Below are 144,179 nucleotides of genomic sequence, written 5' to 3'. Positions count from 1 at the left end.
GCCTCCTTTCTCCATCGGTTCACGTTTACACACCCAGGTAAGTCACATCCCGGGGGCTGAAATAACTTACAGAAGTAATTTAGAGTTTCTAGTCTTTGAGAATTCACTGACTGCAAAAAAAGTACTGGAGACAAATAATATTGCCATTTTCAAAATGGAAATAAAGATATACAAACCAGTACACCTCACTTTAAATCTTAGCAAATTTGAGTGTATTAAAGAAATGGTTTGTGCATTTAGAGAATACTGCAGAGTGACAAATGTTAGAAGAGATTTGCAAAGAAAAATTACTTCAGATTAACTTAATTTCCCTTCTACTTAGGCAGGGGTCAACAATGTACAGCCCATAGGCCAAATCTGGTCTGCATCCTGTTTTAGTAAATAAAGTTTTATTGGAACCCAGCCCCACCTCCATTCATTTACATCTTGTCTACGGCTGCTCTCACACTTCAATGGTACGGGTGAGTAATGCAAAAGTCTATATGGCCCTCAAAGCCCAAAGCATTTACTGTCTGGCCCTTTACAGAACGTTTGCTGACCTCTGAGTTAGAAAATACCACTGATTTAATGTGTCTTGATTTCTCCAAGACACATGTCAAAGTTTCTCATATGAATACTCTAGAGAGATGTGAGAAGGACCACACACCAGGTAGAATCTCCCTGGAATTGAGTCTCCAGAGACTTCTCACAGGGTACTGCTATTAGCCAAGTTCTGGGTCCTATTGTTGACAGTGACTATGCCAAAGGCATAGGTGCCATGCTTGCTGGCTTTATAGAAATCTATAAGGTAGTTAATTTAGGGGATGAATCAAGACCCAAAATGACTTAATCAAGTAAGAATTTGGTGCTGAAACCAAAATGATAAAAAGATGAAAATAAAAATTTCATTTATGTAAAAAAAAAAAATCAAGTGTGCTTATATTGAATGATAGAAAACTGGTTAGGCATTTCATGTGAATAAGAGAGTTTAACTGACCCAAAACCAGTAATGTGATGCAATTGGTAAGAAAACCACCACAAAAAGATGTCAGCAGGATGGCAGACTAGGAAGCTCTAGCCCTCGTTCCCCCATGAAACCATCAAATAAACAACAAGAGACTAACACAAAAACCTCACAGGAGCTCTGGAAATCAGTCAGAGATCTACAGCAACCAAGTGTACGTCCAATCGAGAAAGAGCTACTTTAGAAACAGTGGGAAATTTCACGGAGTTTTTGCTCCCTTTTGCCCCATCCCTTCCCTGGCAGGTCAAGGTTTGGTTTGGGGGAAGGGAGGCCTGGCCCCCAGTTCCTTCTTTTGAACCAGAGAGCACAGGGCAATGTATAACCTGTCTAGGGGCTGGCTGCCTGGTGGTGACTTAACTCAGAGGTCAGATGGCCAAAACTGTCCAGACTAGAGGAAGCCACAGGAAGCAGTGGGCAGGGCACAGCTCGCGAAAACTGTAAGGAGGCCATAGGCCCACAGAGGTCTGGGACAAGAGATTACTAAGTGAGGAACACAATAGAACTGCTAAGCCCCAAGAAGCAGCAGGAGTAAGACTCTTAGGGAAATAAAGACATTTAAAAAGCATCTGTGTAGACCGGAGAACTGGGAAAAAGCACACAGGTCCAGGGAAAGTGCATGGTCAGAAAAGGACTGAAAAGACCTTAAGCCCTCAGACTGGGCTGATCCTGGGCTCAGAACACACTCCGCTAGTTAGGCAAGGTCTTCCCCTGCATGAGCCAGGCTGCAGACTTCAAGAGGTAGCTGCTTTTTCAAATGCCCGGTTTTCAACAAAAGATCACAAGGCATATCAGGAAAGAGGAAAACATGGTCCATTCAAAGAACAAAATAAATCTCCAGAAACCATCCTGGCAAAGAATTACCACACTCTTCTGCTATGTGTATAAAAATGTATAATCATAATACCTAGCAGATATCTAGCTCTTTACTTCTTACTTACATCATACCCATCTTGTCAAACCTGTGTTATTATACATAGATAATATATAGTATAATTACTAATATATGTGTATATGTATTATATATAACATGTATAGTTACTAATATGTAGTAATATGGGATATTACTATATTATTGTAGGACAGATATTACTACTCCCCAGGCTCAGACATTAGCTGATTTGCCCAACACTAGGCAGTCAGATAATAGTAGAATGGAACTAGATCCCAGGTCTTCTGATTCCTCATCTAATGTTCTTCCTACAGCACCACCCCACAGGTAAGAGCCCCACGTTGTTCTGGCTAAAGTATGTTTGGAATGCAGCTTTCCGCTCTAAGTATCCCATTTAAGGAAGGAGACAGGCAGAGGAGAGAAAATGTCCTATGGGAGGCCAGAACCATGATAGGCTTTGGTGACGTGTTTGGTCCTGGGCTCCTGGGTGCCCTCAGGCCCTGGAGTGGCAGGTCGCAGCCTTTAAGGGGTTCCTAGATCACTTCCCACATCTTGTGAGATGACATAAAGTGTCTACTTGAGAATTTTGGATTATTTCCTGGAACTTTGGTCTTGGGCTTCTAATCCTCATTGCTTGTGTCCTCCTTCATGAGTCCTTGAAAATACCTTATCTCCGCCAGCTCTCATGAATACAACAGCGGCTGAAGTGGGAATCCACCTTTGAAATGGTTAGAAGATGCCTGTTTTAGGTGATGCCATCCACTGTGTCCTCTTGTCCCTGGCAATCTAACAAGTCTATATTCTCTTTCTGGTTCCCCTAGTCACCTGAGCAAGCAGGGGATCCTCACTTCCTCTTCGGGGCTTAGGCAGAGCATCCGCCCTCAGGCTACAACTGGTGGTTCCCTCCGAGCCTCCACAGCCTAGAGAATTCCCCCAATTTACTCTTTCCTTTGTCAATTGCTCACCCAGCCCCACCTTCTATCCCAACACTGGGCCACTTTCTCCCTTTCCCATGTTCACCTCTAGCCCTTCAGTCTCCCCACACCATTCAAGGTCTTTACTGACTGTCATTTATGAACATGACCACTGAGCTCACACACAAAAATGCAATGAGCATTCTGTCTGTGCCTGGAGATATGCATTCACATGTGTGTTGGGGAGCAAGGAACAAAAAGGGAGTGGGGTCGTTGGGGGCACCGGGCCAGATTCGCCAAACCCAAAAGCATTAGGATTCTGCCAGATCCTCAGAGCAGTAGATCGGCCAGCAATCTGAAACCTTCCATGCTTCTCCTCACCTTCACTGAGAGGAGCCCCTCGTCCCAGAAAACACCTTGGGAGTGTGGCCATGTGGCAGAGCAGCAGCATTCACTCTAAGCAGCTAAGTCCCTTTCAGCACATTCCCGACCTTTCTGAACTTCGTTTCTCATCTATAGCTACGGCAGACAAATAACCACCCCTACCTCAAAGGAGAGATTCAGACTGAAAACATTCATTTAACTAAAAAAATCAGGAACAGTCAGAAAAACAATGGGAAATAGATATGATATTAATATTAATATTTATATGAGAATCATACGTAAAACAACTCAAACCTTTTAGGTCCTGATCCGTCACTCTACAACTTGTTCTTGATCCTGGGCGTGAACGACTCCTGCCCTCTGGAGGCTGAAAAGGCAATTCTTTTGACCACAGACAGGACTGAAGTAATGCAGAATATTTCCTGATGACAGGGAAATCCATGCCGCTGTAAAACGAAGAATGAATGATATCTTTGAGATGAAAAACTAACAGCCATATGACCTCTGCCTCCAACTTCTTTGGGCCACCTTTATCAAGTCACGTCAGTGGTCTGTGAGCATGTTTTCAATAGCATCTACGGTAAGAGCTATGTAGCAGCCGACATATTAAGTACTTTACCTTATAGCATAAACTTCTCATCCATTATACAAACATAACTAAATATTCACTAAAAGCAAGGCATCGTGATAGGTACTGGAGTATGAAACAAGATGAACAAGGCAAAGATCCTAATTCCTAGGACTTTAGAATCAAGTGCAATTTACATACGGCAGTTCCTACTATTTCAAGGATAGAGAAAATGAAAGCGTGTTAGGGGCCTGATCTGGACCACACATTGAGCACACACGATGCCAGTTTTGGGGACTGATTTTGTTCCCCTTTTTAGAACAGAGTTAGGGTGTGATCTGGGTGCCTGAAGTCTCTGTGTCTGGGCCAGCGCACTTCCTACCACTAGGCTGCTCTCCTTTGAGATCCACCTGCTTCCTGGTTCCCTCGCAGGGGAGGAAGCTCCACGGGGGAGCTCATCCTGCAGAACGCAATGAATAGCTGAGCTTTGTTCACAGCAAGATTAAACATTATTCCTCATATTTATTAATTAGTCTTTCTCCCATCTTTTGTGAACTGTTTGTCTTTTCCTCATTCATCTTTTGAGGATCTTAGTGTTTTGCATATTAATTTGTGTGAACTCTTTATATATTGAATGTTAACTCTTTGGTTGTATTTTATATAGCTTGCTGTTTTCCTTTTAAGTTTGTTTTGGGCCATGAGAAACTTAAAATGTTTATATAATCAAAATATATTCATCTTTTCTTCTGTGACTTTTCTTATTTCTCTAAAAACATTTCATTAACATTTTAATCAGCCTACTATCTACATATAGTTAAAACTAAGTCATATGATACAGAAGAGCTTATAATAAAAAGCATCAATCACCCAAGTTTGACTTTCCTAACAGTCAACCATTTTTAACTGTCTGATTTTTAGATATTCTGACAATAATCTTATTTCCAAATAATATGTCACTGACTTTTATTGACCTATTGGTTTTAAGCATATAGTTGATAGATATGGACTTCTGCTATGATCGGAAAGGATTTAGCTCTATTTTTCTCCCCCCAAACAGTTCTTTCACTATTTTCAGTTCCTCCATCTGTCAGATCTACATCTTCATGTATCATATTTAAAAACCTCCATTTCTTGTTCCATCAATGACAGATGATCTATATTGAGTTTCCACCTCCACCTCCTAAACTTTGTCATTAGAGCTCTACTTTTCACTGTCAAGGTTGATTATGTTATGTTTTGTATTCATGGTTATGTCTTTTCATGATTTAGCCAAAGGTTGACTAAAAATGTTGAAAATTAATAGATTTTTGTTTACTACAGAGCCTAGTGTTTGGCTGTGATTTTACCTTCTTCTCTGCAGTTCCAATGTAATGATTCCTATCTCAGCAAAGATGTATGTTTCTAGGATGAAGTTCAAGTTGACCGCCACTTGTTCACACTCCACATTTAGCTTAAGATCATATTTGGCAGTAGCAAAGGCTGATGCAAATTGCGTCTATTCAAGATAAAGCCTGTCATTTAACTGAGGGTGTCTATGTCCACCAGGATGATATTAGGACCATAGCAGAGATGAAAAAGGTAGAAGCAAATCTTAATGTGATGTCTCCAGGAGTTCAGAGCTTTATCACTGGAAACAGTCCAATTAACTATCTGGGCCTGTCCTTAAGCCAGGATGAAATGTAGTGGGCAGTGTAGGCCTACTAAGGGGACATGTCCAATGTGAGGCCACTCACATTGTCTGTATTATGTTTGAATGGTAAGCAGAGGCTGCAGCATTTGGTGGGTAATGCGTGGCTGGAATCCAGAATGAGCCCTCCTGGAAAGTTCCCATACTGTGAGCATGGACACCTGCCTCCTGCTGGACCTGAGCTTCCTAGCAACCACAGCTAGGGCTAGATGGTACCAAAGTTCCCAGGCAGAGATAGTCCAGGATGGGGCAATCTCCCTGTCCCCAGGAGTTCTGCTTAGAAGTTTTGACTACTTGTTATCAACTGATAGAGAAGTCTAATTGCTTACCTTAAGGAGGGGATCCCTCTTAACAGCTTGGACTGAGTTCTTGATTCTCTCTTCTTTCTGCTAGACCACAGCTTTTGGAACTCCCTCACAGTATGCTGGCCTCCTTCAGGTTGAGCACCCAAGCTCCTAGAAGACTTTGCTTCCCAGTCTCTTGCTCTCACATAAGGTAACTGAGCTTGTCCAAAAAGCACTTTCTAGAGAAGTATAAACTGAGAACAATACTGCCAACATCTAGATTTTCCAGTGACTGAACAACCCTTTCCTCTACCCTTCACAGTGGAAAAGTGCCATTACTAACCCATGCTTGGGACCTTCTCTCTAGAAGTATAACTAGACTGAGTCTTTTCCCCCTAAATACGCCTTAGATGTGTTGATGTTTTATAGGCTAGATATTTTATTCCAAAGTATAGAAACATAAAGATGTTCTTCTCTCTTTTAGTGAAAAACATAATAACCTATAGATTTTATGACTAAGTCTCTAAAGTGATATAAATATAGTATGCTGAAGGAAACACAGAAAGAAAATGGCAAGAAAAATTGCACTGGAATTTTAATACATATTGCACTAGTTTGCTAGGGTTGCTGTAACAAAGTACTGTGAACTAAGTGGTTGAAATGTATCTTCTCTCAGCTCTGGAGTCTAAAAGTCTGGATCAGTGTGTCAGCAGGATTGGTTCCTTCTAAGGGCTGTGCGGGAGCATCTGTTCGGGGCCTCTCCTCTAGCTTCTATGGTTTGCTGGCCATCTTTGGCGTTCCTTGGCTTCTGCATCATCCCAAGCTTTCTCCCTGTGTGTGTGTCTGTGTCCAAATTCCCCCTTTTTATATGAACACCATCATATGGGATTAGGGGTTAGCCCTAATCCAGCATGAACTCATCTTAAGCTATCGAATTACATGTGCAACAACCTTATTTCTAAAGGTCACACTCCGAGGTACTGGGGGTTAGGACTCCAACATATGAATTTGAGGGCAGGGGACACAATTCAACCCATAACACTTATGTTTTGGTCTCTTATTTATGGAAAAGAATACTTCCTCATTTAAAACACACACCACAAAGGGATCACAGAGCAAGTTCTGCCTTTCAACAATTACTTTTCCTTTGTATCAAAGAAAGTATTAGACGAAAATGCTTTGAAAGTCAGAAGTCAAAAAGTGGTGGAGTTGAAAGATACATGTATTACCATATGTGAAGGGTCAGACTTGAGTGACAGGTCTGACCTACCCTTTCCACTGTGGGAACAGATGATGTATAAATCCATTGCAGCCTATTAAGATTCTTTTGTTTTTCTTCTGTTATGCACTGAATGTTTGTGTCCCCTCCCCAAAATTCATATGTTGAAATCCTAACCTCCATATGATGGTATAAGGAGGTAGGACCTTTGGGAGGTGATTAGGTCAGGAGGTGAAGCCCATGAATAGGATTAGTGCCCTTATAAGAACAGACACAAGACAGCTTGCTTCCTCTGTTTCCCCCCATGTGAGGACACAAAAGAAGACAGCCATCTGCAAACCAGGAAGAGGACCCTTATCAGAACCCGACCGTGCTGGCCCCCTGATCTCAGACTTCTCAGCCTCCTGCACTGTGAGAAATAATTGTCTGTTGGTTGTGCCCCGCAGTCTGCAGTAATTTGCTACAGCAGCCTGAACTGACTAAGACATTCTCTTTTTCACTGGATTCCCATCAATCCACCTTACTGTACTAAAAATTTAGAGCTTTAATAAATCCTCAGTGACGCACAGTTTCAACATTGTCACAGAAAGCGAATTAACTAAGTATAATGCTAGAGTCTCTAGCATCTAGTGAAGTGTGCAGACTTGGGGGGACTATTTGGAGGGCACGGTTATTTTTTATCATCAAATTTATGAACGGAAGCTCAAAGTGTTACAACAATAAAACTCAGAAATGAAGGAAAGCATTACTCATTTCTTAAATTCTCCTTCTCATTATGATACATCACCCTCATAAAATATCCCTTTGCTGTGGCAAACTTTTAAAATAACTTTTTAAAGTTATGTTAATAATTCAAAAATTATAAACTGCTCATTGTTGAAAATACAGAGAAGAACAAAATTTTAAAAAATTGGCCATAATCCCATTACTAGAAGATAGTAACTGATAATATTTTGGGGTATTTCTTTTCAGTGTTTTTTTATTTTCTATACATAGAGATGAATATTTTTAAACTTACATTATGCTGAATATACATTTGCATTTGACTCTTAACACATTATTTTATTATAGGCATTGATTAGTATTTAACTGTAATTTATCCAGAATTTGTTTTAATATATAGAGTGATATGATAAACTTAATTTTATCTAAAGGACCATTTTTTCCCCATTTATTGAATACTTCATCATATTCTCAAGGATTTTTAATAGCTTTTTGAGGATATTAAAATAAAAAATATGTATCCTGTGCAGACAATTTAAAAGTTACAGAAGAAGATAAAGAAGAAAATAAAAATAACTGATAATTCTAGATCAATAGCTGCTGTTAACGTTTTAGTGTACTCCCTTCCAGTCACATTTCTTCTCAATTATGTTGCCATGCACTCAGACACTCCAGAGAGACTGCCAAGCCCACAGACCCCTTCGATGACTTCTTTACTTGGTTCTCTGTCACAGCTTTGGCCACAGACAATTAGATAAAGGACGAGTGCTTGACATAGGGGCAACCAATCTATAGACCCGCCTGCTACATATGAGGGCCCTGATTGGAGGTCTCTATCCAAGAGTGGCACTCCTTAGTAGATGGCGACTGACTCAACCAGCCAGATGTTTGCTTGGGAGTTTGGATTCAAGACCTACAGAGAGATGGTCAATTGTAGTGGCAGGCAAAGCTGAGGTAGAAACAGAATGCAGCAGAATGCGTGCAAAAGCCAAGCACTTAAACCAGCTGGAGGGTCTGCTGTGGTCCCTATGGGGTCCTCAACTTACACACATTCAGACTTTGAGCCACACTTTGATGTGTTAAGCACTGGGACCCTGAAATGGACTTTTATATAGTGGACATCAGCAGGTAAACATTTTGAAATATAGCATTGTACTAATCAGAGATGTTAACTGAAAATTACAGACACCAATGCTGGCCAACTTGAATATTAAAAAGGCAGTTATTGAAAAGCTATTAGGCGGGGCCCGCCCTGTGGTCCAGTGGTTAAGTTCACTGGCTCTGCTTTGGCGGCCCAGGGTTCGGATCCTGGGCGCAGACATGATACCGCTTGTCAGGACACATTGAGGCAACATCCCACATACCACAACTAGAGGGACCCACAACTGGAATATACAGCTGTATACTGGGGGGAACTTGGGGAGAAAAGTAGGAAAAAAAAAAAAAAAGATTAGCAACAGTTGTTGGCTCAGGTGCCAATCTTTAAAAAAAAGAAAAGAAAAGCTATTAGGTAGTTTATAGACAATGGAAAACCAGAGAACTTGGCTTAAAAACTGGGCAGAACCAAGGTGAGCTAGGTGTCAAGAACAAAGATGAGTCACAATACAGAAAGAGGTTGGTAGATCATCGTTATCTGCACTGCACAATGGATTCTTGATTCTTCCCCGACTGGTGACTTAAATGATCTCTAACTGCCCCTGTGTCTTTGTGTCACTCCCTCAAGATTCAAAGTCTCAGAGAGAAGCTTCCAGTTTTATGAACCTACGTTACATACCTGTGCCCTCCCTAGAGAGCCAGGATCTACTGTCTTTGAATTCCACAGTGGGAGGTGGGGCCTTGCTTTCCAGTTTTCGGATTTCTCTGAAGCTAGGGATGAGCGCCACGATCTTAACTAACCAGCAGAAAACAGCCAACTCCATCCAGAAAAACTCAACTCACCTCTTTTCAGGATATGGTCGAAAGGCAGTTTTAAAATAGTCTTCACAAAGTTCAAAATCTTTCTGTACTTCTAAAGCTGTAAAATAACGTGGACTATTGATGTTGGGTGTTGGTACTGAACCCCTAAAATTGGAAAAAAAAAATCCAAAGAATTTTGTAATGGTATCAAGCATACACACATATAATACCTAAATACTGACCATTACATCCCTCGTAAATGCAAATGCCGATAAAATCTACTTGGAATAATATAACGTATCCACTCATAAATGTTCATGTCACTGCTTGTCTCAGACACTGGCATTATCACATTCTAATTTGTAGATTAAGCAAATTTGTATTGTTGAAGCAAATTTGTATTGCTGTGAATATTCCTTATCCATTAAGCCATAAGTATAGGCAAATTCTCTTCCTACTGATTAGTACATATTCTATTGTAAATCCTAGTCACATTTGTTATGTGAGATCCAGCAATATATCAACTGTTATAAAATTGAAATAGACATTTTCCAATTTTGTTTATAACCTAATGCTTTGAAATGACACCAGAATAAAATATTTCTAAAAATTCTAATATTATACTCCCAACTGAACTCTAGTATAAAATGTTATTTTTTTTGTCTATACTAGCCTGTTTCCCCAGAGTGACCAGAAAGAATCATTAACCATTTTTAGTGAATAAATCCTACTGCTCTTCACCCCAGACATGCTAAATAGAGCTGCTATGTGCAAAATAGTCCAATTGTATATAAATGCATGCAAATTCAAAGCAACTATCTGCCCTAGTTCAACCATTTGGAGCTCATATTTAAAACTATTTAGCGTCTCTGTCCACAGTGTTTCAATAGGCATGGCCGTTCTGTGGGTCAGAGGTCACACAGGCCCTGGCTTTAGCTGCTCTGGAGGACACTGCTTCTCTCCTGGCCACCACCATCCCAATCCCACAATAGAACTTTGTAGATACCACACAGCCTGTCTTTTGAGTCAGACTAGCCAAAGATAGCCAAAGATAGCCAAAGATGTGAAGAAAATTAATCACACTTTTTTTGATATATATTAGACAAATAGACGAAACAATTTTATTTATATTGGTTAAAGATTTTCAACAGATAGCTTAAAATTACAGACAATAAAAAGATCTGAAATCGAAAAAACCATTTAAACGGCTCTTTTATTCTGCTTCCTCAAATCACTGCACTCTAAAATAATGCAATAATTAATGTCTAGTCAATGCTCTTAATAACTTTCTGAAAACAGGGGCCTCACTTTATTACTCAAACTTTCTAAAAGGTCACAAAGAATTCAGAATACTGATGCCTGTAACATTAATGAGAAAATAAACCGCAAACATTTCATAAACATCCTGTGACCTGGTTAATTCATTCTGAGTAAATTTCAAAGCCTAAATGTGTCTCTTCATATGTAATAATTAATAGGACAATAATTATTATAGCCACTAATATCTATAAAGCCTTTACTATGCAGAAAGGACAAAATGAAACATTTCATATTAAGGACTAAGAATTCATGGATTAATAAAGATACAATGGTCCCCCCCTTATGGAATTTAAAGGTTAAAATGGAAAGGAGACATTCAACAAATGATCCCACAAATCATTAATTACTGTTGTTTTGAGATTCATGACACACAAGTACAGGATAAAAAAAAAACAGAATACAATTAACCTTCAGTTATAAACAGCCTTACCGGAGGCTGATACTAATATTCAGACACCACCAGAAATATCATCATCAGTTTCTAGTAGCTGTGAGCATATTATGCCTTTAAAAATATACACAAACGAAAGGGAAATACAACTTCTAGAACTAGATTTACTAGTTCACTGGGTCCATTTTAGTACAGAGGTCCCTGTCTATGTTGATGGTTTAGGATTCGTTTGGTATATTTGGATGCTAGAACAGCAATCTAAAGATGCCCAGGTATAACTAACCGTGACAAATCACTACCTTTGAAATAGGAGTGTGTGATGAGGAGGTGTCTTTCCTCTTAGGGCCTTCCGGGCTGTCTCATACTGTCTCTCCATGGAATCTCTTTCCTAGGCAAGAAATAGGATCAGAAAATTACACTGATGTCAAAATTACATCAGATAATTAAAATAGCTATAATTATTCTCTTCTTACTAGAGATTGTCAAATATGTGGAAAGAAAAAGGGGGGGAAAGATAAGCCTAAAAAACAATTGATATTTGTTCAGTGGGAAGAAAAAAAAAACTTTATAAATCAAATCAAAAGATTGTTATGATGGCTGCCATTTAATATATAAACTTTATTTGACAATGTGGCTTTTTTTTTTTTTGAGGAAGGTTAGCCCTGAGCTAACATCTGCCACCAATCCTCCTCTTTTTGCTGAAGAAGATTGGCCCTGAGCTAACATCTGTGCCCATCTTCCTCCACTTTATATGTGGGACACCTACCACAGCATGGCATGCCAAGTGGTGCGCAGGTCCGCATCTGGGATCCGAACTGGTGAACCCTGGGCTGCCCAAGCGGAGCCTGCAAATGTAACTGCTGCACCACTGGGCTGGCTCCACAATTTTTTACTAACAGTTCATGTTTATATTTTTTACCTTTCAATGAGAGTCTCTCTTAAGGATACAGATTATTATTGTCTTTTTAGTCTTCCCAGATCTTAGCACACATAGTAACTAACTGACTGACTATATCCAACAACCTTCAGCTATGATCCTGAAACAGGACAAATTGGGAAGTCTTTCTTCCGAATTTCACCAGCATCACCGTCACCATCACTGAATACTTAGTGAGCATTTGCTAGGGATACAAAAACATAAAAGACACAGTCTTTGAATTCAAAAGGTTTATAAGCTGGTGGCAAAAGGGGATTAAAGAAGATGGAGGAAAAAAACCACAAGATCGTGTATGCTGTTTTATAAACAGTACCACGTGTGTTTACACAGATTATCAGATGGAGTATGACCTGTTTAGCAACTGTCCATGGGGTGGATTTCCTCAGTTTAAGCAAACCTAATATATACAATTCTTAATTTACTGAAACGATAAATTAGCAAGTGTTTATTTGTTTTACATAAAAGTCCATCATTTCTAAAGGGATTTATAATAACACTTATTCAAACAGCAATAAAATACCTTTTAAAATACACTAATCTTTGCTTGCAGTAACTTAACCTGAGATAAACCTGACTTTTTATTTTAATGTCATTACCAGGCCCCTCTCTAAGTTGACATTCACTTAAAATTGCATAGGAAATAATAACAAACAAGTATGCGAGTGAAAGGATCAACACCATCCCTGTGGTGGTAGGCCCACAGCTCCAGGCTAACCACTGTTTTAGCCGTGAAGACTAACATAGTTTCAAGTGTTTGCATGTCTTCTGGGGGAATTTTTTAAGAATCAATTTTTAAGGATTAAGTTGATATGATTCTAAAAACATTTTTGCTTTACAAAAACTTTTCTGCAGGAGTGGCTCGGCTCTGCGGTGATGCCAAGATGGGCACAGTGAGCAACTCTGGGAAACAAGTTACATCCCAGAGACCAGAAGTCCCTTTGGTCACTCCTGTATCCTTGGCACACAGCACACAGGCCTTAGCACAAAGCAGGAGCTCAATAAATACCTTTAATGTACAACTGTGTAAATTGGGGGGTAATAAAGAGTGAATAACATATACCATTCTTTATAATCTGCCTTAGAATTAGCTGTCAACTGTTGCTAGCTTGAGAAGTTCTAGTTCAAGCTTTTGAAATTGTTCTTTAGAAACCAGGACACATGAGCGCTAACATGTGGCTTCACTGAACACAGGCTCTCAGGTGGACATTTGATGGCTGAGACCATTTTATCGTTTGCTTGACCATTAGCTCTGTGGTTCTGTGTAAGCAGGATGAGGAGAAAATAGCTGTTGGGTGGCAGGGAGGGGTCTGCAATAGGACAAGAAAGGAAGACAGGAACGAACACTATGTAAATTTCACCATTTAAAAACTGTATGTTTAAATAACTCCATGAACATCTAATTTTTCATATTAATATAAAATTACTTATATCGACCAAATGTGCTGTCCTACTCTCATGTTAATTTGTTATTACTTTTGCTCAAATCACTCTGTACTATCACACACATTTACTATTGTGATTTCACTTTACATCATCCTTATTTTTTTCCTATATTGATGTTTGATTTAAATTACATCATGATTGGGAAGATGACAGTGGTGGTGGAAGCATAGTTTTTGGATCTTCCAGAATCCCCACATAAAAATAGACATAGCAATTAAATAGCCACATCAAAAACATATCAAAACATTTACAACCAACCAGGTGGCAAGGTATCTCCTCAAACCCTAAAATACAGGTGACGCCTTAATAGTGACACACCTGCACAATATCCCTGTCTGTGCAAGAGGAAGCTGAAGGAAGCAACAGAGTGACTAAAAGACCTGAGAACAGGAGAACCTCCAAAAGGATTAGCTAAAAAGTATTTACTGGAAAGCAAAGCAGGACAATTTAGGAAACACACTGAAACATAGAAGGTGTTGTTCCCACCCTAACAGTGGGTAAGCATAAGGGGTTCATGGTAAGTTCTGAAGGAGCTAAATCAACTGTGAATTCTTGAAAGTGACCCACTGGGGCTCCCTTGTGAGACAGGGCCCCACAATAAGGAAAAAGCTGATGGGATGGGATGAAAACCAATTAGGACAGGATCAACAGAGACAAAGGAAACAGCAAGTCTACACCTAAGTGGGGAGGGGAACAGAGGCAGGAAATCGCAGGAGGGAAGCTGCCATATAGGTGAACACTATTTGAAAAAAGCATGTTGCCTTCTACAAACTGAGAAAACTAATTTCACATAAAAATTAAAAATTTTCTAGTCAAATTCCACGCAAAGTTATTATAAGAAAAAAGAGAAAGAGGAGCAGAGGAACACCTCGACAGACAATGAATGCTTGCTCATAGAGCAGATAAAATCTGTAATCTACTGTTTTGAAATAAATTAAACAACATTAAGAAATGACATAGACATCAAGGAACAAATAAATTACAATTTTACAAACTTATAAATGAGGTGACAGAACTCAGGAAAGAATTAGAAATATAAGGAAAAAAATCACTTCGGAAATGAAAACTAAACTAGAAGGAATACCAGAGTGAAGAAACACAACAAATAATGCCTTAAGAGAAATAGAAAATGAACAGAGGAAAATTTTTAAACTCGAAAAGAAACAAAGAAAGACGTAAAAAGATTCAAGAGAAAATGACAAATAAATAAGGTAAACAAAGAAGATCCAACTTACAAACAATGAGTCCTTGACAAAGTAATCCAAAACAAGGAAACAGGATGGTTGATAAAAACTACAATCCAAGTATAAAAAGTATATCAGCCTCTTACCAACAGGCAAGAATTCAGGAAATATTGCTCCCATAGCCCTTTCTTTTTCTAGCAGAGAATAAGCTTAGACAAGAAAACAACTAGAGAGACACTGAGGTAAGATCTAATGACGACTATTAAGTATGTACATATTTGAGAGCTAAGACAAAATGAGAGTTAAAGGGAGAGAGTATATAATGACTATATGCTCTGATAGTGTAGCTATAGTGCAACCATAAATAATGAGCGGAGAACATTTGCAAAAAAATCTTTTTAACTGTTTTCAGTTTTTATAATGAGTGCTGGTAGTATTAGTACTGTTATTCTGAGACTCTTCTGTGTTTAATGTGGATAAAACATGAGAATTTAATGAGATATTATAATTCTATCCTCCCCTACATCTTTGAGGATCAGAATTCTCAGTGTGAAAGAAATAAAATAGGGAAGAAGTTAAGTAAAAATCCTGAAGTCTTGAATCTGAATTGGAAATATTAATGTGAACTCAAAAAATATTTTATCCAACCGTAGAAAAGCCCTAGAAACAAGGACCACCCCAACAGCAATAAGCATACCTAGCAAACACAATGTGTTCTTGTACTACCATCTCCCACTTAAAGCAACCAAGGCTTCTTGGAGAAAAGATTGATTCCAGGTCTGGGACAGTTACTGAACAAAAGAGCATAGAATATCTTGTCATACCAGATAGATGGGTATCAAAGACCACATGGGTCATGTTAAAAGGACACAGGAGCCAACTCGAAGAGGCCCTCACTGGCCAAAGCTAGGATAATTTATTTTATTTTTTTATTTTATTTTTTTGCTGAGGAAGATTAGCCCTGAGCTAACATCTGTTGACAATCTTCCTCCACTTTATATGTGAGTCGCTGTCACAGCATGACTTGACTAGTGGTGTAGGTCCATGCCCAGGATCCAAACCCACAAACCTGGGCCCCTGAAGTGGGGCACACTGACTAAACCACTATGCCATGGGACCAGCCTCCAAAGGTAGGATAATTTGAGTTTCAACAAGGATAAAAAATGCAGCAGGTGAATACCCTTCAATATGCATAAATCAATATGCATAAATGCAAAATTGACATGCATAAATCATAACGATGATAAATGATATTTGAAAATTAGTCACCTTCAGAGAATAATAGGAAACCAATTTATTACCTTGAAAAAAGCATTTAGACTGCTGATCCAATACGAACTGTACCACATGGTAACCAGGTGGTAGATGAGAGAAGCATCTCTTTATAGTATTATTCCAGCTAATAAACATGGTGCTGAACACCAAGCAGTAAAAAATGCACCTGTGTAGAAGAAAGCATTTTTCTTTTGAAGTCAAAATAGACAGTTCTGAGCTGGGCAATCTTGGACAATCTCCTCGAGCTGACCCACCTCACAGTATTGAAAGGAAACAGTGCTTGGTAGACGTAGGTGCCCAACATGTTGTCACCACAGGCCCGCTTTCTCTGTGGCTGTCATACATTTGGGTACTTTATAGGATTGCATGGCCTTATCTGCTGCACACACACTTGCTAAACTGGCTTTCAATGAATGAATTGGCCGTTCAGCAATTTTTTTCTGGAGATGTGGCTTTCAGTGACTTAGCCTGCTTCAGGAGTAAGGGTGTCCCCTACAGAGGCTGGAGGAGCTGGTTGAAGAAACAAATCTTACTCAAGTTCAGAAAATCAAGCTTCTCCTAGGAGGCAAAGATAGAGTCATAACAATTCCGGAGCAAAAAATCCTCACAAAGCCGGCATGGCCTTCAGTAGATTTTCTAGGGAACCAACCACGCAAAAGGGGGTCAGGCGATAGACTGATATTCTGACAAGCAAAACACAGGAACTTAGATTTCTGTAACCAACGGTACAGTTGTTTTTCTTGTTTCATTACAGTTGTTTTATTTAATTTATATAACAATATTGTTATTGTATAAATAAAACCTCTCACTGGATAGTATTTGTTAGACATTTTTTACAGCAGTAAGAAAAAAGCTGTACATTTTCATTATTCAAACCTAAAAAGGAAACTGTAAGTGATGAAGCAGTAAGGCTGATTAAAGTTGTATTTATAGTTCTCCAAGAATGTTTTAGAGATGTTCAAATTAATGTGCTTTGGGAGTTATTTGGAAAAGTAAATAGTATTTAAAATATGAAGAGAGAAGTCATAAAGCAACAAAGGATTGCATAAGCAAGGAATGAGAAAATGAGTAGATTGAATAGTTTATGAAATTATTTAAATTCATATTAAATTACAGCCATATTCATACAGAGCATTTTATATTCATGAACTATTGGAGTCATAAGCAAGAAAAGTGTTATTAGCTGATTTTTTCAGACTTGAAGAGCAAAGAATAATACTCTTGGACATTTCTTCCTAAGAAGGACAAGTCAGTTGGGTCCTAGAGTAAATCCCTAGTGACTTTAACGAGGAGAAAGAAAAACAGCTGTCAGTGTGTTAGGAGTCAGTGATATACTGAGGGTCTCCATGCTCCATGAGCCCATTTTCTACTCAAAGAAAGAAGGCAGTAGTAGAAGGGCTAGAGATACCCTGACCTCACCCTGCCAATGAGAGGAGACCAGACGGGGTCACTACTTACCACACGTTCCATAAGGGCAGGGATAAGGTCCACCTTGTTCTAGCATCTGGAACAGTGTCTGGTCAGCAAATACCTGCCCTCTACTGAAAAGCAAATCCAGATCCTACATACGTGGTAGAATTCAACAAATACAGGATGGATAGATAGATGAACGAGTGAGAGGTAAGGAAGGGGAAAAGGAGAGGGGAAGAGGGGAAGGCATAGGAAGGGGGGAAGGAAGCCTTCTGCATATGGGCGCGGAGAGGATGGCTATGAGAGCAAAGGTCCTTCCTAGGCTTGCTAAACTAGCAAAGACAATGAACTCATCCTGCAATAAACTAGCACACAGACCACGGACACTACTCCTTTCACACATGGCCACAATTCCCTTAGCTCATTATTTCACTTTTCTCAGTAGGATAGTAATATGGGTCTCAGACCTTAACAATTCCCACCCTAATCTGTTCTATTTCTTGATCTAGATTCCTCACTCTCTTCAGATTCTTCAGATTGATCATCTAGTTGGACCTTTGTCTGACTTTGGTTTCAGCATCACCCTTGTACCCCCCGCACTACAGACAGCCCTTGGTTTTTCAAGCTGCAGCCTGTAGGAAACCCTACCCAAGCCCAGAATGGTTAAGTAACCTACTGAGGCTTGTACAGCTAATGAACAGACAAACGACACTCACTGCACTACACCAGGTGCCCTCCTCCACTCCACAATTGCCAGCATCCCTCAAGCCCCTTGAGATTCTTTTACCTTCTTCTTCCTCCACACCCCCACCCCAAACAATAAGCACTCTCTTGACTTTTACAGTAACCATTTCTTTATAGTTTTATCACCTAAACTTGCATCCCTAAATATTATGGTTTAGTATTGCCTGTTTTTAAATTATATATTAACAGAACCATATAGGATGTATTCTTTTGAATCAAGAACTCTTTGAATCAACTGCATGTTTGTCAGATACATCCATGGAGCAAGTTAGTCCATTTTCAATACCCACACATCTTTGATCATATGAAAATTTAAAATTGTGTCTGGCCATTCTGCTGCTGATGGACATTTGAGTTTCCGGTTTAGGACCACTATGAACAATGCTACTACAAACATTCCTTACATATCTCTTGGTGCCCATGGCCTCACCTTTCTGTTGGGTATACACTCAGGAATACCACTGCTGAAGCACAGTATGTTCAATTGCCTGTTCAACTTAGTAAATGATGCCCAACTATTTTCTAAAGTGTATGAATTGAACCCATACCAGTTGTCTTCCAAGAATTCCCATTGCTCTGCATCTTAACAGTCAGTTCATCATTTTAGTACTTTTAATCTATGTCTAGTGGTATCCCATTGTGGTTATAGTTTGCATTTTCCTGAGAGTGAGGTTGAATCTCTCTTCATATGATTATTGGCCATCTAGATCTTATCTTTTGTGAAGGTTTTTCTATAAATTATCTGGCTTTTTTCTTAATAATTTGTAGAAGTTCTTTTTTCTGGATACAAGCACTTTTTCAGTTATACTTAATTGTAAATATCTTCTCCTTTTCTGTGGTTTGCCTTTTTCTCTCTTTAGTGTTGTTTTTTTATTAACAGAAGTTCTTATTTTTAATGTACCTCAATGTTATAAATTTTTCCTTTGTAATTAGTGCTTTTTGCATTACATTTAAGAAATCTTCCCCCAATTCAAAGTCATAAACATATTCTCTCATATTATCTTCTAGAATTACGATTTCATACTGCTCAGCAGTGCCACTCTCTTCATAAATCATCTTTCCACATGTGCTTGAGTCAAATGTTTGGGGGCGCTTATTCAGTCTTTTAAGTTATTTTTGTGCCCATACTAGTATTTCCATATAAATATTAAAATCCACATCAATTTCAAAATGAAATAACAAAATAAAAATTTTCAATATCAAAATACAATCAATTTCCACAAAAAAATTTATGGAGATTTTGACTCGATTATACTGAATCTGTAGATCTATTTGGGGAGGGCTGACATTTGTAAAATATTGAGTCTTGCAATTTATGAATGTGGTCTATTCCTCCACTTATTTAGGTTTTCAATTTTTCTAAATAATATGTTTTATGTTTTTCTAGGCACAGATATTACACATCTTTCATTAGATTTATTCTTAAATATTTGATATTTTTGAATGCTATTCAGAATATATTTTTAAAATTTTAAATATGTTTAAAATTATTGCTATAGTATAAAGATCCAATTTATTTTTGTATATTGATATCGTATCTAATAACCTTGACAAATGCACTTATTAACTGTTCCAAAAATTTATACCAATTATTTCTTTTTTTAAAGATTGGCACTTGAGCTAACATCTGTTGCCAATATTCATTTTTTTTTCTTCTTCTCCCTGAAGCCCCCCAGTACATAGTTGTATATTCTAGTTGTAGGTCCTTCTGGCTCTGCTATGTGGGATGCTATTGTCTTAGTCCCACAATACTGTCAAAAGTGTCAGTTCAGCCCCTCAGCCATGCCTACCTCAACTGGCAAAGGTCTGGAGGGAAAAGTGGCCTCCAGTACCAGGCTCACCTCTCAGGATCATCTTTCATCCCTAATTCCTGACCAGATAGTTTTTCACTCTTCTGTTTGCCTTCCAATACCTTCAGGAAGGTTTTTCTTTCATTCTTTTTGGTCCAGCTTTTCTAGTTGTACTCAGCAGGAAGGCTAGTCCAAATTACCAAGTCTGCCTTTATTGGAAGTAGAAATTACCTTTCATAAATCTGAAGGTTCTTAATGTTACAGGGATGTTGATGATGCTCCAAAGGAGAGTTGCTGTTCTTGAACATAAAGGAGTACACCTGGCGGCCTGAACGCTTTCTCTCTTCCCTGCTAACCATTATCACCATAACGACAACTAACATTTGTTTTGTGGTCAATAATTTACAAAGAAATTTCATATGCATTTGATACAATAACATTGTAAGGTAGGTATTATTAGCTCCACTTTACAGAAGAGGAAATGACATGTCATAACAGATAAGCAACTCCTATAAGACTATCCAGTAGGTAGCAAGGCTGTCACATGAACCCTGAGTCAGTGCATTTCCTCTCAGGTCAAGGAACCAACAGCTAAATGTAGATAGAAGCAAGCACAGACTAAAAATATACACAGAATCAAACACACACATAAATATACACTTACCCAATTGGTTATGACATGTGTATACGTGACTACCATGGAATAAGACTGGTCTCCGTAAGACACACACAAAACTAGCCTTGTTATTTTGTAATCACATCTTGACAGACATATAGTTATAAACTATGCACAAAGAAAGAGTGGAACTTTAGAATAGAGGGATTAGACTGAAAGATCTTTTGTACACAATGAACTCGGGGTAGGTGTGAGTGGAGTAGAATGCAGTCTTTGACGAAAGTGGGAGGAGTGCTCCAGAGAAACAAAATCAAAAAAGCACTGACGATGGGAATTTCCACTTTGTCCATCACTGTCAAATGGCTGTCTTGATAGTTTCCAAAGGTAAATACGAACACTTGAAACCCATAGTTAAGATACCAAAAAAAGCCCCAAAATTTCTACTTTTTTTGGACAATGTAAGACACAGATTTTTGACAGAGGAAGCTGTAATTATTTTCTTCCATTCAGTAAAAAGTTTCAAAACTACATGAAAATTTATGTTGGGAAAGTAAAATGAGGAAAGTAACATCTTCTCCTAAGGGTTGCAATGAGCAGTACGGGAGATAATTTACATGAAAGCCCTTTTCAGATGATAAATGCTGCACAAAGCCCATATAGGTTCTCTCACATAACATTGCACCATCTCACTAAGGCTTCTGTTGTGATGATCTTAAAAAGGTATGTTGCTCATTTTGCAGTATTATAACAGCTATGCAAAATGTTAATAACCTATGAAATATCATAAAATTTGATAAATAGTTTCAAAATAGCATTGAATTCATAATCTTTAAAAGGAAATGAGGCACCAAAAATAATCTTAGGCGAATTCAGCCTATATCCATGACAGTAGCAATTTAGTATTCCATTTGCACTAATTTTTTTTTTATTAATGTTATGATAGATTACAACCTTGTGAGATTTCAGTTGTACATTTTTGTTAGTCATGTTGTGGGTACACTACTTCCCCCTCTGTGCCCTCCCCCCACCCCCCCTTTTCCCTGGTAACCACCCATCAGATCTCCTTATCAATATACTAATTTCCACCTATGAGTGGAGTCATATAGAGTTCGTCTTTCTCTGACTGGCCTATTTCGCTTAACATAATTCCCTCGAGGTCCATCCACGTTGTTGTGAATGGGCCAATTTTGTCTTTTTTTATGGCTGAGTAGTATTCCATTGTGTATATATACCACATCTTCTTTATCCAATCATCAGTTTCTGGGCATGTAGGCTGGTTCCACGTCTTGGCTATTGTAAATAATGCTGCGATGAACATAGGGGTGCAATGGACTCTTGAGATTTCTGATATCAGGTTCTTAGGATAGATACCCAGTAATGGGATGGCTGGGTCATAGGGTATTTCTATTTTTAACTTTTTGGGAAATCTCCGTACTGTTTTCCATAGTGGCTGTACCAGTTTGCATTCCCACCAACAGTGTATGAGGGTTCCTTTTTCTCCACAACCTCTCCAACATTTGTCACTCTTGGTTTTGGATGTTTTTGCCAATCTAACAGGTGTAAGGTGATATCTTAGTGTAGTTTTGATTTGCATTTCCCTGATGATTAGCGATGATGAACATCTTTTCATGTGTCTCTTGGCCATATTCATATCTTCTTTTGAGAAATGTCTGTTCATGTCCTCTGCCCATTTTTTGATCGGGTTGTTTGTTTTTTTGTTGTTAAGCTGTGTGAGTTCTTTGTATATTATGGAGATTAACCCTTTGTCAGATAAGTGGCTTGTAAATATTTTTTCCCAATTAGTGAGCTGTTTTTTTGTTTCAATCCTGTTTTCCCTTGCCTTGAAGAAGCTCTTTAGTCTGATGAAGTCCCATTTGTTTATTCTTTCTATTGTTTCCCTCAACTGAGGAGTTACAGTGTCTGAAAAGATTCTTTTGAAACTGATGTCAAAGAGTGTACTGCCTATATTCTCTTCCAAAAGACTTATTGTCTCAGGCCTAATCTTTAGGTCTTTGATCCATTTTGAGTTTATTTTGGTGTGTGGTGAAAAAGACTGGTCAATTTTCAATCTTTTGCATGTGGCTGTCCAGTTTTCCCAGCACCATTTGTTGAAGAGACTTTCTTTTCTCCATTGAAGGCCCTCTGCTCCTTTGTCGAAGATTAGCTGTCCATAGATGTGTGGTTTTATCTCTGGGCTTTCAATTCTGTTCCATTGATCTGTGGACCTGTTTTTGTACCAGTACCATGCTGTTTTGATCACTGTAGCTTTGTAGTATGTTTTGAAATCGGGGATTGTGATTCCGCCGGCTTTGTTTTTCTTGCTCAGGATTGCTTTAGCAATTCGCGGTCTTTTGTTGCCCCATATGAATTTTAGGATTGTTTGTTCAATTTCTGTGAAGAATGTTCTTGGGATTCTGATTGGGATAGCATTGAATCTGTATATTGCTTTAGGTAGTATGGACATTTTAACTATGTTTATTCTTCCAATCCATGTGCAAGGAATGTCTTTCCATCTCTTTATGTCATCGTCAATTTCTTTCAAGAAAGTCTTGTAGTTTTCATTGTATAGATCCTTCGCTTCCTTGGTTAAGTTTATCCCAAGGTATTTTATTCTTTTCGTTGTGATTGTGAATGGGATTGAGTTCTTGAGTTCTTTTTCTGTTAGTTCATTGTTAGTGTATAGAAATGCTACTGATTTATGCATGTTAATTTTATACCCTGCTACTTTGCTGTAGTTGTTGATTATTTCTAATAGTTTTTCTGTGGATTCTTTGGGGTTTTCTATATATAAGATCATGTCATCTGCAAACAACGAGAGTTTTACTTCTTCGTTACCTATTTGGATTCCTTTTATTTCTTTTTCCTGCCGAATTGCTCTGGCCAAAACCTCCAGTACTATGTTGAATAGGAGTGGTGAAAGTGGGCACCCTTGTCTTGTTCCTGTCCTCAGAGGGATGGCTTTCAGTTTTTGTCCATTGAGTATGATGTTGGCTCTGGGTTTGTCATATATGGCTTTTATTATGTTGAGGTACTTTCCTTCTATACCCATTTTATTGAGGGTTTTTATCATAAATGGGTGTTGGATCTTGTTGAATGCTTTCTCTGCATCTATTGAGATGATCATGTGGTTTTTGTTTTTCATTTTGTTGATGTAGTGTATCACGTTGATTGACTTGCGGATGTTGAACCATCCCTGTATCCCTGGTATAAATCCCACTTGATCCTGGTGTATAATCTTTTTGATGTATTGCTGTATTCCGTTTGCCAGAATTTTGTTGAGGATTTTTGCATCTATGTTCATCAGTGATATCGGCCTGTAGTTCTCCTTCTTTGTGTTGTCCTTGTCAGGTTTGGGGATCATAGTGATGTTGGCTTCATAGAATGTGTTAGGGAGTACTCCATCTTCCTCAATTTTCTGGAATAGTTTGAGAAGAATAGGTATTAAGTCTTCTTTGAATGTTTGGTAGAATTCTCCAGAGAAGCCGTCTGGTCCTGGACTCTTATTTTTGGGGAGGTTTTTGATTACCGTTTCTATTTCCTTACTTGTGATTGGCCTATTCAGATTCTCCATTTCTTCCTGATTCAGTTTGGGGAGGTTGTAGGATTCTAGGAAGTTGTCCATTTCTTCCAGGTTGTTCAATTTGTTGGCATATAGTTTTTCATAGTATTCTCTTATGATCCCTTGTATTTCATTGGTATCTGTTGCGATTTCTCCTCTCTCATTCCTAATTTTATTTATTTGAGATTTCTCTCTTCTTTTCTTGGTGAGTCTGGCTAAAGGTTTGTCGATTTTGTTAATTTTTTCAAAGAACCAACTCTTTGTTTCATTGATCCTTTCTACTGTCTTTTTTATTTCAATATCGTTTATTTCTGCTCTTATTTTTATTATTTCCCTCCTTCTACTGACTCTGGGCTTTGTTTGTTCTTCTTTTTCTAGTTCTGTTAGGTGTTGTTTGAGGTTGCTTATGTGAGCTTTTTCTTGTTTAGTGAGGTGAGCCTGTATTGTGATGAATTTCCCTCTTAGGACTGCTTTTGCTGCATCCCAAATGATTTGATATGTTGTGTTCTCATTTTCATTTGTCCCCAGATAATATCTGATTTCTTCTTTAATTTCTCCAATAATCCATTGTTTGTTCAGAAGCGTGTTGTTTAGTCTCCACATTTTTGCACCTTTCTCTGCTTTTTTCTTGTAGTTGATTTCTAGTTTCATAGCATTATGATCAGAAAAGATACTTGATATTATTTCAACTCTCTTGTATTTATTGATGTTTGCTTTGTTTCCCAAAATATGGTCAATCCTTGAGAATGTTCCATGTGCACTTGAGAAGAATGTGTAACCTGCTGTTTTTGGATGAAGTGTTCTATATATATCTATTAAGTCCATCTGGTCTAATTTTTCATTTAATTCTATTATTTCCTTGTTGATTTTCTGTCTGGATGTTCTGTCCATTGGTGTTAATGGTGTGTTGAGGTCCCCTACTATTATTGTATTGTTGTTGATGTCTTCTTTCAGTTCTGTTAAGAGTTGCTTTACAAATTTTGGTGCTCCTGTGTTGGGTGCATATATATTTATAAGTGTTATGTCTTCTTGGTGGAGAGTCCCTTTTATCATTATATACTGTCCCTCTTTGTCTTTCTTTATCTGTTTTGCTTTGAAGTCTACCTTGTCTGATATCAGAATAGCGACACCTGCTTTCTTTTGTTCATTATTAGCTTGGAGTATTGTTCTCCATCCCTTCACTCTGAGTCTGTGTTTGTCTTTGGGGCTGAGGTGTGTTTTCTGGAGGCAGCATATTGTTGGGTCTTGTTCTTTGATCCATCCTGCCACTCTGTGTCTTTTGATTGGGGAGTTTAATCCATTTACATTTAGAGTGATCATTGAGATGTGGGGGCCTACCACTACCATTTTATGTCTTGTTTTCCAGTTTTCTTCAATTTCCTTTGTTTCTCGTCCCATGGTTTAGTCTGTTCTGATGAAGAGCTGCTACTCTCTGTTGTTGTCCTTCTACTTATCTCCTCTGCTCTTGGTTTTGTAGCCCCTTTCCCTTTTTTTGATTTTTCAGGAATGAGGGTTTTCCTGAGGATTTCCTGAAGAGGAGGTTTTGTGGCAATGAACTCCCTTAATTTTTGTTTATCTGGGAAAGTTTTTATTTCTCCATCGTATTTGAAGGATATTTTCGCTGGGTAGAGAATTCTCGGCTGTAGGTTTTTGTCCTTCAGATTTTTGAATATATCATTCCACTCTCTTCTAGCCTGTAAAGTTTCTGCTGAGAAATCTGCTGATAGCCTGATGGGGGTTCCTTTGTAGGTTAGTTTCTTTTGCCTGGCTGTCCTTAGTATTTTCTCCTTGTCGTTGACTTTTGCTAGCTTCACTACTATATGCCGTGGGGTTGGTCTTCTTGCATTGATAAAGTTTGGAGATCTATTGGCTTCTGTCACCTGAAGATCCATCTCTCTCACCAGATTTGGGAAGTTCTCAGCCATTATTTCTTTGAATAGGCTTTCTGCCCCTTTCTCCTTCTCTTCTCCCTCTGGTATACCTATAATCCTTACGTTGCATCTCCTAATTGTGTCTGATAATTCTCGGAGAGTTTCTTCATTTCTTTTTAGTCTTACTTCTCTCTCCTCCTCTGCCTGTAGCATTTCTATATTCCCATCTTCCAAATTGCTAATTCTTTCCTCCATATTATCGGCCCTACTGTTCAGTGCATCTAGATTTTTCTTAATCTCCTCTATTGTGTTCTTCATTTCCAGTATTTCTGTTTGGTTCTTCTTTATTGTATCAAACTTTTTGTGACATAGCTCCTGAACTCATTGAGTTGTCTATCTGAATTCTCTCTTAACTCATTAAGTATTTTAATGATGGCTGTTTTGAAGTCATCGTCATTTAGGTTATGTATTTCATTTTCTTTGGGATTGTTGTCTGTGTATTTGTTGTTTTCCTTCTGTTCTGGGGATTTAATGTATTTTTTCATATTGCTTGATGTTGCAGATTTGTGCCTCCACATAGAGATAGAGATTAGTTGCTCCTTCCACTTGTTTCTGCTGGTGTGGTGGGGGAGCAGCTGTTTATACTGCACCAACCAGGAACCCTATCCGCAGTTGCTAACTGGGCCTGGGCCCCTCCTCGTAGTCACAGTGGTCCTTTGGATTCCCTATTCTGCCATGGGGGCCGTCATGGGGGGGGGGGGGCGGGCTTCAGGCTGCTGGTGCCTCCTGTTGCAGCCCGCCTAGACGTGCTCCCTCCTTGGGGTCTGCAATGGTGTTATGGGCTTTTCCAGCAGCCAGGGGTAGGATCACTTATATTTGCCGCTCTGTCACTGTCGGCACCCACAAAATCTCACTTGTCCACTATGGGGCGCAGCAGAGCTATTGGCATCTTCTACAGTCTGTGGTTAGCTCACCTAGCTATGCTACTTTTGTCCCGGGGTCCTCCAGCCTTGTGGCTGCCAGATGGGTGCTCTCTACTAGTGCTGCCATTTGCACTAATTTTTGAAGAGTGAGTCTGCTCTATATACCACAGCCTGAGACGTTTCGTCTGACATAACCTGTCTGATTCTTTCGAGCACCAACTATGGTTTTGACTTTAGAAGATGATCTGATTATCTGCTTGGAACAGCCTAGCCTTAAGGAAACACAACCAGGGAGTTGACAACCAAAACAAAATTTCTGTTGCTTTTGTGGCAACTGCAATTGCAGTGATTTTGGTCTCTTTGTATTCCCAGATCATCACATAAAAATCATTACAAATGGAAAATGAGCACAACCTAACTTGAAGGCAGTGCAAATTCTGAATTCAATACTCCTGGACACGCTGATTTCTCTGAGTTCTCAGAGAACCGATTTGGGACTAAGCTTTATGACTGATTAAACAGTGCTGAGCTATAAAACAGGGACTCACTTTGAAGGTTCAGTACAAGAATACTCAAAACTACGTCACAACAACAAGGGAAGTTTTCCCTTGAAATACATACTTTACAGCATTAATTCTATGGTAGTGCTTTTCTATTCTTGCTAACTGGAAGAGCTGAGTGTCAGAGTTTTGACAAAGAGCCTGGGGAAAGGTACTCACAAAATCTACACTGGATATTCTATTTTTAGAACCTATGACTATTCTATTAGAGGTGTAGAAAGGCGCAAAACAAATTGTCTTCAGCTGACACTAGTGAGAGAATAGTTTTGGGGAAACTTATTAATCTCAAAATATTAAATCCCTTTTCTGTCTGACGCTGTAACGCTCCTTTGCAGCTTCCCCCTTCTGCCCCTCCTTACCACTGGTGTTTTTCTGGCTGCAAGTTTGGCCCATAATTCCACAAAGTAGTTTCTGTCTGTAGGATCCAGGAAATCCCATAAATTTGAAGTAGTAGGTTTCCTAGGAGACTCTCCATATTTCAGCTGAGGTGTCTTAATATCTGGTAGGGGAAAAAAAAGTTTAAAATAAAAGGCATAAAATAGGATAAGGGGACTTTCTGAAGAGAGAAATGTTTCCTATCTGGATTTGCCCAAGCACAACAAACTGTATAAAGTATGTGCGTTTCAACTTGAAAGTAAGATAAAACCCTGTCTTAGAAAAAGATAATAATAATTACTGATGACTTTGCCTGGGCACGGAGTCTCACCTGGACTAGAGGTGGAAACACCCACGGGAAATCAGACCTCTTATCTTGTGCTGTGTGCTGGTATGGAAACTGAACTTGAACTCACACCCAATTGTGTGGCAATCCCGAGCCAATAAAACAAGGTAAAGGCCATTGCAGATGAGTAAAAGTATTTAATCACGGTAGGGAAGTCTAAAATTCCACAACCCAGCACCTGTCTTGAGAGAGGGGAGAGACTCAGAAGACGCAACAAATGGGCAAACCCATACCCAAGGAACCCCAGGCGAGAGAGAACTCTGAAAAGGAACATTAGAGTAACTGTGTTTATAACAATCACAGTGATAATAGGAGACAATTGTACGTGGAAACGTTCTCTGTGAAATCCTCGTGATGGGAAAGCCATTCAACCCATCTTTGCTGAGCATCTACTATGTGCCAGACAGTGCTCTGGATGGCAGGGATAGAGCAGTAAATAAAATGTCCTTGACCTGTGGGAATTACACTCTCATGTTGGAGACAAACAACACGTCAGATAATGTCAGGTAGTGACAAGTGTGACAAAGAACCAGAAAGCTGGATAAGGGGACAGAGTGAGAGAAGGCATGACGGTCAAAGGAAGTCCTCTCTAAGGTGATGACATCTAGACAGTGACCTGAAGTCACGAAGAAGAAAGGCATTCAAATAACTGGAGCAAGAGTATATGAGGCAGAGAGAGTGGCTATGTGTAAGGACCCAGGAACATGCTTAAGACAGCTGAATTACAGTAAAGAATTCAGCATGGCTAAGCAAGGGGAAAAATGAGATGGAGCGGATGAATCCCTGTGATCATTTTTTTAAAAAACACTTGTCCATTTGATGGAACCCTAAGAGCAGAGCATTGTGAAAAAGACCAGATGAATCTGAAAAAAGTCAAGTAAGATAAAATTGGAAGAAACAGAAGCTATATTCATTGAAATAATTCCCATAGAAATGACCCATACATCTAAAATCTTATTCAAAACATAGTATTTGTGTTGGGGTTCCTTTTTCTAGCTTTCTGAGACAGGCCATTTGTACTGCGCTGTAAATAAGCCAAGTTCAATCTGATGATACAACGCAGCTGTAATTCCAACAATGTAAGGTCTTAATGATTTCTCAGCAGCAAAATATGTTGGATAAAGATAACATGTTTAGATTACTATTAAACTATATCATAATGCCACCACCATAATGACTTGGACTCCTGTAATAAAGAATTTCATACACTTCTTAATATAGTTTCTAATGTTTTAATACATCAATGTACAAGAGATCGCATTTCTCAATTTTTAAAAAAAACATAATTACCAATCTTACAATACCCTGCAACAAAGTTTCTTAATGTGGCCTTATTCGAAGTATCTAAATTAAAGTCAACCTTGAGGCAGCATTAAAAATATATACATAAATTACTTTACAGTCCACAAAAAGTACCAAGTGCTTCAGTATATAGGCTAAATTTATTTAAACATAAATGAAACATAAATGAATTTAATGATGCATGACGGATTTTAAAGTTATTTTATGGATTAGTATCATTACCCAATGCAGGAAAATATAAATGAAATATCTGCAACAATGGGAACTACATCTCAAATTAATTCTAAATAGCTTAGACCTTTTCTTTCGACTTATATCCCTTTGCAGTCAAGTGAATTAAAGTAATATCTGTATAAAACACTTTTAAAAAATGAGCATAGACTTCAACCTAAATAACAAATGCAGTAGAGGCCAGGTACCTGAGAATAAAACATTTGTATGTATATTAAATGTCATATCATCACACACACTCAACAGGGCCTTTTCCCGTATAAAAGAAAGGAGAAAGTAAAAAGATGTGGATGATCTGATATTACAGGCACATAGCCATGTCAATAACTAGTAATAAAATTAGAATTTGGGGGTCAGACTGTGAAAATTTTGAAAAATGAAAATCCCTAGATCAATAACGAATTTTTCTACATTGAAGAGATTACTTTTATAGCAAAGCAACTAAATCATCCTATTGTCCAAAAACATGAGACTGAACACTTCTAAATATAATTTTTTTAACATTTAAATAAAACGTTGCAAAAAAAATGAATCAGTACTAGAGTCTGCCTCTCCTTAAAAACACTAGGAAAGGTAGGACGGGGAAACAGGCTTTCATTTTCAGACCAAAGTTCTCAGTGAGCCAGATGGTTTCAGGATCATTCAGTGTTTTCTCACTCAAATGGGGCTTTAAAAAAATGTTTATTTGGGTAATAGTGAGGTTGTTTTAACTAACAAGAGTAATTTATACCTACCATAATTAAATATATATAAAATGTAAATACCTATAAAATCCCTGTAAACGTCTCAATAACCATAAAAAGGGCCCAAAACAAATTAAAGCACAATAATCCACTATACAATTTAAAATATTTATTTAGTTTTAATAGGACAGTTACACAATTTGTAGTGGAAAATTAAGGGAAAAGCTCAGTTCATATCACAAAATTGAGTGTGCCAAAAGAAGCTATTTTTCCAGGACAGAATTAAATCTTAAAAGTCTTGTCTATCCGTGCTTCTAAGAAAGGAATAATAGCAACTAGAAAAATAATCATTTTACATAATATCCATAATAATTTTCCACAGACAAATAAGCTTTTATAGTAGAAAGCTACCACATAAGTCCAAGGAACCATAGTAATAATGTTCATGTTATAGATGGTAAAATGAACACCCTCCCTATACTAGCCTAACAAGAAAGTGCTATATTCTCGAGTGTCCAATCAAAGGAATAATCAGGTGTTTAAACAGGGAACAGATTCTACAACAAGACAAAGGAAACCATGCAAATGCGTATTCTCACACAGAGAGAGTGAGGTACAAGAAATATTTCTTTCCAATGAACTTCATACTTTGAAATGTCCTCAGTAGAGTTGAACTAATGGGCTTAATATTCGGGCACTGTATTCAGAATCTCCTAATTAAAACATATAACAATAGTGCCCTGAATTTCATTTTCTTTTAATGGATGAATTTATCATGAAGTAGTTCATTGACACTTTGAAGGACAAAAGATACAGGGCAGGTAAATTTCAACAGTGGAAACTTCATACATAAGATCTGCATGTGTACAGAATTTGGGAGAGGGAGAGAAGAAAAGGGTAGCAATGATCGACAGGAAATGGGATAGAAAGCTTCAGGAAATTAAAACTTTCCTCTCCTTTGAGCAATACATTTGAGAACTAGATTTTTGATGTGATTTCCACCCAACTCTACACCCCCATCTCTGGTAAGTGTGGTCTTTTCTTGTCAAGGGCTCATCCTTCAAGAACAACTTTTCAAAGATGTTGTTTTGTTGGTCACTTCCTCTAACAAAGATATTTTTTGTCTTTCTTCACTTTGCTTTTCTATCTTTGTCCTTGGAAACAGGGTCTTTAGATCTGGTAGCTCGTAAAAGCCAGTCTTTCTCTCAACCAGCCACAAAGAGAAAGAAAAATGCGCAATATCGGGTAGTTTATTCCTGAGTCAAGTAACTTGACAGCATTTACCACCTAGCCAATCTGAAACACAGAATATAAATGCCTTTAATTTTATCAACAATGAAATGGTAATAGTAAAAATAATAGGTAACGTTTATTGAATATATACCATGTGCCAGGTGCTATTACAAGTCTTTAACTGTGTGTCACAGGAAAATTTCATCATAACCTCAGAGCTGATGTTTCCCCACTCACTTCTCCACGCTGCAATGCTGCAGGTGAATGCCCAGGAAAGAATCTCTTGATCTCTGTAATATTTTGCTGAACCACAATTTCTTTCCAATATTATTCTAATTCTGTTTAAGCTCCTTAATTCAATCAAGGTTGTCAACATTTTAAAAAGGATTTTTAGAGGAGATCATTCCATTTGCCATATATTTCCATCTAGTTTAAACAGTGTTATCCTATTCCAATTAAGGATAAAATGCTATTTTTAAAAATGTTTTTGCTGCTTACATGTTAATACTAACAAACACTCATATGGGCGCTTACTGTGTGCCAGACATCTTTCTGGGTCTTCTTCAATATATTAACTCAACTAACTAATCCTCACAATAAGCTTGAAATGGCTACTATTATTATCTCTATTTCATGCATGAGAACTTTTAACTTTGTAACTTGCCCAAGGTCACACAACTAGATCACAATGGAACTGGAATTTCCTATGATTATTTTGACTTTTAGTCTTATTTGAAATCATGAATTTCTAAGTTTACAATCTTTTAAAAAAAAGGTCATTATCTTTGATGATTATGACAGCACTCTCATAATCACCTTTAAGATTAAAGATTTGGTCTTCTAACATTATTTGTCTATCATCAACACAAAGAAACAGTTAGGCTCTTCTTACTCTCTTCTCTGAAAGTCTGATCAATAAAGGAAAGTGACTTCTAGAATTATGTTTTTCAAATTGAACTAAGCAATTAATTAAATTCATTTATGAATATCCTGTGCTAGACACTGTATAAATAGTGCAATTATCTGAAGTAGAATTTGAAGGATCTTTTAGGGTAACAAGATGATCTTCAGTGTTGTCATGGAGCAAAAGGAAAGGAACTCAACAAAGTACTTGGCGGCAAAAAATCTATTAATCAAGATTGTTTTGAAGTCGGTATTTTGAGCTCTACAAAAGAACTTATTACTATGCATGTGAATTTTGGATATATTTTATCTGAAGTCCTAACATTGACAAAGAGCATAACTGCCAATACACTGGATCCTTGCTATTGTCCCAGAAAAGAATTCAGCATAAATCCTGCCAACTTGTCCCACTGCCCTTGAAGGCAACTAGAGCAGGGAAGCCACTGGTCGACAGGCTTCTAAGAACAGCACCATAGCAAAGCTCAAGAGCACTCAGTCCAGGGTTTTTGAAACTGCAGGCTGTGAATTAAATTATGAAATCAATTTAATAGGTCACGACCAGCACTTAAAAAAATCAAGATTGAGTAGAATAGAAAAGATCACAGCAGATCATGACAGTGAAGTTGTTTTATGATACTTGTTTCCTACGAGTGTGTAGTGTAGGTCACAATATTGTAAAAGATATTCCTAGCTATGGATCTTGGACCAAAAAATTTGAAAGCTACTGATCTAATGAGCATACTAACTGTGTGCAATTTTCTAGTACTAAGCACTATATTTATAAAACAGACTGCTGGATTCTTCACAGCTAGCAAGCAGAGCCAGGTGTCGTAAATGGATCATAGATCATAAAAGGAAACTTAAATTCCCTCAAGTTCAACTGATCACCCCACACATGTAGACCTGTAAGATTCCCATCACAGAGTATCTAAGTTCTGGAAAAATCCTGTTTGCTCCTCTGCAAATGACTTCTAACTCTCAGAAAGTTCTTCATTATGTCAAATCAAAATAGAACATAAGGTTGCTGCTTTCACATGACAACTTTTCAAGTATGTGAATTTAATTTTATATAACTTTTTCTGAATAAACAGGTTCACGGTAGAAAATTTAGAAAAAACTAAAAAGCGTAAATGAGAAAGTAAAAATTACCTATAATCTAACAACCCAGAGCTAACAACAGAACCATGCTGGATATACCTCCTTAACCTGCTTTCTCCTTAACATGCAACAAATGTTTTCCTCTCCCACATATTCTTCTAAAACGCGACTATAATAGCAACATGGAATTCTAGCATGTGGCTGTAGCATATATAACCTTTCTTCCACAACTTATTTTTAAAATCCCATTAGGTGGCTAGATTATTTCCAGATTTTATTATAATAACATTAATATGAACATCTTGTACATAAATTATTTCCTTATGATAATTCTTGGATTAGAATACTAGGTTAAAAATATGCAAAGTTTTAAGGCTTTGATAGATATCTGTAAAACTATCCCCAGAAAAGTTGTACCAATTTACTTTCTGATGACACAGAAAGTGTATTTACCCTTAGCCTCACCAAGAAGAGGCATTAATTTGTTTTCCATCTTTGCCAGTTTGGTGCCCCAAAAGAGTCTATTCTCTTTTAACTTAAGTGAGGTTAAATACTTTTTGACATATTTATTGGCCATTTTTATTTCTTCTTTTGTGAATTACCCAATCATGCCCTTTGTCAAACTATCTTTTAGGCTCTAAAATAATTGATTTAGCTCTTTAAATATTTGAAGAAGGCTCTCATGCCCAGTGGAACTATTATCTTTGTTGATCTGAATACTATGCGCCAGACTTCTACTAAAAAGCTGAAAATTGTATTACCTAGTAGAGTGACTAAAGTCCACAATGGGTTTTTTCTTCCTCGTAAAGATCAGTTTGCTGAGAAACAAACCAAATGGTAGCTATATGAACTTTGTTTGCAAATGCAGATGGAAAATGACAATTTTTAAATATTTATATTATACAATTAAAAAGTAGAAGTTTCCCTCATACCAAGAAAATCAATAATAGCAATAAAAACCTCTCTCACTAGAGAGGAGTTGATGATCTTTTTAATCCTTTCCTCGGACCACGGACAAAACATTGTGCAGTTGCACTGAATCTGAGACATTTATACCACCAAAACAAAAACACAAACACAGACCAACACCTTACCATCATGGACCCCAGAGAAAGGAGCCAGAGCTTCCTTCAAGGCAAATGGATGGATATTTGGCTTCTCACTTCCTATATGAACCCTAATGAAAACGCACCCCCGAATGCTTTAAGGAGCCTCAGAACAAGTTGGTCAAGGAGGAAACCAAGTAAATTTCTAAAGTTCTTCACCTATCTGAAGGATGGCACCTCTAAAATGCCCCATACACAGCTCATATAAAACAGGTGGTTATCCTTATTTTCTTCCCCTCTTTCACAGTCTGCCTTCTCCCACATCCAATCCAAATATTTCTTGAATCTGTCCATTCCTGCCACAGTGTCTTACTTCAGGCGTTACCATCTTGTCAGGACTAAGGCAATAGTTTCCCAGCCATTCTTCCTGGCTCCTGTATTGCCCTCCTTAAATTTATCTCTATACTAATTCTAGACACACGCTTCTAAGACAAAAACATTAACTATTCAATGGCTCCCCATTGTTAGAAGATCAAGTTTCCAAGTTCATTAGCATAGCACAAAAGGCCCTTTGGCTCTACATATGCCTACTGCTCTCCTGACATTTGAATCCTTAGAAGATGCTCTTGCCTCCATGGTTAGGCGTATGCTGTTCACTCTTCTAAGAAACCTTCCCTTCTCTCCCATCAGTCAGCTGACTAATCCTGCAAGCTTGATGACTTAGCTGAAGGATGACTTCCTCTTGAAAATGTTTTCTGATCCAATTCTCACATTGCCAGCTGAATTCAGTGTCCTTCCTTGGTATCTTTTATGACATTCTGGAAAAGTTAACAAACGGGTTTTCTTATCTATTTGATGCTAAACATAGCCTAGCATTCTGTGGGGCCTCCATTTGTCCTAATCACATGGTGTTGTAATGACACCTCTCATCTGTCTCCCTTGAAGCATCCTCATCATCTTACTGTCTGGCAACTATCAAAGTCTGGCACATAGGAAGTGCTCAATTAATGTTTGTTGGATGACAAACTAACTAAATAAAAATAAATTATGATATGTTAAAAATTCACTTTACTACTTTCATCTTAGACAAAACAGATAAATTAGCAGGTAATTATTAGTATAACATAGTCTCTTCATTTACAAGAGGATTCCTGCATACTGACTCTTTAAAATATCAATTTCCTCTACGACACGCGAAATAACATTTGACATACAAACAATTTTGTGGACACATACCTTTCATGTATGATAAAACATATTTATATTGGCATTTGGCCATCAAGTTTTTAAGTACAGGATGCCAAATATAGCTTAGCATGCTGCTGTTTACACAGATGCACTCAATAAATATAACTTTTTAAGAGTCGAATCTTGGATTGGCTACTTTGCTCACAATTATTCTCTTTTCTGGGTATGCAGCCTCCATACACTCTAGGAGTAGGCCCAGTGGGTATGTCTATGTGACCCTGGCCCCCGGCCAGAGAAGACTGGTTTAAGAATGAGCATCTGACCCAAGCCAGGCCAAGCAGGGTCTTCCCCTGAATTTTTTTATCTTAGGATCAAGGAACATCCGAGTCAACCCCTTTCTAGTGGTGAGAGCTGCCAGATGTAAAGCCAGATGTAAAACTCGAGAGGAGTTGGTGACCATGTTCCCTGCCACATGTACAGAAACTGATACATAGTCATTTCTATCAAAGAGAACGAAGCCAACATGGAGAAAGAAACAGAGATGAGAAATGATGAGAGTCCTGGAGATGACAAGTATCCAGGAGATGACGACAGTCCGGGAGATGACGAGAATACTGGAGATGAAGAGAGTCCAGGTTATGTTCAATAACTGGTCCCCAATCTCTCGGAGGCTCTGCCTCACCTCTGCCCTCCCCATAGTTTAGCTGTGTGAGATATTTCACTTCCTCCGAATAGATTCACACAAGCTGGCTCAGGTTGGACTCCTGTCACTTGTCAGCAAAAGAATCCTGACAGTACAAATAGATAAATGAAAAACTGATTCACCTGAATGTTCCCCCCAACTAATTCGTTTAGCAAATTCAACCAGATGGTTTGGCATAATGAAGGCATGGGCTAATTTACATGAGGTTCCTATTCAGAGAGAAGGAAGGTATTCATTTTGACATATATTTAAAACAAAAGTAAGTTTCAGGCAACATACACCATCGCGAATCTGAAGTGTTCGATCAGTGTCACACGAACAAAGAACCTGTCCTCTTCCCTTCAGAAGGTTCTCACAAATTAACTGTGGGTTTGGAATCTCTGTGGGAGAGACCAAGCCCCAGAAACTGCAAAGGCTTCCTTTCTCAGGATTCTTTTAGCTTATGGACCCCTCGATAATGCAAGATAATGAGAGAATTTTCCAATCTAGAAGTGAATTTTCCTAATGAATAGAACAAAACTCAATAGCGTTGCTTCAGCCAGATTTGGAACTCATGGTGGAATCTGTGCGAATTTGAAGACAAAGACTTCTTGCTGATGCCAACCTTTAAGACTGGCTCTATCAGTTGGCAGAGGGGAAATTACTTTCTGATGCATCTCACTACAGGGGCTGTTCTTCCAGGCTGCAACGGCAAGACACAAAGGAGGCAGAGAAGTGCAAAGACTGGCGGCCTTCTAAGAACGGTGGCTGGACAGCGCTGGCAGACCCCTCCACCTGCGCGGACTTGGAGTTGCAGAGGGAAACTGATGTATAGACTCATAGTGCCCTGGCCATAGCTTTCCATTCTGTGACAGCACGGCTTCAGGGAGGCATAGACGTTAATGACCTGGGGACCCCAGGGATGGCTTAAACCTTGGTGCTCTGACTGCCCCTAGCCCGCAGTCTTCCTGTCCGACTGTTCTGCTCCTCAGCAGACACTTGATTCTGAGGTGTGGCAGGACTTTTCTCCTGTGGTACTCCCCCGTGTTTCGGGGTGTATTTCTCTTCGGTTTGCTGCCTGGAAGCATTGTCCCTTTGGACAGAGCTCTCTCTGATTTGACTGGTCCCTTTATGGACTTGCGTCTCTTTGACAGGCTGCTGGGTGGGGGCCACACCATCCCGCTCTGGGGGATCCAAAGCAGTCTCTCTCTTCTGAGACCTTCCCCGTTTGGGAACCTGTTCTCTTCTCCTTGGACGCTCCCCGAGAGCAGAACCATCCACTCCTGACTCTGCTGAGGCCTTTGCCCTCTGGAGAGGCCTCCTGTGCTGGGGTGGACCCTCTTGAGTTGGTTGATCACCACTGAGGGCAGTTTTATTTTCTTGAGATAATCCTCCAGAATTCTCTCTTTTCACAGATGGTCCTTTTCTGGACACAGCTACCTTTTGAGCCAGGTCATTTGAGGGGAGCTTGGCATGGGCCTTTTTCCTGGAATAATGTACTTTTTCCCTTTTCTCTTCCTGTACTTGGGGATCTTCAGGCAATGATTCAGTGTGGGGTGGTTCACGAACTTCTGGTGTATGGACTTTTCTCCTCTGGTTCCCCCCAGGGCTCTGAGGAGGGCTGGGGTTAGGGTGGTCAGGTACTTGTGGGGTGGTCAGCTTACTCTGGGCTTCCAGTCGCCAGGCTGTCTGATGACTTCCAGGAGGTGCCTTTTTCAGATGTGGTGGTCCTTTAGCTGTCTCTCTTTGAGAAGGGAGTTTTTTTTTTTTTAGCCCCCACCTGCTGCACTGGCTCTTGGTTTTGGGGTGAGGGCTGCATATCTGGAATCTTCTTGCTAGAGGAGAGGTCTGCTTCTGGAGCTTGCCTTTCCTTTGCAGGCCTCGAATCATCATGAGCTGCCATGTTCTGAGGCAGCTGCTGCTTTGCAAAGGGAGTGGGAATGCGAGGGAGCCTGACTACCTGGGCCTCCTCTTCCTGGGGTGGAGCGGCGGCGGGCTGCGGTGCCTGCTCCTGGACGGGTGGACTGATTTGAGGGAGCTTCACCTCCCTGACTTTCTCCTCCTGGACTTGCTGAGGACTGTGGTCTGGACGGGAACTCAGATTCTGTGGTGGTTTGGACTGGGGAGGGCTGATGGGAGGAAGTCTACTGGGATCTCCGTCCTGAGCTGGCGGAGGCCTGGGAGAGGGAGTCATGATTTGACCCGAGGCCGTTCCTAGAGCCTCCTCCCTGCTGGGGGAGAGGAGTTTGGGTGTAGGCCTCCTACTCTGGAGGGGAGCGAGGACGCGAGGCTGGGGCAGCCTGGTGGGAGCCAGCCGGCTTCTGGGAAGCAAAGCCACTGCGTCTTCCTTGTCTTGGGTCTGTTTGGTATTTGTTGAGTCTTGGGGTTGTGGCAATTCTGGGTAAGGAGTGCTGACCCGGACAACTTCTGCTTTGGAGGTTCCCTCCTCCAGAGGTTGTTGAGACTCTCCCAGAGATGGTCCGAGGGCCTTGGCCCCATCAGGGTGAGAAGGATCTCTTGGAGGATCATGATGGGAACTGTAGGGTGGCAGATTGGCTGGCTCAGTTTCCTCACCCTGGGTTCTCTGGGGGCTGAGGGATGCTGGGCCAGGCCCCTGTGGAGGTTCAGATAGGGGAGGGTCCCTAGGGGTTACCTTGGCCTCCCCCGATTCCTCATCCTGGTCCGGCTGAGGGCTGTGGGCTGGAGGGGCATCAGGGTGCTGAGGAGGCCCTTGGGAAGGAGTGGCGGGAGGCTGCCCTACTTCACCTGCTTTCACCTCAGATGTCCGGGCCTCATTTTCAGGGAGATTTGTGGCTAATATTTTTGAAGGAAGATCTGATTGTTGAACATCCCCTTCTTTCTGGTTTGGGGATAAGTCTTGGGCCTGCTGGGGAATACCAAGTGCTGATGAACTGGGCTGGGGAGGAGGCTCAGCAGTGACATGGCTATTGGGAGAAAGCTCCTTTTGATGGGTTGCTCCCTCCTGAGTCAGCTCTTGATTCTGGGAGGGAGCTAGGTTCTGGTTTTCAGGGATCTTTGCATGAATCTGCATTCCAGAGAGATGCTCTGTTATCTGGCCATCTGCTTGCAGTTTTGCCAAGCGCCTCGGGGATGGAACCAGGTGTGCTGGAACCCCAGAGGGAGTCTTCTTGCTAGAGGGAGCTCCTGCTTTGACATAAAAAGAAGTTAGCTAAACACATCTTAACAAATACGATTATGTAGCTTTAGAAATTAATAACAAAAAATATCTTTCCTTTTGGGATACACATAGGCACTTAAAAAGAATAAAATTACACATATAGAAGAATTCAACTGTCCCTTCTCCTTGGGGATACTAAGTGCCCAGAATTCTCTTATTTAGTGGAACTTAGAACAATTTTATTCAACTGAAAACATGAACTTTAATGAATAAACATAAAGAGGCTTTTTCACAGAAGCAAAATTTATTTCCAGGTCTGATAGCGGCAAGAAAATATTCTAAGCAAATGAGATTTTAAATTTTCACCACCTTAGAGGTCAATGCTGCTTTAATGGTAGAAACTAGAAGATGGACATCTGAGCCAGGTGGAGTCCTGTCTGTTTCCTTGGTTAATGGCAGTCCTCTTAAAGAAGCCGTGAGCTCTGTGAGGAGTCATGTCAGTTTACCAATACCTGGCATTGGTAAATGGTGCACAGACCTTGGCGGGCACCCAAAAGATAAGTGATAAAGAAAAAAGGAAAGAACAGATCTATGGAATCATAAGGCACCACGGCTCCGAGAAGCTGCTCCCCAAAATCCATGATCCAAACTCCTATTCTCTCCCCCACTCCCAGGGTCACCCTTTTCCCTCCAAGTCTGCCCTGGCTTCAGAAATGGATCTCAGAGGCCACTAGCAAGGTTGATGTTGCAGAGAGGGATTGTTCCTTCAATCACCATGGGAGCAAGTTCTCAGAGTGAGTCTGTTCTCATGGACACAATCATCCCAGCGGGTACTTGTCTATGACAGAAGCCTTGATATACTCGGGTGGCCCAAATAGCATCTTAACCCAGTCCCAAGAACACGGCTCTGAAATGGTACTGGTCAGAGGCTCACGCCGCTCTGGAACAGCCTTGAAGAAACTAGTCTCAGCTCACTTTGGGGGAGGCCTGATACTCAGAGACTCCAAACCAAATCAGACCTTGGAGGTGATCCCAGAGTGCTCCATCCCCAGAAGCAAACCAGGCTCCTGGCCACCTCTGCTGTCACAAAGCAGGATGAGCTTGGACTACTCCAGGTTCTCATTGAAGCTCCTAGTCCAGGCATGTACCCTATGCATCCAGGCAATCCAGATGTCTCTGAGGAGGGCAGCGGAGGGGGTGGGAGGTTGAGGGGTGGGAAAGGGGGAACAAGGGAAAGCTTGCCTCTTGGTGGGGCTTCTGAGGGGATGCCCTGTTCATCATTCTTATCTCCCTAGTTTATAACAGTTATAAATTAAAATATGAATTTAGCCCAGAAACAAGGTTAAAATAAAATAGAAGAACAGTGAAAATATCTAGAGTAGGTAAATTCATAGAGACGGAAAGTAGATTAGAGGTTACTAGGGTATGAGGGAAGTTATTGCTTAGTGGGTACAGAGTTTCTGTTTGAGGTGGTAAAACATTTTGGAAATAGGTAGTGGTGATGGTTACACAACGTTATGAATGCAATTAATGCCATTAAATTGTACAGTTAAAGTGGCAAATTTTATGGTTTTCTTTTTACCACAATAAAAAAGTAAATTTAAAAAAGGTAGAATAATATAAGAACAGTGAAACCCAAAGCTGAAGTTTCTTTCCATCTTTAAGCCTCCTGGTTTCCTATAATCAGATATACAGGATTTTTTTTTTGCCCACTTTCACAATTTAACAATTCACATAATTTGGCAAATGATAGCATGCCCTTTATTAGAGATAAAGGCACCACTTTATGGACTGGTAAATTGCTCAATTTTCCCCTGTTTGACTCATCATCACCATCATCATTTTCCTCTATCATTAGTCAGAATTCTGAATAATAATTTGCAAATATAATTTTATTTTATGTTCTTTATGGCAAGAACTCTGGGTGGTGGCTGAATCAGCTTTTTAAAAGCTTTGCTGGAAGCACTGACTATTCCAGAAATAGGTTGTATAGAGACAAATGGAGGGTAAAAACATCCCTTATATGAGTTGTGAATATAGTGAGTTTTTCCTTATTTTTATAGAGACTATGTTGTTTACTCAGGCTTTTTTTCAGTCTCCATGCTTTAGAAATGAATATTATCTGCATTGCTATAGGGGGAAAAAATAAGACAATTCTGTACTTTAATTGATATACATTTTCAATTAATGGTACATCTAAAGATCTCGAGACTTCAAATCACTGTGTACCTAAAGTTACTATTTTATACATGTATTAAATGAGAATTCCATTTGTCTCTCCCCTGGTGTAGGTTTACATTTCTGGGTCCAAGGTAATGGGCCTGCTCTACTCAGACTGATGGACCGCTGGCTTACTTTTATCACTTTGTGCCTTCCTCACCATTGAGAATAGAAATTAAAATTGCATTCTCAGTTACAAATTAGCAACATAAAAATTACTAAAGATAAGGCTATGCTTTATTATATTGGGGAATAATTTTCAGTTTGCACTGATACAGAATTACTGCTTCCATGACAACAATGCCGTTGGCCCTCAGATTTCTGTTTGTACTGAAACCTAACACATGAATAGTCTAATCCAGCTGGGAAAAACCTCAGCTCTGGAAGATCAGATTCCAACAATGCTCCATAATATTATACATAGTTGTTTTTGTTTTTTAGAAATGGGAGTTCAAAGTGATCTCTAACCAAATTTATGATTATTGGTGAAATTGAGAATACAAAACTAAGGCTTCCTATTTCCTTTCAGTTTTCTAATTGCTCAGACAAAACTGTCTTTCAAAATAAAAAAAAAAATAAAAAAACTGTCTTTCAAAGAATCTTAAATCTTTTTTATTTCAATTTCTTACTGTTGACAGCTCAATTATATAAAAAGAATATAGCGCTATATGTACTAAAATTACTGACTTTTGTTTCTAGGGATCCCACTTATGTAAGTAAGGTAGGTACTTACGTAAATATACCTAAACCACAGAACTTAAAATCAGAGTGACCCAGCTCAGAGCGGAGGCAAAGAGGTAAGAGCCGGGCAGACCCAAGGAGGTGACCCTGCTGGGGCTCTGGGCCTTGAGGTGATTTTGGTTGGGCTCCGCTCACCTTCAGGGAATCTGTAAACATCTGGCCCACGCTCCTTGGCACAAGCTTCATGGCCCTGAAACCCAGAGAGGCCTCTGCCTCTACTCTTTGGCCACTAGAGACACTGTAAGGCTTATTAAGGAGGACTATGTTAATTGGAACTTTTAATAGTCACTTGAATAATGTCTGGCCTGCACAAAGTCACTTTATGTGCAAGTTTATCCTTAAACCGTCAACTGAAAAATGAAACTTCCTCCACAGATTAACTGTATACATAAAATAAAGTGTTTGGCTCCTTAAGAAAACACATTATTTTCCAAAATACTAAACCCTGCCAGAAGAACAGGGGTCTGTTGAGGCCAGTGAGTTGATACATTAATTACAAACCCTCCCATCTACTTTTTAAAGCTGAGATTATATTAGTCAATAATCGGATGGCCCAGTTTAGTTATTAAATGTATCTGAGAGTGATAACATTTTTACAAATTCTATAATTCATACTTTTCATTAAATCAGACAGGCCTAACCCAATTGGTCCAAATAAATGAAGTTTTATTATGGCCCTTAAAATAGGAGTCCACTTTTCTATGCATACATTGTCTGGTCTATTAATTCACCGAATGGCAACTGCACCCAGTAGTCAGTGTTCTGATGCTTGTAGAATAAGAAAAGATGGAGAGACGGAGCCTGGCTGGCTACTGAGGCAGAGAGCTGCTCAAGCGCCACCCTTCAGAGGCCCCCTGTGCTGCTGATTCAGAAACACGCTGTTTCCAGTTACTCAGAACTGGTCGGGCTCAAGGGACTGACTCATGTTTATCCAAACCCACAAGGGGCTGATTTGAAAGCCAGAACGCCATTTTATTAATTTACAAAGAGAGATGGGCTGGCTCAGGGATCGGGGCAGGGTGTCCTAACGTAGGGGACAAGCCCCACAGGGACAAGTCTGCCCCGGGACCAAATTAAAGATCAGAAGGTTGCTGGGTTTGCAAAGATTGAAAGCAAAGGGAGCCAGACTTCCTCAAGAGAAACTTCCACGGAGCTACAGATGCCTCATTAGATGCACTACGCAACTGGGCCGGCAGAGCTTTCTAAAGATCCAATGCCCGAGGCAGCGAATCGGAGCCGAGCTGGACAAGCACACCGCCATGCCCCTGACTGAATGTTCCCCCTTTGGAGACGGAGCACAGTCCTCCACTCCCCTGTTAATGCCTGTTTTCAGGCAGGGCGCACTTGCTTCAGGTGCTTTCCAGTCAGTAGGTTGTCCCCGGGTCACTTTCTCCTGTGAGACATACCTAAGGAAAACCTCAGTCATGATCTGTTGGTTGTTACAGTTTCAGACTGGCCTCATTCCAGAATTCCAGGGGCACCTGATCTAGGAAAAGTGTCTAAAATGGCAAAACAGCACAATTAGTTTGAACTCTGGCAAAATCATGACCTGGCCTGCCTCAGCCTGGCCAGGATGCAACCGGGCAACCAAAATCCTCCTTGGCGGAAGGGTCACAAAGGCTAAACTACACGTGACCACAAACCTGCGCAAGGACTGGCTGTAACAGCTGTGCAGCAGCAAGGGGCCCGTGCTAACATTTGACAATACGTGGTATGCGAATGCAGTTCAGTTCATTGGGAGACCTTCTGTTTTTAGTACTATGGTGGCAAAACCACGTACCATAAAATTTACCATCTTAACCACTTTCAATTGTACAGTTCAGTAGCACTAAGTACATTCACATCGTTGTGCAACCATCACTGCCATCCATCGGCAGAACTCTTTTTGTCTTGCAAAACTGAAACTCTGTACTCATTAAGCACTAAACTCCCCATTCCATCCTCCCACCAGCCCCTGGCAACCACCATTGTACCTTCTGTCTCTGAACATACAGTATTCATGTTTTTGTGACTGGCTTATTTCACTTAGCATAACGTTCTCAAGGTTAGCCACATTGTAGCATATGTCAGAGTTTCTTTCTTCTTTAAGGCTGAATAAAATTCCATTGTCTGCATATAACACATCTTGTTTATCCATTTATCCATCGATGGACGTTTGGGTTGCTTCCACATTTTGACCATTGTGAATAATGCTGCTATGAACATTGGTGTACAAATAGCTGTTCAAGGCTGCTTTCAATTCTTTTGGGTATAAACCCAGAAGTGGAATTGCTGGGTCATATAGTAATACTATTTTTAATTTTTGAGGAACCACAATATTGTTTTCCACAGCAGCTATACCATTTTACATTCCCAATTTCTCCACACTTTGCCAACATTTATTTTCTATTTTATTGTGTTTTTTTTGTTCTTTATAGTAGCCATCCTAATGGGTATGAGGCAGATTTGGGGCGAACCTTTAAAATACATCTTAAAATACTCATGTACCAAAATTCTAAGTAGGGCTTTTGAATTCCTAGATTCCAAGGAGATATACTCTTACATATCCTACATCGTTTGCTGTGCATGATCCACGAGGCAGGTGGGGAACATTAACTTCAGCTAGCAGGACAGTAACGGAAGCTCAGAACAGCTAAGCTGCTTGCCCAAGGGAGCAGCAGGCCAGGACCAGACTCATGTCCTCTGCCGTTATACTCTGCAGTGCAGCCTTTCCAGGACTGGGGCAAGGCAAAGTAAAGGAGATAGAAATTCCTTGGACTAAAACAAGACTACATACAAATCTGCCAATCAGAACACCACCTCAGCCCCACAAGGCAGCCAAACCTCTGGAAGGCTGAGTTCTGAACCATGAGGCTGACTCTTATCTACTATGAACCTCCAAGGCACTGGCCTGCATGTCCTTGAAGGGCAGTCCTCTGAGTTCCATCACGGTCACCGAGACAAGCAGAAGCTCAGGTTCAGAGGGCTGACTCATGCAGCTCTTTTGTGGGGACAATCACCCCAGGGAAGTAGAAGTATAGGGAGTAAAGAATTAAAACCAGCTATGGCCTGGGTGATGAGCACCCAAAGAATAAGTCACAGATTTGTTTTCTTTTCCACACACACACACACACACACACAATTCTGGCACGAAAGGGATAGGATGATACCTGCAGTTGGAGCCAGACCCTTGGCAGTTTCCTCAGACAGTCCGAGGTATTCTCTAACGAGCTGACTCAGTTTTTGGTAGGCAACATCCAGATCATCTACAGTAAATGAGAGAGGGTACTTTAAAGCAACAGAATCACATCAAAATACAGTCAATTTGGTGTATTTTTTTTTTGGTGGCATTTTTTGGTCGTAGTGATTTTTTAGCTAAGTTTAATTTTATGACTACTGTGGTAGGCAGAATTCTAGGACCCAAAGCCACTTCACCCGTGTACAAACTCCTCCCCTAGAGTGGGTAGAACCTGTGAACACGATGAGATAATACTCCCGTGACTATGTTGCATTACATAGCAAAAGGAATTTTTGCAGTAATTAAGCTTACTTATCAGTTGAATTTGGGCAAATAAGGGAGATTACCCAGGTGGGCTTCTCTAATCACATGAGCCCCACAAAAGCAGAGTTTTCTGGTAGCAGAAGAGGAAGGCAGAGACTCAAAGCATGAGGGGGATTGGATGTGCTGTTGCTGGCCTAAAGATGGCGTGAGTCACATGGATAAGACCTGGGAGCACGCTCTGGGAACTGAGGGCAATCCTTGGCAGGTGGCCAACAAAGAAACAGGGACCTCAGTCCTACAACCACAAGAAACTGCATTCAGCCAACAATAAGAATGTACTTTGGAGCAAATTTTTCCCCAGGGACCTTACACTTCAAAAACAAAACTTGGCTGAAAGTTACTGACCTGCATTGATTACCGCATCAAAATATCCTGGAAATTTCTGATTAATTTTAACATAAAGTTCCACCCTGGAGACAGCAAATTCAATCTCTACACGACTAAATAATCCTTTCCTCCGCAAGTATCCCTCATAATTTTTCTTGTCCATGGGTACCACCAGGATATAGCGAGGCTCAAAATAGGAACATTTCAAACTTCTTACACCCTATGCGTTTAAAGAAAAGATAATAAATTAGAAACAAATACATGACTTAGAAATCATTTTGGACATGTCTGACAACATAGGTATAATAAGTAGTATTACACTGAAGAATTTATCTGTATAATTAGCTATTATTTTACTATAAATATCTCAAGATTGGATTACTTCTCTCTGTTCATCAAACATTAAATTATCATTGGAAATACAAGAATTCATTCTACCTGGTAACTTCTAACTAATGACTTTAATGAATATGACTGTTAAAAAAAGAAAATTGTGGGGCAGGCCCGGTGGCGTAGTGTTTAGGTTTGCGTGCTCCACTTCAGCTACCCTGGGGTTCACAGGTTCAGATCCTGGGTGCAAACCTACACACTGCTCATCAAGCCATGCTGTGGCAGCATGCCACATATAAAGTAGAGGAAGACTAGCATGGATGTTAGCTCAGAGCCAATCTTCCTCACCAAAAAAAAGGAAGAAGAAGAAGAAAGAAAAGAAAATGGCTAGATCAAATAGGTACACTGACAGCAGTACTGCATCTTCATTACTGAAGAGTAATTTCAATTTTACATGTCAAAAGGCATCCTTGCAGCACCAGGAGATAGTGATCTTACCAGAGAGGAAGGGCTCCTCTATTACCCTTCTGTCTCCTTGGGACCCTTCCTGTTCCTAAACTGGCAGCCTGGTTGGTTGGTTCCTATTATACCTCACGGCTTCTTCCCAGAGCATGGGAAAGCCAAGCTCATGATACCCTGATACCAGGAGCTCAGAGCGTGAACACTGGCAGGTGGTGGTCTGCGGATCTGGGGGGCTGGGTTGTGACTGCAGCTCTCCAGCTGCTGTAGACTCTGTGCAAATCCCTCCAGCTCCCTGACTGCCAGCGTCCTCATGGGTGAAATAGAAGAGCTATTCCACACGAACTCTAAAGCTCCCTCCATCTAAATCTTATCATCAATAGTTTAATTCAATGTTCCAAATCTTTGCTTTAAAAATTTGGGGGAGGAAATACAGGCTCTTTTAAAAAAAAATTTCTACGAGAGTCAATACCAAGAGCAGTTTGGAAAAATGCTATAGCTGGGGAGAATCAGGAGAATAAAACCTGATTTATAGACTCAACTTCTAGGCAATGAGTAGGAGAAAGCTCTCAGGGAGAGAAAAAGTACAACAGGAGCCAGCACTCAGAGGACTGATGAACTGGAAACAGGTAGACACAATTTGCTGGAGACTTTCTGCATGCAAAGATGTCTTAATTTTTATTTCTGCCTTGTCCAAAGAAGACATTTTGGGGAAAGGCTTTTTTGTTTATTAGCATAGAAACAATGGAAATCTTCCTAAAGATGCAAAATCAATCAATTGCAGAAAGATAAGAATTGCAGGATTTTGAAGGTGGGAAAATTAAAGAGCTGGAAGAAACGTGGCCAGTTTCACTGAAGCTAGGCAACACTTAAACCAATGCAAGGAGCCAAAAGGACTCAGTCTCCTGCTCTGCGAAGTTATCAAGGAAATAAGTTTTAAGAAAGATTCAGAGTCGATATAAAGGAACACTAGATGTGCCCAGATTTGACTTTGAATAAGTTTGGTCTCATGGAATCATTTTTATTGCATCTTTTTCTTCTGACTACAAAAGTGTTATACCGTTTGGAGAAGTTAACTTGAAAAAAAAATCAGCTGTCTTTGAAGATTTCAAATATCTAATAAAGCCATATATTTAAAGACAAATGGGTGGAATATTCATGCTTTTACTCTGGATCTGAATTTTAGAGAAATTTCTATGTACTCTAATATAGATCACTGGGGGAAGACGGCATGTTGGGGCAGAGAGAGAAATCTGAAATCTGCAAGTCTAACTTGCTGGAAGAATGAATACACTGCAACCAGTGAGCAATGGGAGTCAGGTGACAGCCTAGCCCACACAGCTCCCATGAAGAACGATGGAACGTCAACTGCATGGAGCTGCCATGGTCCTGAGGGGACAGGGAACCAGTTCCACATCCTCTAAGAATCAGGCTTTATCTAACATCACTTTACACAAACAAAGACCGTGCTCTAAAAAGAAAAAGAATAATTTAGTGTGGAAATCACTTAGAAAATAAATCTTGAGTGGCAGTTTCACTCATAGCAAAAGTGCAATTTCTTGTACTGTCATTTAATCCCTGCCATTTAATTTTTCATGTGTCTTGCCTCCACATACTAATTATAAACTTAAAATCTCACTTTTGTATGCACTCCTCTTGTGCCTAAGGTGCTACCTGTACATTGTAGCTCCCACCCCAACCCCAAATATATATATATGTACAAACTCACTCATGTAAAAAATAAATTGATTGAATGAAAAACACTTACTTCTATTTCCATATGAATACAGCTCGCTAAACCATCTCTTGCGATACCTTCTACGGTGTCCCTATTTAATCCATAATTGTGATTACCATAATTAAATGTTAGAATGAATTTCCCCTGAAATTTAAGAAGTACAAAGATTTTCATATAACAGCTGCCATAATGGAATTTAATATAAATAAAAGTATTTGGTGTCTTACTTTTATATGATTCCACAAAACTTACAAATATTAGCAACTATATAAGAATGACAATGGGTTTATGAAACTCAATATCAAACTGTGATAGAGAAATTTATTCAGAATTCTCAGCTGGCAAAAACATTAAGCTTTTGGAAGTAATCTGCTGACAAAATGGTAGAGGAGAGCGAAGGTACTAAAGCTTATGGGAGAAGAGATCATTTTGCTTACTTACCCACTTCCTGCCAAAGCTGCACCATAAACCTTCGTTACTGAGAGAGTAAAACTAATAGTTCGCCCTTGCCTCAGCCATTTTGGCTATCCCAGCAAACCAGGTAGCCCAGAAAAAGCGTCCACCCTCAAAAGCCTTACAATCCCAGATAAGCCTGAAGGCCATGAATTACAGGGACATCCTAAAACCTTTGCATCCTGAGATAAGCCATAAAAAACAGATTCATCCAATTTTTCCTTATAAACACAGCTTTTTATTGAAACCGCCTCAAATGTTATTCAATAGAACTGTTGTGTGCCCATAGGCATTTGAAGTATAAATACTGCATTCTCTCTGTATTCTGGAAGCCCAGTTCCTCCAAAAGCTATCTTCTGTGTCTGCTGTGGGTGAGGAGGAAAATCCACAACACCCCCCATAATCAAAAGAAGTTTATTTCATGCTTTCTAAAGTTAAAATCTCAACAATAAATATCCTTAATATTTTACTTCCTCAGTGGTATACCTTCTTTGTTCTACGGAATAAATACTGTGACTCCTTTTCTTTTAATATACGTATTATACCTATATAGATAGATATCTGAATCTCCTGTCAGGTATGTACATTATCTTGTTTACTGTGACTCACTCCATTTTCAAAATGTACATTTGAATCACTTTTCAGACATATACTATGAGTGTATTTACTCATACGTAAGGGCCTCCCTCTGTGGACCCCTAAAACATTTCTTGAAAGGATGTAGGGTTGGGAGGAATCTTGCATTGTACTAATGCATATACTACTAATGTATATAAAACAGGCCCTATTAAACTGATTTTTTAAGAATTGAGCTGAAGAGGTACCCCAGCTCCTGGATGATGATACTCCTTTCGTCTCTTCCTGCCTGTGGACTTCTTAATAAATAGCAATAATCACATTTCAGAGACTCCAGATCTGTGGTCTTATTTCCACAAGCGGGGAAAAGTCTCTGCAGGTAAGTGATTGTGTATATGTCCTTAAAAAAGGTTCATGTGTCTGTGGGCACGTGGGGGTGGTGGAAGATCTGTGTATTGGCGGGGGGGGGGGGGGGGGTGAATGTATACAAAGGGTGTACCAGTCTATGTGTATCTGTCAGAGTGGGTAGGTGTGACTGCCCACAGTAGGTGTGTGCCAATGGGGTATGCCAGGGTTGTCTGTCAGTGGTGGGGGCTGTAACTGACAGGGACACAGGCTGTCTGGGTGTGTGTTCTGTGGATGGGGGGTCCTGTGTACAGAAGGCTGAGTGTGTGGCTGAGGTTAGTGAAGATGACAATGTGTCATGAGTTCATAATCTCTAGGTTTGTCTTTCTTCATGAAACAGGCTCAAACTCACTTTAAAGAAAAGGAGATCAGAAGGAAAATTCAAGTCGAAGAAAATGACATTATATTGAAGTAATATAGGTTAGCAGAAGCAGTAAAAATGAGTACTTCTCAAACACATATGGATTTTTGTAGAGGGAGTAAAACTGTAAGACTAAATATAGTATACAAGTACAGTGATTTCTAAGAGGAGGAACTGAACCAGACTTACTCTATTACAGATCCGACAAGGTACGGAACACCAGGGGAGCATATGGGGTACTGAGAACAGATGAACTGAACCAAGAAAAAAATGCCTCAGACTCTAACAAGAGAAGTTAACATTAATTTTAGGAACTAGTTGTCTTTAAACCCAAAGACTCCTTACTAATATCATTCAAAGAAAATGTTCCTTACTAATATCAAGATAACCCCTCAAATCTCTATTAAAGCTTTTAGAAATATAAACTCCCAGAGTACTCTTGATACATGAAAATGAACTGCCAAAATATAGCCCTAGGAGAGCAAATTATAAAGAATTTCCAATAGGTTCTTTTGACAAGGTTAGAGGGGAAATGGCCTAGGGATTATAGGACTTTCTCAGTGGGGGTTCTCCGTGAATACAAGAGAAACTACGTGCCATGTGTAAAGTTGGGCATTCCAGGTTAAACAGGTAGAAACTGCAGGGCCTGCACTTACATGTTCCACAGTTATGTACACTGAGGGACAAGCCAGGTCCATTGTTTGGGGATGGAGGACAGCGAAGGAGGGAGGAAGGGGACGGGGAGATGTAGCTACAAGAGCATCACTCGTTTGATGGTGATTTTTTGTAAAAAGAAATAGACTAGTCCTTAATCCGGCCCTTTGGCAGCTTCAGAAAAAAAAGTGGTGCAGGATTCATTTGGTGAAAGAAAGGATGATAATATAAACAAAATTAAGTCCTATGGTGAAGAACAAATAAAAGGATTACAGACTCATCAGTAGTGATGAAAATCTGAGATACTTTTTCAGTTTAACTGAAGGCATGGGTAGATATGTATTGACATTAGCATATACTTTTGAGAGAAAAAATACACTTGGGTATGAGGAGTCCCTTTGCAGGTAAAGGCCAAGAAAGAAGAAATAAATTGTTTTTAAGAAAATGAACTCAGAGAAGAGGGTGTTGTGAATTATTACCAATAACTAGATTAACAGGGTTTCAGGGGATAAAAACTTAGTGGTCTCTGGACAGAACACTCCAATCCTAAGAATGCTTCGTACATCACATCAGGTCTGTGAGAACTGTCTATTTTGAGTAAAATCTGATTGATAATGGCAGCACCTGATGAACACAGATCACAAGAATTTTTTGTAGAGCTTTTACTTCTATTTTCTTAAAACATCTACTCATTCAGTTTTATTGGAAATTCGTAATATTTTCTCCAAGATCATAAAATAAGACAGCATGTGAACAATGATATATTAAGTGGTTTAAGGAAAAAAACAACTCATTGAGAACATCTTTCTCATAACAAATACAAAATCTGTTACCTTTCTGTCGCTACTTCCTAATATTTCTACCAGAGAACATATATGTCTCATGCAATAAAAATACAGGAGAACATTCTTACCATGTTTAGCATTTCATCGAAAACTTCTTGAGAAATAAAATGATAATCAACTCGATCCCCTTCTCCAAAGTAAGGCGGTCTTGTGGTGTGACAGGCCCTGAAAACGTAGAACAGATAACCTAGTCTATTTCTATTAACCTGAATTCCAAAATGGAAAAGGTTTCCGCATAAAGTATGTTTTAAAAATTGAAATTGATCCATGAATCATAAATCGTAAAGTAACATAACTGTGAAAACCCTGTGGTTTTGAAGCGCTAGACTATACTCAGCCACTACGCTCCACAGGGATTAGACACATTTTATATTATTGACACCAAATTCTTACTCATTGATATTTGTCACCTTCTGAACCACCTCCTCTGCTCTCACATAATAATACTTTAAGAAGTATAACAATATTTATTACTCACATATTTTCCACCCACGTGTTTTCACGTTCTCTCTGATCTACGGGCATTTTCCGCGTGCTCCCCTCCTCACCCCTCCTCCGGGCTAACCCATTTGTCTTGTAGGACTCAGTTGAAGTGCCATCCCCCTAAGAAGCTGTCCTTGACCTCCTATCACTGGGTTATGCATCTCTTTATACTCCTGCAGCCTCAGTGTCTTCCGCCAGCTGCATCCCAGCTCCTTGTTCAGGACCCCGTCTCCTCTGCAGTTTGAGGGCAGAGATGAGCTCATTCCACTACGCTGCCAACACTTCTCAATACTCTGCGTGAACCTCCTATGGGAATCCATGATTCCAATGCTGAATGGAATTCTCAACTCACCCAGAGAGGGCTTCTCTGACCACGGTCGGAAACAACACTCCCAGCCCACCTCCCACACCTGCAGTTACTCTCTATCCCCAAAACTGCCTGCTTTTAGATGCATGTTAGGTTTTTTCCTCTTTTCCAGCAAGACATATGAATCATGAGGGGAGTATTTCATCTTGTTCGTCTTCCTGGCCACTGCATTCTCAATGCCCTGCACATAGTAGGCATTCACTAATATTTGTAACATGAATGAATAAACGAAACCTGTGCAGCGGCTAACAGCCATGATAACAGCCATTTTAGAGCTGACTATAACAATGACTTGTCCGAGGCCACAGAGCAGGCCAGTGTCGGTCCCAGAACTAGATGATGGGGGTCCCAACTAGCCCAGGACTCTTCACGTCATCCCATTCTGACTTCTCAGTGTTAAGCTCTGGGAATACAAACCAATTTTTAGATCATCCTGTAGTTTTAAAATAGGAGATGAGAAGAGCTAGAACCTTGATAGGTTATTTCATTTATTCCCAATAAAAACCATGAGGTAGGTGTTATTGTTTTCATTTTACAGATGATGAGACTGAGGCCCAGCAATTAAGCAACATCATTAAGTAGCCATGCCAGGATGACTCCAAAGTCAATTCTTTTTTTTTTTTTTGGTGAGGCAGATAGACCCGGAGCTAACATCTGTTGCCCATCTCACTCTTTTTGCTTGAGGAAGATTGTTGCTGAGCTAACATCTGTGCCAGTCTTCCCCTATTTTGTATGTGGGACCCCACCACAGCGTGGCTTGATGAGTGGTATGGAGGTCTGTGCCCAGGATCTGAACCCGTGAACCCTGGGCTGCCAAAGTGGAGCATGCAAACTTAACCACTATGCCACAGGGCCAGCCCCACCGGAGTCAATTCCTTTTAATATCATACTGAGAAGGTAAAGTCGTAACCTCAAAAGCCTCTCCATTACAAAGTCAAAGACTAATAAATTTTTGTAATTCATTCCACTATTCTCCTTCCATTATAATCAAGAATTAACCACACTAGTAAATTTTAAGGTCTTAACAACACATTTAAACCATATACTCAGGAAAGAGAGTACATTCTAAGAGAAGACTGTCAAAACACCATGACATTTGTTTTGTGGTTTGAACACACTGGCATTGCTTCACACACCTCAGTAGGGACCTGAGACGCCCTGTCTACTGGTGACCTTGACAGCCAGGACAGATAAATCAGCGACTTGGCATCCTGTGCTGCTCACCCTCAACATGGCCTTTACACACTGCCTGGAATTTGCATTTCTCAACCAAAGGATTAAGCGGCAGGAATTTTTCCAGAATTTCTAAAAGGAAGACAAAGTAGAGAAGCAATTTGAAGCTTCTAGGCAGGTAAACAAAGAGATGGCTTCACTGACGTGGCAAATGCTGATGACAGAACTGCATCCTCTGTGGCACTTTCTATTAAGAAGGGCCTAAGATGACCTGCGGTTTTTTTAATCTGTCATCCAATTTTCACATAAAGATACATTCGCTGTGTAGTATGCCGCTCAAATATGAAGACCTTAAAAAGGAAATATTTCATAGTGAAAGCAATGTTTCGCTAAACTCACTTTGAAAAAATGATGCCAAATTTTAGACAAAGAAACTTGGGCCACCACCTTCAATATCCCTCCTCTCCCCTGTTTAAATATAATTTCAAGTGTAATTTAAATTTCCATGAGTTTATTGTTTACTAATTAAATCATGGTGAATTAGTTAAATCATAGTTTATAATGGGGGCCATATTCCCTGCTAGTTTCAACTAACAGATAAAAGAACTGAGTTAGAGATTAACCCCAGACCACAGCACTGCCCCTAAAAGTCTAAGGGTGAGCTTAGACATTCTAAAGGCCAATTCATCGGCCAGCTGTCCTGGAGGATCCTAATAAGCCAAGCCCACAGAGAGGAGCAGATGATCAAGAGAAAAAGGCATCTGGAAGGCCAGGCCAAATAAGGGAATGTTAAAATATCCAGGGAAATACATGAGGAAGAAAAGATGTGTAAGAAGAGCTCGCAGGTGGATGAGGAAATAGAAATTTTTTAGTTTGATTCAGAAGCATGCAGATTTAGAATCTCAATTGTGGACCAGACTGTCTCAGGAAATAATGAACTTCTTGTTACTGCAAATATTTAAGCAGAGGCTTGGCTGTGAGTGCATCTAAAGTCAAGCATATTGAAGCACATCGTATTGTTGGTAAGTGAACTCTGTGAATGGGTGTCCACAAAAGCCCAGGTACTCTTGGAGCACTTGGTAGGCAAATTAAATTGATCCGAATGCCCAATGCAAATATATGTCAGTAAATTGCAGGACACGATTTTTTTTTTTTTTTGAGGAAGATTGGCCCTGAGCTAACGTCTACCAATCCTCTTCCTTTTGCTGAGGAAGACTGGCCCTGAGCTAACATTCGTGCTCATCTTCCTCTGCTTTATATGTGGGACGTCTGCCATAGCGTGGCTTGCCAAGAGGTGCCATGTCCGCATCCAGGATCCAAACTGGCGAACCCTGGGCCACCGAAGCGGAACGTGCACACTTAACTGCTGTGCCACCAGGCCAGCCCCTGCTGGACATGATTTAAGAGATCATAAACACAGAAGATTCCAGCACACACTGTGTCTGAGTATCAAATTTCAGGAAGCCACTACTTTGTCCACTTTCCAGTAACAACACACCACTTTCTAACTCATGCCATCATCACCTGTCGCCACATCCTAACTGTTCTCCTTGTCTCCAGCCTTCCCTCCCCAAGCTGTCTCCCATACGGCCGGCAGGGTGTGCTTTCTAAAATGCATCTGTGATCGTGACACAATTCTGCCTAGAAGCCCTTTATGATCAAACCTCTGTCTATCTGTCTGGTCTCACCTTCTGCCATCTCCCTTATACTTCAAGTGTAGCCATTCTAGAGAGAGTCCTTTCAGTTAACCAAACGTGCCTGTTGTTCTTTCCGCCTAGAATGCACCCCCGACTCAAGCCCCACATCCTACTCCACTTTAACATCTATCACAGAGGCTCTTTACTTCCCTCCTCACAGCACCCACCTAAGTATCTTGTTAGACAGCATTTGCTTATCTAAATCTCACCCTAGATTATAAGCTGCCAGGAGGACAAGACCCGTGTCTGTCTGTTTCAGTTTTACCACCAGCACATGGCACGTGGATGGCACTCAGCCAACACTGATTGAACAAATGAACCATTTCTATATAAACAGACTTTAGATTAGACTGTACTGAGGTAGCTGAACCACATACCATCTCACTTAGCTAAATAGCTGTGGTTTTTTATTGTACTGTTTTACAGGGCTAAAAGTAAAATATGTTTAGTAGTCAACACCACGAGAAAGGTTATGAAAATAGAGATTGCTAGAAAATAGAGATCTAAGGAAGAAGAATAAAATTTTTCTTTCATGACCATTCAGATCACTTTGAGGGCCTCCACTCTGGAAGATGAGCAGGCAGGCTGGTATTGTTTTGTTCCCCTCATCATCCAGCGCTCTTCAGGAAGCCACTGATCTGTGTGGTAATATTAAGGATGGAAATAGAGAGACTCTGACAGCAGTAAATGCATATGTCCAGCCCACTGATAACTAATACAGATAAAGAAAGAACATCTAACCTATTTCTAAAACCAACAGCAAATAGTAAAGTTAAAACCTAAGACAAGAGCAGATCCCTCAGTCACACCAGTACTCGTTATACCACCGAGTTATGTTTCTAACATTTATATATCTGGATGTGCAAGTTAGCACGCAAACATCACATTGAATGTCTCGGTCTTGGGTCAAGGCAATTTAAAAAGGAAGACAAAACACCAGGAAAAATGAAATAAATAGGAGGAAAGAAAAGATTCAAGCAAATGGCAAAGTGCCTCTGTAAATGCTTACATGTCTCACGATGAGATGGTATTCATGCCTTTTTTTCTTTTCATTTAATTAAAAATCAATAAAATTTATGTTAGATAAAGAATAAAATAAAATAGAATATAAACAAGAGTAATGAGCTGCTCCCAAGTCTGTGCTTGGTTTGATCCTTCGTTTTAATTAGAAAGTTGCTGCATATAATAGTAGTAGTATCTTATTCTCTCAATGGATGGAATTACTAGCTGTCTACTATCCTTTTGTATCCAATGCTATGATCTTTGATTCACGTCCTGATGGGATTTTTTAGAATGATTTGCCATTGAATAAACCCTGATCTCTGCCTCCACGAGGATGTCAACGAATGGCTGGACGATGCTTCTGAGCCTGTGAGGGAGGTGGGTGAGTGAGGGTGCAGTTGGTAGTGGAAGAGTCAGGAGCATCTTTGCGTTCACCATGAATACTACCCAGAGGAGAAAAATAGCAGTGGCAGCAGTAACAGTATAGACACGATGCTAATTTTAGGATTTTGTTTTGCCATCTTGTGCCTCCACACACACTGTACACACCACCAATTATTTAGGATCTGAGTTCCTCACTAGATCACAAATTTCATTAAGGAAAAGACCTTGCCAATCTCATTCTCACTGTGTCTTCAGGGCCTAGCACATGGGAGGAACTCAATAAACGCTTACTCAAAGAATGAATGAGCAAATGAATGAATCCATCCTTCTCTCCATATATCCATCAGCACAGGTTGGGCAAAATCACCTATGCTTCTTATCACAGTAATTTCCCACTAAACGTTGCATGCAATGCCATTCATTCATTCATTCATTCATTCACTCATTCAGTTACTCATTTAACAAATATTTTTCATGCATGTATTAAGTGCCTGGCCATGTGCAGGGCACTGAGAACTCAATGGTAAGCAAAGCTGACATTAGTCCCTACCCTCACTGGGCATACAGATGAGCAGGAAAAACAGGCATTAAATCATTTAATAACAAGCCTAATGGCTAAGCCTTCTAATAGGGGAAACAGAGGATTTAACGAACATGAATAATTAGGGGGCCTACCCGGGTGAGAATGTAGCATCAGACTGGATCAGAATCTTAACTCTGATGATGAGTGAATAAACATCTCCAAGAACACATCTGACCCTGTGTGTGTCAGCAGCGCTATCACAAACAAACATGAAGGACCAGGCCACCAACCATTTGCAAAACAACTGGTACCAAGATGTGAAAGGAATTCTAACCAGAGAAAGGCTTGGTTCTCCCAAGTCACTTTGGTTTGCTAAAAGGTTCCAGGTTTACATCTTAGCACAATAGTCAGGAGGCCCCCCTTTGCCCTAGTTTGACCTACCATTCATTGCGTTCCACTTATCTTTTAAAACAGGTTCAGTACTCCCATATGAGCATAATGGCCCTCTATCCTTTTTATTCTAATATTAAGTTTTAATTTAGTTTTCTTACTTCAGGGTGTTTAAGACATATTAATGAATAAACTATTCTATAGTATTTGTATCCTAGAGTTGTTCAAACGAAGGATATAATTTTAGATATCTAAATAAATGTACCTATTTAAAATAGTATTTACATTGTTTGAACATGTGTAGCCTGAGGGAAGGAACTTTTCTGTAATAGCATTAGAAAATAATTTGCATTTATTTTTCTTGCTGTCCAATGCATCTTTGCAGCCACATCTTCAGGTCACTAACAAACATCACTAATCTAAAAGCGATTTCTTTGTTATACATAAAAAATACAAGAGGAAACCAGTTCAAAAGACGACAGTGATAATTTGAAATCTGATTCCTGGAAACCTTTAAAAAGTCTGTAGGGGCTGGCCCGGTGGCGTAGCAGTTAAGTGCGCACATTCTGCTTTGGCGGCCTGGGGTTCACCGGTTCAGATCCCGGGTGTGGACATGGCACCTCTTGGCAAGCCATGCTGTGGCAGGCGTCCCACATATAAAGCAGAGGAAGATGGGCACGGATGTTAGCTCAGGGCCAGGCTTCCTCAGCAAAAAGAGGAGAATTGGCAGCAGATGTTAGCTCAGGGCTGATCTTCCTCAAAAAAAAAGAAGTCTGTAAATCCAGCTGAAGGAGTTTTTGGATGGTTCTAGTTTTTCGGATATTTCCCTCTATTTTAACTGGGTCATTAGGGAATCAGGCAGCAAAACAGTTGCTCCAGAAAACTGAAAGCATATTGACGGCTATCCTGGGGACATGAGAAGAAAACACTTTTGCTGCCCCCTTCCATCCTCCTCCTTTTCCTTCCTCCTGAAATAGGCCTCAAAAAAAGCAGACCTGTGTGGAGATAAAGCTGAAGTGCTGTCAGCATGAGTGCCGGCAGAGCTGAGGAGAGGCTGTCACCGGTGCACAGGCTTGCCCATCACGCATCACAACATTGTGATTCCTGCTGTCACACTGCACAGCGACAGGATGAGCCTGCGTTCCAGCGCCACGATGCTTAATGAAAAACACCTGCATTTTCAAACCTTGGAGAATGATTTTGGCTGGCACCGAATTAAGTTAAATATTTGGAGAATTAAAGTAAAAATATATATATATTACCCAGTGTATATCACAGTGTAATAAATGGCAAAGAAGCTGATAAGCCTTCTATGGAAAAAGTGCACAATGGCATGGATGAATCATGTTTCTGTTTTCGTTTTCTTTTTTTGAGGCGGGGGTCACTGCCATGTGTTTACTGTCTGCTTCACAGAAGACAAAATATTTTGTTTCTTCTTGCTATTTGTTAAGCTATTCTTTTACTTGAAGTATACTTAGCAATTGTCTCTACCACGTCAATTAGAATGACACGAGAATCAAGATTTCTAGCCATTCCAAGACCAGGTAATCACATTGATCCTATATTATTAATAATGCACCTTCCAGGACTACAGCACTCAAGGTGTGCTGTCCTTACCAAGGTTAACATCTACTGAACATTCAAGTCACTTACCACTTTCAGCTCAGCTGTAAAATATAACGTAAATATAAAGTTGTTTTGTACATTTTTGAACTTGCTTAAAATCAATAGTCAAAATTAGCAATATCCACGATTTTACAGCCTTACCAAACAATAAGCAAACTTACCCGTATCTGAAGTAAGTGTTAAACTCTCTGCAGAGGCGGTGAGCGAGTTCTCGTTTCCCACAAGCCTGAGGACCGACTAATATCAACATGGGGTAAGGGGCATCCAGACTGGGAAGAGTGCTGCAACACAGGGCAGAGCAGTGACGGCCCATTCCAGTCACAGACACAGCGTGTTAGCTGCATCCAGTGTGCAGAGTGTCTGGGTCCCAATCACAACTAATTCAGCAGACAAGCACTTGCTATGTAGACCCTGTATAGAATGAAGGTCCTACTTTCCGGAAGCAAGTTGATTATAACATGCCAAAAATAATACTCAAAGCATAGATAAAATCCAAATACATGTAAATTTACTTTAACAACCTTTTTAAAAGGAAAAATACGGTAAGATATATTAGTTCTTGGTTGATAGAATTCTCCCCTAAGAACTTCAAAATCAAAGAAATAAGACTGCACTCTGAAAATTAAACTTTAACATCCATACCTGTTGAATTAGAACTCAGATATGCAAAGAAAATGGTAATAACTAAAATTTACCTGAGCAATTACTATGTGCCGGGCACTACTCTAGGAGTCTTACACACATTACCCCATTTTAATTATCACAGGAAGCTAATGAAAATATTTCCAGCATCATCCCTATGTAAAACATGAAGAAACTGAAGTACAGAGAGGTTAATTAACTTGCTCAAAATAATAGCTAATAAGTAAGAGCTGATGTATGAATCTAGGCATGGCTTCTGGGCCTGAAAGATTGAACTAAAGAATGAATTTATTAATAAAATCTCCTGCAACATACTGAGCTGGTGTCTGGATTCCACTCATGACACAAATTATAGAAATAAACAATAAAATATAAGATTTTTTATTTATTTTTTTTTCCTGCTTTATCTCCCCAAATCTCCCCATACACAGTTATATATCTTAGTTGCACATCCTTCTAGTTGTGGGATGTGGGACGCCGCCTCAACGTGGCCTGACGAGTGGTGCCATGTGCGCATCCAGGATCTGAACCCTGGGCCGCCAGAGTGGAGCGTGCAAACTTAACCACTCGGCCATGGAGCCGGCCCCAAGATTTTTTAAAAATACATGGCTGAGGTGTAGATTCTATGAAGAATGGGGGCAGTGGCAGCATAATTTTTCAATCTCTCTGAATACCCACGTGAAAGCAGAAAAACTTAGGAGCAAAAGCTCAAGGAAAGCATGGACAACAAAAACAGATGAAAAACTATCTTCATGAACCACAAACCCATGAGACTATCAGAGGAAGAAGCAAGGGGGCAGCATCTGACAGACCTGAGAACAAGGGAACCCCAAAACAGTCAAGGGATATCCAGTGGAAAGCAGGCAGGCTGAACCTGTCCACGTATAAAAGCTTGAACGTGAACGTGCATGGCAGCTGTATTTGCAATAGCCAACAACTGGAATCAGCACAGATGTCCTTCAAGAGATGAGTGGTTATACTAAGTATGGTGCATCCACACCAAGGAAGCCTACTCAGCCATAGGAAGGAAGGAACTAGTAATAAACCCAACAACTTCGATGACAATCCGGGGAATGAGGCTAAGTAAAAATAAGCCAGTTCCAAAAGGTGATATACTATATGATTCCATTTGTATAACGTTCTTGAAATGACAACATTATAGAGATGCGGAGCAGACCACTGGTTTCCAGGGATTAGGGAAGACGAGGAGGGGGGAGGTGACTTTGGCTATAAAAGGGAAGCACAGGGATTCTTGAGACAAAACTCTTCTGTATCTTGACGGTAGTGGTGCTTACAGGAATCTACACGTGACAAAATTGCACAGAACTAAATATGCACACAAGTACATGCAAAACGGATAAAATCTGATAAGGCTGGGGGATTGTATCAACAGCAATATCCTGGTTCATATTCTACTATAGCTACACAAGATATTACCACTGGGGGAAACTGGCTGAAAGACACATAGAATTTCTCTGTGTTAGTTCTTACAAGTGCATGTGAATCTAAAATCATCTCAAGACAAAATTTTTCAAAAGATTAAAAAGAAAATAATTTGAAAGCAAGTAACAAATATGGAAGCAAAGCAGATCTTCTTCCTGAAGAAGAAAACCAAACAAAGGAATAGAACAAATGTTAAAGAGTGTAATTCAAGAAAATTTTCCTGAAATAAAAAATAAAACAACACTATATATTGAAAGAGCACAAGGCATACCTGAGAATATTAGCCCAGAACAACTAATATCAAGACATAGTCTAGGGGCTGGCCCAGTGGTGCAGCAGTTGGGTGTGCATGTTCTGCTTTGGCAGCCTGGGGTTCGCCAGTTCGGATCCCGGGTGCGGACACGGCACCACTTGCCAAGCCATGCTGTGGTAGGCGTCCCACATGTGAAGTAGAGGAAGATGGGTGTGGATGTTAGCTCAGGGCCAGTCTTCCTCAGCAAAAAGAGGGAGATTGGCACCAGTTAGCTCAGGGCCAATCCTCCTCAAAAAACAAACAAACAAAAAAGACATAGTCTAGGGACTGGCCCCATGGCCCAGTGGTTAAGTTCGTGCACTCCTCTTCGGTGGCTCTCAGTTTCGCCAGTTTGAATACTGGGTGCAGACACGGTACTGCTCATCAAGCCATGCTGGGGCGGCATCCCACATGCCACAACTAGAAGGACCCACAACTAAAACTACACAACTATGTAGTGGGGGGCTTTGGAGAGAAAAAGGAAAAATAAAATCTTTTAAAAAAAAAAAGACATAGTCTAGTAAAATTACTGGACTTTAAAGAAAAAGGGAAAAAAATTGCTGAGTTAGAAAAAGAGAATACACGACTTATCAGGGAAAGAAAATTAAATTGCCATCAGATTTTTGAAAGCAATGTTTTACACCAAAAGAAAATGGAGTGACGTCTTTACTGTATTCAAGGAAAAAAGTGTGAGCCATGGACTTTATATACAGCAAAAGTGACTTTCATGTATAAAGGGCAGAGAATATTATCAACATGTAAGAGTTCAAGGGATATTGATCCCATAGCCCTTCCTAAGGAATCTACTAGAGAACAGGCTTCACAACCAAAGTGACTCGCGAGAGATCAATATCAGGGCTGGTCGCGAGCAATAAATATGCAGTTATCCACAGAATCAAGATTAAATGACAGCAAAGGAGAAAGCGTTGCATGTGATGGATATATCTTCTGACAATATAAATATAGTACACTATTTTTAAAATGGGGTGATTGACACTTATATGAAATATATACCATAGGCAAATTCATACAGACAGAAAGTAGATGAGAAGTTCCCAGGGACTGGGCACGGCAGGGAACGAGGAGTTACTGCTTAACGGTGGCAGAGTTTCTGTGCAGGGTGATGAGAAAGTTTTGGAAATAGATGGCAGTGATGGCTGTGCAACATTGTCAACATAGTTAATGCCACTGAACTGTACACTTTAAAAATCATTAAAATGGCTAACTTTATGTTGTACATATTTTGCCACAATAAAAAAAAGGGGGTGGGTTAATGGGAAGAGCATAGGCAAAATGTGTTTTTAATGTTTTCAGTAATCATGTTGGCGATAATATTAGTATTAGATAATGTTGTATAATATGGGATTTTAAAAAAAGACTAATTATGGAACATTTTAATTTCATCTTCCTCTGTGTTCTTGGTGTGGGAGCAAAGGAGATACAGATGTGATAGTGAAGAGGTTAAGGAAAAGCTCAACTGTGTTCTTGAAATTGAATTGTAAGTGCCAATATGAATTCAGAAGGTACTTTATCATCTATCTATAGATCTATCTAGATATAGATTAGATACAAAACAGATTAAATAGATGCAGATGGATAGGTACAAATAGACAGGATGGATGGATGGGAGGAAAGAAGGAAGGAAGGAAATATATTCCTAGCTCTGTCCACTAAAAGGCCTAGAAATGATGACCAATGCAGTAGTAATGATTATCTCTAGCACCCAGACTGTGATTGAGAAATACCAGCTCTCACTAAAACAAACCATGGCTTCTTAGAGAAAAAGCTGATTCCAGATTTTGGACAGGACTTATACAAGATGAGTCTGGAGAACTTTGTCATGAGTCAAAGTTCTGCTGTGTCATTTTAATATTGTGTCCTCATCCCAATCCACCAAAAGAGGGGCCAGTGATTCCCTAATAAGGCAGCATAAAAGTCCCAAGGTCGGGAGTCAGGGTTCCTCTCCTGGAGCCTGACTTCTGGGACTGCCAGAGAGCTGTGCCCCGGCTCAGAGTGGGAAGAGCAATGGCAGACCTGCTCCTGCCTCCACGAGTTTTTCACAGTGAACACTGCTCCATCCTGGAGCATCCAGGGCTGCTGGCCATTTGCTCTTGTCTGTCCGACAGCCAGAAATGATCAAAAATATGTATTTATGAGACACTGCTGTAAATTCCTTTGATATATATTTCTATATAAATGCACTCTAAAGCATGAAACAACTAGCAATCTCAGAAACTAGAAAAGAAATACAATGAGGACATAAATGCCCTTCTTTTAAATCAAATGTGCTTTTCCAGATGTATGCAAATAAATGGTAAATCATTTCACCTACATGGTTACCATAAATACATAAAACTGTCAATGTCTGTATTATTAAATTACATGTGAAAAATCATGTCCTGGCTGCAAAATAAAACATTTTGTTCTCTGTGGGAAACCAAGCACATGAAGTACAAGCACAAATACCACATGAAGAAGAGAAGCCATTTATAACCAGAAGATTCTACAAGTATTTTTAAAAAGCCTTCGGGTATCAATAGAATTTCTGCATTATACTTATAGCATAAATGGCCATCTGCTCCAACAGATTGTTTAAAAAGAAATGGAGAAACCATGGTAAATCTGTCTTCGAACTTAGAGGTGAGAGACTCTATTCATGTGTTCAACCATGCTGGGAGACTCCTCCCTGCTGGGTTGACTGCAGCTCAGAGCAATCACTAGAAAGGCTATTTCAGGTTTCGCTTAGGCTGGCTGGGCTTCCTTCTAGAAACTCTCTAATAATCTGCATTCATGGGATGCTCTTTGGCAGGAGTATCTCACAGCTAAGGAAAAATTTACAATAGATACAAATTATCACATTTCTCTGTTAATGAGGCTAAGGTCTGTGGTTCTATCCTACAGCAGAAAAGCTGACAGACTTTTTTTTCTTTTTCACTGTCCTATGTCACATGCTAGCCAACATTCAAGGGGCCAGATGAAAGAGGGAAGATGAATCCACTCGTCGCCACACTTGGGAAAACACCAACAAGTGAGCGCTATATTCAAGCATGTGATGACAATACACTATAACTGAGACAACACAGCCTATTAAATAAAGACCTGATCCCTTCCCTCAGGGCAGGTGAGAAAGGAATGCCTCACAAAATAGAGCGCCAGGGAACATGACGAGGTGTCCTGCGCTTACCGCTCTGAGTTCTCTCTACCCCGTGGGTCCCTAACGAATACCTGTCAAAGATCCTCTGTGGCTGCATCACGCTGTTGACAACATGGGTCAGGTGATCCTGGGCTGCCACCACTTCTGGGGGAGGGTCATATTTATTCACTGCTGAAACCTTTTCCCAATGAGAAATGCAAAAGGAAAACAAATTTAATTTCTAAAAAGAAGATGAGGCTTAGATTTTCTTCAATAAAATATTCTAGACATGCATTCAGATATTGAAAATATTTTAATGCATGCTCAAGAATCTTTGTCTTCAGTCTTATGTCTACTCTAACTTTCCTAAATCCTAAATAATGAGAATTATTTTAAAATATTCAGCTGGAGCCTCTTGATCCCCTATGTCTCTATAGTCCCTGGTTTGGGAGGGAAAAAAGCAGAAACAAAGCCCAAGTTTACTTTTAATATAGTCAAAATTCCAACTTTTAGGATGAGAAGAAAGAATAAAGTTCACAGTTCTAGATTCCAGGTAGTTGGTACTGCAGAATTCTTTTCTCATGCCATCTCACCAAGAACTATTCACTTATCTCAAATTCTGCCAAAACCTCCTCCTTCTTTAGCACAACTGTCTCTGTTCAAAGATATGGGCCTTTGCCTCACAACGTAGAGTTCTCTATCCTCTTGTCTTTGTCATCCCTCTAAATACATTATCCTCTTCTACCACACCTTTACTTAGTACATGATTTTAAATTTATTCACTTCACAAAACATTAAGGGGGAAGAGAAATCTAATAAGTGCCTTTGAATGTGAGAATAATAACACACTAGCATGTGTAACTGTTTTTAACCAAGATTTCAGAAAGGCATTTATAAAATGGAATAGCTGCCTCTCAACATATTTATACCTGTTTTCATTCCCACTTCCAATTTGCATCCAGTGAAAGAAATCCCTCGTTAGTGGAGATTTCAGCTGTTGCCAGTCACTAAAGCATGACAAAGTAGCTACCACAGGTATGGGGGGAGGTAGGTCCAGCATCCAAGATCTGGCGACTCTGGAACTACATGTCCGGAGGAATCATTATCTTAAAGAGCAGAATTAAGGACTCAAAATACCAGAGTCGTGATTTATTTGAGTACCTTTTCATTATGTGGTAGAATGGCATTATAGTACATTCCAGTACTAAATGAATTTTTAGAGTAACACAGAAAGAATCACACGCCCTCCAGATATGCTGGTTATCCAAGTGAACAGACTGCCACAATGCTGCCGGCCTACAGAAATGCGGCACTGCTTCTGCCCCCACTGCCACCCTTCACTGTACCAAGAGCAGAGCTTTCACTGCGTTCATGTTGACGCTCAGCTTTGCAGAGGGTCAAACGGACAGATCCCAGGACAAGGAAACACTCCCTATATAAATAATTAATTTACATATTGTTATGCGTGTCATTTATTGATTATATTAGTCCGCAGCAGGCAGCATGAGCTCTCAAGCGTGGTAACTCCTAAACATACAAAATGATGTGATTACATACCTTTTCTTCCACTTTAATCTTCTTCTGATCTAATTCTGTTAATCGTAGCAGCATAAAAATTACGAAGTACCAATATTCAGATTTTTCCTATTTAAAATATCAAGAGGACTATTCAGTTGCCTTTCTTTTCCACAATTAATAAGCACCAGCCCTCTACTTCCATGAGGCCTTTCCCCTACTTCCCCTGTCATTCACACACCACCCCCATAGGTCTCTACCTTTTCCCGCTTACCAATTCCCTTATATTAACAACTCAAATGCAGACTGTGCCTGGTAACTTACAAAGCTCTTCAAATGTGTGAGCTTAATCTCCCTGGGAGATAAGCAAGATAGGTATGATCATCTTCAATTCTAGGGAGAAAAACAACTCAGCCTCGGAGAAGTGAAGCATTTCACCCAAAATGCCACGGCCAGTGATTCAAACCAAAGAGTTCACTATTGCAAATAACGAAACATTATTTATTATTACTTTTTCACTATTTATTTATTACTTTGTATTATTTTATATAAATTTGTATCATTTATTATGAATTTGTTTTACAATAAAAAATAATATTCATTTACAGAATGAATTACTTATTTCTCTCAACCATCTGCTGTGTTAGGATTACCTGAGTTTTAGAAATATAATTAAAGTTTTTTGTATTAAGAAGCCACATCTCTTTGAAGAGAAAGATATTGGTGGATGATAGATTTTACAGATGAGAACGCACATGAAATGAATATACAAAGATGTCTCTTTTGTACTTCAGTGTGTAAATGTGTCTATAAATGAGTTATGCGTGAAAGGGTTTGTGCCGTGTATTTATGCATATGCACAAGCACCCTTCACAGATCTGAAACGGGGGCTGATGGCCAGTTCAAGCCCTGCTCCTTTCTTTCCCAGAGGTGGTTTTAAATTGCCTGCCACTATTCCCATACCAAGAACTGTTTTTATCTTTAAATCTTATTTTTCATTTTTGATTTTGGTTTTTTGCCTGTCCAGACGTGTTCATCAAGACAGACACAAAAAGAATGACACCCAGAGATGCATATAAAGCTAAGAGTCTGTGGAAAGGTAAGTGAAGGGTAGATGTAGAAAAGCAGAATGAAGGACAAATGGACAAAAAGGGAGAGATAGAGGCCAGGGAGAAAGGACCTGTCAATGAAAGGAAAGAGAGAGGCCTAAGAAACGGTCATGGATCTTTGAATCCCAAAGGTGAAGAATTTGTGAGAAATACATTATTTTTTTCTAAAATCATTTTATAACAATACAAAATTTCACAGCTATATCCAGACAAATTATATTAGGAGTCTAATCTTAGACTTTCTTTCCCCTATTGTAAAACAGGAATCACATTCTGTCTACACCTCTGGCATCACGCATTCTCTAATGGGAAAGGACATTGCTCCCAAACGAGCACACACAGTAGGCAGCCTCAGGCTTTACTCGCACTGACAGCGGTGCAGAGGCGCTACTTTGCTTAACCCTTCTAACTGTTTCCTGAGAGAAGGAGAACAAAGAGAAACACACTGTCTTCACGTTCCTGATGCTCTTTACCAAAAGTATTTCTTGAAGAACAAGAATTCCAAGATCGTCCTCATCCCCCTCCGCCGATGTAAATGATCTCTCACCTGAATTGGATTCCCTAGAAGACTGAGAACTCGAAGGAGGGGTAGATTTTCAATATATTCTATTTCACCCAGCTCAGCAATCTGTTTAATCAGAGAAACAAAACATCTTCAATGGACTAAATGCACAAAGATTATAGAAAACAATACAAGAGGAGCTACTTGAGATCCTTTAAATTCAACTTATTTTAAAAATTGCTCTGTTGAATGTTCACCTTTTTAATGAGAATCCCACAGAGCTATGCAGAACAAGAGAATTACTGCACGCCCCTTCAATAAATGTGAACACACACAGCCACATTTTCTTTTTTTCCTCCCTGACCAGAGAACAGTGAGGTGTGCCTCATCTCAGCCATATTTATTTTAAGGCAGAAATAAAATAGCACATAGAATCAGAGAAATAATACCAAATGTGCATGCAAGGGCCAGCTGGTCTTCCCCACCCCGAACCCTTCCCAGCCCTGCTGTTCCCCCAGCTCCCTCCCCACCCCGCTTCTGCTCACCTGGCTATCTGTGACTGGGGAAGCCTGCTGACTTCATGCACATGTGTAGCTCTACCATTTTTTCAATAAGAAATTATTTTAAGGAATGATATAAATGGAAAATTGCATGACATATTTCTTGATGTGGGTGTTACATGGGTATTCACCTTAAAATTTTGTCTTAAACTGTACATTTATGTTTTATACTCTTTTTCTGGGTAGGTTATGTTTCACAACTTTAAAAAGTAAAGGAAAAAAGTTTGCTTGGTACTTCCTTAATCTGCCCAAGGATGGAGCTTGGGTTGTAGCATGTCTGAATTTTCCACTAAACTAAAGACAAAGAGTTTTACTTAAATTCCCTGTAATTAGCATAATTATAATTTTATTTCAAATGTAGATATTGAACTTATGCAGAAAACTAATAATAATTTTTTCATTTGTATGTCTCCCCAAGTCATCTCTGCATGCATTGCAAAATTACTCCAACAGCAGAGTCACTGACAATTCCCTGGTTATCCAACCACAAAACATAGCTAAAATGTAAACTATTCCCAAAGCAAAATCAGGGGCAGAACACACGTGCCATGTTCAAAGGATGCCATTTTCAAAGATATAAAAGGCAAATTCTGAGTTACAATACACAACTTGCACACGTTAATCTGGTTACAGCAACTTTGTGCTACTACACACAGCTTTCTCCATAACATGACCAGACTGTCCATTAGACTGTCATTTGAATCATCTACAAGATAAAAGGATCAATCTTTGCATGTTGCATTATTCAGGAAGGTGGAAAAATAAACTTGGTTCATACTGCTCAGTCAGTGGATTGATTTCCCTCTAGCATAGAGTTCTTGTGCTTGGACCTGACATGAATGTTAGGAGGAGGCATTTTCCTGCAGTCAACATGTCTCACCAACAAGTCCCGGCCACCTGTACTAGCAGACATTGCTGATGACAGTGGACACTGGCACTTTCTTTCTAACATGCAATCTCATGTGTTACATACGCATAAGCTATGAATCAGCTATCCCATTTCAAGAGGTTTATACTGAAGGGCTCATCAGACAGGCAAAAATTAGAAACAAGAACGTTTAGTCTAATGTTTTTCAGTAAAAGTTTAAAATTATCTAAATTCCTAAAAAATCCATCATTATGAGATTAAATGAGTCATACTACAGTCTCATAATAGGAACGCTATGCAACCATTTTAGAAGATGGTGACATCTATGGTGACTGACTTGGAAAGATCTCCTTGAAATGTTGCAAGCACCATGAATAAAACGATCACGGACCACATACAATCACATTATCACTAAGATATCCGCTGGGATTGGCTGGTCTTCTGAGAGTCAAACAAGAGGGGTCCAGCTTCCCTCCCAGTCCTTCCAAAGGTAGGATGAGGTGGGGAAGTGCAGAGGGCAGCAGGTGTGCAACAGCATTGCTTTAAATTCCCACTGCGGAATTAGGAACAAGCAACAGATACAGGTTGTCCTGTTATGTGCCCGCCCTCTCCTGCAGACCTCCCCACATTCACCCTCACATCTTCTCCCCTCAAATGCCAAGACCCAAGGCTGTGTGTCTCATTGCACAAGGTGTAGGGACACAGCACCCCAAAAGACCTAAAGTGAAATATTGCCAGAAAGCTTATATTCTTAAAGGAACTTCAGCTGTCTGCTAAAAATGTCAGACAGGCACAGTTGATCCCATATTCCTGTCTGTCCCTCTTTTTGAACCTCCTCTGCGCTTGTTGGCTACGCCCCAGCCCCTAGAAGCCTGTCAACTTTGACCTCCTAGGGAGAGCAGTTTAGTTGACTCTTTTTTTGCCATTTCCTTCTAGGCTATGCTCTCCGAGCCTCACCATCCAGACCTAAAGGGGCCGATAAAGCCTTTTTCTTAAGATAGATAGATAGACAGACAGACAGACAGATATATTGATTTGTGAAATAATGACACTAAGATTCAGAGAAGTAAAATGGCATTCTCTAAGTAACTCCCAGACCAACATCTTGCTTCTGGAAGAAAGAACTGAGGTTACAATAGAGTGAACATTTGGGGGATAAGTTTTAGAAGTTAGAAATGACATCAAATCTAACAAGGACTTCATAGTGGAGAGTGATAAAGGCCCCCAAATCACTAGCTGATGGTAAACATTTGCAAGAACTTAAAAGAGATGTGCAAATGATCACGTGAAAGAACGCCGATGTTTCAATGGCGAAAACCAAGTAAATAATACTGATGGAAGCGCTGCCACTAAACAATCTTCCTAACATCAAATTAATCATATGAGAAGCAACAGCTATGCTATGTTGCTTTCAAACGATAAATTTTCCATCCCTGATACATAGTACTCTCAAGAGCACAGGAGAAATCTCTGAGGAAATCTTTAGATGGCTCAAAGAATATTTGGAAGTACTGTTGGTTGCTCCCCAACCTGCCCAGTGGGGAGCCAGGGAATCATGTTATTGTTACAGACCCAATTGTTGCCAAAGGATCCCCCCCTTTGGGACACGTGGTCACTTTTTTTTAATGGGGTCTCTTTAACATTTAAAAATTATAGACTCCTTTCTTCACTTGATGATACTCCTTTTTCCTTAAACTTTTTCAAATGTAATTTGAAAAGTCTCTTGAAATGGAAGAGAACAATATATTATTTGCGAGGTCCTTTCTAGACCAGTGCTATCCAATATGGTAGTTATTAGCCCCATGTGGCTACTTACACTTGTAATATTGCTAGGATGAATTGAGACGTCCTGTAATGTAAAATATACACCAGATGTCACCAACTTAGTACGAAGCACTAGAATATAAAATATCTCATCAATAATTTTTATGTAGATTACATGTTGAAAATGATAATATTTTGGATGTATTGGGCTAAATAAAATATTGTTAAAATTAATTTCACCTGTTTCTCTTTACTTTTTTATTGTGGCTACTAGAAAATTTAAAATTGCACATGTGGCTCACATTTATGGCTCGCATTATCCTTCCATCAGAAAGCACTCTTCTAGAGCACTACACTGTATCCTTTTCTTGTTTTTTCTTTTTTAAGATTGGCACCTGAGCTAACATCTATTGCCAATCTTTTGCTGCTTCTTCTTCTTCTCTCCAAAGCTGCCCAGTACATAGTTGTATATTCTAGTTGTAAGTCCTTCTAGTTCTGCTATGTGGGACGCCGCCTCAGAATTGCCTGATGAGCAGTGCTAGGTCAGCACCCAGGATCCAAACCGGTGAAACCCTGGCTGCTGGAGCAGAGCACATGAACTTAACCACTCGGCCACGGGCCTGGCCCCCTCTGTACACTTTTCTGAAGGGAGGGCCATTAGAATTTCATTGACTGTATTATCCTGCAGGGTCAAGAACATTGACCCTGGAGGCAAACCATTCTATACGTGAATCCTGGCTCTGCTATTTGCTGGATATATAACTTTAGGCAAGTTATTTAGCCTCTCTGTGCCCAGTGATAATAATAGGGTTATACTGAGGATTAAATGAGACGATACGTGTAAAGTGCTTAGAACAGTGCCTTGTGCATAAGTACTCAATGAATAGCTCTAGGTTATTTTACGACTGTAATTGTTGTTGTTATTATTACCATCAGTCCTTTTCCTGAATCCTGAGATGCACTGAGTTGGCATTTATTGAGTACATTCCACCTTTCCAACACCCCCTCGATAATTTGAGCAGCATTTTAACGGCAATTTCATGAAAAAGACACTAAACGCATATGAAACAGAGATTGTGCTAACTTCACAAAACCCATGGCATAGTGAACAAAAGTCAACCCTTAGAATCAGCTTTAGAAGTTTGAGAAAACAATTGAATTTACAAATCAAGTGAAAATGAGGAAGAATAGTCTTGTCTGTGATTAAAAATCCACTGTTGCCAGACCTAATGACTGCTTTTTCTTGATTTTTAGAAATCTAACAGATGATAGCAGTTCATGGGGGAAAGAGCCATCAGACATAATTGATGAGCACTGTCACAGCTGCACAGAGAAATGTCTCCACAGTGCGTCTCACCCCAGGTGGGACCAAGGTCTCTTTCAGGGTCAGCCAGAACTTGTCATTTTCAAGAAGAAATACGAATTCAATTTCCTTATGAAATCTTTCAGAAACATGATTAAGGTATTCAGTAAGAATGAAATCACTTGGTAGACCTTACTGCATAAGAAGTCAGACACGCCATGATTACAAGCACAAATGCTTCATTAGAAATAAAGTGTAGGGGCTGGCTCTGTGGCATAGTGGCTATGTTTGTGTGCTTCACTTCGGCTGCCCGGGGTTTGTGGGTTTGGATCCCAGGTGTGGACCTACACATTGTTCATCAAGCCACGCTGTGGCGGCATCCCATATACAAAATAGAGGAAGACTGGCACAGATGTTAGCTCAGGGATAATCTTCCTCAAGGAAAAAGAGGAAAATTGGCAACAGATGTTAGCTCAGGGTCAATCTTCCTCACCAAAAAAAAAAAAGAAAGAAAGAAAAAGAAAAGAAAGAAAGTGTAATTAAGAGTGAAAGCCTGGGGCTGGCCCCATGGCTGAGTGGTAAAGTTCGTGCACTCCACTTTAGCAGCCCAGGGTTTGCCGGTTCAGATCCTGGGTAAGGGCCTAGCACCATTCATCAAGCCATGCTGAGGTGGCATCCCACATGCCACAACTAGAAGGACCTGCAACCAGAATATACAACTATGTACTGGGGAGCTTTGAGGAGAAAAAGGAAAAATTTTTAAAAAGTTAAAAAAATTTAAAAATTAAAAATAAATAAATAAATAAAATCTTTAAAAGAAAAAAAAAAGAGTGCAAGTCAATTTATATAATTTGTGAAATAAAATGTGCATTAAGCCAGATATGGTAATGTGAATAAATCCAATCCCCAACTCACACAGATTGGGAAGATACGCCATTGTTACCAATAGGATATAGGAATTCTTGTTCCTCTTCCCTTTAAAGGACAGGCATGTGCAACACCAGCCTGACGCTATTCCTGTCTCTCCACTCTCCCTGCTCTGACATTTCAGACGTTCCTAATGCCATTTTTCTACACAAAATTTCACAGGAACACATCCACTTCACAAAGTCATGTGCAGTTGGTTGCAGTTAAACCTTTAAAACAGTGTAATTAGGGATCATCAAATTTTCAAAAATTAAGAATTGTAAGTATTTGTTAAAAAACAAAAACAAAAACAAAATAGTCCTTCTGCAACTGTTGCTCTCAGAGGTTTTCTGGAATAACATTTCTAAGTTGGCATTTAATGCAACAGCCCTTGAGAAACTAATAATGGGTTCTAATATGTCCTCTTGTGTAGACACAGAGACTATGACATCACCTTATTATCCTCCAGGTTGATCACCTCCAAGAAGTCATGATTCTCTAAGCCTTGGAGGCTACTGATCTGATTGCAGGACAGATCCACGATCTGCAGGGCTTTCAGTTCCTCCAATCCTGTGATCTTCTTAATCTGGTTATTGCTCTAAAATTGATAACATACCCTTAATGTCTTAAAGGCCTCCAGGAGGAAAAAGCATAATGACGAGCTTTCATTCTGGAAATTGGCCCAAATCTCTTAAAATCAGTAAGCCATTCTTGTTCCCCACATTCTTATTTTCATCACTCACCTTCTTAAACACATATACATAAACCCCAGAAAGAAATTCCAGTTTTTCAGCTGAAAGATTCAGAATACAATATTTTCACTAAAGTTAAAGCAAGATGAACGTTCAAGTCAGCAGAATAGACAAAAGTTAGGTAGTATAAGCTTTTAACATTCTGACCTAAAGCCCAATGATGGCATAACTCCATGTTTATCTTTAGAAATAAAAATTTAATGCAATCCTTTCATTACCATCACAATAAATCACTTGAATATTGTAACTCCCACAAACACTTTATTTTCAAAAACATTCTAAGTATAATCACTTCACATTACCAGGGCTGTGGTAGTGTGATACATGCTCCAGTTATTGATGCTCCTGTGCAGTTCCCTCCTCCTGAATCTAGGTGGACCTATGACCTGTCTTAACCAAAAGAATACGGCAGAAGTGTGCCAGTTCCAAGTCTAAGAATTAAGAAGGCCTGGCGGCTTCTCCTCGTGTGTCTTAGATTCCCTGAGGTTCCATGTAAGAACTGTAGCTACTCTGTCAGAGAGAATTTGTGGAGAGGTCACATGGAGTAGGAGAGGTCCCATGGAGAGGGGTGCTAAGTCTAGATAGAGAGGAAAAACCCAGCCATTCCAGCATCCCAGTTGAGTCCAGCCCCCAGAAAATCTGCCAGCTGAATGAGGCAAAACCAGCAGAGGAACCACCCAACTGAACTCAACTCACATTGCAGAACTGTTAGCTAACAAAACGGTTAGCTAATAAAATTTCTCCACGCCACTATACTTGGGTGGCTCGCTGTTCAACAATAGATAACCAGTCTACGTTCTTCAATAATTCACACATAAGCATCCTTTCAGACAATGAGCATAAAACAAAGAAAAATTTAAGACTCAAATGTTGTCCTCTTTCCCAACCCCTACGTACCCATAACAATAGATTATAGTGATAACAATAATTTGCATTCTCTTGTACATTTTCCAACATACTCATAATTCCTTGGGTTCCTTAGCCTTGAGGTATAAGAATATACCACAGTAAAATTAAACTTTTAGTTCAAGTTGAAAATCATAATAAAGAGAATTTTGATGTTTCAATTAATGCCATATTATGCCCATCTTTCAATTTTTTAAACTTTTAATAAGCACTTAAAAACTGAAAAATTACAGTATTCCCATCCATCTACAGTATTTTTCCTGGTATATGTTTCCTGGTACATTTATTAGCAAGAGCTCATTTTCATCCTATTTTTCATAAGATTTCATTTCAATAATGAGTAACATTTGTATTCATTGGTATAATTCTATGGTTCTTTAAAATATATTAATAGAATGTTGATAATCTATAAAGTTGGGTGATGGTGCATGGGGGCTCATTAAATTATTCCCTATATTTTTAATATGTTTTTATATGTTTGAAAAATTCCATGATAAGAAGGAAAAAATACTCACAATCCCATTTTGCCTAAGTCAAACTTCCAACTGTTCAGAGTTCAAAGAATTTCTAGAGAGTGATAGAAGAGGAAAAGAAAAAAACTACACTAAACATAATATCCATATTAATGTAACTTACTGAAAAAGGACCTTAACATCCTATCTAAAATATGCCCACATATCAAACTTATATACAATATTCTTCTTCCCAAAGAACTTTGAAGTGCTGCGGATATGGAAGATAGATTGTAATAATTCTTTACAGCGTCTCTGATGGCTTTCAAAGTGGTAGATGCATAAAAGTAGAGTGAGGCATAGAAAAGTTTAATTAGATAGCCTATGGTCATCAAAGAAAGTAGAACTGAGAAATATTCTGAGTTGAAAGCCATCTATTCAAACTCTTTATCCAAAGCTGAAAAATTGATACATCACTCCTCAAAGTAGACATCCAGTTTCTGCATGAACAGTTCTTGTTTGTTTTATCATGATTAGCAGGGGAAAGGGGGCCTTTAGAGAGAAGCTATTTTCTTAAATAAATGAAATGAGAAATAGTCTTAATCTCCCCAATTTGAGAGGGAAAAAACAAGCGCCTCTTACTAAGAAAAAACAAATTTTAAAGTTTGGGATGCAATGCCCTTACTTGCTAAGGAAGGTGATTGACAGAATAGCCCATAAGCAAACCACATTTTTCCCTTACATTTATCATAAAAGTTGACGGTAGTGAATTAACAATTGTTTTGTATGGTGAATTGTTCTTTGTTCTCTAAATTGTCAAATAAATTATTGTCAATAGTAAAAAGCAACTGGCTTTATGATTCCATGAGTTAAAAAATAAAAGCATTAAAAACTGTTGAAACAAATGTGTAGCATTTTATTTTCTATATTTTATTAACATTTGGAAAAGACACCCTTGCTATTCTCAAAAATTTCAAGGAAAATGAATGATGGCATAGTCTGTATTTTCTAGTTCATCTTGAGTGATGGGGGCAGGGACTGGGAACAATCCACGTAATCCATTTGTAGAAAAAATGTCTTTTATGCTTTTTCTAAAAGCTACTTGAAATGGAACTGTCAACATGGATTACTTATTTAGTTATTGAAACAAACTCTTAGGATAAAAGTGGTATGTGTTGTTATTCTTAATAATGAGTTCAATTCTCATTCCCTTAAGCACACCCCCATATCTCTTTCCACATATCATGCTCCACTTAAAGTTAATGGGAATGCCAATAAAAAAAGATATGTAAAGAAAAAGATAAAGTTCTAACGAGTTACAGATTGAATAGTCCATACTGCCAATAATCCTTCAAGACAGCATAATTTTAAAATGTGACTTTCTTTTATAATTTTAAAATTTACAATCTAACTTATCAAATTCATTTTGTTTATGCTTTGCTAACATGCCTAAGTGAACAGAAAACATGAAACCTTAGGGAAATTATTAAACCTTTCCACGCCTCAGTCTCATCCTCACTACTGGGAAGGACTTTACCCTCACCTAACTCACTGTAGGAGCAAAGGGTCATGGAAAAGCAATTCAAGCTCCAAGCTCGGGGAAAGAAAAATTAACACACAGCCAGCCTTCAGGTATCTGCGGTTAAATAAGACAGGAACAGTACATCGTACATGTCAAAAATCTGCAGATAACCCAAGACGTCATTTCAAACAACAGTCCAACACTCTTCGGTGGGATAATTGACATAAGAAATTAATAAGCTACCAGCCTCATGGCTTAAAGTCCTCCCTGTCCACTTTGTGACAGATATAGAGATATAACAAAGAACAGCAGAGCCAACTAAGGGTAAGAAGTAGGAGAGAGGAGGAAAGGAAGAAGAAAGAATCCTGGATAACCCAAAAACTGTATTATCAGCCCCCAAATTAGTGAGCTATACTGTTATTTTAAAAATACTGTGTATATCTTTGGAACTATTATGATCCTGTTGATTTTTTAATAAATTGTCTGTACTTTCATTCAGTCATAGTCACATAGCATGTCATGTAGCTTAAAAAGAGTGCTCTCTATGGGAAAAATCTTAAAAATTTAAACTTTCTGATTGGAATTTTTCATTTATTCTCAGCACTAATTCTGCTTTCCTAGAATGGGAGACTAGCATATATTAATATAAAAGAACTGCCAAAATTCAGCGCCCAGAGAACATCTTATTGTTCATTTGAGAGCAATGAAGTGTTAACAGCAATAAATATTATCCTTAAATATTATTTCATCAATAGGACATTAAAAAATTCATTTTTAATAGTTGTTAAAAGTACACTTTTCTTTTTCAGTGTAAAAAAGTCAATCTTTTTAAAAATTGAATTTGAGTACCAAATTAGAAAACCATTTTACTTTACCATGAAATATTGATATCACACGCACAAACACACACACCAGATATGGAAAGAAGCAAACAAAACTGAAGAAAATAACATTTCACAAAGGAATTAGCTCTTTATAAACTTGAAAAATCCTAATCATCATTCATATACTTACTAAAACATTAACTAGCACTTCTATAAAGAATAACATTTCTGTCAGACTCACCAGACAAAGTATTTTGATTGGTAACACGCCTAAGCCAGTAATTGTTGTGATTTTGTTTTGGGCCAAACTAAGGTGAGTTAGATTGTTGCACAGCTCGAGTCCACTGATTTCTTCTATCTCATTGCCTATATACCGTGACTACGTTTAAGGAAAATGTTATTAGAAACATTTTGAAGAAAAAAAGAATCAGTGTTAAATCATCATTAGAAAAATCAGACAACAGCATAAACAAAGCAGTGCTATATGCCGTATACAGAATGAACACTAATTCTTGAAATACATTTTTCATAGAGAAATTAATACTAGCACCACTTCAAATTAATTGTTTTTAAAAAGGCCTAGCTTTTGAGTGTGCTCAGTTGTATTTGCATTCACATGTGCTGATTTCATCAGCGAAGAAAGACATTTCAGAGTGGTTCAGAGCTGCCTCATTGGCAGTATGTTTTTCCTTGGTTCCTGAATGGTCTCCATGAGAAACTCCTCTGCTTTCCCACAGGCATGGCTTCTGACTACAGGGTCACCCTGGAAAGACAACATGTGCCCAGCTTTCTCATCCTCATAACCAGGTAGCAGCCTGGGAGATGTCACCTGCAGCAAGTGAGTGGTAAAAAAAAAAAAAACCAATACCCCGATAGAGAGAGGAACAGCCTTTTCTTTCTATCTATATCGGGTTCTCTTCTTCTTTTAAAATAAATGAGGCCTAAAACTCTGCATTCATTTTCTCATTCATTGATTACGTTTCTACTCATTGCTACAATCTTAACTTCCTCTCTTCTGTGTTCCATCCTTGTAGTCACCTAAAACTGCAAACTCACCCATCTCTGTTCTCAGTCTCTTTGGCAAATTTCCAGTATTCAATATCATTTCCCCACCAAAGCTCAGTTTTCCCTCCAAAGTAACTAAGACATCACCATTTTCTCAGCCACTTATAATCTTCAGGACAGCCTACAATCACCAAGACCTGGCATTTTTGGCTTTAAAACATCGCTTTAGCCTTCCTTTTCATTCACTCCTCTGCCAACTTAAGTCAGCTTCAGCACCAACAGGGACCTCTAACTTCTAATTCTTCCTGCCCTCAAGTCACCTTGCCCACTGTAGTCAGGTTAATTTTTTCAAAATATTGATTGGATATCACGCTTCAATTAAGAAATTCTCATAGGATGAATTCCAAGTTCCTCACTCTGGCATTTAAGGCCCTTCACTTTAAGCAAAACCTATTTATCTAATTTTTCCCCATTATAATCCAATGAGAATTCTCCATTCTGCCAGGTCAATCTTCTCAATAGTTCTGGAATGTACCAACAACTTTCTTACTTGGCAGCGTACCTTTTTTTCATACTACTTTCCTCCTCCTTTCTAAACCCTGCCCACTCTTCAGGACTTAATTTCAAATTCCACTTTCTTTTCTTTTTCATTTTTTTAACATTCACATTAAACCAACATGTTAAGTATTTCTTTTTGACAGATAACCTTATTTTCTTACTTCTATTACTTTTGTAGTTACACAAGTAAGCACGATGGACTGGAAGAACATATTCACAATATATATAGTAATGCATATGTATAAAAAATATAACATATATAAAGGATTATTATCTAGAATACATAAAGAACGACAATAAATTAATAGGCAAAAAAAGGCAAAACAACCCAACAGAAAATGGAGGAAAAAATATGTCCAAGGAATTCCAAGAGGAGCAAATCCAAGTGGCCAACATAATAAATTTATGAAAAGACACTCTGCCTCACCCACAGTTGGAAGACCGCAAATTAAGACAAATGTCATCCTTTACCCAGTGGCTTAGCAAACACTTTAAAGGTTTTGAAGAACAGATACTTTCACACTCCTGGGTGAGAGGGTTCATTATGATATAGCCACTTTGGCGGCAATTTGGCAGTGTCTATCATAACTGTAAACATGTCACAGCAATTCCAATTCTTGGTATCCACTCTAGACAAACCATTTCTTCCTCAAAGGCTTTTCTGGTCAACTTCTAACCCCTCACCTATCTCCTTCCATTAATCATAGAATCAACACATTTTTTAAAGAGGATAGAAGGGATCATAAGGATCACAAAAACAAATAGTTTTCATCATAATTATTTTTAGTTATCCTAACTCTATTACTTTCCAGCTAGGTGACTTATCTTCTCCCTGCTCCTACTGTTCATTTGTAAAGTGGGGATGACACCAGGTTGCCAGGAAGGCCAAAAGTTAGATCATGGGAAAAAATTAGACAATGGGCGTGAATGAGTTGCACAAATTGTAAAGCACCTCCTAACTGCAAGCCATCATTATCATTAGTGAATTACAAGCACATGAGGCCAAGGAACCACATCCTGTACCTCTTGGCCAACAGCACAAAATGGACTATTCAAGGCCAGGATTGACTCTGAAAAGACCTCGGCCAGAGAAAGAGATAAATTAGGAAACTAGAAGCAATGACAATACAACATTGCCCAATAAACCACAAATTCCTAGATTTTCTTCATTGGTTTCAGATTCAATCCTTGGGCTGAAGCATAGTTCTGCTTGTTGTCAACATGCATTTTCAAATCTACTTTCATAGAGCTTCTGGCCAGAATAGTTCCACAAATAGACATTTATGCTCACAAACACTATGCTCCTTTCTGCTTCCATTTTCTGGGCCATTTAAATAATCATTCTGGAACTAGAACAAAGACCAGATTTTTGCAGATATGTATTACAATAAAGGATGTGAAATGTAGGATATAGGAGATTAAACTCTCATACAGCTATGGATGAAATAAAATATCCTTGTGGTAGCAATCTTTGGGAAGAAAAATTAGCCAAGGAAAACTTCTTCAAATGGCCATCTGTCTCAATTTAGCCGAGGAGGCAAGAGTCTTTAAGCCCTGTTTCAGGAGCACTCGTGTCCTGATAGCTCTGCTCCAAACAAAATGAAGATACTCTGAATTATGGCAAAGAAAAAAACAAATGCTAGTGTGTAGCTGAGTCAGGAAGCATTCCCATGGGAAGCAGGCAAGAATCAGAAGACTAGAAAACAGGAATCCTGAAACTATCAAGAGATAACGGGGATTGAAAAGGAAAGCTTGTTTATTGTGTACACAGTAATTTTCCAAGACGTTAGAGGCCAACCACAGTTCCCTTGGTACATCCAGCTTTGACTAGTACGACAAGACAGGTTTTAGAAAATTACTGTTGCATGAGCCAAAAGGAGTGGGAATATAGTTGCCTCACTGCAATCATAGCCATGGCTCTGCAGCCACCATGCTGTCACTCACACCACTGGGGCAAAGGGTGAGGAATCGACTGAACATCTCTGTTGAGTAATAGGTTCATTTCAGAAAAATTGTCTCCTATTTCCCAACTCTTCACACGCCCTTAAATTTCAAGGAATTTCAGGCGCTATAGATTAATCATGTTCTTGAGTAAAGAGTACCTCTTACAGTGGCACAAGAGCTTTTCCCCTAAGACCTCCCACAGTCACATCATATGTGGCTACCAGCAATGGTCATGGTCAACACGCAGGACTGGTCCGTACAGAGCTCTGAGCTGCAGCCAGCTTCCAGAAATACCTTCATCTCCTCAATCTCACATTTTCTTATTTTAAGAACCTTCACAAAATGTTACTTGTCCTCCCTCCTTACATTATTCTTTCATGTTCTTTCGTAAGTCCTGAGACTTTCTGATAAGGAGAAATATAGTCTGATAAATTGCTAAACTATTACAATGAATTAGCTACTGGGTTAATCCTCTCAGGCACATTTTTATTTTAAAAGGCCACTATCAGGAGAAAGAGACTCAAAGAACTCAAAATGATCTTACTGCATTCCAGCTCTAAAGTTTTACAATTCTGTGAATAAATCTTCTACAGTAGAATGTTAGACCCTTGTGGAAACTGAATGAAGGAACCCAGTGGCACATTAGCATAAGTTTACAGCTAGGGAAAAGTCCAACAATATATTTTCACATTTTGGCGATGCTGTCAGCAGTTCACAGTGCTTGACATGAATTATTCACTAGTTCAGTATTCGCTCTTATTCATTTGTCTACAATCATAAAATATGGTTTGGGTGTATAGAAAACAGTTACTGAGAAATAAGTAGGAAATCCATCACAATTCTCTTAGTGGAGAGAACCACAATGATGGCTTTAATCAAAACCAATCCTGAAAGATCTATATCACCTTACCAGTGAAAAATGTTCTCCACTGTAAGAGGGAATCTCTCTAAGAAATGAAACACACACACTTTAAATGGCTATGTGATAAAAGTAGTAATTACCGAGTGAATTGCAACACGGGAAAAACAATGTAACTCAGAAAACTAGCCTCAGTTCAACCATTTACCAAATAATCTTGGACAAGTCACTGAACCTCCCTGGGTTTCAGGCTCCTCTTTCGTGAAATCACAGTTAGCACTAGACAATCACTAAAGTTCTGTCTGGATTGAAAAATTCCATGTCACTTTTTAAAAATTCCATGATTCTATAATTATAAAATAAATTCCAATGGTCAGTCAATATTTACAGGTAAAGAATAAACTATACTCTTTCTAAAGACAAACAAATATTCTTATCCTTGTCGAAGTTTATCATCTTGTGATTTAGGATGATTATCAATTAGTCCTCAGTTATCCACATATAAAAGGACAAAATAGCATTATAAGATAAATTAAAAAGTTGATATCTTATAGTTAATTTATTCTGAGGTATTAACATAATCTACTATAATCACATTGTCAGCATTACTAGCTTAACTGATCTGTTTTTATCTTAAATAACTGCTTTTTAATATTGATAATTACATTTTAATTTAACGTTATTTTAAACAGAAGTGCACTTTTTTCCCCTTAAGTAAAAGAGACATATATGCCCACTAAGGAAAGCTTGAACAAACATAAAAAGCATAAAAAAGATAACGCATTCAAAAAAGGACAAATGGAATGGCATCAGATGAGGAAAGCATGCCTTGCAAGGTATAATAGAGAGGACTGAAGAGCTTAGAGCTATGGTTCCCAAAGTGTGATCCTCAGACCAGCAATATCAGCATCATCTATCTAGGAAGTTGTTAGATATGCAAATTCTTGGGTCCCACGCCAGACCTACTCAACCAGAAGCTCTGAGGATGGGGGCCAGCAATAGGTGTTTTAACAAGCCCTCCAGGGGATTCTGATACCGCTGAAGTTTGAAGCTTGATAAATAATTGTTTTCAAAAAAACTTATAATTTTCAGATTTTAAAAATTTTTAATGGACACAGGTATATCATTGGCCCATACATGGCCCGCTTTTATTTACTTTAAATAATATGATGAACACTCTTGAACCGACCACCACCCTTAGCCCAAGAAGCAGAACATTAGCAGTAACTTACGTCTACCTCTGTGCACCTCTCCTTCACACCCTGCTGTCTTGCTCTCAGAGACAACCACTACGCCGAATTGTCTATCTTCCTTGGTTTTATACCTAAATTAAATCTGTTTTATTAACATTCATCCTTATTGCTGCATGGAGATACATTTCACTCATTTTCACTACTGTATGTTATGCTCTTGTGTGAGTACACCATAATTTATGCTTTCTCTTATCAATGAGAATTTGGGCTATTTCAACTTTTGCTTTTACAAGCAATGTTGCTGTGAGCATTCTCATACAAATCTCCAGATACATGTATGCTAAACTTCCCAAATGTAGGAATGAAAGTGCTAAGGCATAGGAAATTTGGATGTCCAACTTTACAAGACAGTATAAAATAGTTTTCCAAAGCGTTTGAATTAATTTCATAAAAATAAGGACGAAAAAAAGAGATTCTCTTGATCTACATGTTCTCCAACACTTGGTATTTTTAGATTTCTTAAATTTTGTCAATTGAATAGATATACTATCTCATGTGGTCTTGAGTTATATTTCTCTGAAAATAAATGAGAAGGACATCTCTTCACATGTTTATTAGCTTATCTGATTCATTTTCTACAAAATTCTTTTTACGTGTCTTCTCCCATCTTCTGATCCAGGAAGATGGGATATATTTCTCTTTAGTTAGGTCTTTAATACCCATCAATAAAGTTTTATTATGTTCCCTCCACAGGTCTTATTCACCTTTAATAAGATTCATTTTTATTGTTCTTGTAAATGGTGTCTCTTTAAAGTTGTGTTTCAGAATTGCTTGTATATGGTATAGAGAAATGTAATTGATTTGTTTATCAATGTCATATCTAATTATCTTGTTGAACTCCCAAAACTCTACTATTTTTAGTGGGTTTTTTGCAAGTTTTTCTTTATATTCATTGTAGACAATCATACCATTTGCAAAGAATTACTTATATTTTCTCCTTATCAATCTTTATACCTTTAATTTCTTTCTCCTGTTTTATGGTGCCGGCTAATACTTCAAAACAACGATGGATACAGGTAGCAATGGTGGGCATCCTTGTGTGGTTCCTGATTTTAAAGAATGCTTAGAACTTGCCCCCAATTAAGATAAGGTTTGTTTCAAATGTTTTTATAGACATTCTTTATCAAGTTGAGGAAATTCCCTACTACTAGTTTATTAAGAGTTTCTATGGTGAATGAGTGCTAGATTTTATTAAACTTTCTAAATCTGTTGAGTTTCTATATCTATTGATCATATGGTTTATGTCCCTCAATCTGTTAGTTTATTGACATTGTTGATTTTCTAATGTTAAACCATCCTTACATTCACGAGATAAACCTAACTTAGTAATGCTATATTATCTTTTTCATATGCTGTCAGATTCAGTTTTCTAATATTTTGTTTAGGATTTTTACATCTAAGTCATGAGTGAAATGAGTCTGTCATTTTCCTTTCTCTTATGCTTCCTTGTCTGATTTGGATATCAAAGTAACCTCATTAGAATGAACTGTGGATATGTCTTCTATTTTTAATCTTTGAAAGAACTGTTGATTATTGGAAGATCAGCTATTGAAAGTTTGTGTCTGGTGAGCTTTTCTGCATGAAGATTTTTAATTTAATTTATTTTAATTTTTAGTGAACTCCTTTCATAGTCAAGGACTACTCAGGGTTTCTATTTCCAAATCAGCATTTTTGGTGCATAATATTTTTCTAGGAATTTGTCCATTTCATCTGTTTTCAAATGTACTGGCATAAAAAACTTGTCTAAAAATTCTTTTTTATCTCAAAGGTTTTTAGTCTTTTCAAAAATCTAATCTAATTGTGTAATTATATACAATATAATAGGCTTGAATGAACAAAAGAGAAGCATATTTAGTACTGTTTACAAACTAGCTTACTATCTTTTCAGAATTGTAAGCTATCTAAGAAGTTTCTTTCCTTAATAGTTTATGAAGGGTAGTTTGTTTTGCCTACTTGTCTTTGCAGTTTTAAATACTCAGGTGAGGAACATTCTATGTTACATATTACATTCTAATTAAGTGTCCATGTTCTGATGTAATAATTACAGCTTTTTATACTTTGGAGATAAGATTCAATTGCTACATCTAAAGTCAAGTTAAAAAAAACCCTAATTACTTTCTTCATGATCTTTGACATTTACAAAGTCATAATACTTTAGTTTTTTACATGGAAAGATAAATTTATATAGAAGTCAAGACTCTCATGATAGAAACGGTTTAAACTGCATTCTCTGTTTGGAGGCCAAAATACTGTGGAGTTGTTTTCCCTGGCAATTCCATGCTGCATATAGGAGAATAACTTTCTGAGAGACAGAGCACAGATGCTCCAACCCCAGACTGTCACGTCCCCATCCTCATCCAGGGTACCCTGAAGATTAGAAGGGGCTCTGGAAGCTCAGTCTCTTCTGGCTGGTAGGAGTTTAGGGGGGCAGCTGACTTCTAGACCAGTGCTGCTCAAGCTTTAATGTGCACTCACATCACCTGGGGGTCTTGTTAAAAACGCAGATTCTGAGGGCCAGCCCCGTGGTACAGCAGTTAAGTTCATGAGCTCTGCTTGGGCAGCCCAGGGTTCGCCAGTGTGCATCCTGGGTGCAGACCCACGCACCGCTTATCAAACCATGCTATGGAGGGCATCCCACATATAAAGTAGAGGAAGATGGGCACAGATGTTGGCTCAGGGCCAGTCTTCCTCAGCAAAAAAGAAGAGGATTGGGAGTGGATGTTAGCTCAGGGCTAATCTTTGTTTAAAAAAAAAAATGCAGATTCTGATTTCATAGTTCTGGGATAGAGTCCAAGAGGCTGCATTTCTAAGAAGTTCCAGGCAATGCTGGTGCTGCTGGTCCTCCTTGAGCAGCTTTCTTCTAGATGGCCTGAGATGAGTGGATTTCTGAGCCACACGGCTTCTGGGCTGTCAGACTCTATCTCTTTGCAAATTCAATCTAGATGACACTGAAGCATAAAGCGAGGTTCTGTGGACAGGTGCTGCTAATGTATACTACTTTTAGTTTGTCATCAAACATTTCATTTTCTCATTAGGCTATGTTCAGGAGAACTTCTCATTTCGAGAGCACCATCTAAATGTCTATTCATTGCTTATTTTCACACACAAGTTCTAAAGAGAGTGGTACGGTGTTATAAGCTTTCCATCTATGAATAAAGGTTTTTTTCTACAAAATATGTCTTCAAGAAAATGTACCTTCCCTTCTCCCCACATCTCAGCCCTATTACGAGTGTAGTGTGTACCAGCTGCTGCCACATCCCTGGAATGAGGCACCCAAGGGCAATCACTTCATTCTCCACTCTCTCCTGAAAAATCCTCAGGGAGGTAGAAAGATGCTTACTGAGAAAGAGAAGGTGCTGCTCCCCCATCACCCAGAGAACATCAGCCCCTGGTGTAAAGAAGAGACTCGAGCTCATTAAACTCACAGATCCCCAATTAACCCCCTAAGCTCCAGAAGCTGGAGGTTGCCGCCTACTTTACAGTAGGTGCTGTTTGCATGGGAGCCTGACTCGTGCAATAGATATGTTCCTGAAGTAGGCTGATAACCAAAAGCTGTTGGTTTTGCTTTTTTTTTTAAATCAATAGATATTTTAAACACACTAGAGATGCTCGCTATTTAAAGGGAGCTTGGTACGAATTCTTTTGTGAAATAACTAATCACTAATTTTCCTTTTGGCTTTATCTGGATTTTCAGATATTGAATTTATATAAAATAGGGCACGGGTTTAAGTAAATTTGAAAAGGAGCCAGTTAAAACAGAACTTCTTATCTGGTTCTAGACTTAAAGATAAGCCTATGTTAATCAGAAGAATGACTGTCCTACTTAGCTTTTCGGATATAAGATGCGCTTGGCAAGCTTTGACTTGCAATCCCACTCCTTGGCAAATAAAATCTTTCCTCATTTTGTGAATATCAATTCTTAATCATTTCAATGAGCCACACATCACTAGCAAATTGCTTATCTGGTGCTATTCCATGTCATCTGATACACATTTATTAATGGGCCTATTAACCAAATTTTCCCCATTACTCATTCAAAGGATACTGTCCAAAATTAGTTTAGAGAGAGCCTGGTATGCCGACAAATCACACATTTCAGATATTTGGTTGCGGGAAAAATCCACCTTCTGATGAGAAAAAGAGAACATATATCACACTTCATTTTTCATTTTTATCTTAAACATAATAATTAATTGCACAAGAAGAATGTAGTTTTGGATGTGGGGTTAGAATTCACTATTGAAAATACACTCAGGCTGTCATATTTACCCATATGGAATCATCTTCTAAGTAGGATCCTTGTCTGTCCCCTTGAGGGATGCTGAGGAGAAGACCCCCTCCTTGCGGCCATGCAGACATCCTCGAAACCTCAACACTTTCAATTCCTGTAGCTATTCTCTCCGTTTTCAGCATTTACTTCAATTTTTCTTGATCTTCCTTCAGGATTTACCTCAATTTCACCCTTAGTTACCACCATTTCTTTCATTTTCTCTAATGCCTTGTAAACTCTATTCACTTAGTTTATATGCATATCTTGTTTCTCTTTTCTTTGCCTTTTCTATTTCGATCTCAATGTATTCTCCCATGCTACCCCCTAAATGCCAGAAAAATCTTTCTTATTCACCCCTCAGGCCATGCCTCTTCACTTAACACTCTTTCTCAAAACTGACTATTTTAGCAACATCAGTTGTTCCTACTCAAAAATATGAGACTAAAGAAAAGCAACATTAAGTAACTTTGTTTAATTATTCACCTACCGGCAAAAGATAAGCAAAAATGATTTCTTTTTTAAAAAGGAAAGGAAAACCCAACTTTTTTGAAGCCCTGCATTGATAACTTGCTGGGGACACTGCAATCATTTTCTGGAAAACCAGCAAGCAACTATACAATAAGCACAATTCTCATCTTTTTGTGCCCTTTAAAACTGTGATTCCACCCCCAAAAATGTACCACGGTTACTTTATCAATGTATTAAATACTTTACTGAAAACTTTAAATACTGAATCCAAAAAAAATTTTTTTGAAAACAACGCCAAGGGCAAGAGCAGACAACCGGCTAAAATGATTGCAATGTGGCAACAGAACTAGTCAGTAAAATACAAGCTTGAGGACCATGGAAGAAGCAGAAATGTGCAAACAAAATATTGTTTGTAAAAAAAAATGAGGGGCTGGCCCAGTGGCTGATTGGTTAAGTTAGCGCGCTCTGCTTCAGAGGCCCAGGGTTTCACTGGTTTGGATCCTGGGCACGGATATGGCACCGCTCATCAAACCATGCTGAGGGGGCGTCCCACACAGCACAACCAGAAGGACCCACAACTAAAAATATCCAACTATGTACCGGGGGAGCTTTGGGGAGAAAAAGGAAAAATAAAATCTTAAAAAACAAAAAGAAATCAGAACACAAAATTTTACGCGTGTACAAATTGCAACTATGTAAAATGCATACCATGACTGAAATAAGAGGTCAGTTTGGCATGATGTAATGAAGTTTCACATTCATTTTTTTTCTCTATAATAATGATGGACTATAAATAAACATAATTTTCCGGGCTTGCTTATAACTGATACTTTTTCATCAACACCGTTCATTCTTGTGCCATAGCTGTGTCTGCTCGTATCTATCAGCTATACCGCTGTCGGGCCATATGCCAATATTGTGCCCTCTTCACACCTATGATATTAGGTCTGTGGAGAGACCTTAAAAGGCTTATAATACCGCTCTGACTCCCACTGGGAGTTCCATTGGAACCCAAGCCTTGTAGGAAGTACCCAACAATCAAATGAACCTTCTATACCTCCTGAGAACAAAAGCATTCCAGGAAATACAAAAAGTGCAAGAACAAGCCCCTGCTCTTTAGGAAATGTATGTTTTCTCTGGTTGCTGGCACGAGGCCTTACATAATAAATGAAAAGGAAACAGAGCTTTCCAAGAGGATGGGACGCTGTCCATGAGCCTGATTTACTGGGAAGATGTGGCTTTGGGTCTCAGGCATCGGGTTCAATCCCAGACCTGCTGGCTCCCGGGAAAGATTAAGTAAGTTACTTAACCTTTCTAGACTTCAGTGTTCTCATCTGTGAAAATGGGACTGTTCCAGCTGCCTCAGAGCTTTGTTGAGAGGATTAAATAAAATAATGCACTGAAAACACTGGAACACCTCCATCATTGCCTCCCAGGTTCACAGAGGGCTCACAGAGAGCTGAAGCACCTCCTCAGGGGCAGTCTGGAACTTTCTAAGCACTTCTCAAAAGTTACCAATACATTTACTCTTAATTCTTTGGGAGCTCGGAACCTTAGATGGGGTGTCCGATTTGTTTTTGTTCATCTGTGGAATCTTCTTGTGCGGGTGGGGTGAGGTAGGGTGTGAATGGAAGAACTCCAAGGAAGTTTTTCCCAGGGCAAGGGTCACGCTGGTGTCATGACTGACTCCCTGGGGTGGGGGAGAAGGCAAAATGGGACAGCAAAGAAGGCAGAGTTGAAACAGCCCTGCAAATACAATTCCTGCCAACCTGGAGACCATGTGGCCCCAGACTGAGTACAAATGGGCACTTGATGTGGCTTATTTGGACAAAGAGATGTCATCTTGGCAATAGCTATAATTTTATAGTGAAAAAACACACTACTGATAAAGATGGAGTGACGTGAAAGAACAGAAGAAAAATTAAGAAGGTGTCTCACTGGCAGTCTGGGGGAATCAGATTCTTAATTTCAAACAGATTTTGCATATTTGTGCAAGCCCCAGCAGAACACTTTGGATCTAAGTTAATTTGGTTTGTAAATAACATAAAACTAATGCATGATAAAGGGCAATGGTTGATGACCATTCCTAAAAGTAACTTTTTGATGAAATATTTGAGTCCAATAGAAGAACATTCATCTTAAGCTTGTGGCAATGATTCCCAACTTTGTCGGCACTTTAGAGCCACCTGGGGGTCTTTTAAAAATTCCCATGCCCAGGTCTTACCTTGGACCACTTGAATCAGAATCTCTGGCAGTGGGATACAGGCATCAGGAGGTTTTAAAACTCCCTGGGTAATTCCAATGTGCAGAAAAGCTTGGGAACCACTAATCTATGACCTCTCTGCTTAAGTGTGGTCCATGGACCAGCAGTAGGGGCATCACCTGGAAAGGTGCTAGACATTACAGTCTCAGGCCCTACTTCAGACCTACTGGGTCAAGAAGCTCATTTTCACAAGAACCCCAGTGTATCCGTGTGCGCATGAAAGCGTGAGACACGGCACTCTACAGTATAGCAAGCTGCTCCATCAACCTCTGTTCACAGACCGTTTATTTCTGCCTCTGAAATGCAAAAGCAAATTCAGAGAAGCAAGAATGAGGATCTGAAATCACTGGTTTCTAAAAAAACTAAAGGCTGGATAAGTAAGGAGGGCAAAATTTGAGCGCCCCAGACATTTTTACACATTTTCAGGTATAAAATTGTTCTGCTATGATAAACATATACAAATAATAGCTAGTATTTAGATGAGGGAGAGCGAACAGAAGGAAGTTAGTTCTTCAGTTTGAACTCTAGGTTTTCAAAGATCCCTAAAAAGATTATCTGTTGATAAACCATCTCCCTTTTCCAAAATAAATGATACACGAATCCTTCTCCTTTTTTATTTCATCTCAGATACTAATATTATTTACCCCTACATCTTATTCTTTCTGAATTCTCTATTTTAGTGCTGTTTTGCTTATTAATATACTTTGCAAACTAGTTAAGATAGGTAGTTGGTATATTGATAAAGTCTACCTTGAGATTTTTGGGTGGCTTGAAATTGAAGAATGTAGTCAGTTTATTTTGAGAAGCATTAAGTTCTAGAAGATAAGGCATACAACTCACACAAGACAAATCTGGGGGAAAAATAAATACAGAATAAGGTAAGTCAATAAAATAAAAGTCATACAAAGTCATTAAAAATAGCATATGCTATATCAGAAAATTTTTAAAATTGTCAGAGGCAAGCACATCTTAGTCATTCCAGATGAGTGAAATGAATAAAAACAGGAGTGTGTGGAATGCACATGTACACACACTGTGCACACACACAGTGTGGAAAACTCTCCATGAGCCTACAATTTAACCTTCCTCCCCAGGGCCTCCCCACCTCTTCCATCCCCCTCTCCAAGACAGCCAGGTAAAATATGACCGAGGCCGCCTCTGTGTCTCGGCTCACTCTCCCACAAGCTGCGATCAGTCAAATGCTTCAAAGGTTGCCAGTCATGGAGGAAAGGATGAGGAACTAAAGCCTTAGACAATCCTCTTGACAATTAGTCCCTAAATAACTAAATTAGGTCTTTTCAGAAAGACGGAAAATGCCACAATTAGAGAACTTGCTTCGTTATAAATTAAATTTTGTTTTAGTTGGACTTAATCCTAAATCTCATTAATTATTTGAAGTGATTTAAATGATTGCTATTATTTTACTTCGACTGTGCATTGGTTCAGACACATATCTGAGTTTTGCATTTTATCCCAAGCAAATATTCTGAAATTCGAATACTAAGAAAAAGACTATAGTGCTAATATTCACTCCTAAGGAAATTGCATGTAAAGGATAAACATGGTGAAGTATTGTGTTGCCTTTCTTTGCCACTTTCCAGCAGATGCACTTGGAAGCAGCAGGAGGCATCAGGGAAGCCTCAGGAAGAATCACAGGATGCGGGTTTACTGTCTGTCTCTGCCAGTGACTTATTTCTCCACCTGACAATGGTAATAATAATGTCTCCTTGTCTTCTCATTCTAGGTCATAGACCCAGCAACTACACCTCCTCCAAGGATGTCCCTGGTGGGAGACTGGAACCTCCACACCAAGCAATGTGCGTCTACCTTTCACCAGGTGGCAAAGACACATCCAGCCTAGGAGAAGGAAGCAAGGCCGAGCGGCTGGGGTTGTGCCCTGGAGTGGGTGGAACAGACAATGTGAGGGTCACCTCCCCACCCACCTCCTGCAACATCTTTCCCTCTCAAGGGTCCTTGAGGCCAGAAGATCCCCACCAATTTCTACTTCACTTCTCTGGTCTAAACCGCACCCTTCTTTAGCCTGTCTTTTTTATGAAATCAATCTAGGAGGGACAATACATTGAAACATTAACACTTGGGTGGGAATTAGTGAGTGAGCCCAGGGAGGCTGCCTGGGAGGGAAACCCTAAGGAGAAACTGTCATTGCTTTACAAGTTTTGCCTATTTGTCCATTCTGAGCTCAGCTCTGTGTCTTCCAGGAGTGGTCTCAACCATTAATTTCCACTGGCCACCATACTCCCATCTTTCTGTGGGCAGGTAAGTGCTGTACCATGGAGTTCTGTCTTGAAGCAAAAGGAGCAGCTACCATTTAGATAAACAGATGGCAAGTACAGTTCATACTTTGTAGATGGCCAATGCTTTCATTGTAAATGGCCAAATCACTGACAGAAAAAAATCCACGGTCTGGGTTGCTGGCCATCTAACTCCGGTGGGCCTGTTCATTCCCTATCAGTGTAGTGACCTCTGTGTCCACCAGATGGCAGGAGCTCCTCACGTCTACACCTGTGGTTCTCAAAGTGTGGTCTTGGACCAGCAGCATCCGCTTGACCCAGCAACTAATTAGAAATGTACATTTCAAGTCCCACCCCAGATCTACTGAATCAGAAACTGTGAGAGTGGGGCACAGCCATCCATGTTCCAACAGCCCACCGCCCCAGGTGATTCTGATGCAAGTTGAAACTTGGTCTACCTCAGATCATCCATAAAGCTGTCCTCACAAAAAGAGAAATATACTGTACTTAACACAGTGTGTTCTCAAGCACTTGATGAGTTAATCAAATGGGCCATAAAAGATTAAAGAAGACTGATCTGAAGAGGAAAGCCTCGTTGGCAACTGTGGACTCCTTGCTCAAGCGGCGAGGGTATGAAGGCACATTTTCCTCTTTGCTAGCACTAAGCGTTGTTGAAGACTCCCACCACTCTGCAATTCCTTATCCAGTAAATGAAACCAACCCAGGAGATGTGGGGCGCAGGGAGCGGTCCCACCAGCAGCACTAAAAAAGTCTTTCCAATGCTATGATATGTGGCGCTTGCTTTAAAATAACTCTGGGGAAGGGCGGCAGGGAGGTATAGATGAAGAGGATGGGCCAAGGGCAGATAATTATCGAACCTGAGTATTCACTACAACCGTCTCTCTACTTGTGTACATGTTTGTAATCTTCCATAAGGCAGTTTTATAAAACTGGAATAAAAAAAATTTCAAAAACAGTAGCATTTTAAGAATTAAAATATGCTAGAATATTTTTTAGTCATTGAAATGAAAGTGGATTTTAATTATTGCAGTCATGTGAGTGGAAAAAATTAAAAATGAGCCAGAGAAGACCATATCAGCAATATTTAATTGTCATAAAAAAGACAGGCTAAAGCAGTGAGTAGAAAGATTATCAGTCAAGAAAGCAGATCAGAAATAAGGATTTGCTTCCTCCCCTAGAAGTCTAAAGAAAAGAAATTGTACACTTTAACTTCAAATAAGTTCAGAAAATTAGAACCGAGGATTAAGTTTTGAAGAAAATGTGACTAATGTCACTAAATGTGAACAAGGTGTCACAACATATATGTTATACAGAACTAAAAATGGCAGAGTTAGAGTTAAAAGGATCAGCTAAATATCCAGAGACAGTAAGAAGACGGGGAAAATTAACTTGTGAATTCCTGGTGCTCACACAAGAACGGAAGTAGCCAGCCAGGATTAAAATGCAGGTGCAAACGCAAAATAAAGAAAAGAATTCATTAAAGGAAAAACGAAAAAAGACCAAGTCATCTACACTGAATAAACTAATAGAAGGAAAGAAAAGGGAATCATCAAATATTCAGGAAGTATTAAAGAAGGAACAATTCATCTCTTAAAAGGAAAAAGCAAAGCAAACCTTCCATCTGGTACTCTCCAGTATCACCAAGTGCCTCTCAACCATAAGATAAGATCACATGTTTGCTGACCTGTGCTGTTTTCTTTACTCATTAGTCATTGGTGCCTTTTTTACATGGAAAGCAGAGGCACAATATATAAATTGATCCACAATAGTACTTATATCAAGTTTTTTAGCATTAAACTATATTACATACTGCAAAGCTTAAATTTGGAAATAATTCAGTGATCCATCAATTTACTAGAATGACAATTACGTACCTTCAATTTTATTTACTGAAAGATCCAACTTCTGTAGGTGAACATATCCACAGAGAATGCTAACGTCAATTAAATCATATCCCTAAGAAAATGAAAGGTAAAAGCCTTTAATGTTGTTTTAACAGGTTAGTACTAGCCTTCTCATGACATCTAGAAATAATAGTTGACAAAAGAAATCCAAGGGGGCTGGCCTGGTGGCATAGTGGTTAAGTTCACATATTCTGCTTTGGCGGCCTGGGGTTCACCAGTTCTGATCCTGGATGCAGATCTACACACCGTTTGGCAAGCCATGCTGTGGCAGGTGCCCCACATATAAAGTAGAGGAAGATGGGCATGGATGTTAGCTCAGGGCCAGTCTTCCTCAGCAAAAAAAAAAGAGGAGGATTAGTGGTAGATGTTAGCTCAGGGCTAATCTTCCTCAAAAAAAAAGGAATCCAGAATTTCTTTCAAAAGTAAGGTAGAAGTGAGAGAGCAAAATCTGAAGCCTACTACTAATAGGATCTCAAAACAGACTACATACACCATCAAAAAACGCATTCCTCTGAAGAAAATAATACCTTAGAAAATTAGTGTTGTTAGCAAGAAGAAAATACAACCTGAAAAGGCAAATTAAAGCGGTGTCATGAAGACCTTTACAGCAGAGTTCTATGTTAAAAAAGCCCCACACATAATAGTGATAAAGCCAAAGCCTTTATCTAGCAGAAGAAAAGAAAAAGCAAATGCCTAGAATTTAAATGAAATGTTAAAGAGAGCTCACACCTAATCGGGAGATCATTAATAACGATACCACCTACACTTTCACAGGGTTCATTTTCAATGAATTTCAAAGCTCTCCTACAATAATCTCATCAGATCAAACAAACCTGAGATCCGTAGGGCAGATTATTCCCAATTTAGAGATGAAGAATATGAGGCACAAAATGTATGTAAACAGCCTAAAATCACCTAGCAAGTCACGGATAGAGAAGTGAGTCCAAGTCTCCTGAATCCTTGTCCAAGACTCTTTCCATGAAATCTTGTGTGGGGATCAGAATTTGCCACTACAAAATGTGTCTCTTTGGCTTGATTAATTTTAAGGACAAAAGATGCTGAAAGAAACTTTGATCTTTCCCCTAACTGCCTACAAGAATTTAAGACAGAAGGCCTGCCCCAGGACAGGCCATCACCATAGACAGCTCTGGGTACAGCAGACTGGGAGGATGCTTGCTAAGCCCATTTTTAACACAATTCTCTCTCAGGTCACACTGTCTATAGATGGCCCAGCAAACATTTATTTGCCAAACACTTGCATTTCCATCTCCATGTGAATTGTCTTCCTCCCCTTTGAAGTCCCAAACCACTACCCACAATATTCTCCTTTGTGTTTAGCTGAAAATGGTATTTAAGATGGTGGCGTTTGCCATTTTGGCAAGTTATTCATTCTCCTGAGTTTCTCCCATGTGTACATATTCTTAAACTTTGTTGGATTTTCTCCTGTTATTCTGTCTCATGTCAATTTAATTCTTAGATCAGCCAGAAGGACCTAGAGGGTAGAGGATAGTTTTTACTCCTCTACACTGGCTTCTAGTGAACTTCAAGAGGAGCTGGAGGGGAATTTGGTCCCTCGGAACAGACTCACATCACTGGTTTATGTTGTGATGTCAGAATCAGAAAAAGCCAACCAAGGAAGTGTCATTATAAGCAAGTTCTCAGGGACTGGCCAGGTGGCACAGCAGTTGAGTGCGCACGTTCCACTTTGGCAGCCCGGGGTTCACCAGTTTGGATCTCAGGTGCAGACATGGCACCACTTGGCAAGCCATGCGGTGGTAGGCGTCCCACGCATAAAGTAGAGGAAGATGGGCATGGATGTTAGCTCAGGGCTAGTCTTCCTAAAAAAAAAACTAAAAAAGCAAGTTCTCAAATACAATAACGATAAGAATGTTTAATGATGGCCACTAGAACAGTAACAAATAAATACTTACTGAAAACCTACTGTATACAAGGCATTGTGCTTAGCATGGTGAGAAATACAATGATGAAAGAGAGCCATATTGTGCCCTTAAGACATGTAACTTTGAAAGGAGAGAAGCTAGGTACATAAGTAATAAGAGAAAGTAAAAAATAACACATAATATAAATAAGATATAAGGGGAAAAGAAATCACTAAACCAGGCACCCCTGAGAAAGTGTATTCAGTAAGACAGGTTATTAAGGCAAAGTAATTCAACATGTAATATCTCAAATGTAAGGAGGTCAGTGGCAAAGTAAGTTAAACTTCAGTCCATCTAGCTGAAATAAGATTTAAAGGATTGCTGTTTTCTATAGATCAATTTAAGGCATAGCACTACGTACATAAGCAGAATATTGATTGAAAGGGAGTTGTGTGGGATGTGTTGGCTGCTGGAATTACCTACCATTCCAATGCCTAACAGTGCAATGCACACAGGGTGCTCCCTGTCTGCTACTGCCTGACGGGCTGAGTCATCCAAAAAATGTTATAAAGTGAAAACAGTAAAAGATTAGAGCCTTAATATGCTGTCCTCAAAGGACACACCGTGGAACCAGCATGGGTGAAAAGAGCTTAACATTTCTTGGATAGTTTACTAGTTCAAATCCAAGACAGAAGAGCCTTGCTATGAATTATCTATACTTTAGCTAAATTATGGTGCTATGAAAAAATTTCAGTACACTTTTTTCACCTATGTATCTGCATTTACTCTGTGGCTCTCCAAGGAATACTTAATGCTTTACAATATAAGGAAGCAAGAGGAGTTTGCTTCCTAGCAAAAATAATAAATATTTTTATTTATATTTATTTAGTATTTTATTTTATTATTTTATTAAATATTTATTATTAAATATATTTATTATATATTTAAATATATAAATAAAATAAAAAATAAAATTAATTTTTTCCTAGGACTATGGAGAAACAAAAGAAGGAAAGAAGCTAAAATACTCTGAGTACTCTGTTCTTATAGCTTCTCTTATGATAAAACTGGAGCTAAGATTCTGTGCTAGTATCGAAATCTTGAAAATTGATGAATAAGAATATTTTTTTTTTCATTAATAATAGGTATCTTTTGGAAAGGTAGCTCTAGCTCAAAGCTATTTATTTCTTGACATGCTTAGAGGGGAAAAGTCAATACCAAAATACTTTGTTCCCTTGGATTCAGATATAAATTTTAGTCCTGGCACTGATCAGAGAGAAAATTCTTAAAGAGTTTTTGATTGGTTTTACAGAATCAAATTCAACCTTCTGGAAAGGAGGCATTGATTACTATAATATAGACTACTTAAGATGAAAGAAATAGACTGTGAAGGGAATGGAAACAGAGGAATTTGGAGGGCTGATTGCTGGATTGGCCAGGCTCTTTGATGTCTGACATTTACATAAGTAACTCTTATTGCCAGTCTCCAGCAAATGAAAGACTCTGAAATTTGGAACCACCACAAAAGCTATGAGTACTAGAGAAAATGGATATGGTCCAACCAGCGTCAAGATGTAGCCAGCCAATGGCAATGTTGTCATACTCACTGATAAAGTTAGATTGAGGTAGACCTGCTCGGTCCCAGAGCCTGAGCGCCCCAATTGGTGAAGTGCCCCAGCCACGACATCCTCTCTCAGGACCCCATCAATTTCCTCCTGCAAAGAAACCAGAGAGCTAGGTGAACAAAGAAAGGGCTTCCATTGGCAAAGAAACTATCTAATTCATTGTATCCACCACTTATTTAGTATACTACGTATCCAGGTGCGGAGCCTTCCAAAATTTACCAGCCCCAAAGAAAATTCTGTGTTAAGGACACAAATATTATGAATAATTAAATAAATACCTATCAAATCAATGTTTTTATTACAACTGAATTTTTAGGTGGTCACTTGCATTAGGTATTCCAAGTGGAATGAACACAATAGCAGTAGAAGCATCAGCATTAGTAATTATAGCTACATTGACTGAGTGCTTCTCTGTTCCAGGCACTGTGCTAAGAACTCTCAATGGATAAATTCATTTATTCCTCTTGAGAACCCTGAGGTAGGTACTCTTAGCTCCATTTTACAAATGAGGAAACTAAGGCTTTGAGATGTTAACTTGCCTGAAACCACATAATTAGTATGTGACAGAGCCAGAATACAAACCCAAATCTGTCTGACGCCAAGGCAGTTTTAACCACTACACTTAACTGCTCGCCCACACCTCAAACAATCATTACCTCAAATTAAGGCAATTACTTCTCTAAATTTGGTATTCTGGAGAAAACAGGTCCCCAGTTCACTTCCTATTGGCTAATTTTGCTGGATTTATACAATTTGTAAGATTTATTAAAAGGGCAATGACAATTTCCATAAGGAGGTTGGCTCTTGGTCTGTAGACATCTGTGGACCAGTGGTGATCTGACATGCTCCCCAATACTGACAAACAGAAGAGACAACAGGTGAGTCGGTCCTAATGTTTGTGTGTCTTCAACTCCATAATGACCAACACATTAACAATGACATCAGAAGGAGGACACAAAATACAGAAATCATACCAGTCACACCAGTATAACTAACCATGACTAGTATTTGGACTATGATAGCAAAATACCCTTTTCCAGGTAATCTATATTAATTCAGGAACCAACAATGCTGCTCAGATTGCTGGGACTGATGACATAAGTATGTAGGCTTGTGCTAGTGTAAAGAGTTTCTTTCTCCCCAGATTTCCACTACCCTAGGGAAGCAAATTATTGCCCACATTGAGATAGCATCCAGGCTTTGGGGATGGGCAGGCTCGGGTGGAACTCCAGATCTGCCATTTTGGATGCATGACTTTGAGGATGTAAAGTTTTCTCCGAGCCTCATATTCCTCATCTATAAATAGGAAATGTTATTACTTTCCTTTAATGTTTTGGGGAGAATGAATAAAAAAGTGTATGTAAAGCTCTTAGCACAGTGCCTGGAACACAGCAAGTGTTGCCAATAAATGATAGTTGTCACTACCAATTGACGAAGTCGGAAATTCCATATCGTAATGTTTCATTCATCCATACCAATCAACTTGTCCACAAAGTGAGGGAAAGATATCTACTTTTCTAAATAAAGTTCCAATTTCTTATATAAGGCCTGGGAAAGAAAAGACGTGGGGGAGTGTTATCTTCCCTGCAAAACTTTCCACCTGAACCTCTGTAGTTTACCTGACCCACTCCCTCCATTTCCTGGAAATGAGAAGATATTGCATCCCTCACTTATAGTAGGTGGATGTCCGTTTCTCAACATAGCCATTGATATGGAGACAGGCCACATTGTCAGCATTTTCCCAGAACCCCAAGACAAGACCCCCCCCATGGCAACCCTATCACACCTCCTTTGAGGTTCCTGCCATTCTCAGTATCATGCCTTTCCCTTCTGGTCTTTGGTCATTTTCAGACCTTTACAAGCCCTATCCCTATCTTGGGTGGCTTCAGAATCCCTAAGGATGGCCATTCAACACCCCTACTACTCCAAGCGCATGCACATACGCACATTACTTTCCCAAGTCCAGAAACCTTAAAAATGGTCTCCACCCAACTTCAGCCACTCACTCCCATGGCGATGCCCTGGACCTACTCATCATGCCAAACTGCTCCACCCTAGAAACCTCAGAAGCCAGTATTCCACATACAGTATTCCAGTATTCTGATTCTACAACTGCCTATCCTTCAACCTTTCCAACACCTACTGAACTTGTTCTTTAATGACAACAAAATCTCCAGTCTGTTCATCCTTCTCTTTCTCAGAGTCTATCTGTCCCCTCCTAACTATATTTCCTTCCCTAATGCATATCCCATGGACAATTTCAGCATCTCTCTGCCCTCAAGTCTCTGATTTCTTGTCCTCTGACTGCAACTACTGCATACATACCAAAACCTGAATCAAGATCACAATCAACCGCTGCGCTAAGGCAGGGATTGTGTCATGTTCATCTTTCATTTGGGATAAAAATCTGTATAGCATGCCAAGCACATGCCAGCCACTATGCTCCACTCAGTGGAGAGAATTATGAATAAGATATGGTGCCTATCCTTAAGGGATTTACAGTTCAATCTGGGAGACAGACAAGTACATAAGCAATTTCAGGAGTTTGATAAATATTACAATACAGGTAAGCAGAGTGCTTTGTCTAGAAGCAGTGCACCCATTTTATGTTAGTTCTAGTGGGAGCAGGAGGTTAGCAAAGGCTTCCTGGGGAAAGAGTGATTAAGTTGAGACCCAAAGTTATGAGTTATTCTGGCAAAGGGGAAGAAAGGGCAGGAAAAAAGAGCCAAGAAGGGTCTTGCAAGCAACAGGGGCAACATGTACAGAATCCCAAAGGCCAAGACAAGCGTGGCCCATTGGGGAAACAACAAAGAGTTCAAAATAGCTGGAGCACAAAGTGGGAAGGGGGAATACAGCACCTAGTACATGGTGGGCACTCAAATATGGGTTAAATGACCTAATAAACCTACTCCTCTCCCTGAGCTGCTGAGTGAGCTGGGAAGGGCCCCACACCCATGCATGCTGGTGCCATTCTAAAGGCAACTTTTAGCTGGACCTTGATGCTATTAGACAGTCTCCCATTCTTCATCAACTGCCTTTCAACTCCCCACCTTGGCTAGTCAAGTCTTCATCACTCTCCTCAAGATGCATGGTGCCTCCACTCCTTGGTCCTCACTCTTAGCTGATGCCCTTCTCTTCTGCTTCCAAGGCAAAGTAGAAACAATCAGACATTAACCCCTCAATGTTCTGCACCTGTCCTAATGCTTCTCTCTCAGGTCTCAGAGGAAGCCTCTCCTTCACACTCAGGGCCCCACTCCCTCTGTTTCCTCAGGGACCTTGCTCAGGGACCATCAATTTTGCCCTCTTTCACCTGTGATTGCAACCTGTCATTCTTCACTGTCTTTCTCCAACCTGTCACTTCTCCAACTATACAAGTATGTGAGTCTCTGCTGTCCTAAAAAGGCTCTCTCAGTCCTGCATGTTCCTGCAGCTGTAGCTATAGTTGCCTTCAAAACCAAGCTCCTCCAGAGTTACTGTTTCATCCTTTAGATCCCCTCTTCACCTTTATTCACTCTTCAAGTCACTTCAGTTAGGCTTCTGCCTTTGTTGCATCACAAAAACCACATGGGCAAGGTCTCCCAGGAACCTCAAATAGGCAAAGCTAGGGAGCACTTTTTAGGCTTCTTCCCACTTAATGTGCTGGCAGCACAACCCATTCCCATGTTCTCGAGACTCTTTCTTGCCTTGGTTTCCCTATCAGACAGCTCTTGTTTCTTCTTTTTCTCTTACCAGTCCTTTCCAGTTTCCCCTCCCTGATTGCTCTTCATTGGCTGGCCACTTAAACACCTGTACCCCTAGACTTCTTTCCTTGGCCCTCTTCTTCACTTCTCCTCTCTTCTCTTCCTGGATGATCTCACAGACTCCAATGCTGATGATTCCCAGGCCTTCTACCCTGATTTGCAGAGTCCTCTGATTCATATATCCTGTTTCCTATTGAAATTAATGGCCTTAACATCCTCGCAGACCATGGCATAGACCTGGCAGTCATCCTAGACTTCTAATAGTCAGTTAGTAACCATCTCTTCTTAGATATTTGAAATATGTCTTCATCTTTAGCTTCCCCACTCCCACTTCCATTGCCTTAATCCAGACTCTTGTCTCTCCCCCATATATATTGCTAGAGCCTTGTCACTCATCTCCTTGCCTCCAGACTTACTATCCTCTAATCTAATCCCACTCGGCCAGCAGAGCAGTTCCCCACTGCTTAGAGACTCAAGTCCACAGACCATACAACAGCACAGAGCCCTTCACAATCTGGTCCCCACAGCTGGCTTTTCTGTTCTCCCCTATAACTCATCAGGAGGAAAGGCTGCCATCTGCCTGCCCACACACCACCTGTCCACTCAGACAGGGTCTACTTCTCTTGAAATCTTCCATGATCCCTGCAATCCGGCTGTCAACTGTACACATCTCTGTATATAATACTTCACATGCTAAACAGCTATGATTTACTTACATTCTTATCTCACCTTGAGAGCAGAGGCCACGTATGTCCATGATCATGTTCTCTTCTTCTTCTATTACGACTGTCACTACTAAGGATTAATTCTATAATATTTTGAGAGCCTACTCTGTACCAGACACTATATTAGGAACTTTAACATAGAGTTTCTCATTAAATTTAATCTTCATAACTATCCAATGAGTAGGCATTATTACCCACTGTAAGTTACTGGCAAAAAGTGGTTTTCATGGATCAGACACATATCATGGGCCCAGACACTTCTTCTGCCCTATTTAGTCAGAGTGCTTCCCACATAGCAATCATTCAATGAATGTTTGTTCAATGAAGGCTAAATTGATTAAATCATTTAATGAACTGTAGTTAGCAGATAAAAATAGGCCAATTATTTGTATTGTAACAGTGTAAATAATATATGATGCTAAGTATTTTACATATAGGATCTCATTTAATTCTTACAACTCTCCCATGAGACAGGTATCATTATAATTCCCATATTACAGATGAAACAGAGAGAGGCGAAGTAACTTGCTCAAAACCTCATAACTAACAAAAGACTTTACACGCATCTTTCATTCCAGAGGCAGTATTCTAAACAACTGGTCTGCACTACCTCCCTGAAGCTCACAAGGGCTTTTGAAGTCTGAGGCTAATTGCATGATAGGCCCTCAGTACTCATTGGGACCATCACAGCCTTGTAAATCTTAACCGGGAGAGGATATGGAAAATAAATTACTGAACATCAAAGTCCAAATGTTTCCTTTTAAAACATTTCAGTCTATTCAGCCTATTAAAACTAATTGAGACATTATAAAAAGCTAAAATAGAATGTGAGAACGCAAAATAAATATTAATATTTAGAACGTAAATGGAAGAAATAATAAACTTTTTCCACACACAGCCTACGAGCCAAAAAGAATAACTAGTTCAAGTCAACCCCCTCAATGGTTTGTTGATGGCATACTGAAGACAGATTAACAACGGTACTAATGAATCCCCAGCCGAAGAGCACGCGTTAATTAGAATAATAAAGTAAACGGTGATTCATTTGTGAATTCCTCTGGGGTGGAAGCTGGTGGAAACCATACAAACATCTCAAAGTTCTAAAAACACTGCTAATTTTGCAATAGTCACTATTAAGGATAGCGAAGTAAATAACAGAAGACGAACAACAGAAATAATATTTTTCTCTGGTCCACTTTAAGCAAAATGAATGTAATCAGCACATGTGGAAAGAGATAGAAAAAGAGGAAAGACAAAACGGGGAACAAGGGTGGAAAAAATGGGCCAAATGTTGAAAGTGAGCAAAAGAACATTATGAAAGACGGGAACCCAAGTCGGGGAAGAGTGTACATGGTTCATGGCTGAATCAGAGTAACAGAGAACATTGCAAGTCACAGAGGGGAGAATAAGAAGAAATAGGACAAACGAGGAAAGTACTTTGTGAAAGAGAGCAGGCGTCACAAAGAGAAACATGTTTTACCTCGAGGAGGAGAGGCGGCTAGAAAAGGTGCAAAGATGCAAAGAGGGGAAATCAGAAGAACATCACAGAGTGGGGATATTGGAAACATTCGATTTCTCTGTATTATATCTACTTCTGAAAAGAATTTGAAGCAATTTATACTACGAAGGTAAAGGAAAGGGGAGAGAAAAACCTAATCTAAGAAAAATATTGATTCTGCGTTTCCTGGCAGCCAAGACAAAGGGAAAACCTAATAGTTTATTGAAAGGCAGCAAATCAGTTTATGTTTTTGAAAGAAAGTAAATAATATATCAGAAGCCAAGAGAAGGAAGTGATGTGATGAGAAGTGGAAAGGGACAAGACCACAGGCAACAAGGTAAGGAAGGAACAGGATGACGATAAGTGTAAAAAAGAAGTGGGATTGGGTGGTGGTTAGAACATGTATTGTAGAAAAGACGGAATTTGTATTAATGTGAAAGGCAAAGCCGTCACTCTAGGCAATACACATGGAAACGCTGAGAACATTTCCCACATCCTAAAATACTCCTACAGTGAACTGGCTGTTTGAACATTCTATGGCTCCTTTCTGGGGTGTGTGTGTTGCTTGTATAATGCGTCATATGCCCCTGGCAGAAGTAATATATTAAACTTTTAAGTCATTTAGTCTTTGGGGAAGAACTTACATTATTTCAAGTGAGTAATTTTTTTTTTCCTGGGGAAGAAGGATGAAGGGACCAGAAGTGGGGGAGAGCGTTGGAGTACTTCACAGTCCACAGGAAAGGTGGAGAGGATGCCAAAGACGAACTCTGCCTAGTCACAACATATGCACTACTGTGAAGGAATCATTTTGAAAAAGTTAAAGCCGTAAGTAACTTCCACACAAATAGATACTTTTTCATAACGGCGCTGTGTAAGCTGACGCTTAAGAAACCAAATGTGCTCCTGAAAAATAATGGAGACACTTGGAGGTATTTCAGGCAGGGGTTGAGGAAACGGGGTAACAGAAATGGGAAGAAGAGACGGGGAGCCTCGGAAAGGTCAGGAAAAGGCGCTCCTGGAGGCGAGAGGCCAAGAAATGGGCTCAGCCTTGGCCTGGTGAGGGGGGCGCCTGGGGGCCGCGGCTGAAGGAGCAAGGCCCGACGGCCGGAGAAGGGAGGGAGGGGATAGGCGATGCGGGGGCAGGCACACCTCCAAATTCGGCATTTCGGATTCTGAGGACTCCTCGGATTCCGCTTCGGTCTCTCCCTCGCCCTCGATCTCGTTGTCTCCGTCTGCGTCCCACTCCTGATAGCGGCGACCGAAATGCTGGAGCAGGTAGGAGGAGGCTCTGAGAAAATTATCTTTCGGTCTCTGCCCCATGGGAAAAAAAGACGGGCCAGACTGACGATCTCTCTCTGAACGCAACAGTACCGACTGGGCTCCAGCTCGTGAACTGCCTAAGCCTCCCTGGAGAGAGGAAGGCATCGGCCGCTGGGGATCTCTCCCGGAGGTCGCCATCTTGTTTACCCGGGTTGCCTAGGAGACATCCGGGGAGGAGGCGCCGCCAGGGATTCTGGGAGCTGTAGTCTCCGCCCCTCCGCGCGTCCCCGCTGTCTGTGTGCTGCTGGCGTGCGCCTTTCTCTTTCCTTTTGTGTACCTGTTCTATTATTTTTCTCTTTTTAGTCCAGTCAGTCACTGGCTTTGTTTCTTTTTGCTTGTCTTTCTCGTTTTCACCTCTTTTCTCCGCACGCCTTTTGTCTTCAACTGTTTTCTCCCGACTTCAAAGACCGTCATAGATTTTTCATACTACCCTAAGATCGCCTCTGAGCCTCCCATCCTGCTTCATTCACAGAGGCTCTTTCCACAAAGTGGCACTTTGGAAGTGTTAGAGGTCTCTAATGCTATCTCTCCGAAAACTAGTAACACTGAAACATTACTCCACGCAGAGCGCAGTGTTAGGAGATGAGGGGGTGCAGAAATGAAACAGAAGGCATGGCTCCTGTACGTATGATTTAATTGCGAATAATAAAGTGAAACTACCAGAGGATGACTGAGAGCTGATTTGTAATTAATTTACGTTCTCCAACCTCCCACACCCACGCACCACCCGCGCCGTGATAAGCCATGTCCTTGGGGAGAAAAACTGGCAGTGGTCTAACAGTCCAAACAGGGAGAGAAAAAATCGACTGTCAAATTGACGCTGTATCTGAAAGCCTCTGAAAAGCTGTTAGCATCCCATAAATAATTGTATTAGTCAAATGACCTGCATTGGTAATTATTTTTATCTCGTTACATAGGTTCTCTTTGCAGTTTTATAAAATACTCTTGCAAGATTACAAAGCATGATTTTATGCCAGTGTGATTTTATGTGACCCAAATCCCATAGCCTTGAGCTCCACAAGGTAGGCAGTCTCTAGAAAAGCAGAATGAAAATTATAGTAACTATTATTGCCATAGTGATGACAATAGAGATCCTTGCAGGGAACTTGCCCTTGTCCTCCTGGCCTTACAGGGCCTTTTCTCCATGCTTCAGTGATAGCAGTTGCAAATACAAAATGATCCTGTCAATGGCTGTCAGGGGAGAAGGAGAAAAAATCCTTACGGACACCATCCATTGACTATTATCTTTCTCAGTGCTTGAGGGACCGGTAAAACTAACATAAAGCTTTCAGAATTACCTCCCTTCATTATCTTCCTAGTCGTAAATGTAAAGGCCACAGGGAAAGTCTCTCTTTTTCTAGGCTCATCTTGCTGCTTGCTTATTTCTTTTTTCCAGTGGGTAGAGACTCCTGCAAGGGATTTTTCCTCACCCTCGCTCCCCGTAGAACCTGGCTCTAGCTAACTGACATAGGGAAGAAGAGGGCAGAAAACACAAAAATGGAAACCCAGTGTGTTTTTGTTTTTTCAATAACTTAATCAGCATTTCTACCAAAGCAGACTCTGCCAATGTCAAACTATCGAGGAAAGTATCTTCAGGCAGAGTTAGGACCTGTTGAAGAATAATCTTCAAAAGGTTAAAAACATGATTCTCATACAAAAATAGAATGAAACACATGTGAAAGATTTTATTCAACTCATTAATTAATGAGGGAACCAGTAAGATGATAACAGGGTGTTCATAGTCCATGAAGAAAGACATTCTGAAATAAGTTCACTAGGTTAAAACGAGCTAATGCCTTACAGGACATTAAACTAGAGCATTTGGGATTATATATTTCCAAGTGTTTTGTCTCTTTGCGTCTTCACATCTACCCTCTGTCTTTCCCCTTTTGACAGACAAGGTAACCGAAGTCCAGAGAAGTTAAATAACTTGCCCAAAGTCAAGTGGTGGTGCTGAAGCCCAAACCCAGGATGACCCACTCCACAGTCTACCTTAATCTACCACTTTTGCGGGCAGAAAATGTGAGGCGAGTTAAAGCTATTCAAGGTCTCAGAAGAAAAAAACATGTATCAGTTAAAGTTCTTAAGTATAGGTAAAAGTATAAGTAAAAGGTCATTTTATGCCATGACCCTTTCATATAGAGTCATAGCATGTCAGAAGTAGAAAGAGCTTAAAGGTGCATCTTATCCCAACTTTTCCTTTCACAGAAGAAGAAATCGATGGCCTTCCAGGGACAATGACTGGCCCCAAATCACCCGCCTTGTTAGCAGGCAAGCAGAAACTAGAGTCTAGACCTCTTGTTGCTCAACCTTTGTTCTTGCTAGTTCACCAAAATGCTCTCTAGGCTGGAATTGTATGACCAGAGGCCCTGCTTTGGGATTCAGGGCATCAAAATAGAAGGCATTGTCTCTATAAAAGCTATTTTACCAGGTAGAGACAACAGAATTAGGTAGAAGGAGAGGAGGGGAGGGGAGGGGATATTTTGTCTAAACTCTTCTTATTAGCATAAAACATCAATATTCGCTTCCATTTTATTCATGCGTACTGTAAACCAGACCTGTGCTAAGGGTGCTAAGTATACACATCTCAGTTAATTATTCCAACTGCTCTCTGAAATAGGAATTGATATCCCCATTCTACAACGGAGAAGAATGATGCTCAAAAATGTTAAGCAAGTTGCCCAGTTGCACAATTTGTGTCCAAACCAAAATTCTAACTCAAGTCTTCCTGGATTCAAAGGCCCTGATCTTAACCATTATTACTCTGCTTTCTCCAGAAGTATGAATTAGTTTCTCAGGAAGTAATTTTGAGGCACAGACAGTCTGGCCCTGATGAGATACTGAAAATGGTAGTGTGTGTGTGTGTGTGTGTGTGTGTGTGTGTGTGTATCTGTTGGGAGCCAGGCAGGAAGACCCCAGGTTTCTGGGGCCAGGGAAGCGGAGTGGGGTGGGCAAAGGCAGTGGGATATGATAATCCAGGAGAGCAGGGTCTTCTGTGATAGCTGTGTATCCTTACCACCTTGGGTGAGGAGAAGGAGAAAATGGAAGAGGGTCTCCATGACACTCGAGAGTGCCTCTCTTGAGAGGACATCCAGGACAGGCTGTTGGAAGCAGAGAGTCAAAAGGGTAAAGAGCTGAAGTTTGCAAGAGAGTGGAACTACTAGCTTCAGCTACTTGGTGGCTTTGCCTCAGAAGTATTATTTACCCTTACCCCTAATTTTTCTATGTGGAACAGAGGTTTCCCACAGTCTGGAGCCAGCACCCTGGTATAAGACCTTACCTCACTGAGAATGGAAAGAAAAGGCAGGACGAACCCTCTGTTTCCTGCATTTGGGAAGAGTATCTTCCCAGGAGGGTAGACCTCAGGCAAAGCAAAGAATGTGTGCTCCCATCCCCCATGTCATGTACCTACACCCTCTCCCCAACTTTGTGTAAGGAAAAACAGGTTGAACAGGGCTTCTCAGGCATGTTGAGGTGGCAGCACCTTGAACTCACAGTGGTTTGGTTTTTTTTAATTTTATTTTTTCTTTTTCTCCCCAAAGCCCCCCAGTACATAGCTGTATATTTTAGTTGTGGGTCCTTCTAGTTGTGGCATGTGGGACGCCACCTCATCATGGCCTGATGAGCGGTGCCATGTCCACGCCCAGGATCCAAACTGGTGAAACCCTGAGCCGCGGAAGCAGAGCGCACCAACTTAACGACTCAGCCACGGGGCCGGCCCCTCACAGTGTTTTTTATTGAACACTTAAATTTTTACAGAATATCATGAAATGGGGAGAGCAGACAGGCTGTAGAAGGCACCACTGATATAATAATAACAATGAAACAAAACCACAGGGGCCAGCCCGGTGGCACAGCAGTTAAGTTCTCATGTTCCGCTTCGTTTATACAAATAATCGATTATACAAATATTCATTTAATTTCAATTGCCATAAGGGCCAAGAAGGGACAATATTGGGACCATGAGAATATCACCTGGGCCTTGACCCAATATGGTGTGAAAGGGTCCTTCAAAATGTCAGACACTTTGAGCCTCATGAGGTTCTTCATTTGTTGTTATTGTTAGTGCCATTGAGTCGATTCCAACTCCTAGCAACCCAGCGCACAGCACAGCGGAACCCTGCTGGGGCTTTTTGCGCCTTCCTCTCACTTCCTGTGCTATATCAAACAATGCTCCACTGCTATTCACAGGGTTTTCATGGCCAATTTTTTTGGAAGTGACTGACCAGGTCCTTCTTCCTAGTCTGTCTTAGTCTGGAAGCTCCACTGAAACCTGTCCACCAAGGATGACACTGCTGGTATTTGAAATACTGGTGGCATAGCTTTCAGCATCACAGCAACATGCAGCCTCCACAGTCTGACAACCAACCGATGGGTGGTGTGGTTCCCTGACCAGAACAGGAACCCAGGCCAAGGCAGCGAGATTGCTGAATCTTAACCAGTAGATCACCAGGTCTGGCTTCATTCATTATCTTTGTAGAAATCAGCTATATTCAGATTATGATGGTAGAAATTAATTGGGCTTATAGGGCCTGATAAAGTCCAGGCAGGATTTGCCTGAGCCAAATAGTAGCTGTTCTAAGGAGATATCAAAGGCATTTTGGGGAGCACCCACTAATAGATACCCTGGATCAGATACTGCTGTTGAGATTAAAGATAAAAATTGCAGTCTAGGAAGAGATCATCTTAAAAGCTCATGGACAAAGGCAGAAAAATCAAGCCACAGAAGAACTGTTTGCAAAGGAATTTCAAGCATCAAGTCATGAATAAAATCTGAACAGAGGACTAGATAAAGATTACTGAGAATTTCTAGCCCCAGATTACCTTCGCAGACAGAAAAGTGGATTTCATCACGGAAGTCACAGCAATTTAAGACCAAATTTTTAGAATGTTAAAATGATGACCAGAAGGGACTGTATGAAATCTGTTAGAAGAAGATATGAGGACTTGAGGATGTTATGCAAGGACATTCAGAAGATCAAAGAAGACCAGAAGGAATTAGAAAGAAATAAGCACAGGATTTGGTAGAAAGGAAAGAGAGTTTGAGAGACAGGAGGTTTAATAAGCAAAGCGTCCCAATGGCACTGAATAATAAGGACAGAGGGAAGAGTAAACAGAAGACAAGGGAGCGAACTGTGCAAGAAATCTCACCACGACCCATACCCTTCAAAAATCACAATATACTTCACCTAGTTGAGAACAAGTTTGGAACAGTGGTGTTTTGTGGAAAAGCACATCATGCAGGCTCTGACGTAAAGCACAGGAAACACCCAGGTCACCATTATCCCCCATTGATTACACAACCTACATAAGTGGGGTCTGTTTCAGGCACTGGGAATACAAAAAAGTTAAAGTCTTGGTGTCTTTATTCAAGAGATTTGCATTGTGATTGGGGCAGGACGATACAGAGGTTTTAAAACTGAATTAAAGGTACACAAGAGAAGGTAAGTCCCACTGATTGGTCTGGAGTTAGTGTTACAGGCCCTCGGGGAAGGACTGAGTTGGGAGCAGGTGCAGACTACCATTCCCCTTTAACACTCGTGGCAGACAGGGCTCACTCCATGAGGCAGATAAAGCAGTGCCCCAGGCCAGTCCATGGGAGTTGTCAGTTGAGATCAACCTGTGTCCCAGGACAGGGATGCTCAGAAGCTTCATGGATGAAGTAAGAGTTGAGCTAGGTCTTCAAGAAGGAAAGAGGCACACAGGGGAGGAGGTGGGCAGTCCTGGAATGGGAAGTGGCATAAATAGAGGCAAGGAGGCTGGCCTGGATGTGTTTCAGGAAGAGTCTCTGAGAAGTAATTGATATAGAAATAAAACCTGCTCACAGGAAGTTGGGAAGAAGGTGGAAGGTGCTGCCTTCCTAAAAGAAAAGGGGCATGAGTGAGGAAGCAGATGAAATTGCTTCATGTGTCAAAATGTCTTAACAGAATCTAGGGGATGAGACCTACAAAAGAGGGAGAAAGGATGGGCCTGGTGAGAGATTTTGACAACCATGAGGAGAAGGCAGGAACCGTCTAATTCTTGGTTTGACACAAAGTTCATTACACATGGATGATGCTTTCCCATGAGATTGATAACAGGCTCTGATATACCATGTATTTTAGGCACTACTCACTATTTACATCTACACCTATGGCCAAATTTCCTCAGTTACTTTTCTCTACTAGGGGTCCTTCCCTTCCTAGCAAAAAAATGCCTTGCGCATAGTAGGTGCTTCATAAACATGTATTAACTGCTTAAAAGTTTAGCTTTATAGCTATTATACTGAATGTAGCTGCGACTTCATTCCTCCTGAGTGAAATGACATCTGTGCAGATGAGTGTTTGGAATTAAATTAGCAGGACACCTATCTCAGTCAGAAAGGTGCACCCAGACTCTGGAACCTCCAAAGAAATAAAAGACACAAACCAGCATTCAAAGAGTCTAACAGGACTTCTTTTGAGTCAGACCTGGGATCTAATCCAAGCCAGTCCTAATGCCTGCCTCCCAAGGCTATGGGGAGAGCTAAATGAGATGAGTGTAAAATTGGCTGATTTAGTGTGGTGAATTGCAAACACAGCCACTGATTCTCATCCTTACGTGCACACCCCTTGCAATGTGATTTCGTAGCCCCTCTCATTAAGAAGTGGAGTCTATTTCTCCACACTTTGAATCTGGGCTTGGCTATGTAACTTGGTTTGGCCAACAGAACAGTAGCAAATGTGGCACCAGCAGAGACTTGAAAATGCTTGGGCATTGGGCTCCTCTTGGGACCACTGTGAATACCCAATAAAGAAGCTAGGGCCGGCCTGCTGGGTAATGAGAGACACCAGGCCCAGTTCCCTGGGGCCTTGGACAGCCAACTCTCATTGTCAGACATGTACATGAAGTCAGTCTTGGTCCTTCAGTACCAGCCAACCTGCCAACTGACCCAAGATTCCAGAGGGAACCCAGCAAAACCAGACCAGAACTGCTCAGTCAACCCAAAGAATCGTGAGCTAAATAAATGGTTGTTTTAAGCCACTAAAATCTGGGATTGTCTGAAAGGCAGCCAAGTTAACGTTCCCATGTAGTGTCTGGATTGCCTACAGTCTGACTCAACCAGTTAGTAACAGACTGAAGTTAGAATCTTTATCTTCTGACTCTTATTCAAGTGATTATCATATTGGCCTTTGATACTGTCAGTATTCTGTTGCATCATAAACAAATCTTTGCTGCTATCTGGGTCAAAAAAGAAGCTGCAAATCCTTCCAACATTGTAGGTATATTAGTCAGGGTTCTCCAAAGAAACAGAAGCAATAGGAGATTTGATAGATAGATAGATAGATAGATAGATAGATAGATAGACAGATAGATAGATAGATAGAATCATGGCTCACATGATTCTAAATGCTAGAAGTTCCAAGATCTGAAGTTGGCAGGCTGGAGAGCCAGGAGAGCTGATGGTGTAAGTTCCAGTTTGAGAGCAGAGGAAGGCCTTGAGTCATGTCACAGGGGCCTTTTATGAGTCATAGGACACTAGCAATGAAGATTTCTGGAGAACAAAAATCAGTAACCATCAGAAGAATAGGACAGAATCCTGACCTTTGGCCTCACTGCCCTTAACTACCCAGGTGAGCACATTTGTGTTTCAATTACTTATCTGCTTTGTAAAGAGTCTTGCAGATACACACAGCTCTGAATATGCATAGTATTTTCATTATAAATAAATAGAGGCTTAGGGCAGTTTTCAAAGTTCATTAATTATTGAGGTCCCCTCAAGAAGCTCTCACTCTGTCATGTTTTGATTTTTGTTCCTGACCAAATCAAGTTACTCAAGAGTACATCTTGATTGTGAATTCATTCAGAAAATGATTCATGGGTTTCATAAAATTATTTTGAATAAAAATCGTGTTGGAGAAATTTGGTTTTAACTATTTAGGTACTGAATTGCTGTTTACTACAGCTTTTTAAAAAATTGTGATCAAACACACATAACATAAAATTTACCCTCTTAACCATTTTTAAGTATAAGTTCCATGGCATTAAGTATATTCATAATGTTGTACATTATCACCATCCATCTCCACAATTCTTTTCATTATGCAAAACTGAAACTTGATACCCATCAAACAATAACTCCCCATTCTCCCTTCTCTCCAGCCCCTGAAAACCACCATTCTGCCTTCTGTCTCTGAATTTGACTAGTCTAGGTACTTCATAGAGTAGAATTAAACGGTATATAGTTGGCCTTCTGTATCCACAGGTTCTGCATCCACAGATTCAACCAACCACAGATCTTCTACTATGTTTATGGTCTGCAGTTGGTTGAATCCTCGGATGCAGAACCCATGGATACAGAGGACCAACTAAGGAACTTCAGCATCTGCGGATTTTGGTATCTGAGGGTGGTCATGGAACCAATCCGAGGAAGATACCAAGGGACAACTGTATGCCTTTTTGTGGCTGGCTTATTTCACAAAGTATAATGTCCTCAAATTTTATCCATGTTGTAGCATGTTTCAGAATTTTCTTCCTTGTAGAATGAAGAATGTTCCATTATATGTATAGACCAGATTTTGCTTACCCATTTTTCTGTTGGTGGGTTGCTTCCACCTTTCAGCTATTGTAAATAATGCTGCTATGAACATGGGTCTGCAGAGACCATGAGTATATACCTAGAAGTGGAATTGCTGGATCATACGATAATTCTATTTTTAATTTTTTCAGGAACTGCCATACTGTTTTCCGTAGTGGCAACATATTTTACATTCCCACCAACAATGTACAAGCGTTCCAGTTTCTTCATATCCTCAGCAACACTTCTTACTTTGAGTTTTTTTTTTAATAGTAGCCATCCTAATGGATGTAAGGTTGTATCTTATTGTGGTTTTGGTTTGTGTTCCTCTAAGCTTAAGCCTCTTTTCATGTGTTTATTGGCCATTTGTACATCTTCTTTGGAGAAATGTCTACTCAAGTCTTTTGCCCATTTTTTAATCAGGTTACCTATTTTTTTGTTATTAAGTTGAGTTTCTTATATATTCTGTATATTAACCTTTAATCAGATATACGATTTCCAAATATCTTCTCCCATTCCATGGGTTGCATTTTCACTCTGTTGATTGTGCCTTTTGATTCACAGAAGTTTTAAATTTTCATTTAGTCCAATTTATCTATTTTTAACTTTTGTTTCCTGTGGTATTGATGTCATGTACAAGAATCACTGCCAAATCCAATGTCATGAAGATTTTCTCCCATGTTTTCTTCCAAGAGTTTTATAGTTTTAGCTCTTATGCTTAGGTCTTTGATCCATTTTAATTATATATAGTATAAGGCAAGGGTCTAAGTTCATTCTTTTGTATGTGGACATCCAGTTTTCCCAGCATCATTTGTTGAGAAGACACTACTACTTTTCTATGTTTAAAATTCTCAAAAGAACAAAGATTGTCTCTTTAGGTAAAGAGCACTAAGACTTTGCAAGATGGGAGTAATTATAGGCAGGCATTACCAAGCACCTGACCAGTACTAATTCAATAATCTGTAAGGCATAGGCCTTACTTAGTTTCCATTTCTCCCCTGGCCCATCTGTTCCCTTCCAGTCTCTGGATCCCTGGAGGGGCTGACCCCTGCAGAGAGTATCACTTGGCCCCCTTGTCTTCTGTCTTTTGATTGATTTTGGCCAAAGGGTGGCAGGAGATAGGAGGACAGGCGAGAGAATGGTCAGTTTCCCTCACGCCTCCTGCATCCCTCTGTGACTATAATTCCTGTCTGGAGTCCCTCTTCCACAGCTTCAGCTCTCATCAGGCTCTGGAACATTATTTGCATCCCTTGATCTTTCCACCTTTCTACTGTGGCTAGGCCCTGGGTATTTCAACATCCTTTGTTGGTTTCCTTAACCCTGCCCATCCCTCTGTAAATAGTCTCTTCATTAAATTCTCTTCAGAGTGCTATCTGAGTGGGCCTAATATTTCCTGCTGAGCCCCTGACTGATAAGAATGGTAAGTAAACATAAAGACAACCATTTGAAATGAGCTAATGAAACTAATTAGTCTAGTGAGATATTCACTGTGGTACTCACATTCTGTTTGGAGGTTGAAGGTTGAATGAGAGAGGCCCAGGAGTCCTCTCTCTTATTCTTTTTTTTTTTTTTTTCTTTGGATGGGAGAGAAGCAGGGAGGAAGAGAAGGGAAATTCTGAAGTTATTTTTGTAAAGGCTAAGATTCCAAAGGGGAAATTTGACGTAAAAGACCAACATCCTCTGCCCAGTATGAAAGCTAGGTATTATAAGCAGATTAGAAGTAGGATTTTACACTGCTAGCACCTTTAGCAGCCAGAGGAGTTTCTCCAGTCTCCCCAAACCTAGTCAAGAAGTTATACATTGTTTGTATATCACTCAGCCATATAAATATGTTTACAGTTTGGGCATAACAAGTAAACCCAGGCCTGGATTGCATTAAGCAGTAATTTATCATATCAGATGTTAGTGAGAGAGATGGCACCTATCTGTGAATACCCAACTATTCTATTTCTTTTAATCTTACTCCTTTAGTCATCTCTCAAAGGGATTCTATCTTCCCATGGCTCATTTCTCTTCTATGCATTTGAACTTAACTAATGGGCAAACTCAATCCACACTCAGGCCTGCCTCAGTTATTGAACTAACCTGATTGTCTGCGGAAGGAAACTGCCATCCAGCTGGACTGGAATTAAATCATCCTGTGAACTAGACCCAGAATTTTGTACCCTAGAGGTGAATCCTGGGCACACAGGTAATCAGAATTACAGGACTTCCTCCACCTGGCAGGTACCTCCATTGCTGATTCAATCCATAAAACGATGCTTCTGCCCTGATAAACATCCCAATCGCCTCCCGACAGCAGCTATCAGAATTGCAGGCTTACACCCCAGAAGGGAATAAACAGCATCCCACTACTTGTGGGATATTTTGTAAACCCAACCTATTCCAAGGATGACAATCATCACAATTTACAAGCTTACATGGCTAATTCCTAGTCCTTGGCCATCTCAAAAATTACCCTTTATGTTAAAATTTAAAAGAAATAAATGGATATGTATCATAGTTAAAAACATAGATGGAGAGATCTTCTCCATGCCCAATCAGCTCATACTTATTCAAGTAATGACTTAAGGCTGAAAGAGAGGACTTCCAGATTTGATTCATATCTCCTCATCCTACCATTTCTCAAGCAAGCTGCCAAGTCTTCTTAGATAAATCCTAAACAATATTTTATATTTTCATTATGCTTGTTCTTAAAAATGAAAGTAAAAAGACAAAGTATTTTTCACCCTGGCAATAAACCTGCACAGGCAGAGAATTAGATGTCAGAATATTTAGTAGCAGCCATGTTATTTAGCTGATGAATTAATAGGAATTTGTGGAAAGGGAGGTAGGATTTAAAGTTAAAGCTGAATAGCAATTAGGTCTTAGTATCATTAAAATTCCACTTTCAGCTGCTACTAATTTTCTTTTTGACCACAAAAGACATTAGTTTTTCTGAGTAAAGAGGAAAAAGATCTATATTGTTTTACAACAGTACCCACCGAAGAGGCTGCCACCGTGGTAAGAGGTTGTCATTTGAATTGTATAGACAGGAACAGATGAATAGAAGACGGGAAGATTGAGGAAGAAAAGAATGCACTGGGGTGCATGTGACAATCTTAAAAGCATGAGCAAACTCAGATTGGAAACAGTAATACTGTTTCCAGTGGTAGGAAAACAGATGAGGGAGAGAAAGAAGAAATAGCAGAGGCCGGCATCTGGACCCGGCCTCGACACAGGGGGTCAAAAGCACGGGACACCAAGGTGTCCACTGTGGAGAAAAGGATCAGGTGCTTTGAAAGCGAAGGTTGGGGGTGTCATGCAAGGCCAACAAGTCCACTTAACCAAATGACAGTGTGGTTATTGGTTTTAAGCCTTTAGCAAATTTCCATCCTTGAGATACCAGTCAGTATTTGGAACTTACTTGGGGAGCAGGACTTGGATTTGCAGCATGATTTTGCCTTACCACCTTTCCCTTCCCTCCCCCAAACAAATGCTGGTCTACTATGAGTGCCACTGGGACTATCTACGCACTTAATTCCCGATTAGAGATAACAAATATGGAAGCTGAATACATTTCATTGTTAAGCAGGTCCATTAATGGATTAATTGAGAGCAAAAAAGCATAAGCATTTTAATTATGTGACAAACTGTAGAATCTGACCTGTAGGCTGTCAAAACGACAATTCTGAGCTCAACCAATCAAAAGCTGAACCATCTAAGGTGGAGGAAACATCACAGCATGAGTATTGTATGGAATTCCAAAATAGCAACTAGGCCACCATTGCTAAACCTCAAGAATGTTTAGAAAATTGGACATTCTTCTTAATGCAAGTCTGGTAAACACATAGCTCCTTGAGAAAAGCAGCAAGGTGAAGAAAGCTGATTCTATAAATTTTGAACCACTCTATAGAATAGAGGAACAAGAACTCCCTCTCAAGGAGAAATAGTTAAAAAGAGAGCTGCCTAGAGAGGCTGAGATAAGAAAGGAATGACTCAGCAAGAAGATGGCAGCCCTGTAAAAATGAAATGTGGGTCAGAGCCTCAACCCTCCCCAGCCTCCCTAATGGCTCCTCTGAGGGTGGTTCTGTTAACTTTGCAGTCATCCCTTAAAGACAAAAATGAACATCCCATGACCTCATCACAGCACTAAAAGGGGTCACATATTAGTTGGCAAATGGCAGTCTCTCTTTGTAATTTACATACTAAACAGAAGCTTCTAGATTCCTGGAATCTCCCTTAGGGAGACAAGATAAATAAGAAAAGGTGCTTATGCTAACCCATGGTCTAGTAGGAGAAACTGAACTAAGGACAGATGATTCATAAAGATGGGTTGGTTTTGTAACACAACGTGAGAGATGCTAATGATGCAGCCATGGGCCAAGTGCCAAGGGAAAACAGTGGAGGCCATGCCTAACTGAGCCTTTTTTGAACCCAGCATTTCTCACTCTCATAAACTAGAGACCAAGCAGACAATCAAGTCCTGGAGAGGAGAGAAAGGGCATGGCAATATCTTCCCTTTTCTTTGGGTCCCCTAATTTGCTAGACCGACTCTAGATGCCTTCTTTCTTCAGAATTTATGAAAAAATACCTCATTCTACCAGTTTTCTCTGTGGACTCTGGAACTATGAATTATTTCCTCTGTTCTCCCTGAAAACAAACCCAGGATGTCACCCTCCCTGGCAAATTGATAAGCAGCTGGCCCACTCGCTACTGTCACAATTTCTAACACAGATGGAATAATGGGATTTCTCAATAAGGACAGCTGCCATATGCCAGGCACTAAACTGGTTTCTTTATGTACTTTCTGTTTCTTAATATTCAGAATAGTAGGAATTATTATCCGCATTTTGCAGACCAGAAAACAGAGTTTAGGAGGTTAAGTGACTTGCCTAAGAGAACATAAGCCGGTAGGCAGTGCAGCAAAAAATGTAAACCCAGGTCTTCTGATCCCAAAGCCAGTGTTCTTTCTGCCACACTGTGCATCTCATGGAAAACTGAAATATAATCAAGTACCACTGAAATCTCTTGGAGGAACAAAGCTGAGATTTCATTAGTTTAATAAGTAGAATTAAAAACTGGGCCCAAGATATGCATGCTGGTGCTCACCCAATATCATTCTGGGTGGTTATGATATAACCACGTTGAAATACGGCGGAGAGAGGCTGCATTCCAGAAAGGTGTAACATGTGAGCGAATCTTTAAAGGACCTTGACATTAAATGCTGAGGCTTTAATAAAATACACACGTATTTTATTCCAAGTTATAATGGTGGTCTGAACAAGGCACTTGTAAATAAATCATTTATGACCAGAAGAAAAATGATATGGTCTTGGACTTTTATTTTAATATGGAAAATTTGTAAAGACTATAGCCAACTAGGTCTACGCACAAAGAAAAAAGAAATTTGCCTTATCCGTTACCGACAGCCATGCAAAGTTGCTGTTTGTTAGCTCAAGGAAATCTGACAATAAAAGATATTAGCTAAAACAACAACAACAACAACAACAACAAAAAACTCTAACATCTTACCCCAACACTCCTTTCTAACAGAGCCTCAACCCGCCCCTCCTCCCACCCCCGAACCCCTCCTTCCACCACCCACCGGCCCTGCTTCCTGTTGCCTGGAGGGTGGCCCTCACCTAGCTGCAGCCTCCATTGAGCACCCTGATTGATTTCAGGCAATCAGAGTGTCCCGTTCCCTGCTGATGATTGGTTTAGGATGGTCACATGCAACTCGTCTGGCCAATGGTATTTCTCTACTGGAGGGCCTTCTGGGAACGGTTTCCCAGCAGTTTAAAAGTTTAGAGACAGAGGTGATCTCTTCTTGAGTGGATTGGTGATGGTTCCACATAGGGTGTTGGGACTACGTCAGGATAAAATCGCCAGCCTTTGTAAGCCAGGGGATGGGGTCAGAGGGAGCCTGGGTTTCCGAAAAATGGCAGCCTTCTGCCCAGGCCAAGGACCGATTTGGGTCTTTCCTTATTTCCTCTGGCGATGGGAACCGCTCTTGGATGTTTCTAACGGTTAGACGGTTACTCAAGCTATTTTGCTTTTTTTTTTTTTTCTTTTAGTAGAATCTGGGGCAGTTAATCACTTTACATTCATTACTCTTTTGTAATGTAGAGAGCTTTCTCTGTGAAATGCAGCGCAATTTTCACAGAAGCCATAGGAAACTTCCCTCCCGCGTCCCTTCATAAGATCAAACAGGTATCTGTCAACAAAGGGCAGTCATCCCGCGCTGGAGCTCTTTAATGTGATAATGAGATAATGCCGGTCTCTGATTTCTCCTGGGCTCTTCAAGGGTCTGCAGATTCCATCCTGCCCGCACCTCTTCTCCCAATTCCGTCCTGCTCAGCATCCTCCTCCCACTTATCTCTCTCAAATTCAAATGAACTTCTCAATATTCTGTGTGTTCTTTTAACCCTTTTACTTTACAACTTTATACTCACAGGGCACCACAGATTTTTATCCCTAAATGTAATTCAACAAAGGCTTATGGAGTGCCTACTATGTGCGCAGAACTCTGATAAGCACAGTGCAAGATCTAAACCTGAGCAACATTCCTGCCCTCGGTTAGCTTGTACTGGAGTAAGGGAAATAAGTCAGGGTAAAGTCAGGTAAGCAGAAAGTACAAATCAGGGTCCCATTTTTGACCAGCTGAGGCAGAAAGGGCAAGTGGGACTGAGGGTGTGAAGAGACAGGAGGGACCCGGCAGAAGGGGGCCAGTCAGCTCCTTGTGCCCCTCATCCAGTTTGCAGATCAGCTATAGGACCGGTTGCAGGTGACAGAAGCTTCCGCAGCATCTTTTCCACCTCATCCTTTCCTTGACCTCTCTTCTTACCCAGCCCGTGGACCCTTTGCGTGCACTTCTGCCTTCTCTCTCCAATGAGAAGCATTCTTCAACTATGTCCTTTTAAAAACGTGTTATTATCGCCATTAGCTGAAGCTCCCATTTCCACCTACAAGCTGGGTATTTGCTGGGCTCTTCTAAGGCTGGATGTGAAGCAGAGGTAGCTCCAGGACGTCAAGACCCATCGCTCAGCCTGTGGGGACAAGAGTTTAATAGGAGAGAAGGGGCTGGGACTTCCCAGGGTAGTGGGCAGCTGGCTTAGCCTCCTTCTCTGGATGATGTTCCCTGCCCAGCTTCGCTGCTGTGCTGAGCCAGACCTGCATGGTGCTGTGTGGGGTGGGATGAGGGGAGGTGGATGGGTCCACTGACCCGTGTGCCTTGATCAGAATGTGAGATAGACTTGGAATATCCTCTGGCCTGCATCCATGTGACTCGTTCACTGTCAAAGATAAGGAAATCCACCAAGTATCCTGTCTGTAGGATTGGCCTCTGTCCTAATGTTACTCAGAGCTAAAAGGACTACTAATAGTGAAAATTAGGACCTCTTACTGGTACCACTTGTCAAAATGGACTTTAGTGGAGCCATTTTAAAATGAAGTCAGGGATGCCTTTCCAGAGAAACTGCTTTGCTGTCTTGAACCTTGAACTGGGTCAAACCTGTGGACTGGGCCCAAACAGCAATTGTTTTACAAGCAATTCTGTGAGAAGTCAGCAGGAGAACTAACGTCCTGATCATAAAGACTGAGGATTGTGGACTGTCTGAAGGTAGAATCGAGCCAGTGGATGTCTAGCCAAGCCTACCTCTGTGTCTCCAACTCCACTTAAAATTCTTTTTAATACAAACTCCTCCCTTCTTTGCCTTTTAAAGCCCAACTTTTACTCCCTAGTGAGACACTATTTGAGTTTCTACCTGAATCTGTGCTCCCTGAATTGCAATTCTTGAGACCCCAAATACACTTTTTTTAAAAATGGTTGAGCTATTTATTTAATTAATTTATTTTTTGAGGAAGATTAACCCTGAGCTAACATGTGCCACCAATCCTCCTCTTTTTGCTGAGGAAGGCTGGCCCTGAGCTAACATCCGTGCCCATCTTCCTCTACTTTATATGTGGGACGCGTGACACAGCATGGCGTGCCAAGCGGTGGTATGTGCACACTCGGGATCGGAACCATCGAACCCCGGGCCGCCGAAGCGGAATGTGCGAACTCAACCCCTGCGCCACCAGGCGGCCCCTTTTTGCTTCTCTTGTAGTTTATGCCTCTTATTCGTTGATGCACTTAACAACTGTTACTGGTAACATGTAACATGTAAAAGGCAAGGTATTTAGCCTCTTTTATCTTCAGTTTTCTTATCTGAAAAATGGGGGTAATGAACATGTTATGCAGGCTTGATGTGAGAATTAAACAAAATAACGTAAATGCAGCATCTAGCACAGGATGCAGCACATAGAAAGGACTTCGTAAATTCTAGTTCTCACCCACCCCCCGACAAATCCCTTTCCATAAACATTTACTCGAGATTCTAGTTTGGCCATAACACGAAATAATATTTGCAAACTGAGTCTTGCAGCCAACCTTTCCATAGGAGGAAATACCATGTAATTTTGAAGAGCTTTCTAGCAAAATATTTGGTGAATAATTTTGAAGTGAAGAAAGGTCATCCATTTTGAAAATGAAGTTCATGACTAGAGAACTGAGGTGGATGAATAGCTTAGCAAGGAAGAAGTCCCCATTCAGAAGAAGTCCAACAAGGTGGTTGCATGTGGCTATTGAAATGTGGCTAGTGTGAATTGAGATGTGCTGTAAGTATAAACACGTACTGGATTTTGAAGACTTCATACAAAAAAACTCCATAAAATATCTCAAAATTTTTAAGTATTATATGTTGAAATGGTAATATTTTGGATATATTGAGTTAAATAAGATACTTTACTAAAACCGTATTAAACTATTAAAATTAATTTCACCTGTTTCTTTTTACCTTTTTAATGTGGCTACTAGAGAGTTTTAATTACTGAGGTTCACATTATATTTTTATTGGATGGTGATGAGGTAGTGAGTAGTTTTGGTGACAAGCCACCACATGAGATCTTAGTGACTTTTCTTTGGCTTAATAAGTTTTGGTGATGAGATCTTACGAGATATTATTCACTTTTACCTGGCTTAATAAACACTTAAGCACAGAAGGAGTTAAGTATGGCTGGGGATGCGTTAAGCAGATTCTTCTGCTACCCTTCACTGTTGATCTTAACCAAGGCTTTTCTTACTCCCTTTAAAGAAAGTACTTTCTCTCATTCTGGTGCTAAAAGCATTTAAGGTCTTCCCAGATGCTGCTGCTTTTGTCTCTTTCTCCCGATGCCTCAATTAAGACTCCTTTGATGACTGGAGCTTCCTCTGTCAGAAAGCTCAGTGCTCACCCACTAATCAGCTCTCGAAAGAAAGCCCAGCTGCTATCATTTCAGCTTGGCTTTCTTACTCCCTCGGTGTCTCCACTTCCATTTCCTGCTATGACCGGGAGAGCAAAGAGGGGAGACCACTCTGGGGCTTGGGGGGCTGCAGGGCCTCATGCTTGAGTTCACTCTTTTGTTTTTCCAGATGGGAGAGACTTTCCTTGACAAACAGCACATTCATTTCGTTCCTTCATCCTTCCACAGAGAGGAACGACTGCTAAAAGCAAGGTTTCCGCAGTTTTGCCACTGACTAAGCCTTTTCTTTGTTAATAGTACTTAAAAAAAAGCAACCCACATTTGAATAGATTAGAACAACTTTTAAATGGATTAACAGTCATTTCCCCCCCATTTCATTTCATTTCGTATATGGTAAAACTGTTGTTTTTCAGCTGGCTTCAAAATTTCAATTCTTGTGTCAAAGTGAATGATGTCATATTTTCTTTCAACTTCAACTGCCTGCTGGATTCCTCTACTTGGAATGTAGTGGTGTCTACCTCCCCCACAGGCACCCCAAATCAATATGTGCAAAGAAACTCAACTCCTCCCACATGGTCCTCCCCTCCTCACTAACTCTGTTACTAGCACTACTGTTCTCCTGGTGACCAGGCTCAAAATGTGGGCAACGCGTAGTTCACTTCCTCTCTCTTCCTTCCTCTTCACCGACAAACATCTGCCAGGTCAACAGAGGATTTCATCTCTTGTCTTCATCCCCTCTTCTCTGTTCGGCTGTCATTTTCCTATTTCAGTCCTACTTTGCTTCTTTTTCAGGCGATTGGAGCAGCTTCTTACCTAGGCTGCTTCTTGTCACTCACTTCTCTAAGTAGATGTATCCACGTTCATCTTCCTGTAGAGACTCTGATCAAGTCACTTCCCAGCACACGACCTGTTCCCCATGACCTACAGACTAAAGGCAGACACCTCAAATCACTTCCTGCCAAAGTGGATATGAATAAATATAGACACAAAACAACCAACTGAGAAGCAAACTGCCCCAGATAAAAAAATTTCCTGGCACTCAGTGCTCTCTATTGCCTGTCTGCAGCATTCCTTCCCACGGCTCCTCTTAAGACTTTTGCTTCCAAAAAGAACTGAAATATTGAGTGCTCCTGATATGCAAGCCCGATTCTTAACTTTCTAAGCTTGTGCTCGCCTCTTCATCCGAGGTTTTCTTTTTCTGTATCTAAAAAGACAGTCCTACAAATCTGTCCTAGTTGGCTAGAGCTGCTGTCCTAAGTACCACAAACTGGGTGGCTTAGAGCAACATACATTTATTCTCTCACAGTTCTGGAGGCCAGTCCGAAATCAAGGTCTCAGCAGGACCATGTTCCCTCTGAAGGCACGAGGGAAGGGTCTGTTCCAGGCCTCTCTCCTAGCTCCCAGCAGTTGCTTGGTTTATGGCAGCATAACTCCAATCTTCACATGGCATCACTATGTGTATGTGTGTCTCCAAATTTCTCTTTTATACAAGGACACCACTCACATTGCATTAGGGGCTCACTTTACTCCAGTATCATCTCATACTAACTAATTACATCTACAATGATCCTATTTCCAAATAAAGTCCCATTCTGCTGTACTGAGGGTTAGGACTTCAACATATAAATTTTGAGGGGACACAGCTCAGCTCATAACACGAGCCTTATAGCCAAGTTCAAATGTTACCTCCTTCTGGAAACATCCCAGGCCCACTCTCCCTCTTCCTCCTCCAAGCTTGACATAGTCTTGTGGGGGACTGGAATTGGCCACCCCAAGATATGTCTCTTTGGCATGAGGATTATTTTGGGCTGGTTACTTTTAAAAACTGCAGACAGGAAAGAAACTCTGAAAAGAAGAGTTTACTTACCCTTTGTTAAGAAACATTTACATTGTAAAGGAAATCTCCATCTGCAAAGATGTCTCCCTCTCTGTACAGGAAGATGGGGGATGACCTTACCTCTAGAAACTCTTATCAATGCAGAAGGCAAGGACTTAAATCTGCATAATAACCTGACCCTTGTTTATTGCACTTGTCTGGTAATCTCCCATAACTGACTCTCCCCACCCTCAACATCCTCCTTTGTCTTTAGCTGAAGATGATATTTAAGGTGGTGGCTTCAGCCATTTTGGCAAGTTTCTCAGTTTGCCTGAGCCTCTCCCATATATACATGTTATAAAGCTTTGTTTAATTTTCTCCTGTTATTCTGTCTTATGTGAATTTAATTTGTTCTCCAGCCAGAAGAACCCACAGCAGGTAGAGGAAATATCTTCCTCCCCTACAGTCTCTATCCCTCCTTGACTACCTTCAGTGCTTTACGACATGAGCACTGGCTTTCGTCTGGTTCAGGTATTCAAATTGGCTCCAAGATATTTTTTGAAGGGAATGTTGACCTGCCTGCAGGATCTCTAACTCCCACACCCATCTCTCATCTCAGAAGATGGAGGAGGAAAAGCATAAATGCTTTACAGAGAGCTCTCCTTGGCCCTGGGAACCTGCTGGGTGTGATGAGGAGGTGTCCCAGTGGTGATTCCCTGCCATGACGGTTGTCCCCAGAACCAGTGCTGGAGTTCTGAAGACACCTCTGAGGACTCTTTCACCTCCAACTGCTAGAGGCTGCACTTCCAATTGCTACCACTGAAGAACTGAGGATGCTCTGAGCCATCCCCACTCCTGCCAGCAGCTCTCAGATCCAGCAGTTAACCTACTATTTAAGATGCACATCTTGATTTCTTTTCACAGCCCGCTCAGCCACATTTTGCAGTTTTGACTAGGAGATAGCACCCTACGTGCAAGAATTAGGTCAGGTCACACCATTTAATAAAGCTATCATGAATGATGTGAGCACTACATACAAAAGGGAAGAGGAGTCACACAGCTGTACTCTTTGTGGCATGAAATCATGCAGCTTCCACTTGGGTAGGGAACTTTTTGATGTCACAGGGTGAAGGATTAAGTCATAATTATGTAGCTCTAAATTACCTTCCAGCAAACCCGCTGGCGATTCTTCATTAACATCGCAGCAGGCTTTAATTCCAGCATAAGACTGATCACCCTTCAGCTCTCTGACATCCAGCCCACAGAATATGTTTGGAATTAAGCAGGGACTTTGTTTGAAAAGAACATCAGGTGCTGTTTCTCTACTTTTGTCTCAGACTTGAGTTTGATTAGCAAGTGTGCATCCTCCTTTCATGTTGGTACATGGGATGCGTGTTTGACCTCACTGCCCCAAGCTCACAACACTGGAATCTGAGAACCCACTAGTTATTAGGGACCTTAGTATCACTGGTCACCTCAGTTTTCATCAGAAGGCAGTAAAACTCCAGGTCAGGTTACTTTCAGGAATTTTTATGACTAAGATGGCCAACTGATATGACCATGAACATTTTCTAGGCCCAAATCATACTCAGAATCAGAGCTCTGACATCTTAGTGTCTTTTCCATGCACGTTGAAATAAGCAGGAGGAGAGGCTTAGGGATAAAAGGGATCTGCTAGCAACTTGGATGTTTCCATCTCATTTCAGGTTGTGGAGGTTGATCCTCGGTCAATGTGCAGGATCTTTAGGATTGGTTAGTTGACTCTCGGTTTGGGTCACCCAGAAGCTTGTGTCTCAGCAAAGACTGTCTTTGAGCCAAAACATCTCCATCCTCTAGGGTAACCAAGGAGATTGCTTCCCAGTGTTAGGCAGGATAAAACAGCCTTGTTTTAGGGGAATGTAGGACAGTCCTTGTAAGCAATAGATGGTGAGATCTGCTTTTCTCCATTGAGGAGGGAGCTAGGCTTTCTTATACACATCTTTCAGGACTGGTTATCCATAGACTTTTTAAAATCTGTAACAGGGGATATTATTCACTTAAATCAGGTAATATTTAGCAGCTGACTAAAGCACAGAGGAGATAACAGAGTTGAGAGGGACAGTCTTGGCCGGTAGATCTCCAAACAGAATTAGCTAGTGGACTTTAAAAAAGGGAGATATTGCCAGGTCTCGCTATAGGCCTATGAAGTCAACATCTGCAGTGGTTCTTTAAGCTTCCATGAGTCTTAATTTTAGTTGTAGCAGCTCTCCTAATTCTTCTATGTGTTTTCTTGTCTCCGTTTGTTATTTTTATCTTAGCTTGTTCATGGATATATGTCATAATTCCAGTCCACTTCAAATTCTTTCTGGAAAACAGATGATGGTGGTAGTGGTAGGTGTCAAGTTATAAGTAATTTGAAAACAGAAGTCATCCACAAAAATCCTCTACCCACTAGATAAGGAAATCACATTCATCATCTGTGATAAATGACCATTTATCTTTGCTTGAAATCTTTAAGTGAAAAGCAGCTCACTACTTTAAAATGTGACCTATTCCACCGTGGACTGCTTTCACTATATAAAGTTCTTCCTTGTATTGAAACAGAAGTAGCTTCCTGGTAACATTCCTCTATTGGTCTTAATTCTTTCCTTTGATTATTTTAGAGGATTTTTCCTCCTAGCGTTTATTCGTGTGAAATGAATAAGAGAAACCTGATTAAATTGGAGTCAGGAAGGCCTGCAGGGGGAGTTCTCACACCCTATCATACATCGTCAATTACTTCAAACAGGAAGAGACTTATGCTGGCATCTCCAACAGGAAGTACAACTATTTTACTATTGAAGGAAGATTTCTCTCCCCACCCGGCAACAGCCCAGCCAATGAGAAGCACCACAGCTCAGCCAATGAGAAGCTATTGCCACCCTGAACTTTACTTTCCCCCAATGGACTTTCATTTGGAATAGCCCCTCCCCACTCTCCTTTTTCTCCATAAAAGTAAGCTCCTTCCTTTATTCTTCAGATTTTCCTATGGTTAACCACAGCATGCACATCCCAAATTGCATTTCTTTTGGCTATTCCCAAGTAAACTTGATTTGAAGGTAAAATAACAGTCAAATTTGTCTTAAGTTGACATTAGTTACTATTGCTGAATAACAAATGATCTCCAAACTTAGCCGCTTAAACAACAGACACGGTTTGTGTGAGATACACAGCTTCTGAGGGTCAGGAATCCAAGAGCAAATTACCTGTATGGTTCTAGCTCAGGGTCTTTCATGATGTCATTAAGATGTCAGTTGCTGGGCCTACCGTCATCTGAAGACTTGACTGGAGCTGTAGGATTCACTTCCAGGATGAGTCACTCACATGATTGTTGGCAGGAGGCCTCAGTTCCTTGCCATGTGGCTCTCTACACAGGGCGGCTCGAGTGTCCTCATGACATAGCAGTTGGCTTACCTCAAAGTGAGTAATCCAAGAGAGCAGGGAGAAGTCTCAATGTCTTTAGGCCCTAATATGGTCACATACCATCACTTCTGCCATATTCTACTTGGTAGAATTGAGTCACAAACTGCAGCCCAACTCAAGGGGAGAAGAATTAAGCTTGACATCTTCAAAAAAATTTTTCTATGTCTTTATTGATAGTCTCCTTATGGTGAGACATTATTCTTATGCTTCCCTTTAATTCTTTAGACATGGTTTCCTTTAGTGCTTTGAACATATTTATAATAGCTGATTAAAAGTCTTTATAGGGGCCTGCCCAGTGGCATAGTGGTTAAGTTCACGTGCTCCACTTTGGCAGCCTGGGGTTCATGGGCTCGGATCCCAGGCATGGACCTACACACCACTCATCAAGGCATGCTGTTGTGGTGGCCCACATACAAAAACATAGGAAGATTGGCACAGATGATAGCTCAGGGCCAATCTTCTCTGAGCAAAAAGAGGAAGATTGGCAACAGACATTAGCTCAGGGCCAATCTTCCTCACCAAAAACAAAAATTCTTTATACAGCAAGACCAATATTTGGGCTTCCTCAGGGACAATTTCTATTGACTGCTTCACTTCATATGTATGGACCACACTTTCCTCTTTGTTTGTGTGTCCTATTTTTTTGTTGAAAACTGGACGTTTAAAAAATTTTATATTGAAATATGTCACATATCATAATATTCATACTTTAAAAGTGTGCAATGCAATAGATTTTGGTATATTCACAAGGTTTTGCAACCATCACCACTGTCTAATTCCAGAACATTTTCATCACCCCAGAAAGAAACTCCATATCCATTAGTTGAAAACTGGACATTTAAAATAATATAACGTGGCAACTCTGGAAATCAGATACCCTCCTTCGCCAGGGCTTGTTGTTGTTGCTGTTTTGTTGTCATCATTGTTATTTGTTGGTTTGTTTGGTAACCTTCCTGGACAAATTCTGTAAAATATGTATTCCCTGTCATGTGTGGCCATCATGTGTGGCCACTGAAGTCTCTGCTCAGTTAACTTAATGGTCAGCAAATGACTGAACAGAGATTTTCATAAATGCCTTGAACCAATCAGTCTCCAGCCTTTCCCAAGGGGTGCTGTGTACGTGCGTGTGCTGGGGCACATCTTCAGTGATCCTGAAGTTTACAACTTCCTGCTTGTATAGGTGCTCAAGGTCAGCCAGAGGTGCAAAGTTAGGTTCCTCTTAAGTCTTTCTTGAGTGTACACAGTCCTGCACCGGTGTGGCCTGCCAGATCCCAGGTGATATGTTGGAGCTTTTCAAAGCCCCCATGAACATCTCAGTCCCGAGATCTTCCTTTTAAGTTTTTGGCCAGGCTCTTGTCTGCCCCAATGGTATCACAGCCTCAGGCAGCTACAATGCTAAACAATTGCTGTTTATTGTTTTTGACAAATGCCCTAAGAATTAGGTCTCCTCCTCCCTCCTGTCCCTAGTGAGCTCTCAATCAGGTCAAATAATGACAATGTCCTATGGATGAGGCTTTTCATGGAGCTGCAAGACAGGTCAAATAGTGACAGTTTTACAGGAATAGGGCTTTTTGAGGAGCTCCAAAGCCGGTCTACCCCTCCAGTGACTGTAAGGCTGCTCATTCTCACAGCTACCATGATTTTGAAGCTGCTGGTTTTCAAGGCTACTGTAGAGCCCGGGTAAGGGGTACTGGAATAATGCAAGATAAAATGCCACAAAGTTTGCTATTCTTACCCAGAGTTTGGAAAAGTTGATTTTGACAATTTTTTTCTTTTTTTTTTTTAAAGATTGGCACCTGAGCTAACAACTGTTGCCAATCTTCTTTTTTTTTTTTTTCTGCTTTACCTTCCCAACCCTGCCGTACATAGTTGTATATCTTAGTTGCAGGCCCTTCTAGTTGTGGGATGTGGGACGCCCCCTCAATGTGGCCTGACAAGCGGTGCCATGTCCGTGCCCAGGATGCAAACCCTGGGCCGCCGCAGCGGAGCACTCAAACTTAACCACTCGGCCACAGAGCCTGCCCCGTGATTCTGACAATTTTTGCAAACATTCTTGTTGCTTTTGGGAAAGAGTGGATTTTCAGAAGTTCTTATTCCACCATTCTGAAAGTCTCCAAGGTCTACCTCTTGAAGGGAGGTGAACCAAAGAATTTGTGGACGTGTTTTAAAACTGCCACACGGCATCTGTACTCAGAACTGAAATCCAAAATCTCACCTGCCAACCTGGCCCTGAGCTGCCATTAGCAGTCACGAGACTCAACAATGGAGTTAAAGAGGTGGGCAGGCCCGTCCTTTCGGGGAATACTTTCTTTACAGCTGAACCAGATGCATTTTCAGGGGAGCTTGTCCTCTCTTTGACCACTTGGAAAGCCTGTGCCCTCTGTGACCACCTGCCAGCCTTGCAAAGGCTGGGGGATCAGGGGGCATCCACATTCAGGGAAGCATGCTGGAGGCCCTCCTGATATAAAGACAATCCAAAGGCAGCCCAGAGGTCAACCCGTGATAAGATTTGCCAGCCTCTTGGGACGTTCTCTGATCAGCTTTCCCAGTGAGTCTGGTGGCTCTTCTTGCCTGGATGGTGCCCCACCAATTGGCAGCCATATTCTTAATTTTGGCCAGCCCGTTTCACAGAAGGGAGCCAGTGCCCTTCTGTGAGAGTGTGCCTCAGACATGAGCAAGGGGCCAGGGTTAGCCCCTGATTTTCTGCACAGACCCTCTTAGGGTGCTAGGACTAAGGGGCCTGTTCTGTGTGTCGCTGGATGGGGCTCCTAGGTGCATGCTTGGTGTGCAAGCTGGCCACACTGAAGTAGAATTCTCTTGGTGGATAGCAGATCTTGTGCTTATGACAAGCAAATATCTAGAAGGGAAATTATTGAGTCATGGATAGTTAAATTTCTAAGTATTTTGATACATACTGCCAAATTGTATTCCAGAAGGCTCCTACCAATTTCTAGTGCCTTCTACAGTCCATGAGCGTGCCTGCTCCCTGTCCCCTCAGTAACACTGGCTATTATTAACTGCGGTAGTAGCTGTGATGTTAAGAGCAATGTCATCTATTTGCATGACCTCGGTTTGCTTATCTTTGTATCCATTGTGCCTGGCATAGCGTCTGGAACAAAGCAGGTACACAATAAATGTGTTTTGAATGAATAAAGACTCAAAAGACTGCAAAATCTATTCCTCCAAACCAAAGCCCTCTCCTGTCTACATCTTTTTCTAGATGTCCCCCAGGTGCCTCACATTTATCATCCACTCACTCCTTCACCTCCAACCCTGCTTCTCCTGCTCTCACATGGTGTGCCCTGTCCCATTGACTGGCAGGCACATCATCTAGCTAGAAACCTGGGAACCTTCCTTTCTTCCTTTACCACTTCCTCTTACTCACCCCTCCCATCTAACCAATGATCACGTCCTGACAGTTCTATTCATTCTTCACCCATTTTTCATTCTAAAAATAGTTCTTGACCACCTACTATGTGCCAGGGATTGTTCTAGGTGTTGGAAATACTGAGAACAAAAGATACAAAAATCTCTGCCCTCATAGAATGTATACTTCAGCATACTTAGCATATTTGAGTATATTTAGTGTATTTATTTAGGGGAAGACAAAAAGTAAACAAATTACCATTATCTAGGACGTCAGAGGGTGATAAATACTATGGAGAAAAATCAAGCAGAGAAGGGTGATCGGGTATGGGGGAGGGGCTGCTGTTTTCAACAGGTCAAGGAAGGATTCACTTAGGAGGTGAAACTCGAGGAGAGACCTGAAGGAGGTGACGGGGCCATCATGCTTTTAAAGGTCTCCTGCATCTATCCACTTCTCTCCATCTGCACTGCCATCGCCCTGATTCAAGCTGCCACCATCTTTCTCCTGGATTATTACCGGTCTCCCTGCCTTCCAATTCGTTCATTATCCATCTTCCCCCCAGGTGATATTTCTCAAGTCAAAACCTGATCCCACTTTCTTGCTTAAAACCCGTTAGTGGTCACCCCAAACGCCTCAAGGTAAAAACTAAAAATTCATGAATATCTCCTCCAAGCTCCCAAGACCTTCTCCAACCCTATGTTCCCCAAGTCCCCACTGAAAGCCATAGCTACTTTTAGTTCCTTCAACTTTTAAAAACCCTCTTAGGGGCCGGCCTGGTAGCGCAGCGGTTAAGTTCGCACGTTCCGCATCGGTGGCTAGGGGTTCACTGGTTCGGATCCTGGGTGCGGATGTGGCTCTGCTTGGCATGCCATGCTGTGGTAGGCATGCCACATATAAAGTAGAGGAAGATGGGCACGGATGTGAGTTCAGGGCCAGCCTTCCTCAGCAAAAAGAGGAGGATTGGTGGCAGATGTTAGCTCAGGGCTAATCTTCCTCAAAAAAAAAACAAACAAACCAAGCTTCTTAAGCTCCTCTCTTCTCATTCCATAAAGAAAATAAAAGGGTGTTGTTTTATTGTTGTTGTTGATTCTTTTTTATTTGGATTTGAGATGCATTTTAGAGAAACTGGCTCCCTCTAAAAGGTAGATTTTGGGACAGGATGAAACTTTCTAATCAGTTAGGTAAGAGCTAATCATGCAAATGAGGGACATTTGTAGCTCAACTAAGTCAGTGGCTGCAGCTATACATTATTAATAAGCTATGGGCTGGTGGCATGGCCCTGGATATGAATTAATTTACAGTCCATCTAGCTTATGTGAGATGGGCTCTCAATCTTGGTGTGACAAGGGTACAAACTCTGAACCCTTGGAGACAGAGCCAGTTCGCACCAGCAATAAGGGGTGAGCTTTGGGGGTGGGGGGCTCTATGTACTAGTTCATGGGGTCTCTGGTCAGGCTTCCTGACTGTGGGTGACTGGAGTGGAGCGCTCAGTGGGCCAGAGAAGCACCATATCACTGGGGCCGAGCCTGACCTTGTTTCTGGGGAACACACGTAGTGACCTCGCACTCTGGGGCAGCTGGAACTATACCCTAGGTCCTGTCTTGCAAATTTGAGTCATAGGTCCCAAGGTCTGGTGGCCCACTTAGTTCAAAGCCATGTTCACAACTAGGAAAATGACAATGAGAAGATGTCCTCTTGTGGGAGATTAGAGCAATTGGTGCTGCATCCAAAGGGCAGGCATTACTGAGGGGTGGGATAGCAGATAGCTACCTGAGAAATGCTGCCTTCAAAGACGACACTCAAAGCCATCCTTCCAGAACCCACTCTCCAGAGGTGGCTGTGGCAAACTTTTCAAGTATTGCTATCCGAATCTGAACAATACCAGAGGGTTGGTTAATTAGCATGAGAAGGGTTAGCAATGAGTGGTGACATGTGTTCAAGATTTGTCCTTGGCTGGTAAGACATTATGGACTTAACACCTTTTCATGAACGAATTTAAAAATAAGTAAACCCAATACTTGACAGATAGGGAACAGCACTCCAGGTTCTGGATCCCCCCAAATAATGGAGAACTCTGGCTCCAGATCTGACTAGCAGGTGAGTCTGGTCCTGCTGATAAAACATTTTTGTGTTTGCCTTGGAGAGAACCAGTAAAGGCGGTGGTCAGAGAGTGGGGACAGAGAGTGGGGACTTGACTGAACTTACAGAGCATGTTGAGAGATGACTGTTGTCCTCACTTGCTAATAAATGTTGTCTTCAGCCTGCCTACCTTGTAACATGCTAGCTGCTGGCAAAGGTGTGGGGAGGAGGCATATTACACTGACTTAGTTCTTGTGGTTGATAGCTCCTGTTGTCTACCAAAGGAACCTGGCAAATAGGAATGTCAACTCAGCTTAGATCGGTGCTATAGCCTGATGTTTCTGTTTTTCCAAAATTTATATGTTAATATCCTAATCCCTGATGTGATGGTATTAGGAGGTGTGGCCTTTGGGAGGTGACTGGGTCATGAAGGTGGAGCTCTCATGAATGGGATTAGTGCCCTTATAAAAGATACCCCACAGAGCTCCCTAGTCTCTCCGCCCATGTGAGTACCCAACAAGAAGGCACCTTCTATGAACCAGAAAGTGGGGCCTGACTAGACACCGAATCTGCCAGAGCCTTGATCTTGGACTTCCCAGTCTCCAGAACTGTGAAAAATAAATTTCTGTTGCTTATAAGCTACCCAGTGTCTGGTATTTTGTCATTGCAGCCAGAAAGGACTAAGATAATCAGTCCTCAATGGATTACTTAGACAGTCTTACTTCTCTCTGAACTCTGGGTAGGGTCTAGGACAGTGTGTAACCACCCCAGGGTTGTGCTGGGGCAGGACCCAAACCATAACTAACTGGATCTGGGAAACATGGAAATGAAAATCCAAGAGAATGATAACAGCTAATAAAACTGCAAAGCATAAGAATTTCTATAACCCCTGAGAAAATACTTTAATGTTTGTCGTATCGTAGATGAGTGAATTGCAGCTCTTTAAGTACCAAAGGCCTGGTCCTTTATTAGTCTCTTAAAACTGGCTGAGTCAACAGCACGTCAGTGTTATGCTTCCTCATTTTAAAATTGCAACTTCAGATCTCCTTGAAAACCATTAAGATTTACTTCCATTGGGACATCAGAGAAATACAAGGAACTCTGAACTGTTGGAGAAGAGCATGGAAAAACAGAAAATAGATTTTTTTCTCAGTCTTTTTCGTGTTTTAGTGAATGAGTCTGTGGTATCAGAGGATAAAAACTCAATTCTGAGGACTGGTGTTGAATGGCACTGTGATGGGACGCTTCCAAAGAAAAACTGGCCGGGGCCGGCCTGGTGGCGCAGCGGTTAAAGTGCATACGTTCCACTTCTGCTCTGCATCTTCCTTCCTCTGGGACCAAGCACACTGAGTGGTCGCTGTCTGGAATGTTGCTGGATGTTCTTTGTGGCAGAGGGGCAGCGAGCTCTGGAGGGTTGCATACAGGTAATTAAATGCTTTGGCTGAGGAGTGACATACTTCTACTCACAACTCATTGGCCACCTAATCACATGGTTCCTCCCAAACACAAAGCAGCCAGGAAAGGCAATCCTACTATATTCCTGGAAAGTGGAGAGCAGGAAATATTGAGAATCTGATTAAAACCTCAAACTTTTATTTCCTCCATTAAGGTGTATCTGGCTAACAATAGTCTCCAGTTATTACTCCATCTTCTGAATTCCTCAGGTGTTTAGTCTGAAGCACAGAATGCACTTCCGGTGGTGCGCGGGCTTGTGATATTCCATAGTCAATTCACGTGTGTTGCCCTGTTCTTTCCATGAGACGGTCATGTCTTCGAAGGCAAGGTCTTACCTTCTATGCCTCTACTCGGCAGCCTGACAGTGAGGGGCCCATTTTTAGGCCCCCAAATGCAGGGTGCCTGGGATTGGCAGTCAAGAGACATGGGTGCTGGTCCCGCCTGTCACTAAGTGTCCCCCTCTCGTCTCTTGGACCGCCTCATATGACCCCTCAGGAAAGAGAGATGGTTGGGACATAAGCTCTCTAAAGTTCTATCAGGCTCTAATGAATCCACAAAAGGGGGAGTTACTGAGAGATTCATTGATGTAAGCCCCCAACCACAAATGAGAATATGAGGAACATCCCTTCCCTCTGCCACCTTCCAGGAAGGTTATCTGGGGACTTCTCCCAAAGCCCAGGCTCCATTTACCCCAGCGGGCTGGTTCAGGGCTGAGAAAGAAGAGGGAAGGGAGGGGTCAGTTGGGAAACTCCCTCAAGCAGGATATTGTTTTGAAAAGCCCAGGATCTCCAGTGGCAGAAAGGAAGAGATTTGGCTTTGGAGGAAAGAAATGAGAACTGTCTAACCCGGAGTGTTGGCTCCCCCAAAGCTAAGAGAAGGCAGTAGATTCCACAGTGGCTCCAACCTGCGCTGAGCTCACAGCGCCATCCAGCAGGCAGCACCTTGGGGCGGAATGATTGCAGGGGATGCCTGTGGAGGCTGGACACTGAAGCCTGGGAACACGAGAAGGGACCCCTGCATCCGGGGCAGCAGCACGCGAGGGCAGCAGGTTCCAGAGCAGGAGAGATGAAGCAATCATGACACACTGACCAAGATACTGTCTTCATGGAAACCTCCCCATCCCTTCCCTAGGAAGAAACCACAAAAAATGACTGAAGTTGGGCTTTTGCTGAAAAGGGTAAATAGGAGCTCAAACTAGATTTGATTTAGAAAAATTTTTTTTAAAAAGTGACACTTTTCTCACTTCAATTTCATTGAGCAATTTGTGAATTTATTAGAGATCCATGATATGACCTTCGTCAGCATAGGTGGGAAGAGTAACAGCAAACTCAAACCCTGGGCAGGAGGCCAGTAGGTCTGTTAATACCTGGTCCCTAAAGGGTACATGAACCTTCAGAGCTTAATGAGATGCGCATAATGTGTTGGCAGGCAGTGAGATGCAAACTCACTAACAGCTAAAAAGGAAGTGAGCTTGAGGACCCAGACACCCAAGGGCTGTTGTCCTGTGTGGGGGAGGGGCTGGAACAATATCTGGACCTACTGTTGCGTGGGGGCTTCAGGCTTCCAAACACAGCAAGCAGCTGTCCTGCACCCCCTGGCATAGCCTAGGCCTCCCTAACAACAGGCCCTGCCACTCCCGGGGGCCGTACTCTTCCACCACATCAACAAAGCAGGTTTTCTAGATACTGGGTCAGAAGTTCCTCAAAGAAACAGACAAGAAAATATTATTATATTTTATGTATATGTAATATTTATTATGTGCCAGGCATCGAACACCCCTTTTACTTTATGCAGCAACTGATGGATAGGAGCTATTATTATTTCAGAGATGAGGAAACAGAGGCTCAGGGCATTTAATAACTTGTACATCAAACTATTTGTCAAAGGCTGAGGTGACATTCTGAGCCAAGGTACAGCAGATTCTCAAACCTGAGCATTCAGCCCACCCTCCTGACTGTGCCAGCATTTGGCTCAGGTGTGGGTCATCTTCGGCTTCCAGCTAGCTGGCTTAGCCCCTGGGCCAAAAGTTTGTGTTTTGAAGAGTTATGTTAATGCACCAGTCACGGGGGCTGGATCAGGCTGCGGGAGATGAGGAGAAGCAGAGGAGAGTGGGAGAGGCAGACCCAAATTCAGTCCAAGAGTGGCTCCCTCTGGGGGCCGTAGGAGAGGACAGACTGCATGGAGGTGTTAACTTACCAGAGAATGTCACTTGGAGCTCAAATATAGCATGTGAGGTCCCCTTCCTCTGCCACACGGGATGAGGGGCATCCCTCATAGAATAGAGAATAGAGGGGTTCCAAGCACAAACTCTGGCATCAGCATCTGTCTGGGGCCAAGTCCATAATCTGAGCCTTAGTTTCCTCTCTAAAGTAGGGATGATAATATATCTATCTCAGAGGATTAAATGGAAAATTGGTAAGGCATTTAGCACAGCATCTGACACATATTAAGTGCTCAACAAATGATATCTAAAATAACACAATAGCAAACATACAATAACAACACTAACAAAACACAGGTACTAATAGATTCCTGCTCTCTCACAGTAAATAAACCCTGTGAAAGAAAACTTGGGCTGGTAAGTAATCAAATAAGTTTGGGATGAAGAGATGGCCAATTTTCTCCTTCTAGAGAATCTATTGCAAAGTCAGCAGGAATCTGAGGCCACATTTCTAAATGGGATAGACTATAACGGAAACTACACTCATCTGAGAGCACCTGGCCTCATTTGTTTTTCAATTGTATGGATAGACACAAGCTGTATTTTAAAAATACATGTGCAGCCTTTATAGGTCGTTGCGTCCCGAGGATGGGACTCCTGCTCCACATGTGTGAATGTCTTGGCAAGATTTTTAATTACAGACATACGTTTTTGGTTCAGGTATCTTAAAGCAACTCCTCAAATCATGCACATTTCATCACATTCACACCTTAGCTCCATCAGCCAAAATTCTTCTCTGGTCTTTGCGTCTTAGTTCATTTTTAAGGAAATTTCCAGCTCAATTCCAAGGGCTTTTGCATCTTATTACATTCTTGATAATTAGCTCTATCTCATTACACCCCAGCCCAGTTGAATAGGATTAGTTGTTTTCAGGTGCAAACCTGTGGCGTGCCTCTCACTACACCTCTTCAAAATTCCAGGCAGGCCTCCGCCTCAGCCAAATTAGGACAACCACTTCCAGCTGTGGACACTTCATTACATCTTCCATTTCAGGAAAGACTCTGCTGTATTTCACATCTGGTTACGCGCTTATTAATCATGTACTTCTTATAACAACTGTGCCTAATGAGGACAGAGTGGAGACCTTTGCTGAGCCCAGTCGTTCTGTTTTCTTGTTCTTGGTACCTCCTTACCCTCCCTCTCAATTAGGCCCAATTTGTTTTACATCCCTGCCACATTAAGACAATTGTTCTCAGGTGTGTGTGTTTCAGCACTGCTTTTCAAACAAAATCTTGCTGACCAGGATGCTCCTTGATTTCATATCCTGCTAGGACAGCCACTTTGCTGGTCTTCTCATCACATTTGCCCCCAGTAGAGTGAGTCTAGCTTGGGCTTGCCTGGGCTCTGTTATCCTCTGTTCTTTACTGTAAATTTCTGTGCCCCCTGGTCCTGGGAGGCAGCCACAGCTTTGCCTCAGAGCAAGAGTCTGGAAGGCAAAGGCCTCAGTCCATTCATAGAGCCTACGAAGTGGGAATCCATTTGTTCCATCAACAAATGGTAAAGGGTGAACTTCCAGGCTCTGTGCTAGCCAGGGAGGGACCATGAATAGTGAGATACAGTCTAAAGCTTCTTGAAGGGCAAAGCTCAGAAGAGAGCAGCAGAGGGTCAGGCTAAAGATTTCAGTCTTCAATCCCTTGAGATGTCTTCCTAAATGAAAGGATAGCCTTGGCAGACTGAGGGGGGAAATATGGACTCAAGGGAGGACAAGATCAGAGTGGAAGTTTTATAACTCTTCATCAGAGTGGAAGTATGAGCTCCATGCCACAAGGGACTGTCACTTTTGCTTGCCATTGCATGAATCCCATATCACCTGAGCTGTAACAGGCAATTATATCTTTGACTGAATGAATGCATTAGTGCTAAGAGATTCACGGATATGACTTGACAGTAAGAATTATCCGGGTTTGGTTGCCAATTCCACTTGGCTGTATTTGAGTTTTTCTTTCCAAGCTATTTGGAACATAAATTAATGACTGTCAGGCTGAGGAAACGTTCAGGCAAGAACGAGGCCCTGAGGAGGGGCTGGGGCTTCCATGAATGAGGTCACTCAGCAAAGGGCAGTAATTCCAGGTGGAGGGTCCCCCACAGATTCTGCCTGACTGGCTATTTTCAGGATATAGGCCGTGGGAGCTCAGGCCTGGCCCTACCACTGAATTTGAGCCAATCTGCCTACTCAAGAATGAACTTGTCTTTCAGAGCCTGGAAGTAGGGGCCCTCTTTGGGCAAGGGCAGCATGAGGAACCTATCCTTGCCTAATCAGCAGAGATATAATCAGAAGAGAGAGGGAAAAAATTTTAGGTGTGGCCAATAAGATTAAAAAACCCCATTGTGAGGTAGAAAACATTGTGCTAGGATGAAAGTCCCTGGAAGAAACTGTATTAATAGTACAGATATAAAATGAATGTTCATGGGGTGAAGGGTACATATGATCCAAAGAGTATTGTTTATAAATTAAGAGGTGTAATGACAGGTGATAATAAGATAATCAAAACTAACAAAACACTGTAGAAGAAGCTGCCACTATCAGCAGTTCTGAGAATACAATTTGCCAATACACATCAGGAGCTGGATCCTATCCTTTGGATTACTACCTCTTTTTCACAGAGTTTATTCTAAGGGAGGCTAAGTCGGGAGAGACCCCTTTAGGATTTTCTGATCTCTTGGGTATGGAAGGAAGGAAAGTAGTAATTAGGACGTGGAGTTGTGAGAATGACATGGGCTAACGTGTTAAGTACCAAGAGTAGATGATGTGATGATACGAGAAGGAAGCTCTCTCAGGGCTGCTCCTGCCTGTGGAGCTAGTTCTCTGATGACCAGGCTAGATGAGCTCGCCTCACAGTCCTTCCTCATGGTCACGTCTGTCCACCTCAGGACCCTTCCACATGAGCCTTCTCCAAGGCGCTGTGACTAGTGCTGCAGACAGTATTCCACAGATGTCCATCGCACTTGTCACTTGTAGAACAAGATAATGGTTTGCTTGTTTTCAGAGTCCCTTCCAGTGAGGCCTATTTTGTTGGCCTTTTTAGCGGCAACAGCACATTTAGGGAGTGGTCATGATGGTAGAAAATGAACTCTTGTGGCTACCTATGAGTGTGTGTGTGTATGCTGGACCCTGTCCTTGGCAGACCCTGACTCTCTCTAGAACTTTCTGGTCATGGCTCTGAATAGCACAAAAACAGTCTCACAAGATATCCCCAAAGTAGGACCATAACATGTAGAAATCTTCACTTGGTCTCAAATGAAGGTAGGTTTTGAGGTGGCCATGCCATCTCCATGTGCATCCATCCAACCATCCAGTGAATGTGTCATTGGCTATTCTTGACCTGTTGAAGAATAATGATGTATCATCCTAAAAAGGAATTTGGTCCTTGAATGTCTTGGACAAAGAACCCCAGATCGCTTTTTCTGTGCAGAATCAGCACATTTCAATCCTATAGGTATTGTAAGCAAAGCAGGGGTTCCACTTTGCTAAATGTTCCTCTGAAGCAGCTCACCTGCCATTTTTCTGCCAGTTCAGTGTTTCTGGCATTCTACTCAGTCCGAACCCATGTTATTTCCACATCCAATAAAACTATCTTACCCACTCCCCAGTCCCACCCCTGGCTCTACTGGCATCACTGTCACCACTCCAGGGTTCTTTGCATAGAGTGGACAGGAAAGGGAAGAAAAGGCACAGAAGCTACGCTGGGAGGACAGGGCCACCAAGAGGAGGCTTCCAAACTGAAGTGGTCAGCTCTGATCTCCCCGTCTCCTTCCTCCCACCCCTACTTCTTGGGTAGACTACTTCCAATGATATTGTTTAGGGGCAGTAAGTTTTTCCATGGTTGTCTCTGACATACATTCAACTTCTCCCCAACTGGGCATCTGAAGCCCCACAGATTTACAATATTCCTTCCAGAATCCTCTTGAAGACCATCCTCCAGCCGCCTGCTGAATTCCTTTCACAGCTGCCTCAGTGTCTGACCTGATTTCTTTTCTTTTTGTTTTTCAGGGTCTTTTTAAAATTTTTTGTTTGTTATTTATCTATTAAAAAAAATTTTTTTTGAGGAAGATTAGCCCTGAGCTAACATCTGTGCCCACCTTCCTCTACTTTATATGTGGGATGCTGCCACAGCATGGCTTGATAAATGGTGTGTAGATCCATGCTGGGGATCTGAATTGGCAAACCCTGGGCTGCTGAAGCAGAATGCGTGAACTTAACTGCCATGCCACCAGGCTGGCCCTTGACTTGATTTCTAACTCAGCCCTGCGTGTACATCTGTTGGGATTTTGGTTAGTCCAGTTCCCATCTTCTGTCTTAAAGGTAGGTATAAGGGTGTCCTCATCATCTAGGATCTGGCCCCATGTCCAGCAGCATTTGACACACATTAGGCCTTCAGGGGATGTTTGCTGAATAAATACACACAAAAAAATACACGACATTCATGCTTCTCAAAACATTTTTTAATTTTCTGCTTTTCCTGCCAAGACCAAAGTTGTACAAACAGCTGTAAAATTCTGTACCATCAGGGCATGAGGCATGGCCTCGAGAGTTCAAAAACCTTCTTGCTCTTCTTTCTATACATTTTCAAGGTGTGTCATGGTCAGTGCATTGCCTTCTTTGGTGACATATCAACCATAGGCACCAAGAGTGGCTGGAGACCTGGGGACAGTGGTGAGGTCCACTGTGCCAGGCATGGTGAGCACACACACAACCCAAGAGCACTTCAGAAATGGACTCAGGGGGTAGGTGCACAGAGGAGGAATGTCATGGCTGTCCCATATTTCCCGCACTCAGCTGAGCAGACCTGGGCTACTTTCTAAGGTGAGAAAGACCTAGGGGCTCAAAATGAGAGTAAGTGAGCATCTAAGCATCATTCACATCCAAACAGTGTTTCAAGTGAGATTAAAAGTTCTCTAACCATCATTTTCTCTTGGAAAGTACAAGGGAAAAATCAAGCAGAGGGTTGAATCACCTTTTGTTCTTCCATTTTTTCATTAATTTGATGGCTCTTGGGTTTGATACAGCAGAAATAAAAACAAAAAGGCAATACACCAACCTATAACCTCGTACAAGCTACCGCATACCAAACTCTCCCAGAGATTGAGATAAAAGGACTTTTTCCCCCTATCCCTGAAGAGGTCCTGTTTGGGTTAAAGAAATTTGTTAAAAACTACAGCCCATTGAGAAGCCATTGATTTAATCTTGGCAACAGAGACAGAAAGCAATGCACATACACTTATTTCATTGAATTGTAAACTGATGGGTCAAGAGAGTAAAAACCTATTGTTTATGTAATAGAGCCCTATTAAGTGGTTTTAGGAAGGGACTAAAACTTAGGCAGCACTCTACTTTCCCAAGATTGTTGGGCCTTAGTAATTCATGCATTCATTATCTCAGAGTCCAATTTGACACAGCCTTCCTCCCTATCCCACCCTAGTCCCCTTAATTGACTGCATTCAAGTAGATGTTAAATCAAAACACTGTGTACTGCAAACTCCCTTTAGAGTTTATATGAAAAGCCAAAACTACAGAGAAAAAAATCCTTACACCTCCACTACTTTCTCCAATAAATCCTTACATTCTCCACTAAAGTATCAGTGTAGAGAAAAGTAAGTCAGCTCAGAATATACCAAATAACAGCAAAGAAAGAAGTGAGATGACTGAAAAAGCAAAAATGACCCTCCCCAGCCCCCCCCAGCCCCCTGTAGCGAACCCAATTAAACTGTAGTTATTTTTTTATCCTTGGTGGCTTGCTTGATTGCAGCCTGCTCGCAGATGATCTCCTTGAGCCGCTGCAGCCTCATGTTCTGGGTGGTCTGGTCTCCCACCCC

General features: G+C 40.5%; 3 protein-coding genes across 3 annotated transcripts in view; all 3 read right to left on the bottom strand.

The window, feature by feature from the left end:
- LOC124244200 (leucine-rich repeat and guanylate kinase domain-containing protein-like) overlaps window positions 1-13,344 on the bottom strand; it is a 14,611-nt gene extending 1,267 nt beyond the window's left edge. The window contains exons 1-4 of the mRNA XM_046670648.1: window positions 13,276-13,344; window positions 11,578-11,666; window positions 9,610-9,732; window positions 3,485-3,636 (exon numbers count right to left, since the gene is read on the bottom strand). Coding sequence (XP_046526604.1) covers window positions 3,485-3,636; window positions 9,610-9,732; window positions 11,578-11,666; window positions 13,276-13,278 — 367 coding nt within the window. The 5' untranslated portion in view covers window positions 13,279-13,344. The remainder of the gene's footprint in view (window positions 1-3,484; window positions 3,637-9,609; window positions 9,733-11,577; window positions 11,667-13,275) is intronic.
- Window positions 13,345-35,633: 22,289 nt separating this feature from the next.
- LRGUK (leucine rich repeats and guanylate kinase domain containing) lies at window positions 35,634-106,327 on the bottom strand. Its single transcript, XM_046670647.1, is given in 17 exon segments — window positions 35,634-38,447; window positions 38,449-39,842; window positions 45,927-46,022; window positions 46,664-46,865; window positions 49,203-49,316; window positions 52,535-52,631; window positions 60,273-60,392; window positions 65,714-65,820; window positions 67,179-67,265; window positions 68,793-68,873; window positions 74,603-74,746; window positions 78,846-78,970; window positions 88,269-88,350; window positions 91,975-92,075; window positions 95,372-95,453; window positions 98,889-98,996; window positions 106,019-106,327. Coding segments are annotated over 17 exon segments (4,092 nt in total). The 3' UTR covers window positions 35,634-37,604.
- Window positions 106,328-142,786: 36,459 nt separating this feature from the next.
- EXOC4 (exocyst complex component 4) overlaps window positions 142,787-144,179 on the bottom strand; it is a 736,410-nt gene continuing 735,017 nt past the window's right edge. Inside the window, exon 18 of the mRNA XM_046669741.1 lies at window positions 142,787-144,179. This exon is cut by the window's right edge and continues 124 nt beyond it. Coding sequence (XP_046525697.1) covers window positions 144,066-144,179 — 114 coding nt within the window. The 3' untranslated portion in view covers window positions 142,787-144,065.

This window comes from Equus quagga, chromosome 8 (assembly GCF_021613505.1).
Source record: "Equus quagga isolate Etosha38 chromosome 8, UCLA_HA_Equagga_1.0, whole genome shotgun sequence".
NCBI classification, from domain to species: Eukaryota; Metazoa; Chordata; class Mammalia; order Perissodactyla; family Equidae; genus Equus; species Equus quagga.
The sequence above is the reverse complement of the archived record's forward strand: the minus strand, read 5'-3'. Positions and strand labels throughout refer to the sequence as shown.